Raw genomic sequence first — 144,179 nt, 5'->3', positions numbered from 1 at the left:
ACTATGTAGACTTGTACATGACCGTGCAGTATGAACTGTGGTCTTGTTAGAGGAAGGTAAATGAACATCTAACACGACAAAGAAAAACGGTTCAGACCAGACAGACGATCAATAATTTATAAGGAATTAATTCAATAAATTCTCTTTTAACCCCTTAGTGACCACTAATACACCTTTTCACTAACGTAAACAAAGGGGGTTTTAGCCAAACCGCTTGCTTTAATCAATCATTACATGTACTTAAAATGGTGAATTAAAAACTATAGCTTGTCCTGCAAAAAATAAGACCTCATACAAGTTCATTGACGAAAAAACAAAGTTAAAGCTCTTGGAATGCAATTTTTAAATAATGCGTATGGTCACTAAGAGTACTTTCACACTTGCGGCAGAGGATTCCGGCAGGCAGTTCCGTTGGCGAAACTGTCTGCCGGATCCGGCAATCTGGACGCAAACGGGTGCATTTGTGAGATGGATCCGTATCCGTCTCACAAATGCATTGCAATACCAGATCCGTCTTTCCGGTTGTCATCCGGAAAAACAGATCCAGTATTTATTTTTTCACAGATTTAATGGTCTGCGCATGCGCGAACGGAAAGAATGGATCCGTTTTGCCGGAACACTTGGGGCTGGATTCAGCATTAATGCATTTCAATGGAAATTAATGCCGGATCCGGCATTCCGGCAAGTGTTAAGGATTTTTGGCTGGAGAAAAAACTGTAGCATGCTGCGGTATTTTCTCCGGCCAAAAAACATAAGAGGGACTGAACTGATGCATCCTGAACGGAATGTTCTCCATTCAGAATGCATTAGGATAAAACTGATCAGTTTTTTTCCGGTGTTGAGCCCCTAGGACGGAACTCAATACCGGAAAACAAAAACACTATTGTGAAAGTACCCTAAGGTGCTAACATTTACATTTGGCTGCCCATGCAGGAATGGGGAGCATCTGGCTTGCACCTCATTTGTTGTGTTAATATAAGGCATTTACTAATGTACTGTGATTGTCCATATTACCTCCTTTGCTGGCTTGATTCATTTTTCTATCACATTATACACTGCCCAGTGACGTCACGACTAGCATCAACTAGCGTGGGCGGGGCTAAGCTTTGTTCACTTGAATGGAGCTTAGCCCCGCCCACGCTAGTTGATACTAGTCGTGAAGTCACTGGGCCAGGGGTAAACAGTGAGAAGGCCGCGCCGCTGGAGCGCCACTGCCTTCTCAAACAGCTGATCACCCCAGTGAACTATTGTGTTATGTGGGGTGTTACATAGGACTGCATGGAACATCTACTACATTATCTGCATACAGAAAGTTATCACTGTTATCTGGGCTGTTACAGGTGACAAATTAAAATTTGAGTTACCAAATTTAAAATACATATGATTATAATAAAAAAGACTTGGAGGAGAAGATGAGATGCAGGTCACAGCAATGCACTAGCACTACATATAGGAGAATACAGCACCACATACCTCTTACTTCCAGTGACATCTCCTGTCATGTAGATCTTCTCTTTCCTCTTCTCCTCCATTTGACCCAGACCGCCATGACAAATTCTTTCAGCCGCATCTCGTCTCTACAGAGTTTGTTACACAGACACGTTAGATTTCTCATAATTGGGGTCATTTATCAAACTGGTGTAAAGTACAACTGGCTTAGTTGCCCATAGCAAACAATCAGATTCCACCTTTCATTTTCCAGGAGCTGTCAAAAATGAAAGGTGGAATCTGTTGCTGTGGGTTACTAAGCCAGTTCTACTTTACACCAGTTTGACCCAAAGGTCCCTATAGTGTCTACAGCAGTTATAATGTCCCCTAGAGTGGCCCCAATAATAATAACAACCTATATTTTGCTCCAGGTAATAATACCTGTATAGTGTCCCCAAAAATAATGTCCCCTAATAGCAATGCCCCCACACAGTAATTATCCCCACACTACCCCCATATACTAATTTTCCACACACTGCCCTCCCATTAAATTATTTGCCCCATGAAGTAATTTGCCCCCACACTGCCCCATGAAGTAATTTGCCCCCATGAGGTAATGATTATACTACCACATAGGCCTCAGGCCTACTAGGCATGAAGCCTATGGCGTTAATTGGCGGCAGGGCGGGGAACTATGTGCTCCCGAATGCCCCAATGTTAATCTGCCACTAGTTACAGTCCAGCAGTGGTGGGCATGCTTGCATTGTTTCACACTGTGTCCTCCCAAGAGACCTAAATCTGACCATACACATGAAATAAGTGTTAGCCGAATGCTCATTTGGCTGACAGCCATCTCTCCTGATCCTCTTATACGTATGCATGCATGGTCGGCTAAGCATGCACATGTAGAGAAGGGGGAGTGGGGAGAAAGCAGCAGCCAGGTAACAGCATATCGCCTGTTAACAAAAGGATCAGGCAATTAAATCCAACATGCTCGATCCTGACAGCTGTCAAGGGAGAGTCGGGAGGCCACCATACACATTGTATGCTTGGCTGAAACCACTGATTTCAGCAGCCAAAATATTATGAACAAGTAGAAAAAAGATAAAGGACGGCTCACCTCTGGTTTAAGATGGCAAGGTGCACCAGACAGATGTTGTACCCAATCACCAGAAAACAGTAGTATTAAAAATAGAATGGGCACTCATATATCTAGTTCACAAGGTAGGCAAAGCGACTCAAGCGATATAGCAATAATATATTAATTTATTGATAACGATATATATATGCAAGTAAATATCAACAATACGCAATTGATATTGTAAACCTAAGCAGAGCTGTATCCCCTAAATGAATATAAATAGATAAAACTCACATAAAAATATATGATAAAATAAGCATATATCAATCCACTGTTATAGCTAATGGAAAACCGGAGGTCGGGTCCAGCGTTAATAGGTGGAACACAGTGATTATGGTCTTCTGTTATCTACAACAGTGGCTAACAGCAATTATATCTCCAGAGGTAAAATATGTGAAAATAAATAAATAAATAAATGAATGAATGAATAAATAGGTGAAAATTCAACAGTGATATTGCGTGATATAACACAGTGACATATAGTGTCTAATATAATAAAATATCTATTAAATGAATAAATCAATCAATACTAAAGATGGTGTGCAAACAAATAGTGAAATATAATATATGAATATATAAATATATAAATAAATATATAAATATCTCTGGAGAATCAGCAGTAATACTAGTAAATGTATTGCTGTATCCCACTGGTAGTTCTGTTCCTAGAATACAGTCTTTTTTTAGTAGCAAGACGTGTGACCTGGAACACGGCTTGATCCACACAATTATCCGCAGGTACACTCGGTTTGAGCAGATATCTGCCTGGATAGGCTATATACTTGGGCAACCGCGGTGAACGCGGCAAGGTACTTGAGCAATAGTACAAATGTGTCCAGCAATGTTGCGAGATAATTGATCAACAGTGCAAATGTATCAGACAGTGTTGCAAGGTGATTAGGCAGCAGTACACATATATCCAGCAGTGTTGCACCGATTCAAATATATCGGAGCTAGATGGATTTTACTCACATGTAGTCCTGCTCCCACCGTGGCGTCCCACGTGGTGTAAGTTCAAGAGGACTTGCCTTTAGGTAGCGCAGCCTTGTTGTCTGCTAGCAATGCTGTATCCACCCGACTGTGAACGGGAGTGCTGGCTGTATCACGCTGCAAATCCACGTCCGGTTTCTTTGATTGGAATAAATGTTCCACCTGTTTGGATCAGTACTGGTGGTGAAATGTTTGCCCGTCAATCTCTGTACTATGTTCAAAGAAACCCGCAGTTCAATTATTCTTAGAACCGCAATTCAGATGTCCTTTAGAAAGCGCTTTCTCAGTCCAATATAATAGAAAATTATTGCCGGTATATTGTCAGGTCCAATTGTTCCTCACCAGACGCGTTTCGAAGGCTAACTGCCTTCTTCCTCAGTGGCTAATTTGGATCTGAATGACTTGCCGGCTTTTTATCCATTTTTCCTCAAAAAGGCTCTTTATTAAACCTGAAATGGACCCAAGGGATCTGGGTTTCACAGATACAATTATCTTATGTTGCGGTAGTCCTGCGATATGTCTGCGGTTTTTATACACACATGCGTTTTTTTATATTGTGTGTTCCAAAGTCCACCAAAAGCATTATACATATCAAATTTTTGTTATAACTGGTTGCAATTAGATCTTATATGGATAATACCAACCTATATAATATTGATACAAACACATTTTTTTCTTTCTAAAATACAATATATAAGGACTATAAACCTTTATTAGAAACATATTAAAAAACATATTAAATAATAGGGAGCTTCTGTGTTAGGTCTAAAAGGTATAAAAAATATATATAAAAATATAAATATAAAAATATAATTTTTGGGTATTATATTCTGCAAGGTGCATATATATATTTTTATTATTAATTTTCTTAATAAGCAGCAGACTGTATTCCATGGGGGTCATCCCCTAAAATGGTTCGGGCAGGGTGTATGGGAAGGTGGTATAGATGAACTGGGGTCGGAAAATATTATGAACACCTTCGGGGGCAGTTTTTTTTTTACTAATTTTGGGCTAAAAATCTTTATTTTTCAATTGCTCTTTATTAAAAAATGTCTGAAGTTTTTGTCATAGAGGGTTAAGTTTTAGCCTAGCTGTGAACATTTTACTTTTACTTTCACTTTGAACTATCATCTTGAAGGCTATGTATAGCCCTCAGCTCTGGACTATTAAAAGCTCATATACACTTATTTAAGCCATAATTTTATCAGCAAAATAAGAGCTGAGCTATATTGAGTGTTTATGAGCTCTCAGGCGATCAGAGATAAGCTTCCCATGAGCCGACAGCAGAGTTCTCTGACAGGACACAGTGTAAACACAGAGACTGCTAATGGAGAATCTCAACCCTGTACAGAGAAAGGGGCTGACATTTTTAATAAAGACCTATTGAGAAAATAATATTTAGCTCAAAATGAGTACAACGCAACAATTTGACAAAATTGTCCCCCAAAGGTGTCATGACAATAGGGTCCTGGGACTGCAGGCCAGAAAGGCTCCACCCATAAAAACAGCAGTTATGGAAGATGGCTTCCCATTCTGGGATATGTTGGGTTGTATGAATTAGGGGATAAAATATTAGATAAGTATTTAAAAAAATGTGGCAGGGGCCCAGAGCCCAGAATTCGTCTATAAGTTGGGTTGGAGGAGAAGTGGATTGATTGAGAAAGTCAAACATGGCAAATTGTATTGCCCTGATAACACAGACCTTGGTGTCTCCCATTTCTTGAAAAATACTGCTTTTCAGAACTGGGTTGCATACAATATATGGCAATACAGCTGTATGATTCTGGGCTACAGTGGGATCAATATGAATCATACAGACCATGCTGGCAGTGGATAAGAGAGACTTCTATAATCCCTCTGTGCCTAGTGATTGTAAAAAGGGATTGGAACCTGGTGCCTTCCAACAGAAATCCTATTCTGGCTTCTCTACTGCTGCCAGATCATGATTATACAAGTAGTACATCCCTACACACCTATAAAACTATTACCGTCAGACTATGTTAAATGCAGAATAAAGATGTAACACAGCACCACAAAAATAATTTACAAGTTGACATAGCGAGTCGTGATTCACATATTCGTGTTCTAACCTGTCCATTGATACTGCAAGTAATAAGCCAAATGTAAAAAGTATAACTGCTAGGTGCTACACTTGGTTGATGATATATTACCTGTATCTAAGCTATGAATGATTCAGTTACCTCCTTGACCGCACACGATAGTCCTTCCCTTAGTCTGACAGAAAGACATTACGTTCAGGCGCGCACTGATCATTCATTTTTGCTTTAACATGCAACGCTAAATATTTAATACCTTTCCATTACTGGTGGCTCAAATGTAAAATGTAGCAAGCCCCTAAAGAATATGTAATTGCTTCTTTAGATTTCACTGGTGAAGATGTGACTTTTATAAGCGATGGTTGCTTACCAACAATGGTTTGCTCGGTAGGGGGAGGTGACTGAGGACAATCACAAGGAAATGAAACTATGAAGTATGAGTGGAAACTGTCTCTACATCAGAGACTGAGGTTAGCACTTAATCTTGAGGTTAAAGACATAAAGCTAGTTGATGCTGGTAAATTAGAAGATCAGCTCAACAAACAAAACATTCAAGTGTGAAACAGCAATCAATGGGAGATGGGAAGAACAATGCTCCTTAAGGCTGTTTGGGCAAAACATAATTCGGGCACTGTAAATCTAGAAATGAATGATAAAAGTAGACAGGAGATAAACTTGTTCCCCATGTTTGTGTTACCCAATGGGCATTATCGTGGCAGTCCTCTGTTTTTTTTTCCTCATTAATTTCTGTAGAGGGATCTGGACTTTGCTGCAGGGGAGCAACCAGGTCTCTGCCTCCCGGAGAAGTCATTGTGAGATTGATAGCTGACCCTCAGGGGTTAGAAACACTGGTGTAGAGCATTGAGGGGTTAAGCAGATTCATAGTCAGGGAAAGACTGCGGTGAGGGCAGGAAGAGTATGAGCAATCCAATAAACAGCCTGAAGTCAGAGCAGATAGTGAAGGGTCGAAACAGAGGTCCGGCACAGGTTAATATCCGAGAAATGGGCAGAAAGTCAGGATATGGGCAGACAAACGTATACAGCACACCTTTGCAGGAACTAGCAAGCTAGGAACCTATTGCTCAGGCACCTTCCCACAGAGAAAGGTGCCTTATGTACCCCAGGGTTGCCAGGCAGTGGCTGGTGAAGATTTGGTTGGGTGAGTGTGCTGGCCCTGTAGGTGCCAGGGGAGCATGGGCATGTGCCCTAGAGGCAGTGAAAAAGAGGCCTTGCTGGCAAGCAGGTCACAGCCTACATGGTGGAACAAAATAAGCCCAACAGCCAGACCTGCAGGGAAGAGACAGCGGGAGGTGGGTACCGGCCACCAGGAAAGGAGAGCAGAACAGCAGCGGCCCTGAGCTGCTGATATAACATATTGTTAATCTTCAGGATCTGTATGTTCCTATATCATGTTCTTCTTATCTCTTTCATTTTTGTCTGGCAGACAACTGAAGGGGTGGGGCTTAGCAAAGGGGCATGTCTTAAAATGGTTTGTCTTTTAAAGCAGACAGAACAGTTAAGGAGGTGTCCTGCTGCAGCCAGTTGTCTTGGTTCCTGGGAAAAATAGAGAAAAATTCTACATCGACCAAAAATATAAACGCAACACTTTTGATTTTTCTCCCATTTTGAATGCCAATTGCACGCTCCCTTAAACGTTGCGCCATATGTGGCATTGTGCTGTGTGATCAAACTGCAAATTTCAGAGTGGCCTTTCATTGTGGGCAGTCTAAGGCACACCTGTGCAATATTCATGCTGTCTAATCAGCACCTTGATATGCCACACCTGTGAGGTGGGATGGATTATCTCAGCAAAGGAGAAGTGCTCACTAACACAGATTTAGACAGATTTATGTACAATATTTGAGAGTAATGGGTCTTTTGTGTATGTAGAAAATGTTTCAGATCTTTGAGTTCAGCTCATGCAAAATGGGAGCAAAACCGAAAGTGTTGCGTTTATATTTTTGGTCAGTGTATATACATTATGTAGTAGGAGACAGAAAAGCAGTAAAGAAGTTTAAGGGAGGAATAGCTGAGAACTATTTATTTTTTTACTTTGCATATGTTTAGTATTCCTTTAAAAATATGATTTTGTATCAAATACAAATTTGAACTATGTAGACTTGCAAATATTTAAAACACGACCTGCTATTTCATTACCACAAATAAGTAAGGAGAAGATCATTTGTTTTCACTGCCAAAGTCATTAGCTGGTGACATGTGCTACATAGACAAGTGTGTCCTGTGATGCTTGGAAAGGAGAGAGATATGAACACTAGTCTTTGCTGATGGGAGGAACGGCTCGGATATAATGATTTTCCTGCTGTCTGTCCATCGCAGGCTCTACTTGCTATCTGCTTGTTATTACTGGATCACATTCATAGTTCCATAGAAAATAACAATTTTGATTTAAATAATATTTTATGAATAGGGGATAATATTATTCCGTAAAGCACTAATACCAACAGAGAGGGCTCATAAGCTCATTGTAACCCATCTAACCTTCATAAACACAGCATTAAAGGGACACTGACAGGGCCAAAAAGCATATTAAGGTATATATATATGACCGTACAGGTCTTATAAAGTGTATAAGAATCATGTAAGTATCCCCCCTGTCCACCTTATAACTACAGTAATGTGAAGTTTTATAACCTGCTGGAATCGGGTTCAATCTGCCCAAGGGGCGGTGTTTCACCTCAGCTTGCGCCCAGCCAGCCTCGCCACAACTGCCGTTTGAAGCGCCGCCCAGCTCATCAATATTCACTTCGCTGGGCGGCGCTGGGCGGCTAACTAGTGTCCCCGGCTATCTTCAGCGCATGCGCCCGGCACCCTCACTGGCCGGGATCGCATCGCGCCTGCGCACAGTCTCATTCTCAGAGGCAGCCTCTGAGAATAAGACTGTGCGCAGGCGCGATGCGATCCCGGCCAGTGAGGGTGCCGGGCGCATGCGCTGAAGATAGCCGGGGACACTAGTTAGCCGCCCAGCGAAGTGAATATTGATGAGCTGGGCGGCGCTTCAAACAGCAGTTGTGGCGAGGCTGGCTGGGCGCAAGCTGAGGTGAAACACCACCCCTTGGGCAGATTGAACCCGGTTCCAGCAGGTTATAAAACTTCACATTACTGTAGTTATAAGGTGGACAGGGGGGATACTTACATGATTCTTATACACTTTATAAGACCTGTACGGTCATATATATATACCTTAATATGCTTTTTGGCCCTGTCAGTGTCCCTTTAATCATTAATAACTAGGTTGCACACAAAGATTTATTGTTTCTACTTCTGCGATACTATTGTCGAAACAGGTTGATATACAAGAATACACATATAAACTAAACAAATCTTCTGTAACTTTTTGCATAGTATTAACTGTAGTGCTCTGGAGCAAAGGTACTTTGGAGTGTGGACATTTGCCCCTTTTGCTACTATGCAAAGCCGCTGGCACCTCCACTCCACTTCCAGGTGGATTGACACAGCTTCACACATAGCGGAGGACAGCTGCAGCGGGCAGGATGTAAAGGTGAGTATTATCTCCTTCCTGCATAGCGCTCGCTCCACTGCCACCAATGACTTCAAATATGATATATAGCATGACTGAACCACCAATAATTATCAGTGTGTTACAGCATCAGGCACCATTACACAGGGCTATTAGCCCTGTCAACCAAAGCTAAGGAGGTAGTATGAGTGCTAGGGGCATAGCTGTAGTGGTGCTCGAATACTACAGCCTGCCCCTTGGTGCTCCAACTGCTGATTTGCTGATAAAAGTGCTCATTTCTCCACAACCTTGCAAGCTACAAAGGAAAGAAAGGTAGTGTTTTCTACAGCATGTTAAGCCCTATCAGGCTATATGCCTGGTTTAATAAGGTAGATAATGCTGACAGAGGCTCTTTAGCCTTGTTTATATCTGAAAACTGCTTAGTCATTCCTATTGACTTGTATTGAGACTCAATACAAGTCTATGGCAGACTGAAATTGAAACAGTGTTTCTGTTAGGCTTTTATTCTCCAGCTTCACCCCTCTCACTAGAAGGTTCCAGATGAGTTTGAAGTTGTATAAAAGGAGAACAGTCGAGTCTCTAGTTCTCTGCAGATAGGGTCCAGTGTTTAGTAGAAGAGACTCTGCATGAGACTGCATGAGTGACCATCTTCTACCAGAAGGGAGACCAGAGAAACCAACTCAGTGCATTGCTTGCAAAGTTTTTCACTTCCAGTAAAGAAGAACACTGGTTTTCCTGCAAGCCTTGACTCTCTGGACTTATTTTTCACTGGGGTGCACCACACCTTACCATCCCTTGCGGAGAGCAACAACATATGGTTACACCTCAACAATTTCCAGGGGACCCATTATAGCATTGGGACCACCCCAAACCCAGCCACAGCATTAACCCTTTAGTGCCCTCTTTTGGGTCATAGTGACCAGGAGATTTTATTTTTGCATTTTTGCATTCCAAGAGCTATAACTTTTTTTAAATTTTTCTTTCAAAGTAGCTGTATGAGAGCTTATTTTTTGCGGGACAAGTTACATATTTTAATGGCACTATTTTGGGGTGCACATACCTTATTGATTACCTTTTATTACCTCTTTCAGGGGGGTTATGGGAAAAAAGAAATACTGCCACTGAGTTTTTACATGATCAATTTTGCTGCATTCATTTTTCGTCATAAATAACATGATAACTTTACTTATCAATGCGATTACAGCGTTGCAAAATACATATCGTTTTTTCTATTTTAAGTTTTTCTACATTTGCACAATAAGGAAATGTTTTTGCATCACCGCATCTAAAGACCCATAACTTTTTTATTTTCTTTCTATGGAGCTGTGTGAGGGCTTGATTTTAGCAGGACGACATTTATTTTTCATTGGTATCATTTTGGGGTACCTAATTTTTGATTAATTCTCATTCCTTTTTTTGTGCCAAATAAGTTTAAAAAAAATGCAATTCTGGCATTGTTTTTTTATGGTGCTCACTGTACGGGATAAATTACATGATAATTGTGTAGTGTGGGTCGTAGCAATATCAAATATGTTGAAGGGATTTTATTTTTGCAGTTCTTTCCACTGAAAGAGTTGTATTTTTACATTACATTTTTTTTATTTAATAAAGCTTTTTTTAACCATTTACTAAAATCCTATAAGGGAACTTTAACAGGTGATCTTTTGAACACTTCTATAATACCCTGTACTGCTTATGTCAGTTTATTGTAATATATCCTGTTTATTTGCGCTGTTATTTCACTATAGTTGCACTGCACTGTGGAAAGGGTTAATGCAAAGCCAGCTAATACTGAGAGACTTTATGACTCTCTACCTATGCAAGGTTTTGGAGGGAAATAAACAGATAAACTGACCTTCTGTCTGGTTTAGCTCTGTTATTTATATCTGAAGACTTGTTAATATCTGGAAAAATGTCTTAGTTATTCCCATAGACTTGCATTGAAGTTCTTTATAAGTCTATGATAGACAGAAATTGTAAAAAAAATTCTGCTTAGGCTGTGATTCTCCATTCCACCATCCCACTAGAAGGTCCAGTGTTTAGTAGGAGACTTTGCCAGTCAGCAGATAGGGTTCAGTACTAAGGGTACTTTCACACTAGCGTTTTTGTTTTCTGGTATTGAGTTTCGTCACAGGAGCTCAATACCGGAAAAAAAACTGAACAGTTTTATCCTAATGTATTCTGAATGAAGAGTTCAGTTCCTTTTACGTTTTTTGGACAGAGAAAATACCGCAGCATGCTGCAGTTTTATCTCCGGACAAAAATACTGAACACTTGCCGGAATACTGGCTCCGGCATTAATTTACATTAAAGTGTATTAGTGCCGGCATTAAGTGTTCCGGCAAAACGGATCCCATGCGCATGCGCAGACCTTTATAAATGCAAAAATTATTTTATACCAGATCCGTTTTTCCGAATGACACCACAGAGACGGATTCGGTATTGCAGTGCATTTGTCAGACAGATCAGCATCAGGATCCGTCTGACAAATGCCATCAGTTTGCGTCCGGATTGCCGGATCCAGCAGGCAGTTCCGGCGACGGAACTGCCTGCCGGAATCCTCTGCCGCAAGTGTAAAAAGTACCCTTAGTAGGTAAGACTCTGCCAGACTGCATGAGTGACCAGAAGAAGACACTGAGATGGGAATACTCTGTCACAGATCCTTGGTCACTAGCCCTGTGACCAGAGACCCTGGACCACCAGCCTTTGGCCTGGGAGCCAGCCTTCTCAGAGAGAGAGGGAAAGCTAGCTCATTCCTTTTTTTCAGCACAAAACCTTCTTCTGCCCGGAAGGAGACTGGAGAAGCAAGTTCAGTGCATTGCCTGTATTGTTTTGCACTTGGGCTCCTACAGTAAAGAAGCACACTCATTTACTGCAGACCATAACTCTTTGGACTTTTTTCCCATTGGAGTGAACCATGCCTTACCATCTTTTCCGGAAAGCAGCAACACATGGTGACAACTCAACGATGTCTGGAGTACCCAGCGTAGCGTTGGGGCCACCCTAAACCCAGCCACTGTATAGTCAGTACTGTATTAGTATTAGGTGAACAAGGACATGTGTTCAGGGGTTGGAGCGAATTGTGTTTTCTTTTACAAGCTTCAGTGAGTGGCAGATTGAGGAAGCTGCTATTTCCTACTAGCCTAGGGCAAGCCTAGCATTTAGTTTTTGTGCTATTTGTATGATGAAATACTTGCTAATGAAATGCATATACTGTCACCTCTGTCCGACTATCTGATTTAGTGTGTGCACTGATATACCCCTGACTAGAGAGGAGCAAATCAATTCTTAAGAAACCTGAAAGGGGTTGTCTCATCATGGACAATGAGGGGATATCAGTAGGATATGCCCCCATTGTCTTATGGGTGCAGGTCCCACCGTTGGGACCCGCACCTATATCGAGAACAGAGCCCCACAAGGTGATGGCTGGAGAACTCTGGTCCGGCCACCCCCAAGCCGGCTCCCCATACAAGTGATGGAAGCGTACTACGCATGCGGGGCCCCCGCTCCTGTTCAGTTCTCTGGGGCCAACGGAAATAGCCGATCCAGCGCTCTGCTATTTTCACCGGCCCCATAGAAAATTAATGGAGGGTGGCTGCGCATGCACAGTGCGCACTCCTTTACTTGCGGGGCTCCGTTCTCGATATAGGTGCGGGTTCCGGTAGTGGGACCCGCACCTATAAGACAATGCGGGAATATCCTAGCGATATGCCCCCACTGTCCATGATGAGACAACCAAATTTTTAAAAAAATGTTGAATTGTTAGAATCAGAATTTCTAGAGAGAGACAGGGAGAGAGAAGAATTTAAAACACTTTCGGATTAGGTAGAATTGATTTATAATCAAATCAAATCACATGGTCAATTCGGATGACTCGGACCCCAAATGAATTTTAATAAATTCACTCATCTGCCCTGACCTTTCACACACATGAAGAACTAGAACCACAAAATATACAAATAAGGAAATAATATCATTAGTCAGTGTGCTGGAATAGATCTCTGCCTGTAAAGGGCCCACGGAGCAGCTTCTGGATGGCTGAGACGCAGCGGCAAAGTGGCTGAAAACCACGCCAAGCAGCATGTCAGCGCGGTTTTCAATTGGTTGTTAATAACTGCGTGGGTAAAACTGCTGGATACCTGCAAAACTGTGCGTCCATTAACGTATGCTGGATACCTGCAAAACTGTGCGTCCATTAACGTATAGACGGCCACACGATTTTGTGCATAAACAGCAATTTTAGGAATTATAAATTATCATGATCTTTTCCAGTCTAGCACTCCAATAACTTTCACTTTGAAAGTGTGCATTCTTTGGAAGTGAAGTAGAAGGATAAAAATTTTTAGTTATGCATATTAGTAAAAAATTGTGGCACTCTGAACCTCACTCCACCCCTAGGTTTCAATCATCTAGACTGTTCTTGGGCTTGGAAAACATTTTGATTTTGACTACATTGTGAATATGTGGAATAAATTTCTCTTACCCCAAAATCAAGCATCCTGTGCCATTCTTTCCTTCTATTTCACTTTCACAGAATTCCAGCATATTGCTGTCAATGCGGTCTATGGCGGTGTTCAGTGGCGGATCCAGAGCCTGGTCTCAGGAGGGGCACTTTCAGAATATTTTCTGTCCGCCGCCACAAAACAATGGTGCTTATAGAACAGACTACACAGTGTAGGCTATATGTGTATAACAAACATATTTCACATGAAAACTTACAATTACTTGGCTTGACCCTTGGGGATCTCGGACACCACTTCCACACTTTGGCTGGGGGCTCGGTGGAGCTGATGTGTTTTATCCTAATGAGAAAGATTTCATAATAAGGATTTGGAGAAGGGGAAGAGGAATAGCAGAGCAGGGAGAGGCTGGTGCTGCTACTAGGGGGTCATACCATGGGGAGTAATAAAGCCCTCCATAATGCCCCCCCAGTAGAAATAATTCTCCTTATAATGTGACAGTGCAAAAAAATACCCCCTTGTAATGTCCCCAGGTGAGCTAATGTCCCCATAGTGCCCCCATAATGTGCCAGTATAAAATACCCCTATATAGTGCCCCCAGTAAATGCCCCCATAGTGCTCCACACCCTCCTTTCTCCTAGTGCCCCCCATAATGTACCAGTATAAAATGCTCCAGGAGATACCCTCAGTGTCCCCCATAATTTGCAAGTATAAAATACCCCTTCTTAGTGCCCCCGTAGATGACCCCATAGTACTCCTCTCCCCCCTTCCTCATAGTACCCACCATAATGTGTCCCAGTATAAAATGCTACTGTACAGAGCCCCCCATATAAAATACCCCTTCTTTGTGGCCTCAGTAGATGCCCCTATAGTGCCCCCAATCATGTGCCAGTGTTAATAACAGCCCCCCCATGTGCCAGTATTAATAACAGCCCCCCCATGTGCCAGTATTAATAACAGCACCCCATGTGCCAGTATTAATAACAGCCCCCCCATGTGCCAGTATTAATAACAGCCCCCCCATGTGCCAGTATTAATAACAGCCCCCCCATGTGCCAGTATTAATAACAGCCCCCCCATGTGCCAGTAATAACAGCCCCCCCCTGTGCCAGTAATAACAGCCCCCCTGTGCCAGTAATAACAGCCCCCCTGTGCCAGTAATAACAGCCCCCCCTGTGCCAGTAATAACACCCCCCCCTGTGCCAGTAAAAACAGCCCCCCCCCCTGTGCCAGTAAAAACAGCCCCCCCTGTGCCAGTAATAACAGCCCCCCCCCCTGTGCCAGTAATAACAGCCCCCTCCTGTGCCAGTAATAACAGCCCCCCCCCCTGTGCCAGTAAAAACAGCCCCCCCCCTGTGCCAGTAATAACAGCCCCCCATGTGGCAGTAAAAGTATTGTATATATAAAAAAAAAAACACAAAAAAAAACCGCATACTTACCTCCATGTCAGCGATTCGATGCAGGCCTCTTCTGGCCTGTGTCCAGCGCTGTATGGCTCAGGCGGCGCGATGACATCATCGCGCCGCCTGCGCCGGCCTCTGATAGGCTGCCGGCCTAGTGCCTGCAGCCTATCAGAGGAAGGGAAAGGGACACGCCTCTCCCTCCCCTGCCTCAGTACAGCCATCTGTATCGCTGTCCTGAGGACGGCGATATAGATGAATATGGAGATGAACGTTTCCACAATGGAAGCGTTCATCTCCCTGTGCCCCGCCGCCGCCAAGGTCGGGGGGGGGGGCAATTGCCCCGTTGCCCCCCCCCCTGGATCCGCCACTGGCAGTGTTGCAGATGCTCGGGAGCCACTCTGTGTGGCCATACTTTTAAATTGGTGGACAAAAACCTACAAAAGCCCCAGGTGCCAATCCTCTCAGCTAAGCAAAAGGTGTTCAGTTCCTGAGATCACTTTCATCCATGCCTCTTAAATGGGTTTTCAATATCTGATCGGTGGAGGGACAACTCCCAGCATCCCCGTGAATCCGATGTTTGAAGAGACTGAGAGTGTTTTGGAGGCCACTGGGCCCTCTTCCTAGGCCAGAGATGTCTCGTTCATCGGTCACGTGGCCTAAGCACAGCTCAGTACCTTTCAAGTGAATGGAGCTGAAGTGCAATACCCAGCACAGCCGCTATACATTGCTGTGCTTGGTATACTGTGAGGAGGTCGCAGCTCTCAGCAAAGTGCCAACGTCTCTACAAACAGATGATCGGGTGTCAGACCTCTGCCAATCTGATATTGATGACCCATCCAGAAGATAGATCATTAAACACCAAGAAACCCCCTTTAAAGGCCCCATGTGCCAGTTCCCCACTGCTGCGTTCTCTATATAATTCATTGGAAAGATGACCACGTTTGCGCATGGTCCTCTCCATTGAAATGTATGGGAGTTACAGGAAGCAGTTTTTCTACATTCAGGTGCCTGCTGTTCACAGCTCAGAACAAGATGGCTGTGATGAAAATCATGTAAAGAAAATATATATATAATAATATATAATTAGAAATATTATAAACATTTATGTTTAAAGGTGGTGTCTGGCCTATTTAAAAAAATATATAAAAATACTTTTTTCTGCCATCAGTGTGTTTAAAAAAAACTCACTCACCTTTCCAAGAAACCCTCTTTTACAGCACCATGGCTCCTGGCGGTCACCGCTGAACCATAAGTGACAGGGACCTGTTCATGGTCACGAGGACACTGATTCAGTGATTAAGTGTGTCATGTCACTGCTAGTCTGGAGGGCGTCTGGACTGTGTTTTTTTTTTTTTGCGGATCAGATGTAGACCGATTCACTTCAATGGGGCCGCAAAAAGTTGCAGGTAGTCCTTTCCGCGACCCCGCAGAAAAAAAAGTAAGATGTCCTATTCTTGCCCATTTTGCAGACGAAGATAGGACATTTCTGAATGAGTGAAAATAAAAATGCCTGGCTCTCGGCCAGCATCCGTGTTTTGTAGAGCCGCAATTTGTGGACTCCAAAAACGGCAACGGACGTGTGCATGTTCCCGTAAGCAGATAGATCTCAGATGCAGCATTGACATTTCATAATGTGATAGCTGGAAATTCAGCATGCAGCACTTCATCCAAATGCACCCGTAAGTCCTGTATAGCAGCTATACTACTGCCACTCACATTCAGCGTCTGAGATTTGGAATCCTGAGGATGTTTTTCAATGAAGATGTGCAATGAGCAGGACCGTGGTACGGTTAGGCGGACGCCAAATTTATGCAGTGGGTCCGGATATGGATATAGAAGTCTATTGTTTTTGTTCGTGACGCCAATTGCAGCGTGAGCAGGATACAGTCTCAGGGCCCTTTAAGGTGTTGCAACTCACGTACCAGGTTAGGAATGCCAGAGTGGGGTAATGTCTCTGTGTAGTAGTAGGTATAGTGTCAACGGTGTCTCCTACCTTGGTACGGCTTGTCTTTACTGGAGGCAGCATTAATCCATATGAGTTACAGCAATAGTCTTGGGTCCCAGCAGGTATTGGCAATGTATGGCAGGGATCAATATCTCTTCTGCTCCTATCATGTGCCTGGAGAATATGGCAGGAATCTATCTTCTGCTCTGTCTATCTTCTGCTGTGTATGGGACTGACTAGCTGAGGAGGAATTTGGCTTCTCCTGGTCTCTGGATGGTACTCACAGTTAGCTCACAGGGAATGGCTCTTCCTGGAGTTCTGGAGGTGCTGCTTGCTTGTCAACCAGCTGAGGCTGAAGGCTCAGCTGGGAATGAAGATCTTTGGTCTCAACAGAGACAAGATCCTGGCTTGGGATCCATATTTCTGGGAGCTCCTACCAGCACAGCCTTCCCCTAGCCGGGGTGGCTGGCACACTAACTGTAACTTCCTTTCCTCCCCATGAGGCAGGACATGGGCCAGCCCACTTCTGCTCATAGAGGGGGGCTAAACTGGAATGTACTATTCCAGTCTAGATATGCTAAACTGAACTAAGGCTCTGCTAAACACATTGCTGCCACCTGCTGGTGTACATGGAAATCTACAGCAATTACATGTAACAGGTTTAGAATATGCACATTTGTGAGGAATAATAAATAAAATCACATTAGATGACAAGGCACATGTTGCCAACAAATAGTAGCAGGGAAAAAGAGTTTAGTAGCACAACTCTGGGATGTTACATTCCCCCTTACTTCGAGTTAAGCCGCCCTCGGCTTATGCTTAGGAGGGAGAGGAATCAGCTCTGGGGTACCCAATAAATACAAAGTGCTGCATGAATTACACATAAAGACATACAAAGACAAAACATATAACGGCTATCCCCAGGTTCCTGCCCGCTAGAGTAAGGTGTCCAACACACAGTTTCCTTCTCTTGGTATAACCAGTGAACCAAATACTGCACAAAGCAAACATTGCTGACTGACTTTGAAATGTTCTGCGCCTAAAACACCAAAGAAAGCATGGGGGTGTCTTTACTCTGTAGTCCCGCCATTGTGTAAAGGAATGCCCGCAAATTAAAGGGTAGCTTTATCCTGTATTCCCTTTCCTGCACCAAAGCCTGAGAAATTTGGCTTAAAGCACGATCACTATGGTGACTATGGGGTAGCTAAATTGTGTGGCTCTAAGGCTTGAGGTACCATACCTTAGGCAAGAGGCTCAGAAGGGGAGGTATTTATCGTCTCCATGCACTTCTGGCAATGTCACAGGAGGAGGGTATTATAATCCCATGGAACTCCTGGAAGTAAGACACCTCAGGATGGCAACAATTCTGAACATAAAACAAACGGGACGGAGCGGTCTATGACTTCTATCGATTCCCGAAGCAGCGGGGTTACCCGTGTAGTTACTAGATCTGCCGGGACTTACCACTTGGTCCTACCTGTGCACTAAGTGTAGACCATTAGTTTTAAGCGTCCACATAAAGGCAGTCCATATAAAGGAAGGAGAGAACAAGAGCTGTCAAATAAGGCATATAAGAGTAAGTTGCTACATTTTTTGTTAAGTGCAATGTTAAGTGCAATTGTCACAAATAGTGCAGGAAGGTCACATTGCGGCACCTGGAAAAGAATACACACAATGGGCATGTTATCTTAAACGTTGCATAACAGGTAAACTGGTACAATTAGTTCAATAATATAGCAATGGAAATCACAAAGAGCTCAGGTATCGTTTGAGTCTTTTCTTTGGGTGCAAGCTTTTATGTTGCAACAAACATTTTTTTTAGAAAATAGTGCAAATTTTAATGCAAGAGTAGGATCAAAAGTAACTTGAGTCCTTTGACTTGAAGTGCTTGAAGTAGTAGAATCCTCCGGAAACTTTAAAAGTCAATTGTAATCCACAGGGATAAAAGTTAATTGTAATACAAAGGGTGGTATAAAATATCTAAAAGCAGCATATTTAGAACCGTAGTTCCACAAGGCTATCAAGTAACCTGAGAAAGGGGGTAAAACAATGAACTTGGACATGAGGGGTTAAATGATAATGGGGGGAGTCCTTACAGCTCATGACCATCAGGGTGAGGACAAAATAGGGCAACCTGAAATAAAAACGTTAAAAGCACACAATGCCAACGGGTCCTCACCCGTCAGGAGTAGTCCACGACATGGCTCCCAAATGTCCTTATTTTAAAGGAAGATGCATTTAGAGGAAGGCATTCATGTCCTCCTCACTGCTGGAGCTGCTAAAGCGCATCAGGGGGCGCTCTTGTCTCTGGTAGCTCATCGTCGCAGCAGTAGTTGTACGCCACTGACCTCTGGTGGAGGTTGTAGGTACTGGCTGTGCAGACAGCCTGGAGAATGCAGCTGTGGCATGCTGCAAGCCGGGATCCCTAGCCGGTGCAGAGGGGCTCAAAACCTCCGGCTGAAGGGGCTCTGGTAGACACACAGAAGGTGCCTGAGGCTGCTTCCAGGGCAGTACATAGGGTTGCACCTTAGGATTGAATGTCAAAACAGAATTGTTTATCTGGCCCACCCACAGTGTTGGTGGTGCAGCCAAGTCAGGAATAAGAGGTGCATGTTCTGGCTGGGGTTGCTCCCTGAAACGCAACCTGCCATCTGGGGTCTCTTGTAGAGAACGGACCTTCCCTGCAAAGCCTGGGTCTTCCTGCCAGGTCTCTGGGGCAACTGTAGGGGTCAATGGTTTAGCCAGCAGGGTCACACCAGCAGCGAAGGGTCCTTGAACAGAACGCATAGGGGTGTACTCCACCTGATCCCCTGCGTACAAGTTATGACGGGCCTGTGGCAGGTAATGTCGCTTAACTGAGCGGCGGCCCACAAAGATTTCAGACCAGGAGTCACTATCTTGTAGGAATCCCACTCCCCTCTCAACGGAGAACCAGAGGACTGTCCCTGTCCGTCTGGTAAGTTTGGGGTCCCCTGGCTGGGGGTCATCTACCACCTGTTTGACCCATTCCTCTATGGCGGACTTGTATTCCGTAGCCGTCTGGGCGTAGGCAGTGATTTCCCAAGGGACTTTGGGGTTTAGGCATCCCATTTTTGAAGTAGTGGAACTGGGTGGCGGAGTGAAAACACCAGCCGCACCAGTAGGTGTCCTTGGCGGAGCAGGCCTAGGCCTGTTGGAGGTTTCGGGACCCGCGGGAAGCGGTGCAGGGGCAGGGAAATCTACAGCAATTACATGTAACAGGCTTAGAATATGCACATTTGTGAGGCATAATAAATAAAATCACATTAGATGACAAGGCACATGTTACCAACAAATAGTAGTGGGGAAAAAGAGTTTAGTAACATAACTCTGGAATGTTGCAGATGCAAAAAATAAAATTAGCAGTACCTAATCAGGTATCATTGATCTGTAATTTTTATAAACATGGCAGAACACATTTTGAATACTTCTAACCACAGCCCAGTCCACTGTGTCACTATTTGATTTGGCTTAATCAAAGGGTGTAGTCTGAATGACTTTAACCGTAAAGACATAGCAGCATTGTAGCTGGTAAATTCAAGTCTTGTAAAGGTTCATGCACACGGTCGGTCCCCATCTGAACCTTCATTTCAATAGGGCAGCAACATGTGCAGTCTGCATCCGTACATCCATTCCGCGGCCCTGTAAAAAAGATAGAACATGTCCTATTCTTGTCCGTTTTGTGGACAGTACATTTCTGCATACCCCTGATTTAAAGGGGTATTCCGGTAGGTAAAAAATTATCCCCTATCCACAGGATAGAGGATAACTATCAGATCGGTGGGGGTCCTACAGCTGCTCCCCTGAAATGACTGGAGCTGCTGGTCCATTCATTTCTATGGGAGTTCTGCACGGCTATCTCCAGAACTCGTGTAGAAATGTGGGGGTCCTAGCGGTAGGACCCCCACCGATCTAATAATTATAATTAACTTTTACCCACCGGAATACCCCTTTAAAAAATAAATGGCGGCATGCACTCAGCCAGCATCCTTGTTTTGCGGATTGCAAAATGGATACAGTTATGTGCATGGGGCCTTAGCCTGGCTGGCAATACCCCCAAACCCACCTTACATAAGCCCTGGCCCGCGACAGCCTGAATTCGCCACGACTTTCTCTGAAAATTAGGAACAGTCCCTGAAATTCAGGACTGTTGACAACTACATACCTCCCAACCGTCCCAGATCCAGCGGGACAGTCCCGGATTGCAGTGTCTGTCCCGGTACGGGGAGGTATGTCCCGCTTTCTGGCAGCTGTCTCTGCGTCCATAGGAAGCAGAGACAGTTGCCTGTATTATGATGAAGCAGAGAGCCGGCATCGGCTCTCTGCTTCATCATCCCTCCCCCTGCCAGCTCTCCACACGTCTTGTCTGTGCAGGGGGCGGGGACGGCAGTCAGCCTTAGCTCCGCCTCCTCCACAGACTAGAGCAGCCGATCTCCTGCTGCTGCCAGGAACATTGCGCGCCGCACAATGTGTCCCCCGTTGTTCGTTAACAGCTTGTAACACAACCAAATTGTGCATTGGTCACTGCCTAAAGGATAACGGTACCGTAAGGTTCCACAAAATATACAATACTAAATAGATAACTTTAAAACATAACTTTTAATAGTGAGCAGTTAAATCCCTAAGTGTATATGATAAACACCATTCACTGCGCCAACGGTAACCAGGAGCTAGGGATATGGGGAGACTAGTACTGGGTCTCTGACAACTAGTCTCTCCCTACAATGGATGTACCTTGGAGTGACAGTTGCACTATCCACAGAAAATACGGTGGACACCTATTAAGCCCTCCCTGTCCCTGGGCAGCAATGGAGACTGACCAGCTTCGTCACACTGAGGTGGAGGGCCCTGTTACCAATATGTCAATCTTTTGGTCTTAATAAAAATGTCATTCTTTTGGACATTAGTACAACCCATCAGGGGACCTGTTGGTATTGATCCCAGTTTCTGAGGTGGTGGTCCCTTTGTTGGGCTGTGCTTGTGACCGCACACCCAAGCTCAAAACCGCCTCTTCCCGCTGGGTTACAATCAGGGCCGTCTTTAATATTGATTGGACCCTGGGCAAGAATTTACTTGGGCCCCCTGGATCCCCCCCCCCTGCACTTTGCTGTACTTGCTATACAGCAGCACTTACCTGTCACGTCCAGAGCCTCCAGGTGACGTCTCCTCTCTGTCATCATCTTCTCTGTAGATCTTCTCTCTCATCATCTTCTCCACTCGGTCTGGACAACTTCTCTCAGCCGCCTCGTCTCTGCAGAGTGTGACACACAGACATCTTAGCTTCCTCACATTCTATCATTATCCCCCAACTGGAGTCCCCACAGTGTTATCCTGCTGCTTGCTGTGCCCCCCCCCCCAGGGGTGTAGCTATAGGGGGTGCAGAGGTAGCAGTCACTACCGGGCCCAGGAGCATAAAGGGGCCCAAAGACACTTGTGCCGCATAAGAAGACACACAAAACACTGAGGGAAGGGGGGTGCCCAAGCTGAACTCTTGCACCGGAGCCCATAAGCCTTTAGTTACGCCCCTTCCCCCCCCCCCAAATACTATCCTGAAGAAACATTACTGCCCCCCATAGTAATAGTGCTCCTCATAGTCCCATCAATAGTAATTCCCTTCTAAAATGCCCTCAATAGTAACACTGCCCCAACCGTGATAATGCTCCTCAACAATGCCCCCATTAGTAGAAGAGCCCTCCCATATTAATAATACCCTCACAGAGTCCCCAGTAGAAATAAGGCCCCCTATTGTTCCCCCAGTGGTAATAAAGCTCCCTACAGACCCCTCAGTAGTAATAAGGCCCCCATAGTGCGCTTAGTAGAAATAAGGCGGATCTATAAGACCCTCCTATAGAGCCCCCAGTAGTAATAAGACCACCTATAATGTCCCCTGGATCTGCAGTGCCCCCTGCAGTTATAATCCTCCCTCCACCATACAGTCCCATGTAAATAACATCACCTCCTCCCCAGCCGCCTCCAACGCACAGTCCCATGTAAACATCACCCCCTAAGGCTACTTTCACACTTGCGTTCGTGTGGATCTGTCCTGTACTTGTACAGGACGGATCCGCACCGATAATACAAACGAATGCATCCGTTCTGGACCGATTCGTTTGTATTAGATTTGAATTTCTAAGTCCCAATACGGATCCGTCCTGACTTACATTGAAAGTCAACGGGGGACGGATCCGTTTACAATTGCACCATTTTGAGTCAATGCAAAGGGATCCGTCCCCATTTACTTACATTGTCAGGACGGATCCGTTTGGCTCCGCAAGGCCATGCGGACACAAAAACGCTGCTTGCAGCATTTTAGGGTCCGCCTCCAAAACGGAACGGGGGGCAGTACGGAGCCGAACGAATGTATTCTGAATGGATCCGCATCCATTCAGAATGCATTGGGGTTAAACTGATGCATTTGGGGCTGCTTGTGAGAGCCTTGAAATGGATCTCACAAGCGGATCCCCAAACGCAAGTGTGAACGTAGCCTAAACATTAAAGGGAACTTGTCACTGGTATTTTGTGTATAGAGCTGAGGACATGGGTTGCTAGATGGCCGCTAGCACATCCGCAATATCCAGTCCCCATAGCTCTGTGTGCTTTTATTGTGTAAAAAAAACCAATTTGATACATATGCAAATTAACCTGAGATGAGTCCTGTATGTGAGATGAGTCAGGGACAGGACTCATCTCAGGTTAATTTGCATATGTATCAAATAGTTATTTTTACACAATAAAAGCACACAGAGCTATGGGGACTGGGTATTGCGGATGTGCTAGCGGTGATCTAGCAACCCATGTTCTCAGCTCTATACACAAAATCCCGGTGACAGGTTCCCTTTAAGTCCCATGTACATAAACATCATTCCCCCCCACCATCCACTTTCAACATACAGTCCCATGTAAATAACATCACTCCCTTCCCCAGCCACCTCAAGCACACAGTTCCATGTCAATAACATCCCTCCCTTCAGCCCCAACATACATCCCAGTTAAATAACTACAACTCCCAGCATTGCTCTGCCTCTCCCTGTCCCTTCACTTACCTCTCCAGTCCTCATCAGACATCAGCATTAGGCTCCTCCTCCTCTTCACTCCGGTCCAACCCTGCACTGGTCACATGATGGTGACATCATCCAGGTCATCCTATCACAGCCTGCTTTGCTGATCACATGACCTGTGATGTCACCACAGGTCCTTCACCTCTACACCCAGTGTATTCGATTCTAGCAGGCAGGAAGGACATTCGGGGCCTGGGACAAAACATCAGGGGCCCAGGCCCTGAATGTTTAAACCTAGCGACACAGTCACTAATGAATGGGAGTCGGGAAACAGAGCTCCCTTGGGCCCCCAGGAGCAACTGGGCCCGGGGCAGCTGCCCCTTTTGCCCTGTGGCAAAGACGGCCCTGGTTACAATACAATAATCAGATGCAATGGGGAAAATGAACCCCAGTAGAATGATGCATTCAATTACATAAGTCTCAGTACTTATCTTTGCCCCCGTGTATCGGTCCACACGGATGCGGCTGTATTCTGGCTTGTGGCAGCAACATTACAAAGTTGGGAGGTATGCAACTATATAAAATGCTTGTCTCAGGATGACAGCTCATCAAGTATCCACCCCCTGGGACCCCCACTTATTACAAAAATGGGGATCCTGTGTCCCCTGTTTTCTCATGATCAGTGGGAGTCCCACTGAGACAATTCCTTAACCCCTTAAGGACTTAGGACGTACCGGTACACCATGTTTGCGGAATCCTTAAGGACCCATGGCGTATCGCGCTGCCTTCCGGTGTAGAGCCTGTGAGATCCAGCCCCCTGGATCTCACAGGCCGGAAGCTGTATGAGTAATACATACAGTATTACTCATACAGCCAATGCATTCCAATACATAAGTATTGGAATGCATTGTAAAGGGGATTAGACCCCCAAAAGTTCAAGTCCCAAAGTGGGAGAAAAAAAGTGAAAAAAAAAGTTGAAAAAATAAGTTTTCCCCCAAAAAAATTTAAAGTTTCAAGTAAAAATAAACAAAAACGTCATTTTCCCCAAATAAAGTAAAAAAAAATTGGTAAAAGATAGGGAAAAAAAAAAAGTATACATAGTAGGTATCGCCGTGTCCGTATCGACCGGCTCTATAAACATATCACATGACCTAACCCCTCAGATGAACACCGTAAAAAATAAAAACTGTGCTAAATAAACAATTTTTTGTCACAAAAAGTACAACAGCAAGCGATCAAAAAGGCGTTTGCCCACCAAAATAGTACCAATCTAACGGTCACCTCATTCCGTAAAAAATGAGCCGCTACCTGAGAAAATCGCCCAAAAAATAAAAAAACTATGGCTCAGAATATGGAGACACTAAAACATCATTCTTTTTGTTTTAAAAAAGCTGTTATTGTGTAAAACTTACATAAATAAATAAAAAAGTATACATATTAGGTATCGCCGCGTCCGTATCGACCGGCTCTATAAAAATATCACATGACCTAACCCCTCAGATGAACACCGTAAAAAATAAAAACTGTGCTAAATAAACTATTTTTTGTCAACTTACATCACAAAAAGTGTAATAGCAAGCGATCAAGAAGGCATATGCACCCCAAAATAGTGCCAATCAAACCGTCATCTCATCCCGCAAAAAATGAGACCCTACCTAAGATAATCGCCCAAAAACTGAAAAAACTATGGCTCTCAGAATATGGAGACACTAAAACATGATTTTTTTTTTGTTTCAAAAATGATATTATTGTGTAAAACTTACATAAATAAAATAAAAGTATACATATTAGGTATCGCCGCGTCCGTATCAACCGGCTCTATAAAAATATCACATGACCTAACCCCTCAGATGAACACCGTAAAAAATAAAAACTGTGCTAAATAAACCATTTTTTGTCACCTTACATCACAAAAAGTGTAATAGCAAGCGATCAAAAAGTCACACGCACCCCAAAATAGTGCCAATAAAACCGTCATCTCATCCCGCAAAAATCATACCCTACCCAAGGAAATCGCCCAATAACTGAAAAAATTATGGCTCTCAGACTATGGAAACACTAAAATATGTTTTTTTTTTGCTTCAAAAATGAAATCATTGTGTAAAACTTACATAAATAAAAAGAAAGTATACATATTAGGTATCGCAGCGTCCGTAATAACTTGCTCTGTAAAAATATCACATGACCTAACCCCTCAGGTGAATACCGTAAAAAAATAAAAACGGTGAAAAAAAATGACATTTTTTTTTCACCTTACATCACAAAAAGTGTAATAGCAAGCGATCAAAAAGTCACACGCACCCCAAAATAGTGCCAATAAAACCGTCATCTCATCCCGCAAAAATCATACCCTAATCAAGGTAATCGCCCAAAAACTGAAATAATTATGGCTCTCAGACTATGGAAACACTAAAACATGATTTTTTTTGCTTCAAAAATTAAATCATTGTATAAAACTTACATAAATAAAAAAAAGCATACATATTAGGTATCGCCGCATCCGTGACAACCTGGTCTTTAAAAATATCACATGATCTAACCTGTCAGATGAATGTTGTAATTAACAAAAAATAAAAACGGTGCCAAAACAGCTATTTCTTGTTACCTTGCCTCACAAAAAGTGTAATATAGAGCAACCAAAAATCATATGTACCCTAAACTAGTACCAACAATACTGCCACCCTATCCCGTAGTTTCTAAAATGGGGTCACTTTTTTTAGAGTTTCTACTCTAGGGGTGCATCAGGGGGGCTTCAAATGGGACATGGTGTCAAAAAACCAGTCCAGCAAAACCTGCCTTCCAAAAACCGTATGGCATTCATTTCCTTCTGCGCCCTGCCGTGTGCCCGTACAGCAGTTTACGACCACATATGGGGTGTTTCTGTAAACTACAGAATCAGGGCCATATATATTGAGTTTAGTTTGGCTGTTAACCCTTGCTTTGTAACTGGAAAAAAATTATTAAAATGGAAAATCTGCCAAAAATTTGAAATTTTTAAATTGTATATCTATTTTCCATTAATTCTTGTGGAACAGCTAAAGGGTTAACGACGTTTGTAAAATCAGTTTTGAATACCGTGAGGGGTGTAGTTTCTTAGATGGGGTCACTTTTATGGAGTTTCTACTCTAGGGGTGCATCAGGGGGGCTTCAAATGGGACATGGTGTCAAAAAAAACAGTCCAGCAAAACCTGCCTTCCAAAAACCGTATGGCATTCCTTTCCTTCTGCGCCCTGCCGTGTGCCCCTACAGCGGTTTACGACCACATATGGGGTGTTTCTGTAAACTAAAGAATCAGGGCCATAAATATTGAGTTTGGTTTGGCTGTTAACCCTTGCTTTGTAACTGGAAAACTGAAAAAATTATTAAAATGGAAAATCTACCAAAAATGTGAAATTTTTAAATTGTATCTCTATTTTCCATTAATTCTTGGGGAACACCTAAAGGGTTAACAAAGTTTGTAAAATCAGTTTTGAATACCTTGAGGGGTGTAGTTTATAGAATGGGGTCATTTTTGGGTGGTTTCTATTATGTAAGCCTCACAAAGTGACTTCAGACCTGAACTGGTCCCTAAAAATTGGGTTTTTGAAAATCACATTGAGCACATGTGACAGACGTGACAGAGTCTGGAGACGCCGTGGAGAACGTTCTGCTGCCTGCAACATCCTCCAGCATGACCGGTTTGGCAATGGGTCAGTAATGGTGTGGGGTGGCATTTCTTTGGAGGGCCGCACAGCCCTCCATGTGCTCGCCAGAGGTAGCCTGACTGCCATTAGGTACCGAGATGAGATCCTCAGACCCCTTGTGAGACCATATGCTGGTGCGGTTGGCCCTGGGTTCCTCCTAAGGCAAGACAATGCTAGACCTCATGTGGCTGGAGTGTGTCTGCAAGACAAAGGCATTGATGCTAGGGACTGGCCCGCCCGTTCCCCAGACCTGAATCCAATTGAGCACATCTGAGACATCATGTCTCGCTCTATCCACCAATGTCACATTGCACCACAGACTGTCCAGGAGTTGGCAGATGCTTTAGTCCAGGTCTGGGAGGAGATCCCTCAGGAGACCGTCCGCCACCTCATCAGGAGCATGCACAGGCGTTGTAGGGAGGTCATACAGGCACGTGGAGGCCACACACACTACTGAGCCTCATTTTGACTTGTTTTTAGGACATTACATCAAAGTTGGATCAGCCTGTAGTGTGTTTTTCCACTTTAATTTTGAGTGTGACTCCAAATCCAGACCTCCATGGGTTAAAAAATTTGATTTCCATTTTTTTATTTTTGTGTGATTTTGTTGTCAGCACATTCAACTATGTAAAGAACAGAGTATTTCAGAAGAATATTTAATTAACTCAGATCTAGGATGTGTTATTTTTGTGTTCCCTTTATTTTTTTGAGCAGTGTATTATAAAATGATAATTAGCAACACATTTTATTGCCTGTGATTTCTAGTGAACAGCTCTCCTTTCTTGTAAGGATGAAATATCAAAAACATTGCAGTTATATCAGGACCAGTCATACCATATGTGCAACCTAGGCAGTGGCACAGTGACCTAGTAGGTAAGAGCCTTGAAAAAGTATTCATACCCCTTGAACTTTTCCACATTTTTTCACGTTACGCCCACAAACTTAAATGTATTTTATTGGGATTTTAGGTGATAGACCAACAGAAAATGATACATGGTTTTGAAAATTTTTAAATACAAATCTGGAAAGTGTGGCATGCATTTATATTAAGCCCCCTGTAGTCGGATACCCCTCAATAAAATCCAGTGTGACCAATGCCTTCAGCTAATTGGTATATAGAGCCCACCTGTGTAATTTATTCTCAATATAACTACAGCTGTCCTATGAAGGCCTGAGAGGTTTGGTAGAGAACATTAGTTAAACAGCATCATGAAAGCCAAGGAACACACCAGACAGGTCAGGGATAAAGCTGTGGAGAAGTGTAAGGCCTGGTTCACACTTGCGTTGTGACATTCCGGTTTTAAGATCCGGCAAAGATCTCAAAACCCCGGAATTAAACAGATCCATGCCATTTAATACATCCGGATGCATCAGTTTTGGCCAGATCCAGCTGTATTAAATTAAAACTGAAAAACCGTTCGCCAACAAAAAATAAATCGGATCCGGCACCATTGACTTACACCAGGGATGCACAACCTGCGGCCCTCCAGCTGTTGTAAAACTACAACTCCCACCATGCCCTACTGTAGGCTGATAGCTGTAGGCTGTCCGGGAATGATGGGAGTTGTAGTTTTGCAACAGCTGGAGGGTCACAGGTTGAGCATACCTGACTTACACTAATTTGTTCCGTTTTGCAGACTGGACACAAAACCGCAGGTTGCTATCAGGTCAAAAAACGCATAAAAAAAGGAAAGGAATGCATCCTGATCAGTTTTGTCCCCATTAACAATAAATGGGGACAAAACTGATCCCTTTTGGCCATTTCGAGATCCTCTGCCGGATCTCAAAACCAGAACTCCACAACGCAAGTGTGAAACAAACCTAAAGCAAGGTTAGGTTATAAAGAAAATATCCAAGGCTCTGAACATCTCACGGCGCACTGTTCAATCAATCATCCAAAAATGGAAGGAGTATGGCACAACTGCAAACCTACCAAGACATGACCGTCCTCCTAAACTGACAGCCCAGGCAAGGAGACTGCGTTGGACTGGGGTGCTGAGGGCCCAGCAGTAAAATTCAGTCTGGGGGCCCACTGTAAAGCTACATACAAACACTACTTTCCCACACAGTGGCAGCAGCAAGACACTACAAGATGATTACCTCAACAGGGCAGGATCCTGGGGATCGAGTATACAGGCCATCCTGAAGCCATCTCTGCCACCCAATTGCATCTATAATAACTAGGTACATTGTTAAATAATCTACCCAGTTTTTTAGATGAACATAGGCTTGTTGAGATGCTGTGCACTGCCTATCCATGTGTACTGCAGTCGGACTACTGTGCCTCATTGACAGGACTTCTTCACCTGTGACGAGCTGTCCCCGCTGGTGAAGAAGCACCTACCAGCCGCTAGATAGACAGAGCTGGACATTTAGCCCAGCCCTGACTATTTCCTGCCTGCACTGCTGCTCTGATTGACTTGAATGGGCAAGAACAGAGCGAGAATGGGACCAAAGCACTGCATCCATGGTCCATGCAGAAAATTAGTCATAACATAACGTGTCCGTGTTCAGTCCGTACGCCGTCCGTTTTACACTTGTAAAGCACACGTATGTGCACAATGCTCATGTGAATAGCACCTTATCTGAGGAGAAAATGAAATGGCACCAACTGTATCTCTGCCAAAATACTGCCCCCTGCAGTCAGAGAACAGCGCCACCTGATGGTGAATTTCCAATTCTTAGGTAGCGCTCCCCCTGCAGGAAAGGGTTGACATAGCCTCTTGAGACATATGTTTTTTATACTTGGATTTCATATACACTGGCGATCAAAATTAGAGAACAATTTATGAACACTTGATTTTTTCAGAAATAACGTAAGCTACATTAATCATGATTTTAAAGGATTTTTTTTATAAGGGGTGCCACGCCATTAGAACAGTGTTTTCCAAAATAACCAAAGTATATCAACATAAAACCTTTATGTTTCAAAAAAACCTGATGATCATAATTAGGCCCCCTGCACACGAACGTGTGCACCCCGTGGTCGTGCTGCGGCCTGCAAAATGCGGGCCGCAATGCACGAACACAGTCCGTGGGGCAGCCGCAGCAGATCGCGGACCCATTCACTTGAATGGGTCTGCGATCCGGCCGTTCCGCAAAAAGATAGGACATGTTCTATCTTTTTGCAGAACGGATGTACGGGACGAAACCCCACGGAAGCACTCCGTAGTGCTTCCGTAAAGTTCTCTTCCGTGCTTCCGTTCCGCACCTCCGGATATGCGGACCCATTCAAGTGAATGGGTCCGCTTCCGTGATGCGGAATGCCCACGGAACGGCACCCGTGTATTGCTGATCCGCAAATGCGGTCCGCAATACGGCAACGGGAAGCACACGTTTGTGTGCAGGGGGCCTTAGAGAACCGCAATGACTGTAGCACAGAGAAAGATTCTTACTAAATGTTCTGAAGGTTACACCAGTCGGCATTCAGTAGAAGTGTGCAGGCCCTTGGCTTTGAATGACTTCGGCACATCTGCGGCCACAGGACATCACTAGTCTCTCACACGGCTCTGGTGGGATTTTGGTCCACTCTTCTTCCAGTCTCTTCAACAGTTCTGTGACTGTTGTGGGTTTCTTGACCATAACTTTGTCACCAAGGATTTTCCAGAGGTTTTCTATTGGGTTTAGATCAGGACTCTGGGCGGCCATTTCATTATTTTAATGTTTTCAGTTTCAAATAGGGCTGAAACGATTCATGGATTAAATTGAGGCGAAAAAATCCTCAGTGCAGTATCCCTGCTTCGAGGAGTCGTTTGAATCACATGAACACGGAGTGGGAGTGAAATGAAGCCTCTCACTCACTGCTCCGTGGCCTCCCGAGACGGCACCACGCTGCAGGGCCGTACACACATCGTCAGCGCGCTGGCTGATGATGTGTGTGACATCAGGTCCCGGTGTATGCTGGGATGAAGACGCATCTCCTGTGCCATTAAAGGTAAGTATAAAGTAAGCAGCACCAGCGGCGAGCCAGGGGGGAAACGGGGGCACCTGTGAATTGGCAATAGCATGTTATTGGTGGGGACGGGTTAATAGGGGCACCAGGCTGTGATTTATCATGGATAAAGAGATATGAAAGGGAGGTGGGGAGATGGAGAGGGGTTAATGGGGGCACCTGTGATTTGGCATGTATAAAGTTATTGGTTTGGAGAGGGGTTAATGCGGGCACCTGTGATCTGACATGTATAAAGTTATTGGCGGGGGGTTAATGGGGGCACCTGTTATATGGCATGGAGGGGCTGATCTGGGGGAGTTGGGGACATGGTGGATGGCATGGAGGCATAGGGAAAGGGGGACATCATGGCAATCTGGATGGCATGAAGGGGCTGATGGCAGTGCCACCATGGGGGCACTGGGGGACATGGCATGGAGGGGCTGCTGATCTGATGGCAGTGGGGGTCAGGGGACATGGTGGATGGCATTGGAGGCACTGGGGAAGGGGGACATCATGGCAATCTGGATGGCATGGAGGGGCTGATGGCAGTGCCATCATGGGGGCACTGGGGGACATGGTATGGAGGGTCTGCTTTATTTGTGTGCAATTATTTGCTATACCACTGTAAGAAATAAAAATATTGTTTTTGTAAAGCAATACGTTATTTTAAGAAGGTATTTCTTATTAGATTATTCGATTAATCGTAAAAAATAATCGATAGAAAACTCGATTTCTAAAATATTCGTTTACTGCAGTCCTAGTTTCAAGGAACTGCTTTACCCGTTTTGCTGTGTGACAGGGGGCATTGTCCTGCATGAAAATTGCTGGCTGATTGAGTGATGGACGCAAGGAAGGAACCGTGTGCTGGTGAAGAAGGTTCTGATTCTGATCCACACTTGCATTCACTCCGCCATGTAGCTGTATGAGAGGTCCAACTCCTGCTGCAGAAAACATTCCCCAAACCATGACACCTCCTCCAACACCTTTCACTGACTTCTTTACACACTTTGGGTTCAGTCTTTCCCCAGTTTGTCGACGAACATAATGGTTCCCATCAGACCCAAATAAATGAAACTTGCTTTCACTAAAATGAACTCTGGAGCACTTCTCCTGTGTCCACACAACATGCTCCTCAGCTAAGGTGAGTCCAGCCTTTTGGATCATTCTGCTAATGAGAGGTTTGGTCACTACAGAGTGGGCTTTCAGCCCAAATTCTCTTAAATGTCGAGACACTGTATGACGAGACAGATCCTTACCCTGTTCAGTGCTGAACTGGCGAGCAATTCCAGCTGCAGTGTCGAAACGATTACCCATGGAGATTCTCCGCATTATCCGGTCCTCTCTTGGATTTGTCTTTCGAGGGCGACCAGCCTTCTTGGGGAACTTGAATGAGTTTGTGATGTTGAAAAGATGCAATATTCTAGAAATCACAGACTTGGAACGACCAACTTCTCTTGCTATGGCTGATAGGGTCACCCCTTTGGCCTTCATCTGGAGAACCTGCTGCCGGAGGGTTTCAGTCACTTTGGAACGGCACACCGTTTTGGCAAAGTCAGTAAAAACTGGAAAGTTAGGCTGCCAGTTAAATAGGGTTTGTCAGATCATTAAAGGGTTTCTGTCACCTAAAAAATGGGTATTAGGCTGGCTGACAATAGCGATGTGCTAATGTCAGCTGAACAGAGCTATATTAGTGCCATCTCACTGCCTGAAGCCGTTATTTAGAAAAACTAACATTTATAATATGCTAATTATCCTCTAGGAGCGGGGGGGGGGGGGCCCGTTGCACCTGCTCCTAGAGGCCCCATTTGCCCACCTCTTTTCACGTCCTTCTTCTCTTGATTGACAGGGCCAGGGCAGCGCTGCTCTCCACCTGCCGGCCGTGTCTACTAAGAAAATCTTGTGCCTGCGCCGTCCCGTTCAGTGTTCGGCGCAGGCGCAGTGAGGGAAGGACGTTCTCTGGCAGCTGGCTTCCTCACTGTGACGTATTCAGTGCAGGTGCAGTGAGGAAGCCAGCAGCCGCCGAGCGTCCTTCTCTCACTGCGCCGAATACTGAATGGGACGGCGCAGGCGCGAGTGTTTCTTAGTAGACACGGCTGGCGGGAGGAGGGCAGCGCTGCCCTGGCCCTGTCAATCAAGAGAAGAAGGATGTGAAAAGAGGTGGGCAAACGGAGCCTCTCGGAGCAGGTGCAACGGGCCCCCCCTCCCCTGCTCCTAGAGGCTAATTAGCATATTATAAAAGTTTGTTTTTCTCAATAAAGGCTTCAGGCAGTGAGATGGCACTAATATAGTTCTGTTCAGCTGACATTAGCACATCACTATTGTCAGCCAGCCTAATACCCATTTTTCAGCTGACAGAAACCCTTTAAAGGGGTCATCCTCCCACTTCGCCTTTTCATACTTACCTGCTGCCACCGCGCCGTTCACTTCCTGGATTCTGGCTGGGGGCGGGCTTCATCTTGATTGACGTCTTCTCCCGGCCGGGCCGCGCGCTGGACTGAATGCGCATGCGCCATGGTGACTTATCCCTGGCCGGTATAGTACAGAGCTGGCGCGCGCGTTCCTGGCTCTGTACTATTCTGGCCAGGGATAAGTCACCATGGAGCGTGCGCATTCAGGACAGCGAGCGGCCCGGCCGGGAGAAAAGAAGGAGTCTTCTGCGCAAGCGCGGCCACAAGGGATTCTGGAGAAGAGCGGTGGCCGTAACCAGGGGAGACAGAATGACAACAATGAGATAAGTGGGAATGAATTTTCTCCTAAAGGGTGGGAATTGGTTAATCAAATATATTTACAAAAATGATCACTGTCAAATGATTAAGAGATTTAACAGTGATGATTATGATGGGAATACCCCTTTAAGGAAATTAGCACCAATATCCGGCCGCTATCTGAACGTGTTCTCTGTGATCAGTGCTCTTTTCCAATTATCTCATTTACATTTTTATTCTGTGCTTTAGCATAAATACAATTTATAAAATAATACTGCTATTTTACTCATGTTAGGCTACATTCACATATGACCTTGACATTTCGGAAATTGCCTGTTGTTCTCTAATTTCGGTCGTCACTGTATACTGGATTATGTGTATTAATAGTCAGAAGTCTATGGAGACGACGCCATGACATAGCAGGCTGCTGTCGTCTCGGAGGCGGCGGCGGCCATTCCTCCCGGCCTGGGGGCACACGGCCGCCGCCTCTCAGTGTCACCTTTACCTCCAGCACTAAATGACGACGTCGTCTCAGGCGGAGGGCGGAGCGTCGCTGACGTCACCGGCGCCCCCACGTGACCGGCTTTAGTCGGGCTCCACCCTGCGCACAAGAAGCTGCCGCAGCCTCCCGTCCTCTCCCAATATGGCGCCGCTCGCCTGCTGAGCTCTCCCGGTTCCTCCCGTCCCCGCCGTGCACCGAGACATGCTCACAGCCGGATAGTGGCAGCACTCCGCAGCGCAGCCTTTCCTTGTAAGCCGCGTGGGGCCCTGTCCGGGAGCCCAGCGAGACAGCCCTCCTCTCGCCTACAGCCGGAGCAGGAGGCCTCAACGTCGCCATGGCTCATTCCCCGGTAGCCGTGCAAGTGCCTGGGATGCAGGTGAGAGGGCCTCGGGGAGGGGACGTGTCCGGTGCCTGTGCTGACATTGTGCAGTGTGCGCCTGCAGCAGTTGTCACACATAGGAAGTGCATGTTGTTTCCTCAGCCTCTGTGGCCGCACTGGGGCTCACCTGCTGTAGGTTGCTTATGGGGAGACTTAAAGGGGAGTTTCACTTTGGTAATAATCTGAGGGTATGTCATTGATCCATGTCAGTAGATGACTGTTCGGAGGGTCCGGTACCGAGGCCGGTAAAGAAGGGGCCACGGCAGCCACGAAAGTGTGAGCGGACAGTCGTGGGTGAAGTTGTGGCCCATTACCGATGGGCTTTTGTGCTAATCGGGTTCAGTAATCCAATGGACCAGCAGGTTGGAGGACTTCTTGAGGGAGAGCGTTCCTTTAAATGGCATCCATGGACAGCTCCTACTGTAAAATGATAATATGTCTGTGTGTGTAGAGGTGGACGTGGTCAGATTAGGCTTCATTCACATCAGCGTTCAGCCTTTCCGTTCTCCTGATCCGTTATAGGAGCAGGAGAACGGAAAGGACGCATTCGGCACATAACGGAGCCTATGGGACCCCATGGACTATAATGGGGTCCGTTAGGTTTCCACTCAGATGATTTTGGAGCGGAGACAAAAGTTGTGCGGGCAGGACTTTTGTCTCCGCTTCAAAATCATCTTCTGAGCGGAAACATAACGGATGCCATTATAGTCTATGGGGTCCGTAGGCTCCGTTATGTGCCGAATCCGTCCTTTCCGTTCTCCTGCTCCTATAACTGGCCAGGAGAACCAAAAGGCTGAGCGCTGATGTGAACGACGCCTTATTGGTTCTTGCTGCTGATTATCGGGTTCAGATATCCTTACTGGTATATCTACATTAGATCAGAAGACTTCTTGAAGGGGGAAGGTTCCCCTTTGAACAGTCTATGCACGGCTCCTGGTTTATAGGGGATATAGATACATATAGAAGTGGAAATAATGAAAGACTTTTAGGCCTCGCTGCTGATCATTGGGTTTCCAGTATCCACACTGACATATCTGATAAGTCGGAAGACTTCTTGTGCACAGCTCCTGCTGTAAAATGATAAATGTAGAAGCGAAAAATGGTCAGACTATTGGGCGAGTTCAGATATCCACACTGAGGTATTTACAACGGACCAGAAGACTTCTTAAAGGGGAGCTGCCCTTTAAATCGCATCCATGGACAGCTACTGCTGTAAAATTTATTATATATATATAATCAAAAGATTATTGGGCCTTGCTGCTAATCAGGTACAGATATCCACACTAATCTGGTAGTGATGAGCGCCGTCCTCAGACTGGTTTGGATCTTCTAGGTTTCTGACACTTGCATTAGTAGAGGAGTCTTATGTGGTTGCCCGAGGCGCAGGAAATCTGTGGCCTTCTCTACGTGTCCTAGGAGGCTGTCCTGTCATCTGCTGCCCTCACTTGTAGATGTCTGACTGCTCTGCTCTCCAGCCTTGGTGAATTGTGGTAAGGCCTCAGCTATACGGCGGGGACGTGCCTCCTGTTAGGGCTCATGCACAGTGACACAGCCCTTATCAGGACCTTGGTGTGTTTATAGGGCTTGTAATATGTAGCGTCTTTTGTTTTGTCATTGTTTGACTTTTGTGTCTTGCAGTTTGGTGCAGACCTGGGTTTATTGACAAGCATTATGTTTTGCTACATTGAGTTTGTCCCTTTTGTATGTGTCGGGTCAGATGTAGCTGGTGCAGTGAGGATATTCTCTTATCTACGGTATAAGCTAAAAATGGGCGCTCCCCTGTTACCTTGTCCCAGTACTGTATTACTTTCACTCCACTCGGGGATCTTCATGTAGCTGTTTGTTAAAGGGGGTAAAAACAATGAAAAGAGCATAGCTAACCTTCCGTGCTCCCTCCGATCCAGGGCCACTGCTCCCTTCTGGCTGCAGCAGTGACATCCCATATGCCGCTGCAGCCGATCACTGTACTAAGTGGTGTACGGCACCAGACCTCTAAAGGCCAGTGATTGCCTGCAGCAGTATACGGAACGTCACGTCTGCAAACCTGGGAAGAGGACGGAGCCGTAGTGCGCTAGATCTGAGGAGGATCTGCAAGGTGAGGGGTTTTATTTTTCTTTATTTCAACAGGTTCCCAGCAGATAAGATCTAGAACAACTTGGAGAATGACCCTTTAACGATCTGCAAAGGGTTAAGCCCTTTCTCAAATGTTTCTTTGCCAAACTTCTTTTTTTGGTCTAGAGTTGAGTATACACTCACAACGGCAGTGCTATATAGTGTTCTGTGCAGCTTCCACACAGTTATTACCATAACATAGCTATAGCTTAAGTCCATACTATGATCTAGGCCTCGGGGGATGGGGTTTCTGCTGTTCAGGATCCTCATCCCTCGGCCACGATGGAGAGCAGTTAAGAATAACCTCTCTGTCAAGGACCAGTCCTAGTCTCCGTTACTCAGACAGCCCATTTACTTGAATGGGCACTGTAATGCTTCACTTCCCCTGTGGTGGCGCTGCAGGGAGTTTGAACACAACTACTGCCATGTCCTCCCACAGATAACCGCTCGTTGCTGAGGTTGTCAGCAGAGTGGTCCTTTATGATCAGCTTATTGTTAGTGGACTGTGCTAACAGGTAGGGATTGTTCAAAGTGGAGAACTCCTTAAAGGGATTTTCCGAGATTTTAATACTGACACCCGGGTACCCCGACGATCAGCTGTTCGGGAAGGCAGCGGCGCTCGCACAGAAGTGAAGGGGCAGAAGTGTGATACTAGGGTTGAGCGGTAAACCGGTGTCAGCGATATACCACGGTATTAAGAAACGGCGATATCGCTGTTTTGATCAACCAATATTAGCAAAACACCAATAAACCAATATGTGTGGTAATGTACAATGGCTCACCAAAAATTCTACACACATATACTGTAAATTAATTCTTTATTTAAAAGATAAATACATAATGTATAACAAAATACCCATAATAGCAGCAATACAGGATAATGCCGTGACAAGAATGAGTCCCCCCTGAACTACTACTGTCAGCATTACAAAGTCTTGAAAACCTGTGTAGAATCCGTACATCATTACTGTACAAGTCAGGTGTAAGGTATATGCAGATTGCACATAGTACAATATGCCGACGCAACAAAAGTTATCCCACTATCATATTACAAATGCCCAAGGCCATTGGCTTATACTAATGCCGAATGCACACGGACATGAGCGGTCCGTGGTATCCCGGCCTGGCATCCTGCTGACAGCAGGAGCGCACGGCGTCATTGGTTGCTATGACACCGTGCGCTTCATGCCGCCGCTGCACTACAGTAATACCCTCGTATAGATCATACCAGTGTGTTACTGTAGTGCAGCGGCGGCATGAAGCGCACGGCGGCATAGCAACCAATGACGCCGTGCGCTCCTGCTGTCAGCAGGATGCCAGGCCGGGATACCACGGACCGCTCATGTCCGTGTGCATTCAGCCTAAGAGTCTCGCTAAGAAATACTCGCATACACTGCCTGTCCCAAAAAAAGTCGCCACCTGGATTTAACTAAGCAAATAGCTATGAGCCTCCTATTGGATAATTACTGCATGGGCGATTATCTTTCAGCTGGCAACAAGTTATTTCACCCCAACTGGTGCAATGAGCTGCTTCTCATTTCTTAAACAACCATGTCGAAAGACACATCTCGTGGTCATGGAAAAGAGGTTAGTGTCTGTTTGAGAAGGGTCAAATCGTTGGCCTGCATCAAGCAGAGAAAACATCTAAGGAGATTGCAGAAACTACTAAAATTGGGTTAAGAACTGTCCAACGCATTATTAAAAACTGGAATGATAGTGGGGACCCATCGTATTTGAGGAAGAAATGTGGCGGGAAAAAAATCCTGAATGATCGTGATTGGCGATCACTTAAACGTTTGAAATCAAATCGTAGAAAAACAGTAGAATTTAGGGCTATGTTTAATAGTGAAAGTAAGAGCATTTCCACACACACAATGCGAAGGGAACTCAAGGGATTGGGACTGAACAGCTGTGTAGCCGTAATAAAACCACTAATCAGTGAGGCTAACCAGAAAAAAAGGCTTCAATTTCCTAGGGAGCATAAAGATTGGACTCTGGAGCAATGGAAGAAGGTCATGTGGTCTGAGTCCAGATTTACCCTGTTCCAGAGTGATGGGCGCATCAGGGTAAGAAGAGAGGCAGATGAAGTGATGCACCCATCATGCCTAGTGCCTCCTGTACAAGCCTATGGGGGCAGTGCTATGATCTGGGGTTGCTGCAGTTGGTCAGGTCTAGGTTCAGCAACAGTATGAGCTCCAAGAATGAGGTCAGCGACTACCTGAACATACTGAATGACCAGGTTATTCCATCAATGGATTTTTTCTTCACTGATGGCACGGGCGTATTCCAAGATGACAATGCCAGGATTCATCGGGCTCAAATTGTGAAAGAGTGGTTCAGCGAGCATGAGACATCATTGTCACACATGGATTGGCCACCACAGAGTCCAGACCTTAACCCCATTGAGAATCTTTGGGATGTGCTGGAGAAGGCTTTGCGCAGCAGTCAGACTCTACCATCATCAATGCAAGATCTTGGTGAAAAATGTATGCAACACTGGATGGAAATAAATCTTGTGACATTGCAGAAGCTTATCGAAACAACGCCACAGCGAACGGGTGCCGTAATCAAAGCTGGAGGCGGTCCAACGAAATATTAGTGTGTGACTTTTATTTTTATTTTTGCAGCGACTTTTGTTTTGGGACAGGCAGTGTATATAACCAATAGCCACTAGCATAGAAAGTAAAGCAGTACCACATTAAACAATTGTGCAAAGTAGCATAACAAGACCAATACAGACCACGAGTAAGGAAGGGTTTCGCCTCACTTCCTCTTGGGTGCGAGGTGAAACGCACGTCTGGGTTGGTGTCCCTTCCTTACTCGTGGTCTGTATTGGTCTTGTTATGCTACTTTGCACAATTGTTTAATGTGGTACTGCTTTACTTTCTATGCTATTGGTTATGATTAAGGACTAATATTTTACTGTTCGAAACGCGTAGGCTTTTGGTGTTATGGATATGCTTTTACCGCTAAAGAAATAAAGATATAGTTTTTATGGGAAGCTGGATTCCACTTTTTTTCACATTGCTTCAGCCAAGTCCTGGCTTTTATCCGTGCCTCCCATCAGCAAACAAAGGTGAGCTCTGCAGTTTCCTACCTTTTCTATATGAACTGGTTATATATGAGTATTTCTTAGTGAGATATCGCTGTTTCCTAATAACCGTGGTATTTTGTGACGTCATAGAAGCAGTCACGTGCGCTGACAGCTTCTAAATCTGTGTCCGCTGGCCCCTGCGTAACAGTACTCACAGCCACATTACTGCCTGCAGCGGCTGCCCGACTCCTCCTAGCTCCCCATATTCATGTCTGCTGCCCACCGATGTCTGAATTGGATAACCGCAGAGGCGAGCACAACAGCCAGGCGGGAAAAGTCTCTCCAACTCCACACACATAGTTTGGCCTGCGAGGAGTGAGAGAGACGAGGCCTTAAGGCCCCTTTCACACGGGTGAGAATTCTGCACGGGTGCAATGCGTGAGGTGAACGCATTGCACCCGCACTGAATCCGGACCCATTCACTTCAATGGGGCTGTACAGATGAGCAGTGTTTTTCACGCATCACTTGTGTGTTGCGTGAAAATCGCAGCATGTTCTATATTCTGCGTTTTTCACGCAATACAGGCCCCATAGAAATGAATGAGTGCGCATTCGCGAGGGTTTCCCGCAATGCACACGCGACGCACCCGGAGCAAATCCGGGACGCCCGTGTGAAGGAGGCCTAAACATAGAATAGAACCGGCCCGGGTGTCATACATAAAGGTGCTATGTCTGTCTTCTGCGGCCTTGTCCTGCCTGCAGTCTGCACACTGATCTATAATAGCAGGCATTAGGGAATAAGGAGTCCTCCATTCATGAGCAACATGACATTATTATACTGAGGGGGGGGGGGGGGGGTCAAAACTTGTTCATACAGTATATAACGTCTCCTTGTGGCTGCCCCCCGCCCAGTATAACATCTCCTTGTGGCTGCCCACAGAGCGGAATGTAGACTGAATGGAGGCAAACTGATGCATTCTGAGCGGATCCTTTTCCCTTCAGAATGCATTAGCACAAAACTGATCCGTTTTAGACCGCTTGTGAGAGCCCATGACGGATCTCGCGAACGGTAAGCCAAAACGCCAGTGTGAAAGTAGCCTTAGCTTTGTGAATGGGGAAGATAATGGACAGGTCTATAGTCCCCCCTCAGATAGTAAAGTCCCCGGAGTTGTGAGGAGGTGACTGGCGCATTTTAAGTGATCAGCGGTAAGCAGTGCTGCGTCAGTGACTGCAGGAAGCAGGTTTCTTGGCCTCAGATCTGTAATCTAGAGGTGATGGAAAAGACTGTGCGGAGTCAGGGAAACTGCTTAGCAATGTTGAGCAGTGTGGGATTACCTGTATTTTTCCTAAATTCTTTGACTTTCAAGGTCACAGTCCAGAAATGACATACCAGTGCAGTATCAGCTCCTTTACTTGATTTGTCTTCCAGCTCTGATAACTTCGCCTTCTGTTCTGGTTTTTCTCCTCTTTTTGTCACCTTGTGCGCACGTAACCAGTAAATGAAGCCTGAGAGTCCCTTTGTCATCTCTCTATAAGGTCACAGTCCACGAGCGGTGTAGAGCATGCAGCTTAGTAATTATCTGCTGGAAATGGTCTTCCATGTGTATCTTGTGGGGGCGCTATACTGGCCGGGTGTTCCCTATGACAGTCTGCGCTTTGTACCGTTCTCCCGAGCCTGCTTCGTGTCCTGATAACTTGGCAAATTCATAGCACTGCAGCATTACAGTCCTACATATCAGAGGCGCAGCCTCTTGTGCAAATTGGCCAGAAAGCCTTGGTAAATCCTTGTCTCCTGCTCAAGTCTGTCTTTTCGGGCATGAAGTCACATACTGTGGATTTAAAGGGGTTGTCCAAACGAATTAGAAATCTTGGACACGTCCTAAAATGACTGAAAGGGACCCTCTGGTCCAAGAAACAAAGTATCACATTAACTAGGGAACCAACAGAACACTTACATAGTGACCTCATTGTCATCTTTATAACTAGCTCTGTGTGCTTTCATTGTTTCAAAAAAACGATTTGATAGATATGCAAATTAACCTGAGACGAGTCCAGCGTGAAGGAGCTCAGCACCGCCCCGCATCCTCCGAATCTCCTTGCTCCCCCACGTCAGAAAGCTAGAGCGCCGTAATCTCGCGATGCGCGAGCTAGCGCATGCGCAGTTCGTTCCCTGAGGCTGATGCCAGCACAGGGAAGGAACACTGCCGACACTGCGCATCGCGAGATTACGGTGCTCTAGCTTTCTGATGTCGGAAGCAAGGAGGAGATTCGGAGGATGCAGGGCGGTGCTGGGCTCCTTCACGCTGGACTCGTCTCAGGTTAATTTGCATATGTATAAATCAGTTTTTTTACACAATAAAAGCACACAGAGCTATGGGGACTGGATATTGCAGATGTGCTTTTTAAAATGGTTACATACAAAGGACGTGTTGCTTTTGATCTTTGAATGTAAATTATGGAAGAGGTAAGAGACTTCCTCTATAGTGTTATACTATAATGGTTTTTCAGATTCATAGGGTTTGGTTGAAACTGCGTGGGTATCGTACATTTGCGATGTTATACATTCTCATGTTTTATTTTCTTTTTCTTTAAAATGATTGTTGGTGTGGCGCCTGAGGGCCAGTGAGAGAACCTTTCCATTTCTCCTGTCTCCATGTAGTACAGGTTCCATTCCTGGTTTTGACTTACAAATGCTGATGCAAAATACTGACCGAGATACTGCCACGTGAGAATAAGGCTTTAGCAGGTTATTACAGGTTATTAGTGGTGGCCTGCAATTCTGGAGCATCCATTCTGTTATTCCTGTTAGAAGCCTGTAAATGAATTGGCAACAGTCTGCAATGGCGTCCATCGGGGTGCTACCAGTTGGGAGTGTATTCTTGCACAGTCTGACACTGGCAGCGCTGATGGAAGTGCCACTGGGCAGGAACGTGCCCCCAGTGGGTAACACCCAGTTGGATGCTATTGCAGACTCTCTGCAGGTTATTCATAAGCCTCTAGTAGGGATAAAAAAGCAACGGCACGATGGTGGCATGACAAATGCTCCACAACCATAACTGCATGGGGTTATTAGAGGTGATGGCTCCTCTTTATAATCAAAATCAGAGCCTTTTCTGCAGTCTCTAGGCCTTATTGACACAACTGTATTTTTGCTCCTCTTCTGAACTACATTTTTTACGGATCGGATGCGGACCCAGTCATCTCAGTGGGGCTTCAAAAACCATGTCCTGTCTTCATCCATATCAGTGCCACACCTTAGACAATGGTGTTCCACATAGACTTCAATGGGAGTGTTAACATAAACAACTTACCTGCACATGGGTACGGGCACAACTCTCCGTGTTTACTTCTGTGAGTTTCCATGCCAAGTTCGCACCAAAAACTGCATTTGTTGCTTGTGGTTTTTGACAGATTTGATGCAGTTTAATACTGCAAGTTTGTGCTTTTCTTTGGTGTGGATTTTCTAAATACATATTTAGTGCTCATTGTTCGCGAATGTGTGTGCCCGTGCTCGGATTGCGGGCCACAAACAGCAGTTTGGCAATATACGGGCTCCGGCTGCGTGCACTACATATCGATATCATGTATGCAAACTCATTGACTTGGATGGGTCCACAATCCTCAAGATACTGCGGGTAGCGGATACACGGATTGGAAGCACTACGGAACGTTTCCGTGGGAATTCCGGTCCGTAACTCTGCACTGCAAAAAAAATAGAACATCTTGCAGATCACAGACCCATTAGAGTGAATAGGTCCACAAACGGCCAGTACCGGTGCATTGCGGACTGCTATTTGCAGTGTAAAGATCCTGACTTTCGGTCATAAAGTGGTTTTCTCATGCTGGGAACCCCACCGATCACAAAAATGAGCTGCTAGAGTCCCCAAAGTGAATGGAGCGGTGATCACACATTGCTTTCTGCTCCATTCATCCCTGTAGGACTGCAGGAGATGGCTGGGACCCGTTCTGTGCTCCTCTTCAGCATTCCTATACAGTTCAGTGGAGGGCAGCGTGTCTGCATTACCTTGTCCTAAGGCTGAGTTCACACGGGCGAGATTTCCGCGCGGGTGCAATGCGGGAGGTAAACGCATTGCACCCGCCCTGAATCTGGACCCATTCATTTCTATGGGGCTGTGCACATGAGCTGTGATTTTCACTCATCACTTATGCATTGCGTGAAAATCGCAGCATGCTCTATATTGTGCGTTTATCACGCAACGCAGGCCCCATAGAAGTGAATGGGGCTGAGTGAAAATCACAAGCATCCGCAAGCAAGTGCGGATGCGGTGCGATTTTCACGCATGGTTGTTAAGATGACAGTCTATTCACTGTATTATTTTCCCTTATACAGAATGCTTAGTAGGTGGTCAATTGAGGGTTAAAAAATAGAAAATAATTAACGGTGAGTTTTCCTCTTGATCGCGTAGCTGCCGGTCTCTTCTTCTTTAATCATGAGCTGGTGGTGACATCACATCACATGGTCCAATCACATGTACACAACACCGAACCCAAACCTGAACTTCTGTGAAGAAGTTCGGGTCTGGGTACCACAGTCAGTTTTTTATCACGCGCGTGCAAATTGCACCCGCGCGATAAAAACTGACTGCAATTGGGTACCTACTCACGCGGGTTTGCTGCAACGCATCCGGACCTTATCCGGACACGCTGGTGTGAACTCAGCCTAAAGAGCAGCTCTCCGATCTGGCTGCTAGTGGGTACTGACTTTATTTACTCCATATTCCCCATCAGGACGTATGGATGAGGATTGTGTAAAGCAGGCACACCTTTTATTATTAGAGACTTGATGCTGGTGGCGGATCTTATGTCTTTTGGGTCTGATGAATGCTCCTTTTTTAAAGGCGTATACCTGTTCTTTCAAGTTTTATTCCCAGTCCACAGTATAGGACATAACTATTAGATTAATGGGGGTCCTACCGCTGGTAGGCCCGTGCCCTCTGCAGCCCCACTGAAATAACCGGCTGGTCACACATATTATGCACGGCTGCTCCATTCATTTCTGTGGGACCAGAAGGGCCCATCTTCCAGCTTTATTTCTGTATGTATGTTTGCCTAGCTGAGCATGGATATTAATGGTAAAAATGCAGCAGGATACCTGTGTACAGTTCAATGATTGTGTACAACAAACAACAAAAATGGCGGAAACTAACAGCACCCGCAACCCATTGACTATCGTGGGCTGTTGGGTTTCATCAGGGAGTCTGGCATTTTACCATTTAACATGCTGTTTGTGTCCAGCACTTATTACAGAATCTGACGGGGGCTCTTTATGGATCCAGCTGTAATTATAGACTATCAATACATTAGTGGCAATTTGAGCTCTGTCCTTGACAATGCAGAATTGTTTGCACATCAGCGATTTGGTCTTTAAAGGGGTTCTCCGGGAATTTAAAAAAATATATATACTTAAATATTACTTTATCATAGATATATTCACAAATAACTTTCATTAGTTATAATTGCTCCATAGACAAAATGAGCTATCATCAGGTAAAATAAAATGGCTGCCATCCTATTAGTACACACAAAACCTGTCCTAATCACACAGGAGGACAAGTTACTTCATAACACTGAGCTAAAGAGCTGCTTCATCCTCTGCTCTGCTTCTCATGGATTATGATCCTGAATACAGTTTAATATGATCTTAAGCTGAATCTCTGTAGGAATGGAGTTAGAGGAGACATGAAAGACAAAGAGGATAATGATAATGAGCAGCAGCACTTGTATGCAGTCTCCATTACTACAGTCTGTACTTCATGCCTCCTCGTGAACTCCATTCCTACAGAGATTCAGCTAAAGTTCTTATCGGCTCTATTCAGGATCATAATCCCTGTCAAGCAGAGCAGGGAGGAGGATGAGGCAGCTCTTTACCTCAGTGTAACTTGTCCTCCTGTGTGATCAGGACAGGTTCTGTGTGTACTAATAAGTCGGCGGTCATTTTATTTCCCCTGATTGCTCCATAGACAAAACAATCTATTCCAACTAATGAAAGGCATTTGGGAATATATTTATAAAAAAGTAATTTTTAAGTATTTTGATAATTCCCAGAGAACCTCTAAGTGTTAAGATGCCCATCAACATGGTGAATGCATGTTGGGGGTCATTTACAAAGATCGCTACTCCAGTTTTTGTAAAAAGTCACAGGGCACTTTTTGCAAGTTTTTAAATGCATGTGCGACCATATTTTGTTGCACAGATGTTTTTACCACTTGGGAGTGCAGGGCGCTGAGGCTGGAACACCGGCCTGGAAAACTTGATAACATTCATGCCTGCGAATAGGTGAAAATGTTGGCAAAAAAACGAGTCCACTCGGAGAGTGCCGTAGCGCACGCCTTGTCATAAATTATGCGCATCCTCCACCAGCGGGAGAATCAGCCTGGCCTTTGTAAATGACCCCCAAAGTTCATATTGGCCGTAAGGGTAGGGCCATATGTAGCGTGGATTCTCTGCTGCTGAATTGTGTGGAAAATGTGCAGCGTTTATAGAATGAGCAAAGTGGATGAGATTTTCAGAAAACGTATTCACGCTGTGGGAAAAAAATCCCACCTTGTGAACTGACCTGACTGTTAAATTTAACATGACTAGGGTCCAAAAAGGGTTGGCCATGTTGAAATCTAACTGCCCACTCCTTATCTCCCCGACATCTGTTGCCAAATTGTATGCTTTTTTTGGACTGCGTAAAGGCACTTTTAAAGTTTATGTGCAGTTTTTTTGGCAGTACTTTTTGGGGGGTAAAAAATGCCACAGCCAGATGCAGCGGGAAATGATAAAACATCCTCCCAACGTTTGTCGTGACCTTTTCAGACTACTTCCTGTTTTGTTATGTGTGTGTTTATTATTATTATTATTTTTTTGGATAAATTGAAGTATGCTTTGTGTGTGGCGGTTTTTCAGGCATCTTCCTATAGAAAAAAACGTATGGAAAAAAAGGGCAAGTAAAATGTTTGACTTAAAAATGCCACCAATAAGACTTGTTAACAATGTTTCATGGCAGATTTTTCCAGCAAAAAAAAACTCACTATTTTTCATGAAAATGACACAAAAATGAAGGGTTAATTGAGAACTCCAGTTCATGGCAAGTCAGCTTTCCCTTTCCCCTTGTCGCTGTGCCTGTAATCCCCTTATCTCCCTCAGCATTCCTGTCAGCCATGTATGTGCGTGTGCTCCTTATGGAAGACAGAAACCAAGGATGTCTTACGATGAAACCGAGGGCATAAGCAAAGTCCAGCCGCAAACACGTAGGCCCCCGCCTCGTTATGTAGTGACACCCCAAAAAGTTCTATCATGGTCTTGAAAAAAGCTGCTCTTATCCCAGCTGAACTCAGCCGAGCATGCATGTGTTCCCAATAGGGAGCAGGGATGGGGGCTGTTTACGTGAGCCGAGTTTTGGGATAGTTTACTTTATCAAACATTTGTACAAGCGCTCATTCCCGATAATTGACCCATGTAAATGTGTTGCCAATCACCTGACTATGTAGATAAATGCTTGTTTGTCGTGTAAGCGGTTTATGAATCTGTATGTGGATTAATGATCGTAGTAGTGATCGTTCATCCTCATCTTACACGTGAGTGTGGCTAAACAAGTGGCCATTTTTGTTGAACAAACCACTTGTACCCGATGATTACCCTGACTTACCATGTAAATGACCCTACGGATTTTCTTCTACAGAGGTGTAGGCAATGTCTGTGATGCACTGAAGCAGGTGCCCCCCACCCCGTGATGTCACTTAGGGCTCATGACTGTAGTGTCAAAATCTGGATCCGATGCATTCATTTCAATGGGGCTGCAAAAGAGCGGACAGTCCGCTGTCCGCATCAGTATGTCCATGCCATGACCCCGCAATGTCCTATACTTGGTGGCGAGCGCTTAGGTTTCTGCAAGGCCCATTCAGATGCATAGAACAGTTGCCGAAATCGTTTTCCCGTTTAGGGCAGATTCACACGAGGCAGAATATTTTCTTCTCATTTGCCTGTCCGGAGAGAATTATTACATCTCTCGCTCTTTATGCTTCCATTACAGGTTTAGAAATAAGTTCTTCAGAGCAGATTCTTTTCTGTACTCTTGTCAGTGTGAATATGGCTTTCTGCAGCTGCACAGAAAGCTTGTGTCTGATCCTGTGGCTGACCCATGAAACGTCTCCCAGTGAAGGTGCCTTCTTGGCTCGCTGTGCAGCCCGAGTCAATGGGTCTCTTTGACCGGTAATACTTGGAACTTCAATGCACTTTTGTAGATGAGGAAATGCTGTTAGTTTAAGGTAGTTCTGTGTGTGGCCTGGAGCCAGCGCTACGTTGTGGCAGGCAGTGCGCTTGTACAAATATCCTCCAATACTCCTGTATTCACTAAAGGCCCTGCTTTATGGAGCTTAGTTTAAAGAGGACCTGTCACCGCTCCTGACATGTCTGTTTTAATAGCTACGTGCAATCCCCACGTACTAACAATTCTGGAGCATCTGTTCTGTCTGTATGTTGTGCCATCCGCTATTATTTCTACTAGAAGTTATGGATAATTGCTATTAGCCCTCAGTAAGGGTACAGAGGGGTGGTAACCCGTTGGGGGGGTGTACCTGCACAGACTCACTGATTGGATAGAGGGAGTCTGTGCAGGTACACCCCCCCAACTGGTTACCACCCCTCTGCACCCTTACTGAAGGCTAGTAGCAATTATCCATAATTCAGGCGCAGTGAGGGAAGGATGCTCGGCGACTGCTGACTTCCTCACTGCGCCTGCGCCGAATACTGAACGGTGCAAGATTTACGACACGGCCGGCGGGAGGAGAGCAGCCCTGACCTGGCCCTGTCAATCAAGAGAAGGACGTAAAAAGAGATGGGCAAACAGGGCCTCTAGGAGCAGGTGCAAAGTCGCCCCCCCCCCCCCCCCCCCCTCAATCCTGCTCCTAGAGGCTAATTAGTATATTTAGGCTTTAGGCAGTGAGATGGCACTAATATAGTTATGTTCAGCTGACATTAGCACATCGCTATTGTCAGCCAGCTTAAGGGGAACCTGTCACCGGGATTTTGTGTATAGAGCTGAGGACATGTGCTGCTAGATGGCCGCTAGCACATCCGCAATACCCAGTCCCCATAGCTCTGTGTGCTTTTATTGTGTAAAATGTAAATTAACCTTAGATGAGTCCTGTCTCCTCCATGCTTGAGATGAGTCCAGTGTTCTCTGACTCTGAGCCCAGCCACGGCCACTGTGAAGGAGCCCAGCCACGGCCCCACATCCTCCGAATCTCCTCCTTGCTCCCCTGACATCACAAAGCTAGAGCGCCGTAATCTCGAAATGTGTGACCTAGCTCATGCGCAGTTTGTTCCCTGAAGGCTGATGCCAGCACACAATGCCGACACTGCGGATGCGCTAGCTCGCGCATCGAGAGATTACGGCGCTCTAGCTTTGTGACGTCGGGGAGCAAGAAGGAGATTCTGAGGATGTGGGGCGGTGTCTGGCTCCTTCACAATGGGGGTGGCTGGGCTCCGGAAACGTTAGTAACAGCTCCTTGGGCTTCTTACTTGCCTCATTTACATATCTATAAAATAGTTTTTTTGACACAATAAAAGCACACAGAGCTATGGGGACTGGGTATTGCGGATGTGCTAGCCGCCATCTAGCAGCCCATGTCCTCAGCTCTATACTCAAAATCCAGGTGACAAGTTCCCTTTAATACCCATTTTACAGGTGACAGAAACCCTTTAAAGGGAGTCTTTCACGCAGATTCACCCTATTAACCTAATAACAGTATTATGTCCACGGCATCCCCCCTATTAAAACTGTGCTTACCGTTAGTTCCCTGCTAGCATCGTTGTGCAGAAAAACACTTTTAATCCGGATGCAAATGAGGCTGTGAAGGTGCCCAGGGGCGGCGGTACAACGGCCGGTGCCCAGGCCCCTGGGTCATTTTCATACGAAGCCACTCCTCCTCCGCGGCGTCTGCCCACCCTTAGTCTCTTCTCTAACCTTCCTCCTCCCGTCCGTAATCCCGCGCATGCGCCGATGAACGCTATATCGGAGCGTGCGCATTAAATGAGCAGTCGGGCCGGGGCATCGCAGTTTACCGTGCGTTATCGCGTTCATCGGCGCCTGCGCTGATGACCGAGATGTCTGTGCAGGCAGCGGTCAGACATTCACTGCGCCTGCGCCGAATACAGGTGCGCAGGCGCGAGAATTCGTCCACTGGCTCAGATGGAGGATGGCATTCAAGAGGAGATGGGCGGGCTTAACGGACGAGCGGGGCGGCATACAATGTGAGTAGACCGAGCCTCTAGGTGCTGAAAAGACGCCCCCATAGCACCTAGAGGCTCATTAGCATATTAATAAAAGTTCGTTTTTTTAGTGAAACGGATCCACACACAGGTCTGAGAATAGTATGGTTAGGTAGATCAGACACTAGCAGATCGCTAGTGTCTGAGAGCTAATTAGGGCAAAATGAGGTGGTAGAAACACTTTAAAAAAACAAGCCATCTTACAGCTCTGTAGAAAGAAATTATAGTAAAAAAATAAGTCATGGCTGTCAGAATATGGCAATGCAAAGACAGTCACAGAACGCTGGGAGTTGGGGTACGACCACACGGCACGGTCGTGTTGCGCTTGTGATGTGGCCGCTCTGTGTTTGAGTACCACGAGGCCTTATTGACCACGGCAGGCTCTAGTTAAACACTGTTCAGTGGGACTGTATTGTTAATGGCCGTGCGTATTGACGGTGCTGCGCAGCCATTAACGCAGGCTACTGAACAGTGCGGTCTCACGGGTGTAATAAGAGCCCGCTGTGGCCTGTATGGGTGCACTGTACGCAGACTCCACACAACTGCGCCGTGTGGTTGTCCCCTTAATAGCTCCACAACAGCTGGGGAGCCCGAGGTTGCACTCCACTGTTTTTATACATGTGAACGCGTTTTCTCCGTGTATTTTCCCCACACCCAGCCCCCCCTGTTTTGTTCTGTTTTCACATTGTTTGCTTATGAAGTGGTTTATTCTATTCACTTTTAGTGATGATTCGTAACCAAAACAATATGTGGCTTCTGGAGCCGGAAGAGTCTTTGATGAGAGCCGTCGCATTAGTGCTTGAGGCTGCGTTCTCCCTGCCGCTCCGGGAAATACCGTGCTGACAAATTGCAGAATTGTTTTGTGCTCGTTAGTGGAACAGGTCCTCAGACGTCCAATTAGGCCGCTTCTCCTTATTTAATTGTATGGTTCTTGATTTTTATTTTATGGATACAGAGTTTGAGCATGTAGATGTACCCAGAAAAGTATGTTAGTTTGCCTTGGGCAGAGCGTCGCTGGCACCTTCAGTCTCTGACAGTTGTGCCGCTGCCTCCCCTCACAAACCACCGCTATACACAAGACTACATGTGAGCAGGAAGGCACAAGTGTTATGGGGATTCAAGATGCCTGCAAGAACTGTCCTTCATCCTTCACCCAATGGAGAGGATTAGGAGTAGCCATTTATTTTCCTGTAGCCGTTAGGATCTGTCCAGAACGCTCCAACCATAAATCAAAATATTTACAGTCTTGCAGTAAAGAAATCCTAAAGAGATCCCTACGTTTTTAATTTTTAAAAAAAATTTTTTAAAATAGGTGTACGAGGTTCTTTTTTTTTTTTTTTTTTTCAATCTAGAAGAGGCTCCACATTTGTCCGTTGGTTGTGTCTCCAGTTTCAGCTGTTATGTTAAAAAGGGTTTTGCCGATTGGTAGGATGTGCAAGCGCTTTATGATCGATGAGGGCCCGAACGTTTAATGAATGGAGGGACCACGGCATTGCTTTGGTGCCAAATCCCCTGACATTCTTTTCCTACCCATCCTACCTAATTGGGGTCGGTGTAATTCCCTTGCACAGTGGTTCCCCGGTAACCCAAAAACTCATTCTCAACATTTCTGGGTTAATGGGGCTCAAACCCCCACCCATCCTAAAGTGTTAGCATATCCTAGTTATAGGCCATGACCTTGAGAATGGAAGAACCCTTTAAATGAATGAGACTGAGCTGCCCGACCAGAGACGAGAGTGGCGCTGTTACTGGTGGTGCTCTTGTACCCATTAGTTTGCTTTATATTGGGCGCTGGGCTGGTGGTAGTATCTGGACGCCATATTACAGACTGATAGGGTGAATTTATAATTACATGAAGAATAACATGTGAGATCAGCGCGACTGTAAAAACAAGCGCGTGATAACAAGATCATGAATCTGCTCTCATGTAATATTGGATTAGCTTTGTAGTGAAGTACTGGCTGCCGAGGTGTCTTGTTGAATCATGTGGGAGCTGTAATGATGGACTTTTCCCAGGCGTGTTTTTTTTTTTTTTTTTTTAACAGTATTTCCTGCTATCATGAACCTTGTGTGGACGTTGTGTCGGAAACTTTAATCTTCACAAAAGATTTAACAGAATATCGATCTAGAGGTTCTCCATGAAATGTTGCTGCCTGCCTGAAGCTTTTGGGGTTTGTCTAAATGGGTGACATGGGTGCGGGACTCCAAGTTGCAGAAAAGTGGAGCGACACAAACTGTGATTTGGCTGTGAAAACGATGCTCGCACGGCTTCCATTAAAGTCGATGACGGAAAAGTTGCTCGTAATTTGCGATGTGCAACACAAAATCTGGAAGAGCAAGTTGCACATTTTTGTGTCGCCCTGTAGCCCTCGCCTCTCACAACTATTTTAGATCTGGGGTTATGGCTCGTTCACACGAACGTGTGAAGCCCATGATGTGGACCGTAATGCACGGGCACCGTCCGTCGGGCAGCCGCATGGGGATCGTGGACCCATTCACTTGAATGCGTCCGCGATCCCTCAGTTTCCGCAAAAAAGAAGAGAGCTTGTTCTATCTTTTTGCAGTGTGGAGGCATGGAACTGAACCCCAGGAAGCACTCCGTAGTGTTCCGTTCCGTGCTACCGTTCCGCATCTCCAGATTTGCGGACCCATTGAAGTGAATAGGTTCTTTATCCATGATGCGGAATGCATACGGAACGGTGCCTGTGTATTGCGGATCTGCAAATGCGGTCTGCAATTCGACAACGGGCAGCACATGTTCGTGTGAACGAGCCCTTAGGCTGTGAAAATACAGTTGCAAGGTGATTTGCGTAAATTATATTGAAGTCGATGGAGTGAATGTTGCGTGTGACATGCAGCACAGTCCTCCATGTCTGGAGTTTTTGCCCGTCAGTTGCAGCATGTTGCGTGTCGCATTGTAACACCATTGACAACATTTGCATGAAATGTAGCTGCATAGCCAAACCTAAGGGCTCTTTCACACGAGCGGATCCCATGCGTGGAATCCGCCGCGTGAAAGAGAGCCTAGCCCCGTTCCGGAGAGCAGAGACACGGAGCAGTAACATGATTGATAATGCTCCGTACCTCTCTGTGACCTTTTTACTACAAAATCACAGTGACCACTTTATCTATCTCACTGTGATTTTGTAGTAAAAAGATCAGAGAGGCGCAAAGCATTATCAGTCATGTTACTGCTCCGTGTCTCTGCTGTCCGGAACGGGGCTTGGCTCTTTCACGCAGCGGATTCCACGCACGGGATCCGCTCGTGTGAAAGAGCCCTAAGGGTGGCTGCGCACAGTATGGATTTTGTGCCAGAAACCGTCTGTGTAACACAGTACGAGCAACGTGTATGAGGTTAGACTGTCTTGTAGAATCTCTTGTACACTTTGCTTTTTTACTTGGGTGCCGTAAGTAAAGTCATGTCTCAAGGCCTGTTTATAGGGTTGCCTTCCATCTGGTGGCATCAGGGGCAAGTTATGGCCCATAAGGGTATGGCTACACAATGAAGCTGGTTGTGGCTGAGTAGCGGTGATCCCATAGAAGTGAAAGGGATTTCTGCGCCTGTTGCACGGCTGGATCTCTTACGACAGGCACGTAAGGAGAAAGAGCACCCCTTAAAATCTGCAGCATGTCATTTGTTTGTGTGATTCCACAGAGGTTGTTAATATAAACAGAAAGTCTGCACTCAAAACTGCAATAAATAGTGCATTTTTTGTGTGCAGATTTTCTGCACTATGTGCTGCCACCTTAAGGCCACCCGCACTTAAGTTTGGGTGAAAACACGTAAGAGCCGCTTGATTATTCGCACTGATTTCAAATTTCAAATATTTTTATTTTTTTTTAGGTTTTTGCCACACACCTCACCCTTCCATTGAAAGCCCTCATGCACACTGCCGTTGTTTTGGTCCGCATCCGAGCTGCTGTTTTGGCAGCTCGGATGCGGACCCATTCACTTCAATGGGGCCGCAAAAGATGTGGACAGCACTCCGTGTACTGTCCGTGTCCTTGCCCCGCAAAAAAAATATAACCTGTCTTATTCTTGTCTGCCTATTCTTGTCCGCAAAGCGCGTTTATATTGAAGGCTGTCTGTACCGTTCCGCAAATTGTGGAACGCGCATGGACGCCATCTGTGTTTTGTGGATCCGTGATTTGCGGACCGCAAAACACACCCACGGGCGTGTGCATGAGGCCCAAAGGGTGAAAACAGCGTAAACCGCAAACCTCCACAGGTTGATTTCCTCACAGAATAAATCTGCAAAGTGCACATGAGATTACTGTAATACGCAGTGTTTCTTCTGCATGGAAAAACGGCATGTATTCTGCAAGGTGGCCCAAGGGCTTCAGTGGTGTCTGCTGGAGCTTCTTCAGTACAGGGCAGGAGATTGCTGCCAGCGCTGCTATCCATTGTATAAAATTCACTTCTAAGTGTGGCGTTGAGCCAGTTCTCTGACTAGACATGCCCGCTGACTTTGGCAGGGTAGAAGGCTTGCGCATACATGCCATGTGATTAAAGAGAAACTAGCTGAGGCAAACACTGCTTCAGCAAATGCCATTTATTATGTAGAGAAAGCTGATTTCAGAAACATCGCCCCCATGTGCCGGGCCCCTCACAGGTACTATACTTGCCTTGCTCCCTGCGGCGCTTCTGGTCCCCAAACCGCCTCTTCTCCCTGCACACTGATGAAAACGTCTAGTGTCGGGGGGGGGATGGGGGAGCAGCCAATGGCAGGCTCGGACAGGGACGAGGCTCCCTTGCATCATGGGTGACGCTAGGGAGGCTCGTCCCTGTCCGAGCCTGCCATTGGCTGCATCCCCGCATGGGAGCAAGGTACGTATATTACCTGTGAAGTGCCCCGCACATGGGGTTGTTTCTGAAATTGGATAATCCCTTTAATACAAGGCACTTACTAATGTATTGCGATTTGTCCATATTGCCTCCTTTGCTGGCCTGATTCATTTTCCATCACATTATACACTGCTCGTTTCCATGATTACGACCACCCTGCAATCCTTCAGTGGTGGTCGTGCTTGCACGCTATAGGAGAAAGCACAAGCCTATGAGCACTCCCATGTCCCGGCCGGCACTTTTTCCTATAGTGTGCAAGCACAGCCATGGGAACGAGCAGTGTATAATGTGATGGAAAAATGAATCCATTAGTAAGTGCCTTGTGTTAACTTCCTCTCCATAATAAATGCCATTTGCTGAAATGAGGCAACCCCTTTAACTGTAAAATTACCATGTACCCCAAAATAGTATCAATGAGAACTACAACTGGGCTCGGAAAAAGCAAGTCCCCATAAAGCCATGTGGCTGGCTCTAGGACCGGCTCGGGCATGCTGCTATAACATAGATCGGAGACCAAAGAAATCTTTGGGCCCTTACGTTACCTCTATTGGTTACAGAAAGGTAGTTTGTGGCCAGTTTCTCTGCGTGCCATATTACTGTGGTGTTTTCTGGGTAGATTATGGTACCATACAGGAGCATCATATGGCAGTTTAGAGTGCCCGGGGCTCTGTAATATAGAACCATAGGGCTTATAGTGTTAATGACGTGCAGTGATTTCTGTAAAAGCTCCAGGCTCTAAGGTATTACACCTTTACAGCGGGAGCACCTTGTATCTGGGTGCAGCAGCTGATCGCAGCTCAGGAGGGACTAGAGGAGGTTTCTGTGCTGCTCCTGCGCTGGCCTGACGGTGCTATTTGTGGACTGTTTCCTTTTATGGCTCCATTCACATTCTTCAGAGAACTGTCATGACAAGGCCGGGCCTCATATCTCCTGCTTGGTAACACAGTAATTGTAACTCAATATCAGACTCTGTTAATAAGTAAATGGAAAAACACTTTAAGAGAACGCCTTATCTGGATTCTACAGTGCAGGTGTATGCTTCCTCCAGCCGGTGGCCGCCCCGGCTATTTTCACTTACTGCCTGCTCTCTGCAACCAAACCAAAGAGATCCTATGACCGAGCAGGGGGTGTATGATGAGCCGGACTGGTGTCTACCAGGGCAGGGCTGGAGATACCAGATGTTTCCAGTAGTTTTCTAGACCTGTGATCTTGATCTGCATGTGAAGGGAAACTCATTTAGCTAATTTTGAGAGTCGTGGTGTTGACGTGAGTGTAAACGGAGTAGCAACTATGGAGGTAGTTTTTGTGCATTTTTTTTTTGTCTGGCATCTAAGGCTACTTTCACATTAGCGGCAGGCTGTTCTGGCGGGTGAACAGCCTGCCGGAGCCGTGCTGCGGCTAGTGCTCGCATGCTGCCAGAAGTGGCGGGCCGGAGGACGGCAACATGCCGAGAGCCAGCCGGGATAAAACTACGACATGTCTACATGACTACTTTCTCACCCGTCATGGATCAGCAAAAACGCTTCCGTCATGATAATACAACCGTCTGCATACGTTATGAACGGATCCGGTTGTATTATCTTTAACATAGCCAAGACGGATCCGTCTCTAAAACAGTGTCTCTAAAACAGTATCAGTCTTGCTCTACATCCCAGGACGCACTCCAGCGCTGCTTGCTTCGCTTTTGTGTGCGTCATGGGAACGGAATGCATTCTGGTGCACTCCGCTCCCTTCAGTTCAGTTTTGTCCCGATTGACAATGAACGGGGGCAAAACTGAAGCATTTTCCGCCGCTATTGAGACCCTGTGACGGATCTCAATAGCGGAAAGGGAAAACGCTGGTGTGAAAGTAGCCTTATACATGTTTAGATCAGGGGTGCACAACCTATACCATTAAATGTGGCCCCGGACTGGTAACAGACATGTCTGTGGCTCCTCACATGTATTTTTCATCCATCTTAACATTAGTTGAGAGTCCTTGAAGTGTAACCAAACATTTATGGTATATCCTGTATCAGCAGCCTCCGGCACTCCAGCTGTTCTGCAACTACAACTCCCAGAAGCCTCTTCACTTCTGTGGGAGTTACAAGAACAGCTGAGTAAGTGTGCATGCTGGGAGTTGTAGTTTCACGACAGCTGGAGTGCCAAAGGTTGCTGATCCCTGTCCTATATGTTTGATATGCCGCAGTAAGTTTTATTTTCAGCACCTGGAATTGGGAAGTTTTTATTTTCGTCCATCAATGTGGCCTCCAACCAGAAAAGAATGTGCACCCCTGATCTAGATGGATCTATAGCATTTTTCATGTTGAACATCCTGGTGGCTCATGAATAGAATGATAGAAGTACAACGGAGAGTATCTTATAGATTCCTTTAATTAAAGGGCTTGTCTGGTGACAGAAGTTCCTTTAGAAGCATGTTGTGAGATTATAAGAACAGGAGGTTTCCATTCCTGGTTTACTGTTTAACTCAGTCTGACCAGCATTAAAGGGGTATTTCAGTTGCATTAAAGGGGTTGTCTGGGTTTAGTGCTGAACCCAGACATATCCCTATCTTCACCCCTCCGGCCCACCTGATATGATGCATGGGAGAATTTCATGTTTTTTGTTTACATTGGCATACTGCTAGGCAAAGGCTTCTGCCTAGCAATGTTCCCAGTGACATCACCGGCTCTGATGGGCGGGCGTTAGCGCTGCCCTAGCCGTTTTACAGGTTAGGGCAGCGCTAAAGCCCACCCATTAGTTCCGGAGACGTCAACGGACTCACTGCTAGGCAGAAGCCTCCACCTAGCAGTCCGGTACGTCGCCGGATCTCCAAAAAATGCCTTTGCTATGCTCATATCAGGTGGCTGCAGCGGTACAGGGCCCCGGTTCTTGTGATCGGTGGGGTACCAGCAGTAGGACTGCCACCAATCTAATAGTTTTAGGGGATAACTTAATGTAACTAGCATGCCCCTTGAAATATGGTTAGACCAGACCTATTGAAAAGATTTCACACGAGGGAGAAGGGAATTTTGATGGTTTTAGCCACTGTAAGAAATTTGCTAAACATGTATTACTGATAGGAACGTGTTGGTCAAGAAGCAGCCGAACAGATGGGGAAGTTTGTTGTTTTTTATGAAATGACGCACTTTGGTGACCTTGTCGAGACTTGTGTTGTAGACGGCTGGTCTTGGTGGCCATCCAGAAGCTCTGCGCTGGTGTCCTTACTCTCCCTCCTCCCGCACAGACATGAAGCTTGAAAAGAAAGGACATATTGGCTTCAAAGTATTGAACTCTGAAGTGTGTTTGGGTGTGAGAGGTTCTGTTTTTTATATGATCTTTGTGTCTAGCAGGTATGAGTATATGCTTCAGTTCTTCCTGTCGTGCACAGATGTCCCCCGTCTATGAACATGAATATCTTATTTTAAATATGACTTCAGTTTCCTGTATCTGCTATGATGTAACATCAGAAAGCATCCTCAGTATACCAAGTCCGGGGTAAAGTGGGTGGACGCGGATAGCGTATCCTGTAACGCGTGTCGTGGGGCGGACGGCGTGCCCTCACAGCCCAGGAATACAGAAAACGTGGCCCATGCCAGTATAATGAACATCAGGGATAATGCAGTACTCTGAAGAGACTTTATAGTGCACACATGACACCTCCATAGAAAAGCGCTGGCTGACTGGTGTCATCACTAGTGGTTGGGCGCGGTGGCAGCTGTTGACCTCCGTAGTTCTGCTCATAGTGTGATACATGGGCTGTCATCTCTCTAAATCCCCCCCCCCCCCCCCCTCCTTAGAGCTGCTCTCAATATTTTTATGGAAAATCTCAGTCCGTTATATGGCACATCAAATAGGTTTGAATGATGCGTAGTTTGGTTTAGTATTTTGGGCAGTGATGTGTACGGCCATGTGCACGTGGCTTTAGATTATTGAGGGCGAGGTGCTCGTGTGACGATATTTTGTGTATTACACAACTCCTACACAAACAGTAATAAACCTATACCATGACTATGCCAAGAGGAGCGAGATCTTTCACAATGGACTTACTGATAGCGACTCACTGGTACAATGTTTATTCAGTTCGGGAGATGCCTCCATATCTGTCAGTAAGTGGTCACAGGTTCTTGGAGCCAAGAACCCACATTGCTTTGTCCCTCCTGGAGGCTGTTGTACAGTTGCTGGGACCACCTTCTTTGTAATATGAAGACTCTAAAGGTCCCTTTTCACGGGGCGATGCACAAGCAGTTTGTTGGGAAGGAAGCGATCTGCTGATCACTAGCGGAGGAGACCAGTGCAGTTATCTCCTTCACAGTATGGGGAGGAGCGATCACTAATGCCATCGCTCTTCCCCCATACAGACTGGTTGTTTGCTGGCGGCAGATTGGGTTTACACAGCACGCTCTGCCACCGGGAAACCAGGATTTTTGTGCTGCAGTAACGATCCAATTACCCGATGAACGAGAATTTTGCTTGTTCATTGTGTAATCGACGGTACATTTACACTGCCAGATCACCGCTAGTGAGCGCTACTATGAATGCTTGTTGGCGATTATCTTTTCAATTCTCGGCCCGTGTAAATGGCCCTTTATCGGTCAGTCGTATGCTGAATCCAGCACTTATTTATTTCCATTCTGCTTTGTTATAGGAGCAGAATAATGAAACTGCCACAACGATGGTGTGAACGAGCCCCAATCCACATGCCAATACTCTTAAATCCTTTTTAGGGCTCATGCACACATAGTTTGCTCTGCATTTTTTGCAGGTCGGATGCGGACCCATTCATTTCAGTGGGGCCACAAAATATGCGGACAGCACGCCTTGTGCATCCACAGGTCCGTTCTACAGCCTCACAAAAACATAGAAATGTCCTATTGTCTGTTTTGTGGACAAGGATAGGACATTTCTGCAGGAGTAAGAAAGAAAAAATGGCGGCTGAGATCGGTATTGCAGATCCACGATTTGCTGCCGCAACTTACAACCGTATGCATGAGCTCTTAGGCTACTTTCACATTCTCGTTTGGTGCGGATCCGTCATGGATCTGCACAGACGGATCCGTTCAGATAATACAACCGTCTGCATCCGTTCAGAACGGATCCGTTTGTATTATCTGTAACATAGCCATGACGGATCCGTCTTGAACATCATTGAAAGTCAATGGGGGAAGGATCCGTTTTCTATTGTGCCAGATTGTGTCATAGAAAACTGGTCCGTCCCCATTGACTTACATTGTGTGCCAGGACGGATCCGTTTCGCTCAGTTTCGTCAGACGGACACCAAAGCGCTGCAGGCAGCATTTTGGTGTCCGCCTCCAGAGCGGAATGGAGACGGAACGGAGGCAAACTGATGCATTCTGAGCGGATCCTTTTCCATTCAGAATGCATTAGGGCAAAGCTGATCCGTTTTGGACGCTTGTGAGAGCCCATGACTGATCTCACAAACAGAAAGCCAAAACGCCAGTGTGAAAGTAGCCTGAGATGCTAGTTGCGCAGTCTGCATACTTTGTCAGTGATCCAGTTTCAGCACTGAAGGGCAAAACATAATAATAAAAGTCCATGTAGAAGCCAGAGTGTCTTTCACAATAGAGCCGTTCCTTTGATCGTCCCGCTGCTCAGCCTCGCATTGGTTGTCACCAGGAAGCCTTTGCTGAGACTGTGATTAAATGACAAATGACACAATAGAAGAGAATGCCATCTATCCCGTTGTATTGTGTCCATCCGTATTGGCCTTTGACATGACACGGCCACACCTGTGTGACTTGCCGCAAGTGATACATGTTAGTGAAGTGCCATATTACCGATTGACGTTATATCATTGGTAAAGAATAGGCTCAATGAGCCCTGTACGGTGACTCTGCTGATAGTGATTATGCCTGGACTGCAGAGATGGGAGTCGGTGAAGTCTCTTTGTAAAACGTCACATACCAACATATTGGCCTGTATTTGTTTTGCTTATTTAAAGGGTTTTTTTTTCATCCGCCAGGCCTTTTCGGCAGAATTTAAACCTGTAGCGAGTGTTTTTGTAGGTTTTGTATGATCTCCTGTATCAGGGCAAATTGTGTAGATCGCCTAGTCTTTTATTAATGCTGATACTCTGCAGTTCCCAGTACAGGTACTGAGGCTGGCCATACACTTTAGCTGGCTAGTTTGACAGACCACCGTTCCTTCCAGCCTCCACCACCATATAAACGTGCATGATCGGCTCATGTCTGGTGGTTTACACCAGAGCTTGACAAATTTCCTTGTAATCTAGTAGCCAGCTAAAAAAGTTAGGAGCCTTTTTTTTTTTCTTTTTTTTTCTTTTTGCCTTTATAAAGCCTTATTTTCAGTGACAAAAATAACACCTCTTAAATTAACATATAAAGAAGTCTAGTCACTGCGCCACCAATGATAATTAACCCTTAATACAGGAGGCGGGTACTGGCAGCAGATCAGCGACAGTTAACCCCTCAGGTGCCGCACCTGAGGGGTTAACTGCCGCAGATCACAGCTCCCTGTCAGAGGCAGGGTGCTGGCTATGTGATTCTGCTGCCGGCACCTGCCTCCTGTATTAATGTGTTAAAGACGTGGGTCCAGAATTTAAGTAGCAGGCTACATAGAGCGGCGCCCAGAGATGTCCCAGCACTTACTATTATACCTGGGCTCCGTTCGCCCGCCGTGCCCCATTACTGGCTCCTGCTCCATATGCTAATTACTATCAGAGCAATGGGGAGCTTCTCTCCTGGGCGTTCCTTCTCCCTGCGCTGCGACTGGACAGCGCTACAGCCAGGGAGAAGGAACGCCCACTATAGAAGCTGATGTCTCTAGCCACGAGCAGTATCCAGTGAGCAGGCGGGGTGGATCCGGCTAACTCCTTCTCTGCCAGACTGTCCGAGAAGACCACGTAGAGGCGGCGGAGAACCGGGAGTGCCCCGGATTACTGGGGGGCAGCCATGTGAGGGCAAATACCCAGGCGCCAGGACAAAATTCCTGATCGCCATGGCGACCTGGGATTTGTCGAGCCCTGGTTTTACACCCATTGAGAACAAAAGGATTGGGCTTGTTGAAATCCAAACTGGCCAACCCTTTTTCTTTCCCCATGACCTCTTCCATTGGGAGGCACTTCTGAAATCTGTGGCTTCCATTCATCTAATGTGTATGTTCACCTTTAGCCTGTGCCACATTCCTCTGGTGTCTGCTTATCTGCCTTGAGGACTTAAAGGGCGTCTGTCAGTAGATTGGAATCTAAGAAACCTTCTGACCTGTTACATGTGCACTTGTCAGCTAAAGGCATCTGTGTTGGTCCCATGTTCATATGTTCTCACGTTACTGGGAAAAATTATGTTTTAATATATGCAAATGAACCTCTGGGAGCAACGGGGGCGTTGCCGTTACACCTAGAGGCTCTGCTCTCTCTGCAACTGCTGCACCATCTGTTCTTGGATTGGCTGGGCCATCTGTGATGACATTTACACTGGCTGGTCCGGTCAGTGAAAGTGGAGAGGGTGCAGCAGGAGCAGAGCCTCTAGGTGTAATGGCAACGCCCCCATTGCTCCTAGAGGCTTATTTGCATATATTAAAACTGACCTTTTTTTTTTTTTTTTTTTTTTAGCAATGTGGGCACATATGAACATGGGACCAACACTGCACATGTAACAGGTCAGCCAGTTTCATAGTTACAAATCCATATCCAGTGTCCAAGATGAAAATAACCCTTTAAGGATCCGATATGTTTAAATCCAACACAATAATCCCTGACCTCTGCTGCAGGAGAGAATCTGACGCCCTGATACACCTCAGCAGGACCAGCCAACCAGCTACGATCAGCGGGTATAGCCGCCATTCCTCTATGTGGGGGTGGTGCATGACACAGATTCCTCTTGGTATTCATTGAACCCCTGTGTCATGTTCTGCCCCCTCGGAGCCTGCACTAGGTATGAAGTGTCAGTTTTGTCTGAAGCGATCATTTAGGGTCACCCCCTTCACAGAAAGTGGTGGCGAACCTATGGCACGGGTGCCAGAGGCGGCACTCAGAGCCCTCTCAGTGGGCACCCGCACTAAGGCATATGGTGTACCAATAGGCCTTAGACTTTTCCTGCCATTCATCAGCGCAGGGCGCACTATGAACGGCACAGGCAGCGCACTGAATCTAGGCAGGCTATTATAGCTAAGTGATGAAGTACATGGAAGATATACTGTATTGGTATTCAGGGTAAATTGCCGTGTTGGCACTTTGCGATAAATAAGTGGGTTTTGGGTTGCAGTTTGGGCATTCTGTCTCTAAAAGGTTCGCCATCACTGCTCTGTTATCCCAGGCCACTTGAGGTGGATGCTTCCAGAACTGGCTTGTAATGACTTATTTCTGCCTGAGGGGGAGTAGGACTTCCTGAATCCTCTGGAGACTAGGACCGCCCACATGACTCCTTCATGGGCAGCGCATGCCACTTCATCACTTTATTTAAAAAAATAAAAATGTATTTTATGCTGTGGAATTTACGGTCATCGGCATCTTTAGAATAGATTTCATCACCAGTCCACCGCTACACCAACAATTGTAATGTGCAAAGATTGATGAGATTGCACTGTGTATTCTCCAGTGACGGGAACAATATTTCCTGTGTAGCTGAGGTGATTGTCTGATTTGTGGCCAGAATCCTCGTGGACCCAGCCTAAGTTGCTTGGCAGCAGCTCAGATTACTAGCCGTTCTTAATACTAATCCTGTTCAATGATACAATGCATTTGCCGGCACACCCTTCACAAGGTGAGGCTGCCTCATCAGTTGTATTGGTATGTGCCATCTTCAGGGACCTGCCTAGCTCCTCAGACCCCTGGGCTCCACACTGATTAATATGGTGCCACTAAAAGCCATCCACATAGCAACCCAGCTAAATGCAGCTTTTGACTAACATAAAAAAAAAAAAGTAAAACTGTAAACATCAGAAAAATGTATAATCTCCCTGAAATATACTTTTTGATATTAAAGGGAACCTGTCATCAACTTTATGCTGACCTCACTGACGGCAGCATAAAATAGTGACCGATGCTCTGATGTCAGCGCTGTGTCCCTCATGAGCTAATAGTAAGTGGTTGCTGAGAACCAGCATCATAATGATTACAGCCCATGCCTTGAAAAGAGTCACATCTCCCTGAGAAGAGTCCTGGTTATTCATAATCTCCTGCTCTCCTCGCCCATCTGCTGATGGTTGGCAGTTCTCTCCTAGAGAGAAAGGGAGAAAACTAGGTAGAAGACGGTCAGTCATCAGCAGGTGAGCAGGAAGTCATGAATAACCAGGACTCTTCTCAGGTGGCCGGGACTCTTTTCCAGGCCCAGTCTGCAATGATTGTGATGTTGGTTCTCGGCAACCACTTACTTTTACAGACTGCTGACATCAACTCACCTGTCTCTACTTTATGCTGCCCATACTAACAGCAGCATAAAGTTGTTGACAGGTTCCCTTTAAATTTTTTCTGTCCGTTACTGCGATTGCTGTCTGTGATGTACAGACCTGGCCACAGTGCCCTGTTCTTCCATGTCTTCCAGCAGTGATTGATCTGGAAGACGTAGAAACCACTGGTTTTACACCGTTTTTTTTTCTCTTTAAACTCAAACCCCTATGTGTGAATAGCTGCACTTATAGCTAGGTTTCTCTGAATGGAAACAAGTGATTTTTCTTGCACTTACACGCATATTATTTATTTGTCGGAGGTTTATCCTGTACTATTATAACAATAAGAGCCTTCTATTTTCACCCACTCCACAGCTTTCATGACTAATGTGAGATTTCACTGAAGGCATTGTCTGATCCAGCTACCTTCCATTATAGCAATAAGCACATCTAGCCCAATCTCCTTATACATAAGTACGTGCTTCGTTGTAACCGCCGTATGTCACTTGTTCCATTTGGGCCTAGATTTAATACACTGATGTCTAAATCCTGCTGGATTCCACACGTCATCCATGTTTGATCAAGGACTACTTTAACCTTTTTGCAGTCGTACCCCATGTGATCTCCAGTATGGCTGCAATTTGGCCTATAGAAACGTGAGTTGCGTAAAATAAAAAAATTAAAAACTTTTCATCAGACCTCAGATCATACCCACAATGTTAGGGCTCATGCACACGACCGGATTTCTCTTTTGGTCCGCAAAATACTGATCCGCAAAAAACACGAATGCCGTCCGTGTGCATTCTGTATTTTGCGGAAAGGAACAGCCGGCCCCCTAATAGAACAGTCCTATCCTTTTCCATAATGGGTAAATAATAGGAAAATAATATACTTGGTCCCTGGTAACATGAATTTGACAACCTGTGCATGATAAAAACCAGAAAGGGACCTGTAGTCATCGTACTTGGTAGTTCAGCCTACGGGTACATCTGCGGATCCACAGCAAAGGCCTCATGAATTATATGCAGTTTTGCACTGGATTCCCCCACCTCTCCCCAGTGACACCTGCATGTGTACTGGGGGGGGGGGGGAGGTTAGGAGGAATAGCTGACGGCTATCTGAAATATATGGCAGCTTTAGCACTGCAATTTCAAGCGATTCTATTTCTGCATAGAAATAAGGAGTCGGCATCCACATTCTCACATTTTTGATGTATACGCAAGCTACGGTGGAAGAATTCTGATGTCTGATCTTCATTATGAGCACTAGGTATGTATATCAGATGGGATTCGCAGTCTTTATAGTCCCCGGCTGCTTCCCATCTGGCCGTATCCTGCTGTGCATAGAGGGCATGCTCTCCTCTCCAGATCCTTCAGACATGGATACAGAGCAGAGTTAGGCCTCATTCACATGACCGTGGCATGGTTCCCGATCCTAGGCGCATTTTTTTGGGGCTCGGGTGCGGACCCATTCACTTCAATGGGGCCGCAAAAGATGCAGGCAGCACTCCGTGTGCTGTCCGCATCCATTGTTTCAGGGTCCGCAAAAATTATAGATCATGTGCTATTCTTGTCCGAAAAACGGCATCTCTATAATGGGCCGTCCGTTCCGCAAATTGCAGAAGGCACACGGGCGGCATCTGTGTTTTGCGGATCCGCTATTTGCGGACCGCAAAACACGGCAAGTTCGCGTGAACAAGCCCTTACTCAGAATAGCAGTGGCAGTGATGCCGTCTTGGCCCCTTCTTCATGCTGATTAAGGCTACTTTCACACTAGCGTTCGGAGCGGGTCCGTCTGATGTTTCATCAGACGGATCCGCTCCTATAATGCAGACGTTTGCATCTGTTCAGAACGGATCCGTCTGCATTATAACTTAGAAAAATTTCTAAGTGTGAAAGTAGCCTGAGCGGATCCGTTCAGACTTTACATTGAAAGTCAATGGGGAACGGATCCGCTTGAAGATTGAGCCATATTGTGTCATCTTCAAACGGATCCGTCCCCATTGACTTCCATTATAAGTCTGGACGGATCCGCTCGCCTCCGCACGGCCAGGCGGACACCCGAACGCTGCAAGCAGCGTTCAGGTGTCCGCTCACTGAGCGGAGCGGAGGCTGAACGCTGGCAGACTGATGCATTCTGAGCGGATCCGCCTCCACTGAGAATGCATTAGGGCCAGACGGCTGCGTTCAGGGCCGCTTGTGAGCCCCTTCAAACGGAGCGCACGAGCGGACACCCGAACGCTCGTGTGAAAGTAGCCTTAAGTGTAATTAGCAAGGTATCTGCTATATATTAGACTATGTATTTTATATTTTACGGGTCTGCAAGACTGCGGCCAGTTTACCACGCTCCTAACCTCTGCAGATAGGCACCAGGCCTAGATGTCACATTGCTGCAGTAATTAATGGGCGGACATAGTAAAGAGGTCTGCAGGGAACTGATAAAAGTTGGTTTTACATTTACTTATTTATTAAAAATATATTATTTTTTTTATATATATTTTTTTTGAGACATTTTAAAGTGGCCCTCCGTTTCAAGAAACAAAATCACATCATTAAGTCTACATTCACACGACTGTATGTATTTTGTGGTCTGCAAAATATAGAAAGTCAGTGGTTTTAAAAAAATATATATTTTTTTGTGTGTGGACCCGTTGACTTCAATGGGCATGTGCTGCCAAAAATAGGACATGTCTTCTGTGTACTTTCCGCAAAATATAGAACAAGAGAGAACATGTCCTATACTTTCCTGCAAAACGCAGTTCACGGACCCATTTGAAGCCAATGGGTCCACACAAAAAAAAAAGATGCAATATGGATGTTTTTTTTGCAGCCCCAATGACTTCAGTGGGTCCTTGGCCCGCATCTTGCAGCCAAGAATAGGACAAGTTCTATCTTTTTGCGGAACAAACACATGGATGTGGACGGCACACAATGACTTCTGTGTGCAATTTTTTTTTTTTTTTTACGCACTTAGAAATGAATGAGTCGGTTTGCAATCCGCAAATAATACGGTTAAACACTAATACAAAATACATAAGGCCTTACTGAGTAATGACCAGAACACTTGAAGACCTCCATCTTTTTAGCTGCAGAACCGCCAGTTCCTGGGCTCCTCTTCTGACATCCAACATGGCTGCACCTCTTCTCAGACCACCTGGTGCATAGGGGGCATTTGGTAGCCAAGGGGCTTCTTGCTGCCCTCAGATTGGCCAGCACTAATCATTCAAGCAGGGCTGGACAACTGGATGAGCGCTGTGTGCTCATGTCTGAATCTGTACCCCTCAGACACCCATGCACCAAACGCATTATAATCTGGGCTCCTGACTCCAGGCTCTGTCACATTTCAGGGCTGCAGTGATGACCCCGGTGCCACTAATTAAGGGCTCATGTACACGACCGTTGGATGTTTTGCTGTCCACAAATTGCAGCTTTTGTATAGTTTGCGGAACGGAAAGGTAATAAAACAGTTCAATCCTTTTCCGTAATGCAGACAATGATAGAACAAGTTCTATTCTTTTGTGGAACGGACATGCGGACACAATGCGCACTCCCGTCAATCCCATGTTTTTTGTTTTTGGTGGCCTCATTGAGGTGAATGGTTCTGCATAAGAGCCGCACAGAAACCTGGAACGGATACAGAAAAATAGTGTGTGCATGAGCCCTAAGAGTCCTTGTGTATCAGGGATGTTCACGGCTGTCATTTGTTTTTCCATTGAGGAATTTGCTTTGGACTTCCAGGTGAAGCCGGCCGCGCGCTGTTTGTATTTACCGCATCCTACTTCCTGAGATGTGGTTTGTACACGCTAATGGCTTTCTGCTGCCTTTCTGATGACTTGTGTTTCTGGTCTTCAGGTACGGTACAGTATATTTGCTGGGTACCATACTTGATGGTATTAGTGTAGGTCATATTGTTTGTCATAAGTTCAGGTTTTAGAGTTGGCTTCTTTTTTTTTTCCGGATGCCATTCCGATGCAAATGGTGGTCATTAAAGGGGTTGTCAGAGTTATGAAAAAAAAATATATAGCACTGAGAATCTGACGGGCAGCAATATATAACTGAGTATATAAAGTATATTTCCTCATTTCCCTGGTTTTTTTCTGGCCCTTTGTTTACATGCAATAACACCCCTCTCTGCCCCTCCCCCTGCACTGCTAAGGGAGTGAATACAAGAGCTGCCCTGAGTGACATGTCTGCCTGCTGGTAGACTCTGCAGCATGTTGTATGTGTAGGACTACAAGTCCCAGCTGTATAATGACACTGCTAATACACACAGGATCTTCCCCCTACCTTGTGCAATGCTCTCTAGTCCTTTTAGCTCCTGTGCCCAGAATTGTCACTGCTGCAGATACCCAGTGTGTGCAGCTGAAGGGGTTAAGAATTCTAGGAGAGAGAGTAGGCAGTGAAGGGGGGCGTGGCCAGCACAGTGACATCTTGTTTACAGGCTTGTAAACAACCTTTATCAGAGCAGGGAGAGAAGCTGACATCACAGGTCATGTGACCCTCAGTGAAATCTGAGAAACCAGCCACTGGAGATAAGTGTTAGATTTGCTTAGTTAGGAACATAGAACAAAAAAATAACTCTGACAACTCCTTTAAAGTCAGTGTCATCTGTCTAATGTATGGACCTGCTGGCTCTTCTAGGGGACAGAGGTGGTCTTTGTAGAGGCCCTCCATGTGTTTTTATTGTGTGCCAAGTTGGGAGCAACCCACTATTAGTCACTTATTGTAATATAACATGGATATCAGGGAAGTATGCAGCGGAAGTAGATTAGTACTCCATGAGTTCTTCTTTTCTGTCAAATTAAAACTGTATTCTGGTTAGATTGTTATGCTATATCCACAGGATAGGGGATAACTGGTGAGGAAGGGTCTTACCGCTGGGACCCCCACTGGTCACGAAAACAGGGGCTCCGTACCCCCCTGAAACGTAAGGAGCGGCCTGTCGGTCATGCGTGCAGCCACTTCATTTCTTTCTCTGGGAAATCCCATAGAAATAAAGTAAGCGGCCATGTTCATGTGCGACCAGGTCCTCCATTCTCATTGAAATTTGTGGGAAAAGTCTGTGGCAACAAATGACAACCATGACTCAAAATTTTGCCTATTTTGTGCAGTGTTCCAACCTCTACCCCAGGTCCTGAATCCGTCCTTGACCAGGGAGTTCTACCATGTAGTAGTGTGGGAAGGCAAAGATGGCCGCCACATTGGGGTAGTCACGTAGCTTTCCTTTAAGTTGTAAAAATCTGCCTGGTTAGCGTGCCTTCCCTTCTTTAGAGCCAAGCTACAATACCAAGCTCAACCCACGGACAGATGTGGTGTTTCTTCAAGAAAGCGGACATTTTTATTTTTTTTCTAATCCGGGACTTCTTCCCCTTTTACTAAATACCGTAACTAATCTGGTTTGTCATTCCCAGAATCTTGGAAATCTTTTGTTTTCTAGTTATTGTGGGTAGCAGTGCTCTTCAGAATTGCGCAGGATAATCTGCTGACGGAGGTGTTTCTCTTGCTCCCCTTTTTTTGACATTCCACTGAATGTTTTTCTGAGGCTTTTCTTTTAAAAGGCAGTCATTAGCTGCTGACTTCGCTTCCATCCGAGCGACTTTACTTTTCACCTCTGTTGACCTACTGCGGCTTTTCTGGTTTAAAACCGTTATGTCTCGGTGTCTGACAGTGGGGGCTGCGGCGCAGTATGTGCAAGCGCTTTGGTGGCGATCTCCATGGCACTCATTCTCCCGGCACTTGGCTACATTTTTCTGTCTAGATGTGGCATCTCTATTTCTTTTCTTTTTTTTTTCTCCCTTTTTACTTGTATTTGATAGTTAATGGAAAAAAGAGCGGTCTGTGTTTCAGGGCTTCTCGTGTGCAGTCACTTTTAGATAATGAGTTGCTAAGGATTATGGGATTTGTCTGCTTATGGAATGCAGGCTTTTTTCTTTACCGTTCAGCAGGGCAGACATAAATGCTTAATATTTAACATGCTAACTCATCAGATTTTAATGTGCTCTTTCAATGGTATCCGACATAATTCCTAAATTTTTGTCAGCCATGTCAGAGGGTCCTTGTCATGAAAGTCTGTGCACTGCATCTAGTGCGACTTAGACTTGGTGTGACCACAACGTGGCGTCCAAGCCTAAAGGTGTCATGTTTTGTGGAAGTGATGGGTTTGAGGACGGGATTTACTACTTTATTGCTAGCAGAAACCAATGAATTTTAAAAGATTTTTCCAGGAATAAAAAGTGTAGAATTGGTTATAAGTAAAAATCTACCATTACTCGCATATCTGGTCTCTTGCCACTGCTATTCTGACACTGCAGCGGTCCCTGCAGTTCTCCATTTCCTGGCCCTGGGCTCAACACATGGCAAATGGCTTGGACTGACTGCTCAGCCAAGCATTGCTCGTGGGCAGTCTAAGCAATTTCCTGAGAGTCAAGGCCAGGACCAGGAAGTAAAACGCAACAGGGCCAGAGCAGCGTCAGAGGATCGGTGGGGTGAGTAATAATTATTTATTAAGGGGTTGGCTTGGTGTTTAATATTGATAATGTATGCTCGGGGTAGGTCATCAGTATTAGATTGATGGGAGTCCTACACCTGACACATTTGACAATTGGCTGTTCCCAGCATTTTTTACAACTTTTGTGGTTTTTGAAAGGAGTTTTTTTTTTTTTTGTGCTTTTTATGTAAAAAGACAATCCACCTCCAGATGTTAGCTGTAATTCTATTGGAATGATGAAATGTGGTACACATGCATTTTATTTTTTTCTGAAAGCGGTCTACAGAGGAAAGGACCAGAGGGGGGTACATCTCCTCCTCTTTAAAAAAAAAAAAAAAAAAAAGCATCCATTAAGTAAATGCCAAACCCAGTATATGTATGAATGACGCCTTGAAGATGTTTTACTATTCTTTTTCCTTATTTTTTTAGAATCACCGGGCCGATCCAGAAGAATTATTCACAAAACTAGAGCGTATTGGAAAGGGGTCCTTTGGAGAAGTGTTTAAAGGCATTGATAACCGGACGCAGCATGTGGTTGCTATCAAAATTATCGACCTGGAAGAAGCGGAGGATGAAATAGAAGATATACAGCAAGAAATAACCGTTCTCAGCCAGTGCGACAGCCCCTATGTGACAAAGTACTATGGATCTTATTTGAAGGTATGTCTGTTTTTTCCGATCGACCAGTGCGACCTTATGAAGAGATGAACGGCCGCGGGTCCGATTTCTGACTGTAAGGGTCCATTCACACGTCCGTTTTTTTCTTTCCTGATCTGTTCTGTTTTTTTCTGGAACAGATCTGGACCCATTCATTTTCAATGGGTCCTGGAAAAAAAACGGACAGCACAATGTGTGCTGTCCATTTCCGTTGTTCCGTTCCGCATATCCGTTTAAATATAAAACATGTCCTATTCTTTTCCTGAAAAATCGGATCCTGGTACAATACAAAGTCAATGGATCCGCAAAAAATGGATGACATACGGATGTCATTCCGTATGTCATCCGTTTTATACGGAATCCGTTCCTGGAAATTACATTAAAATTTTTTTTTTTTTTTTTTTTTTTTTTTTTTTTTAAAGAAATCCAAACAACTTTATTTGCTTATTGAAATTTATACATGTTTCCGTTTTTTGCAAAAAACGGATGACATACGGAAACATTTTCAGGAACAACGGATCCGCAAAAAACTGACAGAAAATCGGATTATAGAAAAATACTGACGTGTGAATGTAGCCTAAAGCACAAATGGTTCCGTTTATCTTAGATTGTGTAATGCAACAATCAAAATGTGTTTCCATCTGGTACCATTTAGTACATGGGGGCCCGCTACCCCGGAGCTGATCGCAGGGTTTTAGGTTAACGGGTCTCCTGTGCTCTACACATCACAATGCTTGCATATGGTTACTTTACCGTTAGTCACAAATGTTTTAAAGTATTATTCCGCTGTACAAGCCACCCTTTAAAAGTATGATCCCTAGTGTTTAGTAATGAAGTCTTCTCAGTAGTTCCCCACATAGTCACTCACCACCTATTGATCCAAAATGTGAAGTTTATCACTTGCAGCCGGGAGTTCCGACCTTTTTAGTTTAACTTCAAACTGGTGTAAAGTAGAACTAGCTTAGTTGCCCATAGCAACCAATCAGATTCCACATTTCATTTTTGACAGCTCCTTTGGAAAACGAAAGGAGGAATCTGATTGGTTGCTATGGGAAACTAAGCCAGTTCTAATTTACACCAGTTTGATAAATGACCCCCTATCTGTTACATTAAAAAATAATGGTGAGTGGGAGACATTAGAAAGGAATAGAACATTGTGAAAAGCAGATGCTTTTTTAATTCAGCCATTAAAGAATAAAAAAAAATATAATGTACCTTTACATTATGGAAAAAGAAATGCAAGAGTTCTTTGAGTAGCTGAACCATTATAGCTTTGCAAATCCTCATGTACTAACAGAAACTGAGCTATGCCTGTAAATGTGGTAAAACAGAAGTATCAATACTCGCCCCTTTACTCCCTGCTGCTGATGTCCTCTTCTTGGCTCAAATGGTGGCGTGCCATGCATACAGGTTACCCGCTGCCGCCAGGAGGACTGGAGCGCAGCGCTGGAAGAAGCAGCAGAAAAAAAGGAGTGAGTGGTGATTCCATTGTTATTTTCCCCACATGTTCTTGGTGTTGCCTGAGGTTTTATTTAACTTGGGCATCCCCTTTAACAGGGAAAATGACCTACACTTGAACTGGAAAGGGTATTCAATCAATGAGATATTAGTAGCTCATACTATTGTATTGATTATAGTTTGACGTGCTGGCACCCTAAGGGTATGGCTACACAGCATGGCTGTGCCTTGTTTGGGTCATGTTAACTGATTGGAGCCAATATGTTTATTTGCTGTTCATTGTTAATGGCTGCACAGTAACTCGCAAAACCGTGCGGTCATTAACAGTGAAGGACCAAAAGAGCAATTCGGTTCTAATCAGTTAATGACTCCTCCTTCTGTGCGCACGGCTGCTGCATCCTAACCATGGCTCGCCAGCACTGTGTACCCTTAGACTGGTGCCCATCAGCGCCTTTCTGACCATCATCTGCTAATGGAGCCCAGCCCCATTCAATGTACAGCTTGGGGTTGGTGCACTTTGTCTAACTTTGGCTCCTATATTGTAGGGATCATGGGGTCCTGGTAGTTGGAGCCCTGCTAGTCGGGCATCGGTTGCATGCCTCAACTATAAACCATCGATGCCTGCCATCAGATGTAATCAAGTTAATATATCCATGCTGTATAATTGTTACTTGAACTGTTCCCATTACAAGCTGGAACAGGGCACCCGGGCATTGTCAGCAGAATACAGGTGCTTGTGACTGTGCTGCCTCTCTGACCTTTCCAATGTAAAGCATGTGAGCGCTATAAACCCTTGCTTGTATTGTGCGGACCGTGGCATAACAGGGAGTTCCTGAAGAACAAGAGGAGCCTCTCCCTGTGAGCTGCACAGTATTGATAATCAGGATCACTTTAATTTTAACACTAATAGGGGCTGTCTGGGTTCAGAGCTGAACCCGGACTTCTCCCCATTTTCACCCCTCCGAGGCTCTGCCAGATCATGTGTTTCTGTGTTATGGACTCTTCATCATTGTCAAGTTTTCTGGGTCTGTTCCCAGGGTAGTAGACCTCTTAGGCCTAATACGTGGACTGTCTGTTCTAGTGGTCCCTAACCTAAAGGAATCCGATTCCATCACACTTTACTAAACTGCCTTGCGTCGTGAATTTGGTAATAAACAGTAACAAAGATGCAGTGGCGGATCTGACGCACCACAGACTTCTTACACTGACCTTGTAGTGTCTGCCGCTATGACAAAAAAAATTGCAAATTTTTTTTTCCTGTCAAAAGCAAAATCTGCAACGGAGGCTCTTAATGGACACAGCCCAAACTACAAGCCCAATCTGCTCCATACCCTGCCTAGAAGCAATCACTATGGGCCTGTATTACTAAGTACGTTCCTTTTTTTTTTTTTCCCCCTCTGAGTTTGAACCTTAATGAATATTAGCTCTAAAATGTGTGTGTGAATAAAATAAAAACTGCAGCACTAAGCTAGTGTGAGATTTGTGGCAACTTCACTGTTAGTTCAGAAATGACTGGATTGTTGACCATCACCCCCATCATTTGTAATGTGCAGTTTGCACGACTGGATTGTCAACAATCACCCCCATCATGTAGTTTGCACGACTGGATTACTCATGATGACTAATGTTGAAATTGCTGAAATAGTAGTCCTTCTGTCTCGCATACTTCCATTAATCATGAGGGAGGTCAGTTCCTTGGCAGTGATATGGTTGTTGATCACAGCCCATATGGTAGCTGAGAAGTGTTAGAACAGAAACTTTGAAAGGGGTTTGCCAGCCAGTAAAAAAAATAGTGGTTTTCTGGCACAAATGTGAAGGCACTGGTCTTGGCCTTCTTAAAAAATCAAATCGGCAAGGGTCCTGGGTGTCAGACTCCCACTGATCAGATGCTGATGACCAGCAGTATAAGGCTACGACCGTTGTTTTGGTCCGCATCTGAGCCACAGTTTTTGCAGCTTGGATGCGGACCCATTCACTTCAGTGGGGCATGCATCCGTTGCTCCTTTCCGTGGTCTGCAAAAAAATATAACCTGTCCTTTTCTGGTCAGTTTTGCAGACAAGAATAGGCAGTTATATTTATGGCTGTCCGTACGGTCGTGTGCATGTAGCCTAAAAATCAGAAAACACTTTTAATGTCACAATGACTTATATTAAAACCAAAAAAGTACGTCTCCCTCCCTGCTCCTTTTCCAACGCTTTTTGAATCTCCCCTCGGTCTCTACATACAGATCCCTCTCAACACAAATGCAATTGCCGATGGAGTTTGCATGTAGCCAAAGGTATTAACGGATACAGCACTTGTCTATTTCATTCAGCCCTATAGTCTTTGAGTTCTGACACGTGCCCAAGTGGTCACTGCTCCATTCAAAATCCTCCCCACTGTGGTTGTGCGGTGCTAACGAGATGGCTTGAAACCCCTATATTGGTGATTGTTGGGGTCACGGCGGTCATACTTTGTCACCTATTCATAGGATGTCCACTGTGCAAGAGCCTCACCCATTCTAAATTAATATGGGCACCATTTACTTGATCCTGCAGAATTCCAGGCTGTCATTTCTTAAAGTAAAATCCTGGTTAACATAGTTTATAAGGCTGAAAAAAGACATTTGTCCATCCAGTTCGGCCTGTTATCCTGCAAGTTGATCCAGAGGAAGGCAAAAAAAAAACTGAGGGGAAAAAATTCCTTCCCGACTCCAATCAGGCAATCAGAATAACTCCCTGGATCAACGACCCCTCTCTAGTAGCTATAGTCTGTAATATTATTACACTCCAGAAATACATCCAGGCCCCTCTTGAACTCTTTTAGTGAACTCACCATCACCACCTCCTCAGGCAGAGAGCTCCATAGTCTCACTGCTCTTACCGTAAAGAATCCTCTTCTATGTTTGTGTACAAACCTTCTTTCCTCCAGACGCAGAGGATGTCCCCTCGTCAGTCACAGTCCTGGGGATAAATAGATGATGGGATAGATCTCTGTACTGACCCCTGATATACTTATACATAGTTATTAGATCTCCCCTCAGTCCTCTTTTTTCTAAAGTGAATAGCCCTAATGTTGATAATCTTTCTGGGTATTGTAGTCCCGCCATTCCAGTTATTACTTTAGTTGGCCTCCTCTGTACCCTCTCCAGCTCTGCTATGTCTTCCTTCTTCACAGGAGCCCAGAACTGTACACAGTACTCCATGTGTGGTCTGACCTAATAATTTTGTAAAGTGGTAGGACTATGGTTTTATCACGGGCATCTATGCCCCTTTTGATGCAACCCATTATCTTATTGGCCTTGGCAGCAGCTGCCTGACACTGGTTTTTACAGCTTAGTTTGCTGTTTATTAAAATTCCTAGGTCCTTTTCCATGTCAGTGTTGCCCAGTGTTTTACCATTTAGTATGTACGGGTGACTTGCATTATTCCTTCCCATGTGCATAACTTTACATTTGTCAGTGTTAAACCTCATCTGCCACTTATCTGCCCAAGCCTCCAATCTATCCAGATCCCTCTGTAGTAGTATACTGTCCTCTTCCGTGTCAATTACTTTACACAGTTTAGTGTTATCTGCGAAAATTGATATTTTACTATGCAAGCCTTCTACAAGATCATTAATAAATATATTGAAGAGAATAGGGCCCAATACTGACCCCTGAGGTACCCCACTAGTGACAGTGACCCAATCTGAGTATGTACCATTAATAACCACCCTCTGTTTTCTATCATTGGGCCAGTTACTTACCCACTTACAGACGTTCTCTCCCAGTCTGCGCATTCTCATTTTATATACCAACCTTTTATGAGGTACAGTGTCAAATGCTTTAGAGAAGTCCAGATACACGACATCCATTGATTCGTCGCTGTCAAGTCTAGAACTTACCTCCTCATAGAAACTGATTAAATTAGTTTGACATGACCGATCCCTCATAAAGCTATGCTGATATGGCGTTATTTGCTTATTTTCCTTGAGGTACTCAAAGATAGCATCTCTTAGGAAACCTTCAAACAGTTTACCAACGACAGATGTTAAACTTACCGGCCTATAGTTTCCGGACTCTGTTTTTGGACCCTTTTTGAATATTGGCACCACATTTGCCATGCGCCAATCCTGTGGAACACTCCCTGTCAGTATAGAGTCCTTAAATATCAGAAATAAGGGTCTGGCTATGTCATTACTTAATTCTCTTAGTATACATGGGTGTATGACTGGCAGAGGAAGGGTCCGGCTGCAGCAGTGCTCTCCCTGAGCTGACTTCCCCCTCATCTGCCAACCGTGCAAACTTGTTGCAGTGTTTCCGATCAGGGCTAGCCACCCTGGCACTCTTCCCTCTACCCCTCTTTCAACTGTTACCCAGCTAGCTACCTCACTTTCCTCATCCTCCTCGCTACCACCCTCCCCCACATCTACCCCATAGAGTGCTTGCTCAGTGAGCAGCAAACTCCTTTCCAAATTGTCAACGCTTCTCAGTGTTGAAATTCGCCCGTTTAGATAATCGATGTGCGATTCCAAACGGGCAATTTGCTAAAATTTTGAACAAAGATATGCACCCTCAAACAGCTGTTCCAGGTCTGCATACATTAGACAAGATGTGCACTGGACTGCGCTGTTAATAATGGAACACATACCAAGTGGGGATTACGCAAGAAAAGAGAAAAATACAATATAGTGCAGTGATAAGAATCTAACTTGCTGTAGTCCCCTTAAGTCCCTGAATCTCAAGTCATGTAATTTAAAGTCAATTTGTACAAATGCAGCTCTCAAACCAGCTTGCTTTTTTTCCTCTGGATTCAAAGGCAGGTTAAGCGACTCGTCCACAGTACGATGGCACTGTTGGATATTTGCTCAGGGTTTGGTGCTTCATTGAATGCTTCTGCTCAAAGCCTATGGGAAAATCTCATTCGAGGAGTGTAATGGCTAGTGCCTCAAGGATCTACTGGATGTCTTGTGAAGTGATAAAACGTATACAATGCCAGGGGGTGAGCCCCTACCAATTTTGAGATCAAAGTGGCCATGAAGACACTGGCAAAATCTAGTGGGCTATGTCAGACCGATTCAAGTGGCCTACAAAGTACCTGTCTTGAGAATTATGGGGTCCTGTCTTGCAGACACCCACACCGGTGCAATTTCACCAACGTCATAGCAGTGTTTAGATGATACTAGAGAACCTGATTCTCTCATTTAGCATATATGGAGCAAACCGTGTTACCCTGTGAGATCTGGATCCATTGTAACAATGCCTATTCTTTTTTGCAAAACGGACAAGAATAGGACATATTGTATCTTTTTTGCAGAGCAGGACATGCAAATGCGTACAGCGATTCTGTGTTGATCGGATGAGGACCAAAAATATTGTCGTGTGAATGGGGCCTTATGCTGCACATTTGCACCATGAAATTCGCCCTTTGCAACGTGTAGATCCTTGTTTCCCCAGATCATGATTTAGAGGGGTTATCCAGTAATAAATATTGTCAAAATATAAATTCTCAACTACGTTGCCTATAAATGGTGCTGCAAGTCCCAAAGTAAAGTGGGTTCTGTTCACACAGTCAATCAGTTTTTCAATATAGGACTGCACTGCCCCTCTATTTCCAGATGGTATCCCACTTGACCACAGTCCACAGCTTCATCAGGGGGCGCATGATGAAGCGAAACCGAAACATAGGTCGGGCAAACAGATGAGGACTGATATGGTTTTGTTATATGCACAATACTGTTACATTTGTGAGTATAATAAATCCTTTTTATGTGATTTTGCTTGGTGGTGCTTCACTATGTGCGCTATTTTTGGCCTTCACAGAAGGTGATTTGGAACCAAGAAATCCCTTGGGTCACGGAGGCACACCTATACCGAAGTGTGGATTGTGGTTTCAAGTCAAGCGGGATACCATCTGGAAATCGAGGGGCAGGGCGGTAATAAATATTGTTGAACTATCCTCAGGATAGGTCATCAATGTCAGATCGGTGGGGGTCCGACACCCAGACTACCCCGCTGATCAGCTGTTAGAGGTCAGGTGCTCAGCGTTGCGACCTCTTCGTAGGCCATGTGACATCACCGTACATCGGTCATATGGCCTAATTACCGCTCAGCCCCATTGAAGCAATGCCAAGCACAGCAACTCTATATGGCGATGTGCTTGGGAGAGATGCTGTGAGCTGGCTGCGCTCACCAGAGCATCCGGTGAGTGTGGTGGCTCCCCGTAACTGCTGATCGGCGGGTGTGTCGGGACTCGGACCCCACCAATCTGATGATGAGGACCTATCCTGAGAATAGGTCATCATTATATATTACTGCATAACCCCTTTAAACATAAATTAGCGAGTGGTCCATCTACCCCTCCAGGATTGTCTTCTGCATTTGACATAAAGGTACCCATGTGCATTATATCTAAAGTTTATGAAAATGGACCATTTCAACCAAAACTATTGTTTTCCGTGAGAAACTACCAACAACCAACCAGAAGTTGACGGTGCTTGAAAATTTTCATCCAATAGTTGGACAAAAGATCTGTATTGAAAAAAACGTTCCCAAAAAGATTTTGTCCGTCGGCCAGTTTTATTGACCATGTATGGCCAGTTTGAAGAACTGGAACAGCCAATATGGCCTACAGTGTGTGGATGTGTGCAAAAAGGATTGTTCACCAGGCTCTTGAATGAATGAGTCTCAGGCAGGAAATACACAAGAATTGTGTAGGCTTTGAATTTTTCAGCATGGCCCAATAGTGTGCACCATTTACTTTAATGGGACCGTGTGCTATTCAAGTGCAGTCTGGATAGCCCACCGACAAACGGCTGCTTTATGAATCCGACCTTTTCAGTGATCGAAATCATTCACAGACTACCTGATTCTTGGTGAGGGTTTAATGCATAGCAGAGCGGCTCTTTCCCAGAGTGCATTGCATGTTGGTTGGGAACCCAGTGCTAAATCAAACCATTCAGTGAGCCTACAGGTGGGGAATGAGGACCTACTGGAAGTAAAGATACCATTTTCCTGTAATAATTACAATGTTGTATATGTTCTCCTGTACTACTGATTAGGGATGAGCGATTCGCATAAAGCTTAGTTCTAATACTGTACAGAGCAGGAGCTCCGTATAGTATTAGAATGTATTCGCTCCGATGAGCCGAAGTTATTCCTTCACGTAGTCTCGCGAGACTTCTCGCAATAACTTCATAAATTTGTACTGTGAAAAACCATTTTCCGAACTCTGGTCCAGTTCAAAGTGGTACCTTGGAACCGAACCAGAGTTCAGGAAATTGTTTTTTTACAGTACAAATTAATTTATGAAGTTATTGCGCAAAGTCTCATGAGACTTCGTGAAGCAATAACTTTAGCTTATCAGAGCCAATACATTCTAATACTGTACAGAGCGCTTGCTCTGTACAGTATTGGAACTAAGTTTTATGCAAATCGACTTTGGATGTTTCATCAGAAGTCTATTCGCTCATCCCTACTACTGATTTATCATAAAATACCCAATAAACATGGTAGACTTTATCCAGACATGCTCTCTTGTGCAAATGGAAGGGACTAAGCAAAGAGGCCAGTGCTGAGGAAATCTAATTCTCTACAGCGAGGATCAGCAACCTCCGGCACTCCAGCTGTTGGGAAACATTTAACATATTACAGGGGTTCATGAAGGGATCACCTCCGCTTGTCGGTCTATGTGATTAGATGGAAATCTCTTCTGGGTTCACATATGGAAAATGGGTGGCATCTCATACATAATAAATTATATTAATGTAAAAATATGGTGCTGGCAGGTAAACGGGCATCAGTGCTGACTCACATTAGATGTTTGTGAATGATAGGTGCACTCAACTGTGTTTTTCTTTCTCTAGGGCACCAAACTATGGATTATTATGGAATACCTAGGAGGAGGCTCCGCGTTAGACTTGGTGAGTGACAAGAAATTAGTTCCACATTGTTGCATTTATTTCCATAAGTAATTATCTGTTTCAGCTACTCCATTCAGTAAACGTATGATCCTTTACAGGCAATTATATAACAGTGGTATTAGAGGGGTTGTCATCTCACACATTGGTGGTATATCGCTAGGATATGCCACCAATGTCAGATAGGTGCGGGTCCCACCTCTGGGACCTGCTCCGGTCTCTGGAAAGGTGCCCCCGTAGTGAAGAAGAGCACACTGCACATATGCAACATGTTCTCTGTTCACTTCTATGGGAGTTCCGAAAATTGCAGAGCAAGCGCGCTGGGCTATTTTAGCGGTGACTGGATAGTGCGATGCACGACCTCTTCTCAGTGTCGGACTGGGGTACCTAGGGCCCACTAGTGTAACTGATTAGGCCTCCTGCACATAAACTTTTTTTTTTCCGTGTCCCTACCCTGCAAAACATCCAACAATCGTGTTCGTGAGCACTTAGTGATAACAAATATTAAAGATGAAGTATGATGGCAGACACTCACAGCAAAATGCACAAACATACATGTGGCATAATTTAGGCTACTTTCACACTTGCAGTATCAGGGTCCGGCAGGATGTTCCCGGCGGTGTAACAGCCTGCCGCATCCATGCTAACGCTAGCCCACCGTGCCACCGGAAGTCCGCTGTAGTTTTTGTCCGGCCGCCTCTCAGCATGTTTGTGCCGTGCTGCTTCCGGACCTCCGGCCCGCCCTGTCCCCATGCTAGCATAAGCACGGATCTGGCAGACTGTTCCCCCACTGGAATAGCCTGCCAGACCCTGCTACCGCAAGTGTGAAAGTAGCCTTACACATATATGGATATCCTACTCTTAAAGGGGTTGTCCGGGTTCAGAGCTGTTTATCATAACATACTGCCAGGCCCAAGCTTCCGCCCGGCAGTGTGTTCGGTGACGTCACCGGCTCTGATGGGCGGGCTTTAGTGCTGCTCTAGCCGTCTTACTGGCTAGGGCAGTGCTAAATCCCGCCCATCAGTGCCGGTAACGTTACTGGGCTTCCTGGCAGCCCCATGGAGAGCCCCGGTACGTCACTGGATCTCCAAAAAATGTGCAGGGCAAAGGAGAGCACCAGGGGGGGCTGCCTGGGTGAAAATGGAGCAATGTCCAGGTTCAGTTCTGATCCCGGACAACCCCTTTAAGTCAGTCAGAAACAAGACACATAGGAAACATGCAATGCACGCACCAAGACTTTTTTTTGCCTAATCCTATTAAGTGTAGCACACTTGGGGCTCATTCAGACAACTATGCTGTCTGCAAAAATGCGGATCTGTTTTTTTGCGTATTAGATGTTGTCCCATTCATTTCTATGGGGACCTTTTCTTCCATTGCACAGCTCAGCAAAAAAATGAAACGTCCTATACTTGTCAGTGAAAATTAGGACATTGCCCTATTGAAGTCTATGAATCAGCAAAAAAACTGAATTCAATCAGTTTTTTTGCGGACATGCTGAACTGTCCGCAAAAAAGATCCGCATTTTTGCGACAGCATACGGCCGTCTGAATGAGCCCTTAAAGGGGCTGCCTTAATTCAACAAATAGCATTTATTATGTAGAGAAAATTAATACAAGGCACTTACTAATGTATTGTGATTCTCCATATTGGCTCTTTTCCATCACATTATACACTGCCCGTACCCATGGTTTTGACCACTCTGCAATCCAGCAGCGGTGGCCTATGCGCACTTCCAGCCTTTTCCTATAGTGTGTAAGCACGGCCACCACTGCTGGATTCCAGGGTGGCCGTAACCACGGATACGTGCTGTGTATAATGTGATGGAAAGGAGGCAATATGAATAATAATACATTAGTAAGTGCCTTGTATTAACTTTCTCTACATGATAAATGCTATTTGTTGAATTAAGGCAGCCCCTTTAAGTGAGAAAACCCCTTTAACCTTTTTTAAGCATAAATGTCTGGCATGAAATCTATCAATTCTTAACCTCCTCAGATACAGTATATTTAAAAGGGTTGTCCTACCATAATAACCTATTGCCTATCTACAGGATAGGTGATAAATATCAGATTGCTGGGGTCTGACTGCTGGAACACCCACTGATCATGAAAAAAAGGGTCCTGAGACATTCCATTACCGCCAATCTATGTACACAAGGGTCTTAAAGGGGTTGTCTCATTGGCATTTATCATGTAGAGAAAGTTAATACGAGCAACTTACTAATATATTATTATCCATATTGCTCCCTTTGCTGGCTGGATTCATTTTTCCATCACATTATACACTGCTCGTTTCCATGGTTACAGACCACCCTGCAGTCCAGCAGTGGTGGTCGTGCTTGCACACTATAGGCAAAAGCGTCAGCCTCTCTGGTGGCCGGGACCATAGGAGCGCACACAGGCTAGTGCTTTATCCTATAGTCCACCCTGGATTGCAGGGTGGTCGTAACCATGGAAACGAGCAGTGTTGTTTTTTTTCCTTTTTATAAATCTTTTATTTGATAATTCATTACAAATATCAAAATGTAAAAAATTTCTTGTTTTTACATTATAAACATTGTAAATACAGTGTTTAATATTTCCCACCCAGTTTGCCCCAATGCTTACTATTCCCCTGGTGGGGACAAAAATAAATAAATGCTCGCAGTTAAAGGACCTGTCTCCACCTTTTCTAGTTATCCTCTATCCACAGGCTCGGGGATTACTAAGTGATCCATGGGGGTCTGAATGCTGGAGCCCCCACTGAGCCCCCTTCTTGACTGATTGGCAGGTCGAGCATTTGCCCTGCCTCTTCATCCATTCTTTATGGGGTCACTGGAGATGGCGGAGTACAGCGCTGGCTATTTCCAGTGGTCCCAAAGAGAATAAATGGAGCAGAAGGGCATATGTGTGGCCTGTCACGCCATAAAAAAAGGGGAACAGGACCCATTCCTGAGATCAGTGGAGGGTTGCAGAATCAGACCCCACTATTCATATAGTTATGCCCTATGGCGTGGAGAGGATAACTTGAAAACCTGAACAACCCCTTTAAATCCTCCACCACCAGTATCTCTTTACATGACAGCAGTGATGCCTGTAAATACGGAATATCATCACTGCCGCCATGTAAACCATACGTGTCAATACTGGAAAATATGACGCACTGTGCAGAATTTTTCAGTCATAAGTCCAAACCCCTTTGCAGGTCACAACCTTTAACAAAGCCTGAGCAAAGGGCACAAACGGAGGGTCATAACGGAAGCAGAGGCATTAGGGTCACCTGTGGCAGGGTAATAATGGGGATCCTGGAGGAGAGTCAATATTAGTGGTGCATTTAGAGTGGGGGCACCGGGAGCTGGGGCACTTATGGGTGTGCACCTAAAGCAGAGGCATTGGGGGGGACCTAGGGCAGAGTTCCCCCAATGCCACTCTGAACTCTGCAGAGAGCAGCACACATTCATAGATCTGTGTCTGCTATAAACAAATCCCCTATTTCCCCCTTAGTCTCCTACAGCTCACTACTGTCACACACCTGAGAAATCAGCCCAGGACCACAGGAGTCCTCTCTAGCAACCACTGTTTTCTGACAGCAGGGAGGGCAGGAGGATGGCCAGACATCTTCTCTCCTCCTTCACTGCCAGCAGCCCGGGAAGAAGATACTTACTGCAGGGCCTCCTGTACAATGTACACCAGTAGGAGGCTGCATCACTGTGCAATACTTCCACCTAGTGGTTACAATAATCTCTCCTGAGAAAGGATAAATAATTACTCCATCTTATCTCGGACGTAGGAGACTGGGGGCCCACCGAGGAATCTCCCCCCCCCCCCCCCCCCGCCTCCCCGGTTGGCCAGTCCGAGACTGCATCTTCTCCATTCACTTCTATAGGGCCGCCGGAAATTGCGTGGCTGTTTGCGGAACTCTTAATGGTAGGTGACCATGTTTGCTCAGGGCACTGTCCTTAACTTTGTGGGGACCAGTTTTGGAGATGGGTGCGGGTCTTCTTAGCTCTGATTTGCTGGAAACTGTAGACTGGTGGCTGGTAGTATGCAGTGGCTCCTGGTTATTTTCTACCCCCCTCCCCCCAAAAAATAAAAATAAAATAGAGCATTATATGTGCTATGTGTAGATGCTTTGTCAATGACTAGGGCTGGTTTTCTATACTCTACATAGACTTGTGCAGCTACCACTGTATTTGGTTAATACTCTAACTTTTTTTTTTTTTTTTTTTTTTTTTTCCCCTTTGAACTGTAATTTGTGGTTAGTTCGAAAGTCATCATAACTGAATTGTATGGATTCATCCTCCGAGTGCATGGTGATTGATCTGCCGCTGTCTTTAAGCAGTTCAGAGTAGACTATGGACTCTGATCAGATTCTTGCTGAAAAGAAAATGGTGGAAGCTGAGTGGGATATTTTTCAATGTACGGTGTATATACCCAACCTACCCCCTAATAAATATGACCAGGCGACTTGTGTTTTTAAAGCCACACTACCGCTCTCATGTGCGCGTTGTCTACTACTGCAGCCCAGAGCAATTCATGGTACAGTGCCATGGCCACTGCCATCTGACTATTGTCCCTGTCAGTGTGTCGCTCTGTGGTGTATACCACTCTTAAGGTCTCCATGAACCAGTAAAGCCAAGTGGTCTGTCTTGGCTGCAGGCATTTTTGCAGCAAAATCATGTGGCCTTTGGGTGCCGCAGATGAGCATGGGCCTGCGGCGTGCACCCAGCTGGAGAGTTTTGCATAACCGTTGTTCTTGACACAGAAAATCAAGATTAGGGCAAGGCTCGAGTCTGGGGTCGTCCTTGTCAGGGTGCATAGCATAGCTCTGTTAGGCCCAGTTCACACGGCGGTTTGTGCTGCTGGAATTTTGATGCAAACACAGTGCCAAAATTCTGGTGGCCGACACACTGTGTCCTCCTTCCTTTGTTTTCAAAGAAGGGACACGCCAAGAACCGACAAGCCCCTTTTTGGAGCAGTGTCTGGACAAACACCACTGGAATCCAAGGCAGGTGTCCTTTCATGGTCTATTCAGTAGTGCTAAACCATGAGCAGAACCGCGGCATCTGCAGTGAAAAACTGTGCAGTGGTTTCTGCCCCAGGGTATGCGTTGGATCTGGCAGAGGCGTAATCCGTCCTGTGAACATAGCCTTAGGGACAATCCGCTATCTAGCATTAGTGGGTTTGTGGAATAGCTGCCACTACACCAACATGAGTGTATCATGAACCCAGATACCACCTGCAAATACCTGTATGTCTGATAGTTAAAAATCTCAGGCAAGCTTCTATAGCCTAACATAATAATGAAAATCATCTTATGCGCCCCTTTCTCCGGTGTGGTTTTCTACGGTGCTGGTCCAGTCGTCGTCCTGCTGCTGCTTGTTCATCTGCAGCGGGGACATGGAGAAATTTAATTAACTGACTTGCTGCAACACTGCCCTCCTGTTCCAGTACCACGCTCAAATCAAGAGGGCCTGAGCGTGACTGCACCTCGGCACTGCCTGTTCCTACGTCGGTGCATGTGTACAAAGTGTTCTCGGCTGTATACAGCACACTCCCATGCTGCTCAGTAATTATGTCCTACTCTACCTCCACTGGGAATAATGCTGGCTGATGGCTCCCTTGGAAGCTGTTATGACAACCATATTGGTTGTCACCCGGCTTTCTAAGAAACCTGCGAATTCACAGCAACACCCAGCTGGCTGGATGTGTTAAAGTAACTCTGACAACTTCTTTTAGCATGAACATAGAGGATAAACACACGGACGTGTAGAGCTGCCGATTCGTTTTTGCGCTACACAATGATGCAAATATCTTGCAATGGTAGCTCATTGCCTTGAAACGGACCATACACCTTTCTAGGGCTGCAACGATTAATCAACGTTATCGATAATATTCGATAACTGGATTCATTGTCAACGAATCCTGTTATCGAATAATCGGCCGATTCGTTGCTATGCGGGCGGTCAGGCGCTATGCCTGCGGGTGCTTGAACTTTAAATCATAGCATCTTTATTACCTTACAATGAAGCTCCAGTAACAGGCAGAGCTGCCGGCAGCGTAACGTCACTTACTCACGCCACGCGCCTGCTTCATTCATAAAGTGGGCGGAGCAGGTGCGTCACGTGAGTAAGTGACGTTACACCGCTGCCCGCTCTGCCTGTTACTGGAGCTTCATTGTAAAGTAAAAGAAGATACAGTGATTTAAAGTAAAAGTTACTGCCGGTTAAGAAATACTGCTGTGAGCAGTGGGGCCGGGGCTGTTATGGGGAAGGGTGGGGGGGGGTGAAGATCTGTGCACTGTTATGGGGAGGGGGATCTGTGGATGACACTGTTATGGGGAGGGGGATCTGTGGATGACACTGTTATGGGGAGGGGGATCTGTGGATGACACTGTTATGGGAAGGGGGATCTGTGGATGACACATATAGCATAAGATGCTATATAGTGTCATCCATAGATCCCCCCCTTCCCCCATAGCATGGTCATCCACATGTTCTCCTCCCCATGGCGGTGCCATCCGCAGATCTCCCTCCCCATGGCGGTGCCAGCCGCAATTTGTTTTAATATGGCCTTTGAACATAATTTTTCAAGTAAAATCATATAAACCCCTATTTTTGTCATTTTGGTGTTTTCCCCCCTGATTAATCGCTTAAATTGTCAACTAATCGATTATTGAAATAATCGTTAGCTGCTGCCCTCCACCCTCCACTGTTCACGCCGGTTGTTTCCCTCTACTCAAGTTTTATATTAACTTTGGAGGATTATTTTAGACTGTTGGGTCTCAATATTGTCCTGCAGTATTTGGCAAAAGGGGTTGTGCAAGAATGGGGGGGGTGTTATGGCAACCCATCCTGTTGTGGCACAGCGCAGTGACTGCAGTAACTAGTAATGCTGCCGCTGAGGTGCGCGGTGGAGCGACACATGATACAGTTCTATTCTTCAGTGATAACCGCTTTGCAGAAATGTCATTCACATCACGTCCCTCACTGATCAGGCTTCATTCTACAGTTCTGAATTTCCTAAATGACATTCCTCTACCAGCCTGTCTGGTCATGTGGCCCCCATGACCGCGGTCACGCTGAGATGTTCTGGCCTCTGCTGAATTGTTTGGTGTTGGATTTGGTGATCTGATTTTTTTGTTCCCCTAAAGTGGGGAAAATTGGCTTCTACCTCACAGGTTTTTTTTGCCTTCCTCTGAATCAACTTGCAGGATAACAGGCCGAACTGGATGGACAAATGTCTTTTTTTGGCCTTATGTACTATGTTACTATTAGGGATGTCCCGATACCATTTTTTTAAGACTGAGTACGAGTACCGATACTTTTATTTAAGTACTCACCGATACCAATTACCGATACTAATTTTAACAATAAAATACACACATGTATTTTCTGACCCCTGACCAACCAAAAGGCCCAAAAACAGAACTATAACATTCCAAGGAGACGTTACACTGTATGGGGGCAGCCACAAGGAGACGTTATACTGTATGGGGGCAGCCACAAGGAGACGTTATACTGTATGGGGGCAGCCACAAGGAGACGTTATACTGTATGGGGGCAGCCACAAGGAGACGTTATGCTGTATGGGGGCAGCCACAAGGAGACATTGTACTGTATGGGGGCAGCCACAAGGAGACGTTATACTGTATGGGGGCAGCCACAAAGACGTTATACTGTATGGGGGCAGCCACAAGGAGACGTTATACTGTATGGGGGCAGCCACAAAGACGTTATACTGTATGGGGGCAGCCACAAGGAGACGTTATACTGTATGGGGGCAGCCACAAGGAGACGTTATACTGTATGGGGGCAGCCACAAGGAGACGTTATGCTGTATGGGGGCAGCCACAAGGAGACATTGTACTGTATGCGGGCAGCCACAAGGAGACGTTATACTGTATGGGGGCAGCCACAGGGAGACGTTATACTGTATGGGGGCAGCCACAAGGGGACGTTATACTGTATGGGGGCAGCCACAAGGGGACGTTATACTGTATGGGGGCAGCCACAAGGGGACGTTATACTGTATGGGGGCAGCCACAAGGGGACGTTATACTGTATGGGGGCAGCCACAAGGGGACGTTATACTGTATGGGGGCAGCCACAAGGGGACGTTATACTGTATGGGGGCAGCCACAAGGGGACGTTATACTGTATGGGGGCAGCCACAAGGGGACGTTATACTGTATGGGGGCAGCCACAAGGGGACGTTATACTGTATGGGGGCAGCCACAAGGGGACGTTATACTGTATGGGGGCAGCCACAAGGGGACGTTATACTGTATGGGGGCAGCCACAAGGGGACGTTATACTGTATGGGGGCAGCCACAAGGGGACGTTATACTGTATGGGGGCAGCCACAAGGGGACGTTATACTGTATGGGGGCAGCCACAAGGGGACGTTGTACTGTATGGGGGCAGCCACAAGGGGACGTTGTACTGTATGGGGGCAGCCACAAGGGGACGTTATACTGTATGGGGGCAGCCACAAGGGGACGTTGTACTGTATGGGGGCAGCCACAAGGGGACGTTGTACTGTATGGGGGCAGCCACAAGGGGACGTTGTACTGTATGGGGGCAGCCACAAGGGGACGTTGTACTGTATGGGGGCAGCCACAAGGGGACGTTGTACTGTATGGGGGCAGCCACAAGGGGACGTTGTACTGTATGGGGGCAGCCACAAGGGGACGTTGTACTGTATGGGGGCAGCCACAAGGGGACGTTGTACTGTATGGGGGCAGCCACAAGGGGACGTTGTACTGTATGGGGGCAGCCACAAGGGGACGTTGTACTGTATGGGGGCAGCCACAAGGGGACGTTGTACTGTATGGGGGCAGCCACAAGGGGACGTTGTACTGTATGGGGGCAGCCACAAGGGGACGTTGTACTGTATGGGGGCAGCCACAAGGGGACGTTGTACTGTATGGGGGCAGCCACAAGGGGACGTTGTACTGTATGGGGGCAGCCACAAGGGGACGTTGTACTGTATGGGGGCAGCCACAAGGGGACGTTGTACTGTATGGGGGCAGCCACAAGGGGACGTTGTACTGTATGGGGGCAGCCACCAGGGGACGTTGTACTGTATGGGGGCAGCCACCAGGGGACGTTGTGCTGTATGGGGGCAGCCACCAGGGGACGTTGTGCTGTATGGGGGCAGCCACCAGGGGACGTTGTGCTGTATGGGGGCAGCCACCAGGGGACGTTGTGCTGTATGGGGGCAGCCACCAGGGGACGTTGTGCTGTATGGGGGCAGCCACCAGGGGACGTTGTGCTGTATGGGGGCAGCCACCAGGGGACGTTGTGCTGTATGGGGGCAGCCACCAGGGGACGTTGTGCTGTATGGGGGCAGCCACCAGGGGACGTTGTGCTGTATGGGGGCAGCCACCAGGGGACGTTGTGCTGTATGGGGGCAGCCACCAGGGGACGTTGTGCTGTATGGGGGCAGCCACCAGGGGACGTTGTGCTGTATGGGGGCAGCCACCAGGGGACGTTGTGCTGTATGGGGGCAGCCACCAGGGGACGTTGTGCTGTATGGGGGCAGCCACCAGGGGACGTTGTGCTGTATGGGGGCAGCCACCAGGGGACGTTGTGCTGTATGGGGGCAGCCACCAGGGGACGTTGTGCTGTATGGGGGCAGCCACCAGGGGACGTTGTGCTGTATGGGGGCAGCCACCAGGGGACGTTGTGCTGTATGGGGGCAGCCACCAGGGGACGTTGTGCTGTATGGGGGCAGCCACCAGGGGACGTTGTGCTGTATGGGGGCAGCCACCAGGGGACGTTGTGCTGTATGGGGGCAGCCACCAGGGGACGTTGTGCTGTATGGGGGCAGCCACCAGGGGACGTTGTGCTGTATGCGGGCAGCCACCAGGGGACGTTGTGCTGTATGGGGGCAGCCACCAGGGGACGTTGTGCTGTATGGGGGCAGCCACCAGGGGACGTTGTGCTGTATGGGGGCAGCCACCAGGGGACGTTGTGCTGTATGGGGGCAGCCACCAGGGGACGTTGTGCTGTATGGGGGCAGCCACCAGGGGACGTTGTGCTGTATGGGGGCAGCCACAAGGGGACGTTGTGCTGTATGGGGGCAGCCACAAGGGGACGTTGTGCTGTATGGGGGCAGCCACAAGGGGACGTTGTACTGTATGGGGGCAGCCACAAGGGGACGTTGTACTGTATGGGGGCAGCCACAAGGGGACGTTGTACTGTATGGGGGCAGCCACAAGGGGACGTTGTACTGTATGGGGGCAGCCACAAGGGGACGTTGTACTGTATGGGGGCAGCCACAAGGGGACGTTGTACTGTATGGGGGCAGCCACAAGGGGACGTTGTACTGTATGGGGGCAGCCACAAGGGGACGTTGTACTGTATGGGGGCAGCCACCAGGGGACGTTGTACTGTATGGGGGCAGCCACCAGGGGACGTTGTACTGTATGGGGGCAGCCACCAGGGGACGTTGTGCTGTATGGGGGCAGCCACCAGGGGACGTTGTGCTGTATGGGGGCAGCCACCAGGGGACGTTGTGCTGTATGGGGGCAGCCACCAGGGGACGTTGTGCTGTATGGGGGCAGCCACCAGGGGACGTTGTGCTGTATGGGGGCAGCCACCAGGGGACGTTGTGCTGTATGGGGGCAGCCACCAGGGGACGTTGTGCTGTATGGGGGCAGCCACCAGGGGACGTTGTGCTGTATGGGGGCAGCCACCAGGGGACGTTGTGCTGTATGGGGGCAGCCACCAGGGGACGTTGTGCTGTATGGGGGCAGCCACCAGGGGACGTTGTGCTGTATGGGGGCAGCCACCAGGGGACGTTGTGCTGTATGGGGGCAGCCACCAGGGGACGTTGTGCTGTATGGGGGCAGCCACCAGGGGACGTTGTGCTGTATGGGGGCAGCCACCAGGGGACGTTGTGCTGTATGGGGGCAGCCACCAGGGGACGTTGTGCTGTATGGGGGCAGCCACCAGGGGACGTTGTGCTGTATGGGGGCAGCCACCAGGGGACGTTGTGCTGTATGGGGGCAGCCACCAGGGGACGTTGTGCTGTATGGGGGCAGCCACCAGGGGACGTTGTGCTGTATGGGGGCAGCCACCAGGGGACGTTGTGCTGTATGGGGGCAGCCACCAGGGGACGTTGTGCTGTATGGGGGCAGCCACCAGGGGACGTTGTGCTGTATGGGGGCAGCCACCAGGGGACGTTGTGCTGTATGGGGGCAGCCACCAGGGGACGTTGTGCTGTATGGGGGCAGCCACCAGGGGACGTTGTGCTGTATGGGGGCAGCCACCAGGGGACGTTGTGCTGTATGGGGGCAGCCACCAGGGGACGTTGTGCTGTATGGGGGCAGCCACCAGGGGACGTTGTGCTGTATGGGGGCAGCCACCAGGGGACGTTGTGCTGTATGGGGGCAGCCACCAGGGGACGTTGTGCTGTATGGGGGCAGCCACCAGGGGACGTTGTGCTGTATGGGGGCAGCCACCAGGGGACGTTGTGCTGTATGGGGGCAGCCACCAGGGGACGTTGTGCTGTATGGGGGCAGCCACCAGGGGACGTTGTGCTGTATGGGGGCAGCCACCAGGGGACGTTGTGCTGTATGGGGGCAGCCACCAGGGGACGTTGTGCTGTATGGGGGCAGCCACCAGGGGACGTTGTGCTGTATGGGGGCAGCCACCAGGGGACGTTGTGCTGTATGGGGGCAGCCACCAGGGGACGTTGTGCTGTATGGGGGCAGCCACCAGGGGACGTTGTGCTGTATGGGGGCAGCCACCAGGGGACGTTGTGCTGTATGGGGGCAGCCACCAGGGGACGTTGTGCTGTATGGGGGCAGCCACCAGGGGACGTTGTGCTGTATGGGGGCAGCCACCAGGGGACGTTGTGCTGTATGGGGGCAGCCACCAGGGGACGTTGTGCTGTATGGGGGCAGCCACCAGGGGACGTTGTGCTGTATGGGGGCAGCCACCAGGGGACGTTGTGCTGTATGGGGGCAGCCACCAGGGGACGTTGTGCTGTATGGGGGCAGCCACCAGGGGACGTTGTGCTGTATGGGGGCAGCCACCAGGGGACGTTGTGCTGTATGGGGGCAGCCACCAGGGGACGTTGTGCTGTATGGGGGCAGCCACCAGGGGACGTTGTGCTGTATGGGGGCAGCCACCAGGGGACGTTGTGCTGTATGGGGGCAGCCACCAGGGGACGTTGTGCTGTATGGGGGCAGCCACCAGGGGACGTTGTGCTGTATGGGGGCAGCCACCAGGGGACGTTGTGCTGTATGGGGGCAGCCACCAGGGGACGTTGTGCTGTATGGGGGCAGCCACCAGGGGACGTTGTGCTGTATGGGGGCAGCCACCAGGGGACGTTGTGCTGTATGGGGGCAGCCACCAGGGGACGTTGTGCTGTATGGGGGCAGCCACCAGGGGACGTTGTGCTGTATGGGGGCAGCCACCAGGGGACGTTGTGCTGTATGGGGGCAGCCAGGCAGCCACAAGGAGTCGGCTCTCAAGTGAACCGAAGGTCAGGAGGGACTCGCTCCTGGCAAACACAGCTCTGCTGCAGTGAATGCAGTGGAGCAGACTGTGATGTAATTACAATGTATAGTTATTGCAGGGATTCAGAGAATCGTCTGAGAGTTTATTAGTTAAAAGAATCGAATGAGTCAGACTGTCACCGAGTCCCTGCCAGACTTCCTGCTCTGCTACATGCACCCTGTACACACACAGCTCCACTACATGCTATGCTAATAATGCCCCCCCTTCCCCCCGGACGGACTTACAGGGAGCCGCAGAGCAGGAAGTCTGGCAGGGACTCGGTGACTCAGTCTGTGACTCATTCGATTCTTTTAACTAATAGACTGTCAGACGATTCTCTGAGTCCCTGCGACTCCCCCTGTGCTGTGAGTCAGTGCTGGTTGCCTGATTGGTTGGAGGGAGGGGCGGGGCTAGCTTCCACTGTAGGCTCCTATTACACTGCCTGCTGCTGCCTCTGAAGCTGTATCAGCTGTGCGAGATGCAGGGGCAGGCCGCGGACGGACACTGACACATAGAAGCGGCGCACAGGTATCGGCAGTGGTATCGGGGACATTTGCACGAGTACATGTACTCGTGCAAATGTCCGGTATCGGTATCGGGACATCCCTAGTTACTATGTTAAACAGACCACCGCCCCCGCGTCTTAATGCACTGGACTTGATTTAGCGCTACCTGTAAAACCTGCCTCCTCATTGTGCTTTTATGCAAATGTTAACCAGGCGTCCAGGCTTAGCATAAGAAATAAATGATCTGTATCACTGTAATGAAAGGAGCGTCTGCATACCGCCTGATGTGAGTTACTGTGAAACAATAAAGGCTTAGCTCGCCTGACATTTCACTTTTGCTACCCGTAAAGGCGGATTTAGATGCTACGATCCAACAGCAGATTGTCAGGAAGGAAGAGTTTATTTCCGATTAGTCGGCTGTTCGTTCAGTGAAGGAGATCGCTGCATTTACATGCAGTGATCACCTCCACAGTATGAGGCCTAGAGAGGATCATCCACTGAATGAACGGTTCCCTTGTTCATTGGGTAATCTGTGACACACGGGCAGATTGTCAGGAACGAGCGTTCCCGATAATGTGCCCGACAATCGGACCATGGAAATCAACCTTAAAGGGAACCTGTCACCAGTTTTATGGTGTCCTAACTAAGGGCAACATAAATAAGTGACTGATTCTCTTAGCAAAATGCTGGGTCACTTTCTTTAATTGACCCAGTCAATCTGCCAACATCTTGTATTGAAAAGCTCCAGCTGATAATGATAAGTCATGAATATTCATGAGCTCCTGACTCTCCCCGCCCACCTGTTGCTGAATAAGTTATTTTCCATATGAATCAGCAGCAGGTGGGCAGGGGAGTGGCTGTAGCTGTTAATTAAAAAAACGCTGGACTCACTGACATCACTGGACTCAAATCAGCTCATTAGCATGCGGCATCTTTGTGTGTATATTATGAGGTAACCACCTGTCACACCAGTAAGTGAATACATCTAAGGCACTTTTTAGTAGTTAATGATTGTATATAATTGGTTAGATTATAATCAAATATCCACATGACAGGTTCCCTTTAAGCCAAACTTGTGACCTAGTCTTCATCAGTGGCCTGTGTATAGGTAGTAACATAGTGGTATAATAGGGACATCAGGCTTTTCATCAGTCTTGTAAATAATCAGGATACTTAATGGGAATCTGTCACCAGGCTCAATGTCTGGCAGGGCTAGCTCAGCTGAACGTAATGATACCTTACACTCGGCGATCCGTGCTTTATTCTGGAGAAAAAGTACTGCCACACGTCGCAGCGTTTCTACGTTTTGAATACAGCAAAGGGAATCTGTCACCATGAAAATGCAATGTGAGCTACAGGCATTATGTGATGGAGCAGGAAAAGCCGAGCAGCCTGATAGTTTTATGGGCTAAGATTCAGTAAAACTTGTCATTTATACATTTATATTCCTGCACATTCAGGGCTCTGAAGTCTGGGAGGCGGTCCTATCAGTGATTGACAGCTATCTCTGTATACACAGTCAGAGGGAAGGCTGTCAATCACTGATAGGACCGCCTCCCGGACTTCAGAGCCCTGAATGTGCAGGAATATAAATGAATAATGCTGAATCCCATAAAACTATCTATCAGTCTGCTCAGCTCCTCCTGCTCTAACGTGCTGCCTACAGCTCGGACATCATGTTCAGCATGACAAGTTCGCTTTAAGCTGTGGAAAATCAAACCAAAATCGTGTGTATGGATCCTAAATCAATAGGCAAGTGAGCAGTTAAAAAGAAACTAAACTTCAAAAATTGGTTTGTTCCCTAAGGCTACACGGCGACATGTCGTGTGACAAAAAGGGAACAACTACATTGCAACATGTGACGCTTGACATTCATGTCGCACCATGTAAGTGTTTTGTGGACCGCACATGGCTGGCACTATAGAGAAAATGTAGCATTTTCTCTATAGTGCCAGCCATGTGCGGTCCACAAAACACTTAGCGGTTGTGTGAATGCACCCCTAAATCTGCTGACAGATGCCCTTCAAACTGACGGTACATGAGTTTTACTAACACGTGGTGACATACAGTTTACATGTATGTTTGACTGACATAAGGAATCCTCTACATGCCTTCCATGTTTAGCGCCTGCTCGTCTGACACCTCCGACACCTATATGAATGGCGCATATGCTTGTTTATGCAGAAACACGTGTTCTCCTTGGTGTTGAGCTGAATCGGAGCGTATTCCTTGCAGCCCATGGCAGAGCTCCGAGTGCTCTGTGAATAGGAAACGTTGAGCACATGGAAGATGACACAAAGCAGCCTTTCATCGGCTTGTAATTTCCATACCTAAAAGAGCCTGACGGGCACAGAACATTAGTGGACTTGTTTGAGGCACAGAAGGTCCCCTTACACCGTTCTTCCATCCTCATCCCTGCCAGTTGCTTTTTTTTTTTAAGACTGGAAAGGAAACTAAATTAGGTTTATAGTTTGTTTGCTGGGCGCCTATTTCCATACGCCCAGCTCGCCCTACCTAGGCCACATAAAGGCTCTTTCACACCACGGCTCCTCTTTCCAGTGTGCAGAACGTCTTTTATTTTCGATGTGCGAGGCTGTAATTTCCTGCCTTGTACAGAAGTCATTGCTTTGGTCTAGCGCCGTCTCGGAGTACAAACATTCATTGAGGCCGGTGAAAGCCAAAGCGCTGTGGCGGGCACACTTCATGCCAACTAAACCCAAACACTGGCAGCTTGTAGTACCTAGCGCTTGGCTTTCAGTATATATTTTTTTGCCTATTAGGTAATCTGTCACGTTGAACGTGGTGTCTGAGCTGAAGGCAGCATCTTATAGAGCAGAAGGAGCTGAGCAGATTAGTGTATAGTTTTATGGGGGAAAATTCCATAAAACATGTAATTTATTCATTTATATTCCTGCTCATTCTGGGCTCTGAAGTCCTGGAGGCGGTCCTATCAGTGATTGACAGCCTTCCCTCTGACTGTGTATACAGTGAGCTGTCAATCACTGATGGCTCCGCCTCCCGGACTTCAAAGCCCAGAATGAGCAGGGATATAAATGAATAAATTACAAGTTTTACTGAATCTTTTCCCATTAAACTACACACCAATCTGCTCAGCTTCTCCTGCTTTATACATGCCGCTTGCAGATTAGTTAATTTTTCCAGTTCCCTTTCGGACTCATGCACTCGACCGTATGTATTTTGCGGTCTGCAAAAAACTGATCCGCAAAAAATACAGATGACATCCATGTGCATTCTGTATTTTGCGGAATGGAACAGCTGGCCCCTGATAGAACAGTCCTATCCTTGTCCGTGATGTGGACAATAGGACAAGTTCTATTTTATTGCAGAACAGAAATACGGACATATACGGAAATGGAATGCAGATGGAGTAACTTCCGTTATTTTTCGGACCCATTGAAATAAATGGTTCCGCATATGGTCCACAAAAAGAACAAAAAACGTAACGGACACGGAAAGAAAATACATTCGTGTGCATGAGCCCTAAGGGCTGAATGATCGTAGAGGCGCACTGGGTTTTTAAGATAGTAGGGAGATGAGTTCTCCTACTCCATGGTCAAAGTATATATGTGGGCCAATCCAAATTGGCCCTGTAGAGCAGGGATCTGCAACCTTTGGCACCCCACCTGTTGTGAAACTACAACTCCCAGCATGCACACCTTCTCGGCTGTTCATGTAACTCCCATGGAAGAAAGGAGAATTCTGGGAGTTGTAGTTTGGAAACAGCTGGGGCGCTGGAGGTTGCTGATCCCTGTTGTACAGGATGTGTGGCGTTGAGACGCCCCTCGCCTGGTAGGGGATTCAGTTTTGCCACACTGACACCTCCCTGGGTAAAAAACGGAGCGCTCTGCTTACCTGAAGACCCATAAAACAACCCTCCACATATAATAAGATCAGAGTAAAGTCCAAGAAGCTATGTATTTATTAACCCCGCTTTTCCTGTTTGAGCCTGTGAAGTATTTCTGTGCTGGTCTCTTAACTCATTGGATCCCAGAGTGGCTGCATTTTTTGCTGGTATGCTGCCTCCTATGAATGCAGATGTAAGCGTTGCCATTCAGAAATCCATGTTGTCAACCAGGGGATGTTTGAATAGCGGCCATATTTCTCATTACCCAGCTTTCCTAGAAGGCAAGAATGGGCAAAATCCTGCAGGTACCAGAAACCTTTTTTAGTACCCAGACTGAGGGACGGGAGCTGCTGCGCATGCGCACACCCTCAGTCCTGGCCACCAGAGAGGTCGGCTCTTTTTCCTGTTGTGTCCAAGCGTTGTATATGTCTACATGATAAATAACCTTTGCTAAAGTGAGACAACCCCTGGCTCTAGCCGCTGCTGCACAGATTCCGGTGCTGTTTTTTTTTGTTTTTGTTTTTTTTTCTAGTCCCAGACTTTCCCACGTTTCCGAGCAGTCGGTGCAGCTAGTTTTGGCTTCTCATTTGCTTTTTAGCCCATGCACCTTCATGGGGGCGTGATTCTCAACGTGGAGTGAACCGGAGCTGGGCCCCGGGACAGTGTGTGCAGAGAGCATCCGAGCTCCGCTTCATTTCCCATTGAGAGTTGCCCCCCCCCGAGATCTGAAACTACTGACACAGACCGCTCGGGTGAGGGACCCTCGTTCATGGCAGTCATTCTTGCTGAATGTGACAGGCTCTCTTAAAGAAATACTGCTAGGCTGGGGTCCTGCATTACATGGATGTGTGAACCCAGCCTAAGGCCTCATGCACACGACTATACGTTCGATCCGTATCCCATCTGCACTAGTTTTTGCGGAATGGATCCGGACGCTTTCATTTCAATAGGGCCGCAAAAGATGCGGACAGCACACTGTGTCCCTTCTGCGGTTCCACAAAAAAAGATAGAACATGGCCTGTTGTATGTTTTGTGGACAAGGTTAGGACATCTCTAGAAGAGTTTGAAAAAAAAATGGTGGCATGCACACGTTTTGCAGATCCACAAAACTGATACGGTCGTGTGCATAAGTCCTAATACCTGTTGGGTGATGGCCGGTTGATGCCTGTGCTGCTTCGTCAGTAGTCATCTGCTGTGGGTTACAAGCTGTATGTATTGTAACTAGACAGGCCTGCTCAGATGTCCGTTACTTCAAACTGGAGTTGTTGTTTTTTTTTAAATTAATTTCTTTTCTACTTTTTTGTCTTTTAGCTGCGAGTCGGACCTTTTGATGAGTTCCAGATCGCGACCATGTTGAAAGAAATCTTGAAAGGTCTAGATTATCTGCACTCGGAGAATAAAATTCACAGGGACATCAAAGGTTGGGCCCAAGTCAGGATTGTGTGATGTTCCCCCTGACTGCAGCCGGGCTGAATTCCATCCGTCTCACGTTGTCTTGTGTCTTACAGCTGCCAATGTCCTGCTCTCAGAACAAGGCGACGTCAAGCTTGCTGACTTTGGTGTGGCTGGACAGCTGACGGATACGCAGATTAAAAGGAATACGTTTGTAGGCACTCCGTTCTGGATGGCACCTGAAGTTATACAGCAGTCTGCATACGACTCAAAGGTGAGAGCAGTTTCTCGTCAGCGCTCCCTTCCATCTGCGTGAAGGAAATGAAATACAGTTCTGTCTATTCTCATCTTCTTTTCGGAATCCCTAAATATTTCCTTTTCAGGTAAAAGCGAAGTTCACCACTTTTACCAGCACTTAGGCCACTACCGTCCTCCAGTATCTCAGTTTTCTGTGCAAACTTTTTTTCTCTTTTGGAAATCTTGATAACTGACTGACCTCCATTTTTTTTTTATGTTAATGGGGGTCTGTCATACCTGTGCACCCTTGCACCTCCTGGTTCCTCTGCCAGCCCCTCTCGCCTGGTTTTTAGGGGGCGCGACTGCACCTGTTAATCAAGAAGCATAAGGGGGCGGCAGAGGAGGTAGGAGGAGCAAGGGTGCACAGTGGCTTGAGCCCGCCCTCAGTGCACTTGGTTGCATTAGGGCTCATGCACATGGCCATAGTTTTGATCCGCATCCAATCTGCGTTTTTTTTGCAGATGTGGATTACACACCCATGTGCTGTCTGCGTCCGTAAGTCCGTTATGGGGTCCCGCAAAAAAAAAAAAAGTCCTATTGTCGTGTGGACAAGTATAGGACGTTTCTGCAGGAGAATTTCACGCAGCTGGAATGCCAGAGACTGATCTAATGGATCGGTGCCTGTTACATTACTAGCCTAATCTGCTATTAGACTGGAGGGCTTATAATTGCACACCGGTCATTTGCAGTCACGTGATTGAAAATGTTGTAGACTTGGAGTTAAAGGGGTTGTCCAGCCACTTGAAATGTGTTGCACAGTGTTTTGCTGCAGAGTTCTCCTGTTCATTTTGAGAGGAGCTATGAAATAGAGAGAATGGCAGAGGCGTAGTGGGATATCAGTAAGGCTCCATTCGCACGTCCGCAAATGGGTCCGCATCCGTTCCGCAATTTTGCAGAACTGGTGCGGACCCATTCATTTTCTATGGGGACGGAATGGATGCGGACAGCACAGTGTGCTGTCCACATCCGCATTTGCGGAGCGCGGCCCCGATCTTCGGGTCCGCAGCCCTGCAAAAGATAGAACATGTCCTATTCTTGTCGGCAGCTTGCGGACAAGAATAGGCATTTCTTTAGGGGTGCCGGGCGGGTGTGTTGCGGATCCGCAATTTGTCGGTCCGCAACACACCACGGACGTGTGAATGGAGCCTAAGACAGGGCTCGACAAATCCCAGGCGCCAGGTCGCCATGGCGACCAGGAATTTAGTCCTGGCGCTTGGGTATTTGTCAGCCCGTTTTCAAAGGTGCCCGGGCGATGGGTGCGGAGCTGCCGTTCTGACCGGAGGCAGCACTGTGTGAAACAGCTCCGTCACAGCACACAATAGCAGAGACGCTGGCAGCAGGGAGGGGAGGGGCTCGGGAGGAGTGTAATCTGATCCTAGAGTGGAAGCTGCTTCTGCCAGCCCCTCCCCTCCCCGCCCACCAACCAATCAGAGCTGAGGCAATGCAAGCACCAGCAGTTCTGAGTCTGAGTCACTGACACAAGTACAGGGAATCGAATGAGTCTCAGGTTAAGAATCTAAAGATCCGACTCAGTTAGTGACTCGTTCGATTCTTTGAGTTAAAAGAACAGTCAGTCAGACTCTAGAACAGTTTACACTGAGGCTGTGGCTGATGCTTTCGCAGCAGTGATAAGATTAAGGGACAGGAGCAGAGATATGAGAGAAGTGACAGATGACACAGTTTAGATTAGTTTGAATTAACCCTTTAGGATCAAATTGGCTTCTCAAGGAGATCTATATGTTAAAGGCATCCCCCCTTCTGTCTCATTCAGTAGCTATAGAACTAAGGGTACTTTCACACTTGCGGCAGGATGGATCTGGCAGGCTGTCCACCCTGTCGGATCCGTCCTTCCGCTGTTTCGCCGGACCGCAGCTCTGTCCCCATTGACTATAATGGGGGCAGAGCTCCGGCGCAGCACGGCAGTGCATGGTGAAAGGCCGCCGGACTAAAAGTACTGCATGTCCAACTTTAGTCCGGCGGCCTCTCACCGCGAACTGCCGTGCTGCGCCGGAGCTCCGCCCCCGTCCCCATTATAGTCAATAGGGGACGGAGCGGCGGTATATGTAACATGGTACAGCATTATTGGGGGGGCTCTATGGAGAAGTGGGGGGGGGGGGGGCACTATGGGGGCACCTACTAGGGGCTTTATGATGCGGCTCCGCCTGGCTCCTAACTTTTTTAGCTGGCTCCTAGATTCCAAGGCAATTTGTCAAGCCCTGGCCTAAGATGAATAGAATTAAAGAACTCATTTTGCATAAGATAAAGGATCAATAAAGCAATTTAATAGATATAGGCAAAAAACACAAAGGACCACAAACATCGCCATAACAGACACAAACATAAGTGTACCCCCGAAGTTTAATTACTGCAATACAAGTGGATCACAAAATATACATGTGTAAAAGTACCCACAAGCACAAACATACTCAAAATAATTCAGCAACAATTATGAAGTAAGGCTACTTTTTACACTCTAGTTTTGTGCGGATCCGTCTTGTATCTGCACAGACGGATCCGCACGAATAATGCAAACGCTTGTATCTATTAATAACAGATCCGTTTGCATTACTTATTTTTAAAAAAGTCTACGTCAAAACAGATCTGTGTTGACTTACATTAAAAGTCAATGGGGGACGGATCACTTTTCAATTGCACCATATTGTCAGTGAAAATTGGATCCGTCCTCCTTGACTTACATTGTTAGTCTAGATGGATCCGTTGGGCTCCACATCGTCAGACGGTCACCAAAACGCTGCAAGCTGCATTTTAGTGACCGTGTAAAAAACTTAACTGAGACCAAACGCAGCCAAATTGATGCATTCTGAGCGGATCCTTATCCGATCAGAATGCATTGGGGCTGAACTGATCCGTTTCAGGGGTCTCACAAGCGGCCCAAAACGGATCTCACAAGCCTACCCAGAAACGCCAGTGTGAAAGTAGCCTTAGATTCTTATACAGATATCACCAAAATGAATAATCAAGGCATAGGAGCTCTGGTCTTAAATGCTACCATGCGAATTACCACGATCCGTGGCTTGCTCAAGGGTAACCCAAAATTCTAGTGCCATGGTTTAACTGGACATATACCAGCTGAATGCAATAAACTAATTATGCAATACCTGTATAGGGTCACCGTAGCAGAGAGCAGCGTCATAAAAGATCAGCGTTCTACCAAAACGTGAGCGTACTAAGTAGCAGAGCCATAGATGAAAGAGGAATGGTAGATTGACGGCGCCACCTTATTAGTTGAAAGTATACAAAGCGCTGTGCATGCCATATAATAAAATGAATACACAAGCTAGTATATAAAAAGGAAATCTACAATTCATAAACCTCCCCAAGCACATAGTGTAGTGCGCCAGCCGCACATGTATAGCGTGCGCACACAGAATACAGGAACAAAACAAAGTACAAACATATATATGACGAATGCGCCTAGAAGAAAACACACATAATTGGCCACTAAGTGAACATTTATAATATATCATCAGATTAATAGTAGTACTTTTATCATTTTACACCATTCAGGGTGTGTTGTGTGTTTTTTATTTTATAAAAATGTAGTGGATAACCCCTAATTTATTGTGTCCTTCAGCAGAAGATGCAGTAAAGTTGCTCCAGGCATTTTAAGATTTCCCTTTAGACCCTGAGCATTCTAATAATGGGCGAGCAGCGTCTCCACTTGTTTTGATCACGGTTCTGCCGTGTCCCTGTGTGATATTACTGTACTCTTGGCAGTGGTGCCAAGTCAGGCTGCAGTCTGATAGTCCCGGGTTCACCATGCACTGTATCTGAGGACATCATTGTGTGTGTCGACATTATTCATCTGCTGAACATTTCCTTACAATGGCGAAGATGGCTTATAAAGCCTGCTGTCCTTGGAGTTTCTGTAAATTCCGTTCACATTGCTGTATGAGGGCTTATTTTTTGCAGGGAAAGTTGTACTTTCTAAAGGCACCATTTAATACTGCAGAGGATGTAGTGAGAAGCCTGAAAAAAAATTCTAAATGGGGTGGAATTGGGGAAAAAAATGCCATTCTGCCAGTTTTATGGGTTTTGCTTTTACACTATTCACTATATAATAGAACTGACTTGTGCTCTTCGTTTTCCGGGTCAGTGCGATATATATATATATATATATATACACGTGTGTGGTATTTTTATTTTCTCATTGTTTTAATACTGGGGGAAAAAATACTTTTTTTTGCCATATTCTGACCCCTATAACGTTTTTTATAGTTGTTTTTGTGGGCCAATCGGTACCACTAGTACCCACCTTTAAAGCTACCTAGGGCAGGGCTATAGACAGCCCGTTTGTGCCGGTGACCTCACCAGCTCACTGCTAGGCGGAAGTCTCTGCCTAGCATAGTGAGGAGAAGCCTGGTACGTCACGGGCAGTGAACAAACAGACCTTGCCCTGTGCGATGCCCTGCAAGGCAAGGGGAGCATCGGAAGAAGGAAAATGCTCCAATCATATAGAGCAGGGATGCTCAACCTGTGGCCCTCCAGCTGTTGTAAAACCACAACTCCCACAATGCCCTTCTGTAGGATGATGGCTGTAGGCTGTCGGGGAATGATGGGAGTTGTAGTTTTACAACAGCTGGAGGGCCGCACGTTGAGCATGCCTGATATAGAGTAAATGAGTAAAGAGGTTATATCTGGGTTCAGCTCTGAACTCGGACAACCCATTTAATGTATAAAATGAAAATCAGAGTGTTCATTTTTATATTTATGAAACAATAAAAATATTTTGAAGTAAAAATGAAAATCAGACATCAAACAGTACATTAAAATCTTTCTAAAAAAACAAAACAAAAACAGCACCAGCCTTGTACCTCACCTGGATCCAGAGGTCTCTCCATTCATTGCTTCTGTTGCTCTCCTATTTACAAGTTGGCAGCTCAGCAGGTGTGTCCTTTAGCTACAGTAGGTGGTAGTTGAAAGATGGAACTGAGCATGTCCATCCACCTCACTGAGGTGGACAGAACTTAGAAAAAGCACAAACAGCAGGTGGCGCTACACAGAGGGATTTCATTTATTCGGTAGCTATGATAAATTTTTAATTACATGTAATTACAAAAGTTTTACAGATCCAGGTGCAGTTTTGAAAAATGTAGAATATTTTTGTGGGACAACACCGTTAAATGAGAGCTGTGAAATTTTGATTTTGTTAAAAAAAAAAAAAAAAGCTTCTAGTTTGGGTCCAAAGCTCCCATGGAGACATCTGGTAGCTTAGAGAGAAGTAGGGAATGGCATTATGACTGCAGGATCAGAATACACAGGGCTGTCTGTAATCTCTTCCCATTGAGAACGATAGGTTTCCATAGGAGCTGTAGGCAGAAAATGAGGACTTCTGAGGTTTCTGTAATGCCCATTGATTTTAAATGAAGCCTTGGCCACGCAGGCATATCATCTCACCAGTGTGACACAACTGATGTGTTAAAGGAACCCTCAAGGTAAACCGGACATACTTATACCTAGTGAAAGGTTTAAAGGGGGTGGCATATAATCCTGTGTAATGCACCCCAGTCCCCCCTCAGGCTCTACACTAGTTCTAAATGTTTGATCTTGTTCCTTTTAGAGGTGTTTTTAAAAGCTGGAGAGCCTACAGGTCCTCCTTAAAGTACATTTTTTGAAACACTTATTTTATGCGACGAACTGTAAAATTTCCTCTAATATACGGATTCTACTCTCTAGATTTTTTTCTTATGCTTTTTCCTGCAGGGTGTATTACTTTTATGTGCGTTGTATTATGATAAGACCGTGTTCTGCTGCGCTAGCTGGATTTCTCCGAGCAGCGTTGTGTATTGTCCCAGAGTGATAAAGAGCTCAGCAGGTGATAAAAATACACCACTAAACAGCTCGAAAGATAATTGCAGGTATTAGGTGAAAGTGATGTCAGCCTTTACATATCAGTAATCGAAAGCAATCTCAAGACAAAACATTTAAAGGGACACTATTGCCATATACCCCTTCCTAATGCCCTTGTGCAGTGGTCCCCAAGCTTCTTTATTTATAATTTTCTTTCTTGTGAAATGTGGTTTGTGATCGGAGGACGAGCTACGCTAGACCCTTCCAGCCCCCCTTCCCTTTACCCGTACCTTAGTTATGACTAAGGCCAGACACAAATGAGCGAATTTTATGCGAGAAACTCGCTGCGTGCGTCAGTGTGAGTTACTGTTCTGACCTCTGCTCCTCTTGACAGGATTGCACAGCATTACAATGATTTATAATGCTGTGTGACCCTGAGAGACCTAGAATGTATTGAAGTACACTGATGTAATGCTGTCACTGTAATTCAAAATAATCCAGGTCTCACAGGGGGACACACAGCATTATAAATCATTGTAAGGGCCGTACGGATGGGTTGGCACCCGTTCTGCAATTTTGTTGAATAGGTGTGGACAATCTCATTTTAATGGGGCCGCAAAAGATGCGCAAAAAAAGATAAAGCATGTCCTATTTTTGTCCGCATTTTCTGAGATGGTGCCGGCGTTGTGTGGTCGGAAAATTGCGGAACACACACAGGCCTGTATTTGTGTTTTGCGGATCAGCAAAATACTACGGTCATGTGAATGTGCCCTAATGCTGTGTGATCCTGTCAGAGGAGCAGAGGTCAGAACGGCTGAACACAGCGAGTTTCTCACATTGACCTCTCTTGCCTGTGTCTGGCCTAAGAGTCCAACGCAGGGCTTGTTATGTGTAAACAGATGGGTCTTGCGCCTGTGAATGTGCACCACCTTTGAACTTGGAATAAATTTGGCTTTATCCCAGGGCTGGAGCTGTCTTTTTTGTTTTAGACCATTTGGGCCTTAAAAAAAAAAAGGAACGTAAAAATGCCCGACAACCCCTTTAACCACTTCCCGCCACGCTAACGCCGAAAGGCGTCATTTCTGCGGCACCCCCAGGTCACACTAACGCCGATTGGCGTCATCTCGCGTGAGCAAAGATTTCCTGTGAACGCGCGCTCACAGGAACGGAAGGTAAGAGAGTGGATCTCCAGCCTGCCAGCGGCGATCGTTCGCTGGCAGGCTGGAGATGTGATTTTTTTTTAACCCCTAACAGGTATATTAGACGCTGTTTTGATAACAGCGTCTAATATACCTGCTACCTGGTCCTCTGGTGGTCCCCTTTGTTTGGATCGACCACCAGAGGACACAGGTAGCTCAGTAATATGTTGCACCAAGCACCACTACACTACACCCCCCCCCCCCCTGTCACTTATTAACCCCTTATTCACCCCTGATCACCCCATATAGACTCCCTGATCACCCCCCTGTCATAGATTACACCCCTGTCATTGATCAACCCCCTGTAAAGCTCCATTCAGATGTCCGCATGATTTTTACGGATCCACTGATAGATGGATCGGATCCGCAAAACGCATACGGACGTCTGAATGGAGCCTTACACGGGCGTGATCAATGACTGTGGTGATCACCCCATATAGACTCCCTGATCACCCCCCTGTCATTGATTACACCCCTGTCATTGATCAACCCCCTGTAAAGCTCCATTCAGACGTCCGCATGATTTTTACGGATCCACTGATAGATGGATCGGATCCGCAAAACGCATACAGGCGTCTGAATGAAGCCTTACAGGGGCGTGATCAATGACTGTGGTGATCACCCCCCTGTCATTGATCACCCCTCTGTAAGGCTCCATTCAGACATTTTTTTTTGGCCCAAGTTAGCGGAATTATTATTTTTTTTTTTCTTACAAAGTCTCCTATTCCACTAACTTGTGTCAAAAAATTAAATCTCACATGAACTCACCATACCCCTCACGGAATCCAAATGCGTAAAATTTTTTAGACATTTATATTCCAGACTTCTTCTCACGCTTTAGGGCCCCTAGAATGCCAGGGCAGTATAAATACCCCACATGTGACCCCATTTCGGAAAGAAGACACCCCAAGGTATTCCGTGAGGGGCATATTGAGTCCATGAAAGATTGAAATTTTTGTCCCAAGTTAGCGGAAAGGGAGACTTTGTGAGAAAAAAATAAAAAATATCAATTTCCGCTAACTTGTGCCAAAAAAAAAAAATTTCTATGAACTCGCCATGCCCCTCATTGAATACCTTGGGGTGTCTTCTTTCCAAAATGGGGTCACATGTGGGGTATTTATACTGCCCTGGCATTCTAGGGGCCCCAAAGCGTGAGAAGAAGTCTGGTATCCAAATGTCTAAAAATGCCCTCCTAAAAGGAATTTGGGCACCTTTGCGCATCTAGGCTGCAAAAAAGTGTCACACATCTGGTATCGCCGTACTCAGGAGAAGTTGGGGAATGTGTTTTGGGGTGTCATTTTACATATACCCATGCTGGGTGAGAGAAATATCTTGGTCAAATGCCAACTTTGTATAAAAAAATGGGAAAAGTTGTCTTTTGCCAAGATATTTCTCTCACCCAGCATGGGTATATGTAAAAACACACCCTAAAACACATTGCCTAACTTCTCCTGAATACGGCGATACCACATGTGTGACACTTTTTTGCAGCCTAGGTGGGCAAAGGGGCCCATATTCCAAAGAGCACCTTTAGGATTTCACAGGTCATTTACCTACTTACCACACATTAGGGCCCCTGGAAAATGCCAGGGCAGTATAACTACCCCACAAGTGACCCCATTTTGGAAAGAAGACACCCCAAGGTATTCCGTGAGGGGCATGGCGAGTTCCTAGAATTTTTTATTTTTTGTCACAAGTTAGTGGAAAATGATTTTTTTTTTTTTTTTTCTTCTTACAAAGTCTCATATTCCACTAACTTGTAACAAAAAATAAAAACTTCCATGAACTCACTATGCCCATCAGCGAATACCTTGGGGTGTCTTCTTTCCAAAATAGGGTCACTTGTGGGGTAGTTATACTGCCCTGGCATTCTAGGGGCCCAAATGTGTGGTAAGGAGTTTGAAATCAAATTCTGTAAATGACCAGTGAAATCCGAAAGGTGCTCTTTGGAATATGGGCCCCTTTGCCCACCTAGGCTGCAAAAAAGTGTCACACATCTGGTATCTCCGTATTCAGGAGAAGTTGGGGAATGTGTTTTGGGGTGTCATTTTACATATACCCATGCTGGGTGAGAGAAATATCTTGGCAAAAGACAACTTTTACCATTTTTTTTTTATACAAAGTTGTCTTTTGCCAAGATATTTCTCTCACCCAGCATGGGTATATGTAAAATGACACCCCAAAACACATTCCCCAACTTCTCCTGAATACGGAGATACCAGATGTGTGACACTTTTTTGCAGCCCAGGTGGGCAAAGGGGCCCATATTCCAAAGAGCACCTTTCGGATTTCACTGGTCATTTTGTACAGAATTTGATTTCAAACTCCTTACCACACATTTGGGCCCCTAGAATGCCAGGGCAGTATAACTACCCCACAAGTGACCCCATTTTGGAAAGAAGACATCCCAAGGTATTCGCTGATGGGCATAGTGAGTTCATGGAAGTTTTTATTTTTTGTCACAAGTTAGTGGAATATGAGACTTTGTAAGAAAAGAAAAAAAAAAAGAAAAAATCATCATTTTCCGCTAACTTGTGACAAAAAATAAAAAGTTCTATGAACTCACTATGCCCATCAGCGAATACCTTAGGGTGTCTACTTTCCGAAATGGGGTCATTTGTGGGGTGTTTGTACTGTCTGGGCATTGTAGGACCTCAGGAAACATGACAGGTGCTCAGAAAGTCAGAGCTGCTTCAAAAAGCGGAAATTCACATTTTTGTACCATAGTTTGTAAACGCTATAACTTTTACCCAAACCATTTTTTTTTTACCAAAGACATGTAGAACAATAAATTTAGAGCAAAATTTATATATGGATGTCGTGTTTTTTTTGCAAAATTTTACAACTGAAAGTGAAAAATGTCATTTTGCAAAAAAATCGTTAAATTTCGATTAATAACAAAAAAAGTAAAAATGTCAGCAGCAATGAAATACCACCAAATGAAAGCTCTATTAGTGAGAAGAAAAGGAGGTAAAATTCATTTGAGTGGTAAGTTGCATGACCGAGCAATAAACCGCTAAAGTTGTGGAGTGCCGATTTGTAAAAAAGGACCTGGTCTTTAGGGGGGTATAAACCTGTGGTCCTTAAGTGGTTAAAACCCAGCACAGTGAGGGATTTGGCATCAGTTAGACCATATGAACCGTGTTGACATATAGGTCTACTGGCCCATATAGCGACAGTGACTTGGTTACCAATTTTGCCTTGCAGTGCTGGGGTCAAATCCAACCAAGGAGAAGTGATATTGACAGACATCTGCATAGACTTTGTATGTTGGCCCTATGTTTGCATGCATTTTTTGGGTTCTCTGTTTTCCTACCACACTTCAAAAACAGTTTACTATAGAATTTAGATTGAGAGTCCCAAGTGGGACAGGAACTGATGGGAGTGACAACCATCTCTGTACCGTGCTGTGGAATATGTAAGTGCTCAGCCGTTCACCTTCCTTCTAGGAACGAAAGGGTGTCTAGATGGCACAACCCCCTTAGAAGAACACGAATGCTGATATTTTATTGGTTTAGTGCTTGGGTCTTAGATGTTGCTTTATATACAGCATATGCATTTTACACATTGCATTTTGACTAAACTGGACCTGTATCAATCTTTTGTATTTTAGGCTGACATTTGGTCTTTGGGAATCACTGCCATTGAATTAGCTAAAGGTGAACCACCCAACTCCGACATGCATCCGATGAGGGTCCTGTTTCTCATCCCTAAAAATAATCCGCCCACATTAACAGGAGACTTCGGCAAACCTTTCAAAGAGTTCATTGATGCCTGTTTAAACAAAGATCCATCCTTTGTAAGTATTCCTTTACGCAGAAGAGACGCCACCTGATCTGTCAGTGCAGGTTTATAGTTGTGCTGCAGTTACTTGGTAATAGAAATAATACATTAGATTAAGTAGAATATAGATTGTACCCACAGCCAGCGAGACACCTTCCCAGTGCAATGTCCAGAACTAAAATCACTGTATATAAGGTACACTATAGAGGGGTTTTTAAGTAATTAAAAAAATAATAATTATTTTCTCTCACTGATACATGGGGCATGTTTTTTTTCACCCTGTTAAATTATAAAATAGTATTTTAGGGTTGGGAGAAATGGGAAGCTTTTTTAATTGTACAACTAAGGCCTCATGCACACAGCTGTTTTTGGTCCGCATCTGAGCCCCAGTTTTGGCGACTCAGATGCGGACCCATTCACATCAATGTCCTGTCCGCATCCGTTGCTCTGTTCCGTGGCCCAGCAAAAAAAAAAAATCTGTCCTATATTTGTCCTTTGCGGACAAGAATAGGCAGTTATATGTAAAGGCTGTCCGTGACGTTCCACAAATTGCAAAACACGCTCGGATGCCATCCGTGTTTTGCGGATCTGCGATTTGTGTACCGCAAAACACACCACAGTCGTGTGCATGCGGCCTAAAGTACAATTTAAAATGGTCTCCCCTTTCCGTTATGATCAGTTAGATATAGGGGGATATATAATTTACGTTTGCGAGGGGTGGCACTAAAAGCTGCTGTGTGATTTATTGGTTTAGTTTTTATTTTTAGTTTTTTGTATCTTTTTTTTTTTTTTTGTGCCCCCTCCATAAGGTCATATAAGACATTTAGGGAGCATTTCTAAATGGGTTTTCCGAGACTTAAATACTGATGACCTATCCTCTGGATAGGTCATCAGTATCTGATTGGGGAAGAGGGGGTCCGACACCCGAGATCCCTGCATATCAGCTGTTTGAGAAGGCACCGGAGCTCACAGTACCGCCGCAGCTTTCCCTAGGCCAAGGCACTAAACATTCATCGGCCTAGGCGCAGCTCAGTCCCATTGAAGTGAATGGGACTGAGCTGTGATACCAAGCACAGCGGCTATACGATGTACAGTGCTGTGATTGGTGAGCTTAGAGAAGGTTGTGGCGGCAACGACATGGCCACTTCCTGGTCTGTGTACACAGCGCTTATACAGCTGTGGGAAGGCAGGGAAGGTAAAAGAACGTTTCTGCCTTCTCTATGGGTGAAACGAGAAGAAAAGTATCTGGTGCATTGGATTGTCCTGCAAGAGGGACTTGAAGTGTCAGCATGAAACTCTTTATTCAGCTCCATTTCTGGAGGGATTGCTGCCTTCGTCAGGTCAAGCATAATAGACTTGCAGGTAACCATTGTTAACAGGTAACCACTATTCTCCACAGTTAGTAGTATTGGACGTTAATATAGAAGATCACCATATAAAGGATGTATAAATCCTAAAACGTGTTCAGAGCATACCTCAGTACATCTGCTGTAGGACTGTGTCTGTAACACTCCCTGGTTTCCATTACCCGGTGCACTTTGACTCTGACGCGTTCAAGCATCTGGCATCCAAGGGAAACAAAATGGCCACGTGGGATGGCAGGGAATGGTAGTTTTGCTATTTGTGACTATTTTATTATAATCCTGTATCTGCACCATCTGTGGAGAGGATGCTCTTTTTTTAAATAGCAGTCACCTTCTCATGTCTTTTATGCTTGACTTGACGTAGGGAGCGATCCACTGCAGAAACGCATCATCCGGATAAAGAATTTCCTTCTGACACTTATTTTGAGAGTCCCTCTTGCAGTGCAGATCCAATTCGCTGGCTACCTTCTGTTTACTCTTGTGGTTGCAGCCGTATTGGACTTACCTGCACGCTGGTACCCTCAGCAGTGAAAAGAATGTATACTTTCATTAAAATTGTTCCTAATCTGAACAACCTATTCACTTGAGCACGTATCACGCTGTTAAACTTTTGCCCCTTGGCTACACAATCTACGCTAAGTGTGCCGTGCACCCTATCTTTTTTCTGTGGGGGCCCAGCGGTCAGTGATGGCTCCCCGCAGCTGCCATCTTTAAATAAATATGGGATGCTATGGATGTTTAAAATCTATGGGTGCTCTGTAAGATTCCTACATGGTGAGTGACAGCAGAGGTGCAGCCAACTTTCCTGTGGAGGACTTGGGACCCCTCGTTCTCTGTAACAGTAGTGTTCCCAGAGGTCACACCCAAACGATCATCATATGAAAGGACCTTTCATGGGTTCGTAGTTAGGGAGATAAATATCTGTTCCTGCGGGGTACCTCCTGATGCTGCCACCCTGCCTGTTTTTTTAAAATAGCGCTCCTGCACCCAGTTATGGCCCCCCACAAATTTTGCGCTCAGTATGCTAATACTGAGCATCGGAGCAATGGGGAGGAGACGCAGTCTTTCTCTGTGGGAGTCTCCTTCTCCCTTGGTTGTAGCGCTGTCCAATCACAGCGCAGAGCGTCACTGCCAGGGAGGTAAGTTGTCCAAAAAAGAAATTGTGGTTGGCAACCCTGGTCAGTGCTCTGCTAGATCGGTCGAGTGTTGAGGGGATTGTACCAAGATATTGGCAGGTGGATTTAGATGGGCTGACTGAGCGGCAGGTTGTCAGGAAGAAAGCGTTCTTTCCCAACAGTCGGCTTCTTGTTCAGTGAAGAAGGCCGCAGCATTCACATGCAGAGATCCCTCGTCCTACTACAGAATCAGCACGATCTGTGGTGCCTGCATGAACGGCAGGATCACCCAATGATCGAGCATTTCGCTCATTTATCGGGTGACCGTCTGCACATTCACGGTCATTTCCGATCATCTTGACTATGATTATTGGTGTGTCTAAATCCACCTTATCTGTGAATAGGTGATTATCGTGATAAGTGCTTATTCACACAACCCATAAGAAGTAAATGGTACATGTCGTTTTTTTGGGCAGTGTCTCACAGAATATGGACCTGGAGACCATATTTTTTTCCAGTGGTCGTCAGGTCTGTATCCTGCCCAGACACATGGACCTCACTGCCATGTTAAAAATCCTACATGTTTTGCATCCACATTAGACAACCCTAAGTCTGGATGGAGCAGCGGTTGGGCATGAGCTCAACCATTCCAGGGACTCGGGGACCTCTATTCTCGTGGTTGTTGAGGTCCCAGCTGTCGGGGCTCGATAGATCAGGTTGCTTATTCTCTCTTCTCTGGGTAAGGAGGTTAATATCTTGGTAAAAAACCCTATAAGGCTTCTTTTAGAAACTGAGGTCACAATTCAGATATGAACAATATAAAATTAATGACCTGAAAGAGAATATATGACTTGTGGCATTTTTACCTTATAGGTCAGAGGGCAGGCATTTTATTTTGCTTACACTGATACTGCAATTTCTGTGTCTTGTTGTGGCGGCCATTTTCACAAGTCACGATGGAAAGTATTCATATTGGTTTGCGATACTTGAATTGGCATCATGTTATTTACAAATCTTTTGGGGAGAGGAAGGATATCCCTGTAATTCTAGCCAGCCACATGTAAATCCTATATATTTGGGACGATTCGGTCTGTGTAGTTTGCGTTGTTCCTGCTGTTGGGTAATACTGGTAATCACCAGCCTGTAAACTGTGAAGGTGTAGAAATAAAACCTTTCTTTTTTTTTTTTTTTTTCTAGCGACCTACAGCCAAAGAACTTCTCAAGCACAAGTTTATTGTGAAAAATGCCAAGCGGACATCTTACCTAACAGAGTTGATTGACAGGTATAAACGATGGAAGGCCGAGGGGCACAGCGACTCCGAATCTGATGACTCCGATACGTAAGTATTCACTCACTGCATTGTGGGCTGGTTGGAATTAACGTCAAAGAATTGGCGTGCATCAGTACGGTTATAATATTCGTAAATGTATTTAATAGACATAATATATATAGGCTTTGTGTTTCAATATAGGGGTTGTGTAATGTGACACACCTTTGGGCATACGCTTTCTGCTGCCTTTACCTTCCTCCTGTGTATGATTCCTGCCCACTAGTGGTTGTGTACAAACTGGGCCAGTACTGGAGAACCGGTTATATGGGCTATGGGCAAAATGTAAAGTGGAAAAGTATGTTTGTAGCAGTGTCTGTAGGAGCCAACCCGTCTAAGCATGGTCCTTATTCTTACAGGGAGCCCAGTAACAAGGAGAACAATGCACATATTGAATGGAATTTCACCACAGTTCGGAAGAAACCTGATGCTAAGAAATTGCAGAATGGAACAGTAAGTGTCCACACTAATATGGTAAAAACAGGGTGCCTTCACACATACGTGTGTTTTTTTTTCTTTTTTTTCTTCTTCCAAAACAAAAAAAACCTTGGCTTTTTTGGAACATGAAACACAGCGGCAAAACAAAAAAAAAAATGCCCTACAAACATTATGGCCTTGATTTATCAAGACCGGCATATGCTACTTTTTTTTAAGGCGCAGGCCTGGTCATAAATTAAATGTCGCCTCTAGCAGTCCATGTGCCAGACTGAAATCTACTCCAGCTGATGGCTGACGTAAATGATGGTAAATGTGCCGGAACAAGATGTCTCTGCCCACATCCCACCCCCTTTTCAGAAACTGCTGAGGAGAGCATAAAAATGCCAGTTGCGACTAAATCTGGTCACAATTTAAAATGTCTCATATCGGGTTTTGCAATTTTTATTTTTTATTTTTTTTATTCCCCCCCTCCTATTTTAAAGGGGTTGTGCAGTGGAGTAATACTGATGATCTATTCTCAGGATAGGTCATCGATATCAGATCAGCGGGGGTCACTGCCTATCAGCTTTTTGAAGGGGTCACAGCGCTTGTGCAAGCACTGCTTCCTCTTTGCTCGTCCAATTCACGTGACTGGGATCAGCAGTTGCAATTACACTGCACCAGTGTTACAAAGGAGACTACATGCAGGAAGCAAGGCTTGCAGGAGAGCCTCGACCCCTTCAAACAGAAGTCAGACTCCTGCCGATCTGATATTGATTATCTATCCTGATATTACTCCACCCTTAAAGACAATTTGCTGTTTTTGGTCCCATAGTGTTTTTTTCAGATCCCAATACTGTCTGCGTGTGGCGGTATTTCAGGACTTTTTTCCCCTAGATTTTTCTATAGTATAAAAACAAAACACAAGTATGTCATGCGACCAAAAAACTTGTGTTAAAGGGAATTTCATGTCTTTTTTAAATATATTTTTTATTTTTTTGTTCTTCTTCCAAACCCCATAAACGGCTTAGGCAGCAGGAAGCTTTGTGAAGCCTTGGAAATGAGTTTTTATTTTTTTATTTTTTACTTTTTTTTTTTCTGAGGGGGCTAATTCCCATGTAGATCCCTGTTGACATCACATTTTCAGAATCCATTTGATGTGTTTGCAGGAAAATCTCCTGCGCTGTGGGATACATAGTCTATAGCAGGGCTGGCCAACCTGCGGCTCTCCAGCTGTTGTTAAACTACAACTCCCATCATGCCCTGCTGTAGGAAGACTGGGCATGCTGGGAGTTGTAGTTTTGCAACAGCTGGAGAGTCGCAGGTTGACCATCCCTGGTCTATAGGATCTGACAAATATATGATATACCTTTTATTTTAATATATACAGTCTATTACATTTATTCCATGCTTTTTTTATCTTGGTATACGGGAACAAAGAGGCCTAAATTGCACACTTTTGGTTTCCGTTAGGTGTTTGGAGCCTTGTGGATACATTTAGGGGCACATTTATTAAGACCGGTGTTTTACATGTCTGTTTTAATAAAGGCCCATAGCTGGCGGAGCATCTGCCGAAGTTATGAAGAGGTGCCGGCCTCTCCATACCTTTTGGCGCGTCCAGCGCCAGTTCTAAATGTAAGATAGCTTCTGAACTGAACTAAAACAGACGTAGTAAATGGTAAATGAGACAAGCCTGCCAGCCCTTCCACGCCGCTCCCACAATTTAAGACCTGGCATGAGCGGGGAGAAGTCGCAGAAAGCGGTGCTAAACGTCGCGCTGCAATACGCCTTATATAGGCATATTTCAGTATAATAAATGACCCCTTTAGTGTTTAGCATTGAGCCCTATGGCTCAGTGGTTAGGGTCTTTGCCTTTAGTGCAGATGGTTGTGGGTTCAAAACCCAGCAGAGACCATTTTTAAAATAGTAATTTAATTTCAATACACAGGTGTGTGTCCCAAACAGGGAAACATTGAATTTTAGCATTGAGCCCTATAGTCAAGTGGTGAGTCTTTCCTTCAATACATACCCCGGGAGCTTTCCCTTTGTACTTTGGCTTTACAAGAACCGTCGGTACTTCTGGCAGTGCCATCACATTAACAAAGCAGCTTATTTTTGTTTTAACAATTACAGTTCCTAACGTATGTTTGCAAATGCAGCTACAGTTTTCCAGTGCAAGTTGCTACCATTAGATACCATCTGGTAGCTTACCTGTAACCCTCTGCATGCTTCACTACATGTGAGAGGAGGTTTGACCGATGTCAGTAAATGTCCATGATGTAAAATAACGGCTGGTCCCTCTACCATACCTACTTACCATATTCATACTGTGTGCTCTCTGTTCATGTTATATGAATTTTTATTTCAGGATCAAGATCTTGTGAAGACGCTGAGCTCTTTATCGGCAATAATAGCCCCCGTCTTTGCTGAGGTACGACTTCTTGGAGTGTAGTGTGTATATTTCACATGTTATACATGTCAGTGATCCTGCTGTCAGGCATTACTTTTTATTTTATTTTTAAATATCTTCCAACAAGGGCATTTTACCAGGCAGGTTTTATGAAATGTGCATTTATGCCATTCTTAAATATACCGTATATGCCGGCGTATAAGACGACTTTCTAACACTAGAAATTATTTTCAAAAGTCGGGGGTAGTCTTATACGCCGGGTATATTCTAACCCCCAGGCGTTCCCATGGTGACGGGGAAGCTTGCCTAGGGGTTAGAATATACAGGGCCCCGCCACTCAGAGGAGTATACATTTATTAACTGTAATCCATAACTTTAAATCAGCGCTCATCTCTTTACTAGGGTACCTTACTCTCAGCTCCGGTAACAGGCAGTGCGGGCGGCGCTCACTCACTGACGTCACGCGCGTGTGCCGCCTAGTGGAATGAGCAGGCACGTGATGTCAGAGTGAGCGCCGCCCGCACTGCCCGTTACTGAAGCTGCGAGTAAGGTACCCTAGAAAAGAGATGAGCGCTGATTAAAGTTAGTTACAGATTACAGTTAAAAAATGTATACTCCTCTGAGTGTCGGGGAGGGGGATCTGTGGATAGCACTGTCATGGGGAGGGGGATCTGTGGATAGCACTGTCATGGGGAGGGGGATCTGTGGATAGCACTGTCATGGGGAGGGGGATCTGTGGATAGCACTGTCATGGGGAGGGGGATCTGTGGATGGCACTGTCATGGGGAGGGGGGATCTGTGGATAGCACTGTTATGGGGAGGGGGGTCTGTGGATGGCACTGTCATGGGGAGGGGGATCTGTGGATGGCACTGTCATGGGGAGGGGGGATCTGTGGATGGCACTGTCATGGGGAGGGGGGATCTGTGGATGGCACTGTCATGGGGAGGGGGGATCTGTGGATGGCACTGTCATGGGGAGGGGGGATCTGTGGATGGCACTGTCATGGGGAGGGGGGATCTGTGGATGGCACTGTCATAGGGAGGGGGGGGATCTGTGGATGGCACTGTCATGGGGAGGGGGATCTGTGGATGGCACTGTCATGGGGAGGGGGGATCTGTGGATGGCACTGTCATGGGGAGGGGGGGGATCTGTGGATGGCACTGTCATGGGGAGGGGGATCTGTGGATGGCACTGTCATGGGGAGGGGGATCTGTGGATGGCACTGTCATGGGGAGGGGGATCTGTGGATGGCACTGTCATGGGGAGGGGGATCTGTGGATGGCACTGTCATGGGGAGGGGGATCTGTGGATGGCACTGTCATGGGGAGGGGGATCTGTGGATGGCACTGTCATGGGGGGGGGGGAGATCTGTGGATGGCACTGTTATAGGGGGGGATTTGTGGATGGCACTGTTATGGGGAGGGGGAATCTGTGGATGGCACTGTTATGGGGAGGGGGAATCTGTGGATGGCACTGTCATGGGGAGGGGGATCTGTGGATGGCACTGTTATAGGGGGGGATTTGTGAATGGCACTGTTATGGGGAGGGGGAATCTGTGGATGACACTGTCATGGGGTGGATCTGTGGATGACACATATAGCATAAGATGCTATATAGTGTCATCCATATATCCCCCCCATAGCAGTGTCATCCACAGATCCCCCTCCTCATAACCGTGCCATCCTCCGATCCCAGTCAGTTCCCTGGACTGGAGAAGATAGTCTTGAAGACAGGGATGGCTGGGCATTGAGGGGTAGTCTTATATGGCGAGTATAGCCCAAACCCTATATTTTAAATTGGGGGTCGTCTTATACGCCCAGTCGTCTTATACGCCGGCATACACGGTATTTGCACATGTGTACCAGTCTGGAAGAGGATCTAGACTGTAAAGGGTGCTGGTGCACATCAGTGACCCTACAGGACTAGTCCTGAGCCCTCATGGGATTAGCCTGCAGTACTTTTTGAAAGTTTATTTAAAGGTAGCAGTAATGTATTGTGAATAGGATTTTAAAACATAACATTTACTAATTCATTTAAAATAAATGCCACTTGGTGAGAAACATATAAGACAATACACCTCCACAATAGCATAAGGTGAATAAAGGGTGGATCTTACCCCGTTTGGTGGGTTCCACGACCTGTGGAGGGTGGTTCAAGTGATAGATGGACAACCGGAACCTGTGTGACCAAGGTGCTGATGTCTATAGGCAATATGGCACTCCTATACAACCCTATTGTGTCTTGCCTACCTAGGTAAAGGTGGGGGGCTGTTTGAGCGACTGCCTAGAACACATGGAGCACCCGCCACGACAGGGGCGACCCCATACCGATCCTGTCCCTCAGTATGGGCCTTGTGCTATATTAACCCTAATTACAGAGCCCCTTCCTCATTATATCTATGTAGCAGTTTCTCTACATATACAGCCGCCTACCACTCCTTCTGCTTTTTTGCCAATAACTCTCCTTCCTATTGGCGCCCTGCGGTTACTCTAAGAACGTTTGGACCCACATCCAAACAGCTCTTTGATTACCGCTCTCCTTTTTCTTTTTTGCCGTGTTTAGTGTTGTGAACAGACCCACTTTTCACAATATGTGCCATCTGCTCGGATCAATCAAAGTAGCTGAATATGTCTGACGTGTCAACTTGTCTGACAACTGAAATCCGTTAATATCTTGATTATATACCAGCACTTAGGGGTAGACGATAGGGTCCATTGGGATGTGAATAGACACCAGAGGTTCTCCTGCGGTTGTGTCAGTGCAGTCATCAGCTCAGAGGTGGCAGTGATTGAAAGCTCCTGAAAAAACCGCTCATCTGTTGTTCCTCTAAAATATATACATCTATGAAAGCTAGGGCTATATCACTTTTGCTATGTGGGGGGTACGGCTAAATGGCGACCCTGCAGCAGTGCTGGATTTTTTTGCAACTCGCACAGCAATCCCATTCATTTCTATGGGGTCACCGCTACTCTGCTGTCTTGGCCCCAACACATGTTGTGCGACCAGTGTCGCTGTGTACCCTTAATCCATGGGTAAATTTGCAGCAAAATCTGCACCAGAAAATCCACCCCATGTTGCCATACCCCTAAGGGAAAGGAGCTAATATACTCCTCGCAGCCTCTGACTGATCTCTCTTTTGCAGCTTAAACAGCAAGACCGGGAGAACATAGTGAGAAAAAAGGCAATTGAGGAACTTGAAAAGAGTATGAACTTAGCTGAAGCAACTTATCCTGGAATTACTGACAAGATGGTAAAGAAACTTATGGAAAAATTCCAAAAGTGAGTATAGTAATAAATGTGGATATTAAGAAGCCTTAATGCACTGGAAACATGGTGCAAAGTCCCAGTCAGTTAGAGCTGACAATGTTAGCATTTCTCTCTGGAACGCCATAGGTTTGTGTTACTTAGTGCCCTCTGGTGGAGAAAACTAGAATTGTTCAGGTGTTAGAAAAGTGGAGATGCTGAAGGGTCTAGCGTCCCTTCATTGTGCCAAGGAAAAAGCACTCAGACTTTAATCTTAGTAGGAGAATTATCTGCTTTGAGGCAAAAAAAAAAGTGGCTTTAAAAAGTTGCAAGCTTCTTTGCATATTTGTTTCCTATGAATCATTGCCAATGAGTCTCCATACCATAGAGTACTTTCAATACAGCATACAGTCGCCATACAGCACCCAGCCTATGCCACGTTCAAGGCATCACACATAGCCAGCCAGCATCCTACCCCATACTGATAAGGGGCTAGCGCCCTGAAACAGCTCTCTACATATTCCTTTGTCAAATCCCAGTGCTTGTTCAGATTTTGAGTCCTAGGTGGCGCTAGCCAGACTGTTCTTCCTTGGGAGACCCCTCTTTGCACATTAGTTTCCTATGGAGCTTTGCCAATAAATCTCTATACAGGACTGTTCTCTTTAAGGCTACTTTAACACTCAAGTTTTTTGCGGATCCGTCATGCATCTGCAAAAACGCCTCCGTTACAATAATACAACCGTCATGAACGGATCCGGCTGTATTACGTCTTCTATAGCCATGATCGATCCGTCCTGAACACCATTGAAAGTCAATGGAGGACGGATCCGTTTTCTATTGTGCCAGATTGTGTCATAGAAAACGGATCTGTCCTCCATTGACTTACATTGTGTGCCAGGACGGATTCGTTTGACTCCGCTTCGTCAGGCGGACACCAACACGCTGCAGGCAGTGTTTTGGTGTCCGCCTCCAGAGCTGAATGGGGACAGAACGGAGGAAAACGGAGCATTCTGAGCGGATCCTTCTCCATTCAGAATGCATTAGGGTAAAACTGATCCGTTTTGGGCCGCTTGTGAGAGCCCTGAACTGATCTCACAAATGTAAAGCCAAAACGCCAGTGTGAAAGTAGCCTAAGCTGCACAATGGCATAGTATTAACTACACAAATTAAGGGTCCATTCACACGTCCGGAGTTTATTGCGGGTACGCAATACACCCGGCCGGCACCCCCATAGAAATGCATATTCCTGTCCGCCATTGCGCACAAGAATAGGACACGTTCTATTTTTTTCCGTAGCCGCGGACCTGAAGATCGACGGCGCGCTGCGTAAATGCAGATGCGGACAGCACACTGTGTGCTGTCCGCATCCATTCCGTCCCCATAGAGAATGAATGGGTCCGCACCCGTTCCGCACAATTGCGGAACGGATGCGGACCACAATTGCGGACGTGTGAATAGAGCCTTATACACGTAACCTGCAGTGCATGGATATTCCTTGTAGACTGCGGGTTCACCAATATATTCTCCATATTGATAATGGTCCTTCTAGTTGAAACTTTCTAATAATCTTTCAAATCTTTCACCTCTGTGGTCTTCAGCCTGTCATCTATGACTGTCAGATTGATTTCTAGTCTGTGTGTGAATGTTTTCACTTTATTATTTTTGTTTTTTCAGGTTTTCTGTCAGTGACTCCTAAGTATCATGTTATGACCATGACATCGCTGTAAAAAGAAAAAAAAAAAACTGGGAGAGGGACACCCACCAAAAGTACTTCATGCCTGGCCGTGCTTAGCATCTTCAGCTCCTTGTGCCTTTTGGGTCTTCGCAAAACACATCCATGACCATGATTGACAATTTGGAAGGAAAACAAACTTTTTTTTTTTTTCTTTTTTTCTTTTTGTTATATATATTTTTGTTTTGTGATGGTGTAAATGGTTTTTATATTTTCTGGAAATTATTTTGTAAAGACTGAAGACTTTTACTACTTTAATCCTTTGTTAAATCCTCTACATGTTGATATGCTGTTTTTGCTGTTGGGTAACAGTTGCTAAGTTAGTAACCTGTGCAAGTGATGACAGTATGTTTGTGGTGGTTGTGTTGCACTGTACACTGAAATCTACTACACTTTTTTTTTATTTTTTTTTTATATATATATATTTGTTCTATGACTTGACTTTTGCCATCTATCTTCGAGGTATAGGATGAGACGTGGCTGCACTGTGAAATGGGGGCACAATGGAGCTGCTACACTGCGAACATCTGAATAGGACCCTGCAGTGAACGAGCGATTTTAGTCCATGCTGTAAAAAAAACAATGGGCCATAGAGCTTCCTAGAAATCCTTGTCATGGTCAGTTCTGTCTGCATTTCAGCCTTGGACCGAAATGCCAGAACATTCGGCACTTAAAATGTACACGTATCCTAAAAATGGTGGCGGTCGCCAGTTCAAGCATTGCGGCCTTATGTATAACTAAAGACCAGTCGCCTTCCACCTGCTTAAGAGCTCAGCTTGTGTGTAACTGCACCAGTGACATCACTGGTCCATAGTTGGTTTTAGCCTTTTTTTTCCATAAATATTGGCTTTTGCTTATAGTGAATCTCCACCTTTTATCGTAATTTTTAGGTCTAAAATTCTGTATTGATTAATATTTTATTATATCTTTATGGCCTTCAGAGCTTTGCGTTTTCTAAAACAGCTCCAGATCCCCTTGATGTACATAAATTTAGAAGATAGCATGCTGTCTACCTGCAGCCACCACTAGAGGGAGCTTAAGAGCTTACTTTATCCTGTGTTAAAGGGGTTGTCCCAGATAATAAATTTGGCTCGAGGGACCTAATGCTTTAAAATCCAAACTTACTATGTACTTATTTCTTCCTCTTGCGCCATTCACTGCACTGTGGGTCCTTTCTGTGGTGCTTAGATGTGGGTATACGGTACGTGACTGCTGCAGCCAATTACTGTCCTCAGTGGACTCATGCCATATAACTGCACTGCATTAGGTGGCATTGAGCAAATGTATGTTTAAAGTGAACCCTTTAAATGGGTTACCTGTGTTTTCAGTGTGCACTAAGCTCCCTCTAGTGGTAGCTGCTGGTGGATAGAATTTAAATCTGTCTATGCATGGGTTTTGGGGTTCTGTATCAGGGGAAAAAAAGGAGCTCTGAACAATAAAATGTTAAGGTAAGAAATTAATTGGCACAGAATTTTTCAACTAATTGAAAAGTGGTATTCAGGGGTGGATTTTCAATGTAAACAATGGCTGGTTCCACTGTGTGCACATTGCAGGTACTTTTTTAATAGTAAAAAGCTAAAAAAAAACAACAAAAAAAACAACACTGGAGTAACTCTGCTGTGTATATGTCCAGGGTTGCTTGTAAGTGCTATCTGCTTACCTTTTCTATACTGGAAATCCTCATACCCCTGCTAAGAAAAGCGTAAAATCTGGATGTGAATCTGGTACTCGGTATATTTTGATACACCTCAATCATTGTTCCTGGGCAGCAGATTTGGACGAGTGATAAAGTAGCCATTTCTCGTCCCCATACAATGGCTTTAAATGCAATTCTTCACCTACACCAACGAGCAGGCAATTGTCGGGAAGGAACGCTTCCTTCCCGATAATTGTCCGCGCAGTTTAAGTGCACCTAAAGGAATAGGAGGTCCAAATTCTGACCCAGTCTTTGGTGTCAAAGATAAGGGGGGGGGGGAGGAGGGGTGCAATGCTATTGAATGCATTTGGCGCACCGTAATTGTGGGGCAGCTACACAGCAGCAGTATCGCGGGTAAATGGTGAGTTTGACATAACAAGCTCCCAAGGTCTTTCACGCAGCTTTTTATTTTCTTCAAGGAGAAGTAAAGCAATACATTTTTTCATCATTCCAAATAGACAGAGTATGTCTAAAATTATAAAAAAAAATTTGCTACTAGAAGGTGCCTGCTTTGCATTGCAGCAGTGTGATGGTAGGCCTTTTTCTTTAGCTAGTGAGTTTACTCAATAAAAGAAAATAATGGAACGTAAGTGCTAGCGCAGGGAAAGTCCAGGTCTCAGAGTATCACTTGAAAAACCTAAAGCCCGCTCCACCTGCACAGGCAAAGTACAGAGACAATGGTTTGCACCAGCATCCCCAAACATCAGATCTCCCATGTAATATATTCCATTTTGTTTAGTTTTTTTCTTTTTGTTTTTCTTTTCCAGACCTTTCATGCATAACAGCACCATAATGTATTTATACTCCTGTGAAAGTGTATTTTAAATCTGTATTTACCATTGAATATACCAATAACTAAGTTATAGAGATTCTTTCAGACACGACCAGGGAAAGACTTGATGGTTGGCAGTATAAAACGGAAAAAAAAAATCTTTTCAAACAGCGGGCAGAACTGTAAATGGAAGTATATTTATGGTACTGCTTGATGGGGTGTTCTCTTCGTCATCCCATGTACATATATACATATATATATATATATATATTGCTTCCGCATGTACTTCAACGTTTCTGTTTCCTTGAAGGTGGTGTAATTATAATATTATAGTATGTGGTTATATTGCTACATTATAATATTATGATCTGTTAGTGTGCATTTTATGATTTGAGCCCAGATTTTATTTGATTTTTTTTTTATGTTGAAGGGGCTCATACCCACATGTGCCAGAGTCATTGGCCTGCTCCAGTCCTCCTGTGGACTGTAGGGACAGTCTCTCAGGCACCGTACAGACTATCTGCCAAATCTATAAAATGTAACTGGTGCACGACCGGCACATTTTATCCAATTGCCATTGCAGTGTTTTTGGATTTTATAATGAACTAGACAGTGGTTGTTTAAGAGGATGTGACCGCCAGTATCTGATGCAAATGAGCATGCTGCAGTGTCAAGTAATTGTTTTATAGCTATCCACGGGGAAGATAATGATGGCAGCGTACATACTGCTTTTGCTGTGAAGAACTGGCAGCTCAATGTCTTAAAAGCCACATGGAAAGTTGTTTGTTTGTTTTTTAGTTTTTTTTTTTTGCTCTTGCCAATTACGCCACGTGGCCTTGTCCTGCATTTTCAACCATGTAGCGTAAGCCTTATTCTGATCAGGTGCTGGGACCCATTGCCTTGTAGATATTTATATATATATTGGGTCAGGCTGCAATAGGACCATATGCAGTGTTTGATCTAAAGATTATTTTTTTTTTTTCAGTGCATCAAAAATATGGCTACAGCACTACTTGACTTGTGCATGAGTTTTCTACCACAACCCCAATTGATCAGATGCTCCTCGATGCAGAATTGAAAGCCCCCATAAATGTAATTAATATGCATAGTAAAAATTGCTTCAAATTGCAGCATGCTTATTTCCACTGCAGGGTAGACAGATCCCCCCCCCCAACATAAATCCTGCTTTAGGGGGACACTTGAAATCATATTACTGGCTAATGCCAAGGAATGAGCAACATTTTCAGTGGTGCCTACACAATTGAGTTCACTTTTAATTTCCTTGTTCTTGGCTTTTAATTTTAAGGAACCATCTTCTTTTTGTTTGTTTTTAGTTTTTTTTTTTTGTTTTTTTGCTCTCTAACTAAACTCACTTCAAATTTATATCTTGAGAAAGTCTGAAAATAGTTTTTGAAAACAATGTTATCGTTAAAAAATAAAATATTTTTATAAATATATAAGCAGTAAAAGTTGTAAATATGGTCAATCAGAAAGCTTTATAAGAACTTCACAGATAGAAATAAAAAAAAAAACTGAGAAAAAAAGTGATACCCATATATCCTTCGTAGTTATTACTCTTGTAAATCTGTTAATAGAGTAAGCTTATTTCAATATTTCAGGGGATTTTAAATGGTTTAAGAATAAATATTTAAATTCTGATCGTGTGTGTGTTTTTTTTTTTTTAAAACATAGTTAGGCCACGTTCAGACAGGGTCTGTTTACTGCAGGTTTTCATTACTCAGAAAATCGTCAAGTACGATGCATGTGGATAGGGTTTTCAAAACCCCAATCCGCATGTATCAGATTTTTCTGTTGCAGATTTGAGGCAAGCTGTGGGTTTTGAAATGTGGTGCTTGCCAATTATTCGCTGGTCTTGTCTGCTCCAGTAATGCTGATTTAGTATGAATTATTGAGACGTAAATACGTATGAATTATTTAAAGTAGTTGTCCTGGGTCTACAAACATATGAGGATATTAATTAATACCAGGCCTTAGTACTCCTGGCGCATGATGCGCCTAAGTTATCTAGAGCAGGGATACTCAACCTGTGGCCCTCCAGCTGTTGTAAAACTTCAACTCCCATCATGCTCTGCTGTAGGCTGTCCGGGCATGCTGGGAGTTGTCGTTTTGCAACGGCTGGAGGGACACAGGTTGGGCATCCCTGATCTAGAGGCTCCGGCCTCTACATAACTTGGGCGCATCCAACGCCACCTTAAATCTACGACAGCTCCCTTGCTCGTATAAATTTAGATTATTTCCTACGCCTAAGGCCTCATGCACACGACCGTTGTGTGCACCCGTGGCCGTTGTTCCGTGATTTTCTGCGGACCCATTGACTTTCAATGGGTCCGTTGAAAACTCGGAAAATGCACAGTTTGTCATCCGCCTCCGTGATCCGTGTATCCTGTCCGTCAAAAAAATATGACCTGTCCTATTTTTTTGACGGACAACGGTTCACGGACCCATTCAAGTCAATGGGTCCGTGAAAAAACACGGATGCACACAAGATTGGCGTCCGTGATCCGTGTCCGTAGGCTACTTTCATGCAGACGGATCCGAAGATCCGTCTGCATAAAAGCTTTTTCAGAGCTGAGTTTTTACTTTGTGAAAACTCATATCAGACAGTATATTCTAACACAGAGGCGTTCCCATGGTGATGGGGACGCTTCTAGTTAGAATATACTGCGAACTGTGTACATGACTGCTGCCTGGCAGCACCCGATCTCTTACAGGGGACTGTGATCCGCACAATTAACCCCTTCAGGTGCCGCACCTGAAGGGGTTAATTGTGCGTATCATAGCCCCCTGTAAGAGATCATGTAACTCAAATCCGATGGTATATTCTAACATAGAGGCGTTCCCATGGTGATGGGGACGCTTCAAGTTAAAATATACCATCGGATTGGAGAAAACTCTGATCCTATGGTATATTAACTCCAGACTTTACATTGAAAGTCAATAGGGGACGGATCCGTTTGCAATTGCACCATATTGTGTCAACGTCAAACGGATCCGTCCCCATTGACTTGCATTGTAAGTCAGGACGGATCCGTTTGTCTCCGCACGGCCAGGCGGACACCAAAACGACTGTTTTTTCATGTCCGTGGATCCTCCAAAAATCAAGGAAGATCCACGGACGAAAAAACGGTCACGGACCAACGGAACCCCGTTTTGCAGACCGTGAAAAAATACGGTCGTGTGCATGAGGCCTAAGACAGGTGTAGAAAATGATAAATGAGACAGGCCGGCCGGCCTGCCTGCCCACGCCACCTTTTTAACAGCTGGGGTGGGGGAGGGAAAAGTCTCAGATTCAGGCTGCAGATCTCACTTTGTGACCAAATCTGTGACAGATATACACCCAAAAATATACCCCCATAATGCATAAAATGACAGTAATGGACATGCCCATTGAATGCGGTCATCTGTCGTAAAAATTGTATGAATCTGAAATCGCTTTACTAGTAGGGCCAGTTTCAAATGAGTAGATTCCGTCCAGGAAAGACGCTTTGTGTGGGAGCGCTATTTCCCAGACTGGACACTGCTGCAGCACTTGCTTCTCTGACGTGAACGTGCCACAGTCAGAAAACCATGTCGGCTCACCCTTTGCAGGCACAAACAGAGCAAGGTAAGTCCATAAGTAATGCCAAATCCAGTTAATTTGACTGGATTATAGTTGTATTTTCCAACATGATAAGCAAGACGGCAACGTCAGTCAGTTTCGGTGTATAGCCTTAGTCATAAACTAGGTTATGACTAAGGCTTTATGCCAAAATGCATCAGCCTGGCTTTGCCGTCTTGCCTCATCATGTTTTCATTTGACTGGAATAGATATATATTTTTACACAGTTTCGTGCTGGATGTGAATTTGCCACATGCTGTGAGTCTGCTGAACCATAGTCACATAATGCTTTGACTGTATGCAGTCCCTGGCCTCAGCGGTCCGGGGCCATGGACTGACTGCAGCCGTCACGTGCTGTAGACAGGAGGGAATTAAGGCCACTTGCACACGAGCGAGTTGAACTCACAGCGTGTGTCTGAGGCAGCTCCTGTCCTGATCTCCCTAGAACTGACGGCGTTGCATAGCATTATATTTAGGGATGAGCGAATTTCATATTTTTCAGTTTGTGTTGTGGTATTTACTGAATTGCATTATGGATTCCGTTACCGCTGACTGTCCCGTTTCAGTTATGTTGGAGTCCTCTCCTGCATAACAAACGGGACGGATCCATTTTGCAGCCCATAGACTTCTGCTATGACTGAATGAATAATTGCCTCTAAAGGCATTCAGGACAGGCAAAAGGACCTTTGATGTAATCGCGCTCACTGACATCAGCACAGGTCCTGTTGAATGAAGATAGAAGATCCTTCTATCTTCATTTAGCAGGACCAGTGCTGAAGTCACCACGTGGTGAGCGCGATTATGTCATCAAAGGTCCTGGAAGAAGACTATGCCGGCTGCGCGATCAAGTGGATGAGGCGAGTTAATATTTTTTTTATTTCTTAACCCCTCAAGGTGCATTTTACTAAGCATTCTGTATTAAGAATGTTATAAGGGAAAATAAAATCTACACAACATGGAACCCGAACTTCAGTGAAGAAGTTTGGGTCTGGGTATCACATTCAGTTTTTATCACGCGTATGCAAAATGCATTGCACTCACGTGGAAAAAAAGTGAACAATGCAATCAGTCAAAACTGACTGAAATTGCATGCGCGCTTGCACAGGTTTCCCCGCAATGCATCCGGAGCAAATCCGGGACACCCGTGTGAAAGAGGCTTAAGGGTTACATAGCATCATAAATCACTATAATGCTATGCAACCCTTTCAGTGCTGGGAGGTCAGAAAGGAAGCTGCCCCAGACACGCTGCAAGTTCAATGCGTTGAACTCACTCATGGGAAAGCAGTTGACTATATTGTCTTTATTCGCCAGTCGTCTCCAGGACACCACATCCTGACACAGGGTTTTTTTTTTTCCTGTCCAATCAGAGGAAGTCACAGGTTTAAAAACGCCACCCCTTCCCTCCATAACCAGTGTTTTTCCTGTCCCCTCAGTATAGGAAGCAGGAGAGGTGCATGGAGGCTCTATATGGGCCGAAGTCTGATCCGCAAGTTTGGCTCTCCCTCCTCCCCTCATGGCCTGAGCATGGACGCAAACAGTTGCGCTCCCTGTGAAGATCCCCTGTGCGGCGGTCCAGGGGGATTTCATGCAGAGGAAGAAAAAAAATGGCGGTCGGAGCGGCACTGTGATGAGTTCCCTCTGGTTGCTGGCGCATGATGTCAGATGCTGGGGGTGGAGCCTGATGTCATCCCCGAGCGCCGCAGGTGCTGGTAGGGCAAAGGAGAACATAAAAACTCACAGGACCTGCACAATGGTGTCTGATCAGCGTCTCTCACTCAGAGAGCCAGCACTGGGACTTTGGCGAACAGGAGCAAGCATGAGTGCCCCCATCATGCTGAGCCTGCATCAAATCCTGGAGCCCTGAGTAGCCTGAGATTAGGCTTATACTTCCAGGGAGAAAAGGATTGGGCTTCTGCTCCTAAAGAAAATGTGGAATATGTTATAAGCAGTTTCCCAGTGCTGGGGCTAAACCCTTGTGTAAGGAATGTACTTCCAATGTCGTGACAGTCGAATCCTCTAGTGTTCTTGAAGATATCAGAACACTAGTTAAGGAAGAGGTTCAGTCCACTTTAGCATCCAGGGATTCAGCTTCCCCCTAGGACTCCTCCTCAAAGCATCCGTGATGCTCTCAATCTGTTTTCCGACAGACTCTGGATCCATGCAAAAACATTATGTATCTTCGGACGAAGACCATGAATATAAACAATATTTATTCAATCTGAAACAAAAAATAGTAACCCTGGCGCTTGCTCTCTCCCCTCTATATCGATCGCTGCAGTGCCACAGCAGAATCGCACAAACCGTTATCAAATGTCAAAATTCAATATCAAAGGCACCGCACTTAACCCAATCCACTCCGCTACAGTTGCTACACGCTGGAGCAGTCGCAGACTAGTTGGCTGAATGCTGCCGTACCTGTCTCCCAATGCTTGTTCCGTGGCTGCTTACTCCTGTAGTTGAAGGTCATACTGGGTACTTGGTTGGAGTTATCTGTTCCACGGTGCGTGCCCCCAGCTGGTGGCACGATGCCGTTTCTACAACTAGTACTCCGCGCACTCACAAGCAGATAGTGACGTCACTAATCCAGCTACGGATCGTAGCTGGTACCAGAATTCCTAACAACGCGTTTCAGACAGTACGCTGTCCTTCATCAGGTGAAGAGGAATGTGGTAATGTTCTGAGTGCTCGGTACTTATACCCTATAATGGTCCCACCTTAACTCTTTATAATCTGTCATGAGTTCTATTTTTACTTGTAATAAAATCTACTGTTATTAGTTGCTGTGATATCTTTCTTATTTAAATGCAAACAACTTTATCTCCGAGTTTAACCCCCCCAGATGCCAAAGTCTCCATATCGAAAATCCATCTAGTTTCCACTCGGGACATGCTTTTTTTTTAGGTCTCCCCCTCTTTTTGGTAATCTCACTAATTCTACTCCACAAAAGGTTTTCCTTATAGTGCCTAGAGAGTGGATGTCCTTCAAATTTTCTATTGATATTGTATGTGTTCACCTACCCTCTTTTTTTAGGAGTCTTTTAGTGCGGCCAATGTACATCTTGTTGCAGGGGCATGTGATGACATATATTACCCCCCCCCCCCCAGCTGTTATATGTAATGAACCCTTTGATGTCTTCTTTGTAGGTGCGGTTGGTATTTTTTATATTCATTTGTGTTTTGTTGTTATTGGATGTCCTGCAGCCTATACATTTCTTACATGGGAAAAAGCCATTATGTTGGCCTAGGCTTTTAGATAGATATTTATTATCCTCATTTATGTTCTTTCCATTTTATTTTATTTCTTTTTTTTGTATTTTTCTCTTGTTTAGTAATACAGCTATTGGTGGCTGCCAACATATTCCCTAGGTTTAAGCAGCCACGGAACAAGCAGTGGGAGACTGGTACGGCAGTTCCTTCTTAGGGGGTACGGCAGCATTCAGCCAACTAGTCTGTGACTGCTCCAGTGTGTAGCAAGTGTACCGGAGTGGATTGGGGTAAGCGCAGTGCCTTTTGATATTGAATTTATTCAATCTGGATGACAATGATGAGCTCATAAAAGCAATTAAAGCTGCAATACAAATGGAGGTGCCAAAAAAAAACAAATCTGCACAGGAAGAAATATTTGGCGGGCTGGGGGAAAAGAAAAATTCTGTATTCCCGGTCCCAGATAATGTTCAAAAATTGATCAAATCGGAATGGGAAAAACCAGACAAGTATTCTTTTATTCCCAGGGGGATTAAGAGGCGATATCTTTTTAGTGTCAAAGATTGCACAGATTGGGAATCTATCCCCAGAGTACATGCCCCAGTAGCAAAGGTTACAAAACATACTGCCGTACAATTTTGAAGACTTGGCACAACTCAAGGACCCCATGGATCGAAAGCCATCTAAGAAAAAACTGGTAGGCTACAGCGGCCCTTCTAAAATCTGGGGTGGCCTCTACATGCGTAGCTAGAACCCTAAATTTATGGTTAGAGCAACTAGAAATTCACCTGGTCAATAAAACACTGCGGTATAAAATCCTTGAGAGTGTTCCCCTGTTAAAAATGGCAAACAGTTTTCTAGCAGCTGCGGAATCCGTGAAACTCTCAGCCCGTACGGCAGTCTTATCCAACACGGTGAGGCGGGCTTTATGGCTTAAAGGGAACCTGTCATGTGGATATTTGATTATAATCTAACTAATTATATACAATCATTAACTACTAAAAAGTGCCTTAGATATATTCACTTACTGGTGTGACAGATGGTTACCTCATAATATACACACAAAGATGCGCATGCTAATGAGCTGATTGAGTCCAGCGTGATGTCATTGAGTCCAGCGTTTTTTAAATTCAGAGCTATAGCCACTCCCCTGCCCACCTGCTGCTGATTCATATTGAAAATAACTGTCAATCAGCAGCAGGTAGGTAGAGATGTCCCGAATAGTTCCCGGCGAACATAGCTTATTCGCGTTCGCTGCGGTGGGTGAACATATGCGATGTTCGGTCTGCCCCCTTTACATCATCATTGAGTAAATTTTGACCCTGTACCTCAGTCAGCAGACACATTCCAGCCAATCAGCAGCAGACCCACCCACCTCCTGGACAGCATCCATTTTAGATTCATTCGGAATATTAAATAGAATTTTTTTTTTTTTTTTTTTTTTTCTGCCTCTGACAACAGCGATGCCATTTGCAACCTGTGCGAAAAGAAACTGAGTCGTGGGAAATCCAACACCCACCTAGGTACAACTGCTTTGCGAAGGCACATGATCGCACATCACAAACGCCTATGGGATCAGCACATGATGACGAGTAGAAGCAGCACACAAGCTCAAAGCCACCATCCTCCTCCTGGTCCAGCATCTTCAGCCACGTCAACCACTGCTGTCCTTGCCCCCCCCCTCTCAACCACCCGCCACTTCGCCTCTCACCTTCCGCAGTTCCATCTCATCTGCCCACAGTCAGGTGTCTGTAAAGGAAATGTTTGAGCGTAGGACGCCAAGAGTCACCCCCTTGCCCGGCGTCTGACAGCTGGCTTGACGGAACTCTTAGCCCGCCAGCTTTTACCATACCAGCTGGTGGAGTCTGAGGTCTTCAAAAAATTCGTCGCTATTGGGACACCACAGTGGAAGGTACCAGGATGAATTTCTTTTCAAAAAAGCCAATCCCAAACCTCTACTCAGTGATTGAAAAGGAAGTCATGGCATCTCTAGCATACAGTGTTGGGGCAAGGGTCCATCTGACCACTGATACCTGGTCTGCAAAGCACGGTCAGGGCAGGTATATCACCTACACTGCGCATTGGGTCAACCTGCTGACGGCTGCCAAGCATGGAATGCGTGGCTCTGCAGTGGAGTTGGTGACACCGCCACGACTTGCAGGCAGCCTACTGCCACCTCCTCTACTCCTCCTACTCCATCCTCTTCGATAACCTCCTCGGCTGAGTCCTCTTCTGCTGCGGCATCTGGCTGCACATCAACTGAATCCCCCCAGCTCCCCAGGGGCTATTCCACATCCCAGATAAGACAGTGTCACGCTGTCTTGGGGTTGACTTGCCTGAAAGCAGAGAGCCACACTGGACCAGCACTCCTGTCCGCCCTGAACGAACAGGTGGATCAGTGGCTGACCCCGCACCAACTGGAGATCGGCAAAGTGGTGTGTGACAATGGAAGCAATTTGTTGGCGGCATTGAATTTGGGCAAGTTGTCACATGTGCCGTGCATGGCACGTGTTGAATCTCATCGTACGACGCTTTGTGTCTAAGTACCCAGGCTTACAGGATGTCCTCAAGCAGGCCAGGAAGGTGTGTGGCCATTTCAGGCGTTCCTACACGGCCATGGTGCACTTTTCAGACATTCAGAGCCGAAACAACATGCCAGTGAGGCGCTTGATTTGCGACAGCCCGACACGTTGGAATTCAACACTCCTAATGTTCGGCCGCCTGCTCCAAAAAGAAAAAGCCGTCAACGAGTATTTGTATGACCGGGGTGCTAGGACAGCCTCTGCGGAGCTGGGAATTTTTTCCCCACGTTACTGGACGCTCATGCGCAATGCCTGTAGGCTCATGCATCCTTTTGAGGAGGTGACAAACCTAGTGCCGAAGGCACCATCAGCAACCTCATCCCATTTGTTTTCTTCCTGGAGCGTGCCCTGCGAAGAGTGCTGGATCAGGCTGTAGATGAGCGTGAAGAGGAAGAGGAAGAGTTGTGGTCACCATCACCACCAGAAACAGCCTTGTCATCATCGCTTGCCGGACCTGCGGCAACGCTGCAAGAGGAGTATGAGAAAGAGGAGTCAGAGGAGGAATGTGGCTTTAAGGAGGAGGAAGACCAACCACAGCAGGCATCCCAGGGTGCTTGTTGTTGTCACCTATCTGTGACCCGTGGTGTTGTACGTGGCTGGGGTGAAGAACAGACCGTCAATGACATCAGTGAGGACGAGGAACGGGAAATGAGTAGCTCGGCATCCAACCTTCTGCAAATGGGGTCTTTCATGCTGTCATGTCTGTTGAGGGACCCTCGTATAGAAAGGATGAAGGAGAACGACCTGTACTGGGTGGCCATGCTACTAGACCCCCGGTATAATCAGAAAGTGGCGGAAATGTTACCAAATTACCGAAAGTCAGAAAGGATGCAGCAGTTCAAAACAAAAATAAAAAATATGCTTTACACAGCTTATAAGGGGGATGTCACGGCACAACGGGAATCTAACAGGGGAAGATGTGAAAGTAATCCTCCTCCTACCACTGTGGCAAGGACAGGACGCTTTTACAGATGTGTTGTTGATAGAGGACATGCGGAGCTTTTTCAGTCCTACACATCGCCACAGCCCTTCGGGATCCAGCCTTAGAGAACGACTCGACCGACAGGTAGCAGACTACCTCGCCTTAACTGCAGATATCGACACTCTGAGGAGCGATGAACCCCTTGACTACTGGGTGTGCAGGCTTGACCTGTGGCCTGAGCTATCCCAGTTTGCGATAGAACTTCTGGCCTGCCCCGCTTCAAGTGTCCTGTCAGAAAGGACCTTCAGTGCAGCAGGAGGCATTGTCACTGACAAAAGAAGTCGCCTCGGTCAAAAAAGTGTTGATTACCTCACCTTCATTAAGATGAATGAGGCATGGATCCCGAAGGGACTGACAGTGGGGGATACGTTTGACTAACAAAAGGCCTGATGACATGCCTTGGCCTCAAAATGGTCCCCACGCTGCTGTAATTAATTTCTGCATACTGGATGACTTTCGTGAATTCTCCGCCACCAACTAGGGTTCAAGCCGCAATGTTTTAGTCACCTTTCTGCCTTGAAAACATCAATTTTTCCGGCCGCTGCTACAACAATAACATTTTTCAGGCATGTGAAGCCTGGGCTATATCAGCAAGTCTTGAGTGGGACTCACAGACTCCTCCCTCCTCCCATTGCAAGCATTGCCACATGCTGGAGGTAACTGGTGAGTTGTTTGCGAGTCGGCCCTATGCTCCTGTAATTTGCCCACTGGCTCCTGGTATCGCCCATATGGCTCAGGTAGGAGAGTGTAGGGTCCCGGGCTACTTGAGAAACCTTGTCGTGGTGTCCGGGCTTAAGACATGTTCTACACCGTAGGACATGTTGACTAATCTCTCAATTTTAAAATCAGTTTGAGAATTAGTGAGACTGCAGAGTGCACCTATGTTTGTTATTGTTTTGTTATATAGGCATGTGTACATGCCTAATTTTTCTGGCCTCTGGTGCTGCACTGTTGCTGCAAAAACAAAACAAAAAAGGCACATACAAGTGTCAATTCCCCTTCGTGATCGTTACCTTGTTGTGGTGAAGGGGCTTGCGTATCACAATGAAGCGATCATCACCTCTATGAGTGTGTTGGCAATGTTGCCACACCCCAGATGATAAGGCCGTTGCTTCATTATGATCAGACCAAAAGCGATCGGCTGGATAATTTTTCATAGAAAAAACTTACATTTTTTTTACATTTTTTTTTTAAAGTTGTATGGGTGGGTTTTTAATACATAAAATAAAAAAAATCATAATAAAGTCTCATAATAGTTTATTAGAAATAATGCAGACAATTTAAAAAATCCCCATCAATTCCAATACAAAGCAAGTACAAAGCTCAGAACTAAATTATTGCAGGATGTCGTAATGGTTCGTTAATTCGACAATGGTTAATCAATTCGACACACGTCCCCGGATAGGGGACGTAACAGGGATTAAACTGATAGGAATAGTACTAGTTAAGACACCACTCATATAGGGTGTCACAGCACATTGCTCCGTGCACGCGCAGTGCCCCAACTTGGGAGTAAGAGGACCGGCCAAGCTGCTTTTTCCATCTCCCGGTTCCTAAAATCAATTCAGTTTGGTGTATCAGAGTTTGGTCTGTCACTGTGAAGGCAGTCGAAGGTACCCGGCCTAAATTTTTTTTCACAAAAGGCAATCCCTGATATGGGACGTAACAGGGATTAAACTGATGAGAATAGTACTACAGAAAATACCACTCATATCGGGTGTGACAGTAAATTGCACGGCGCAGACGCAGTGACCGTGGCGTGGATTCAAACAAAGGGGAGGGAGCCAGCGTTTTTTTTTAACCATCTCCCCGTTCGAAAAATCTATTTAATTCACCTTTTGGGGACCCTTGGTGTTGTACGTGGCTGGGTGGAGGAAGAAACCTTCAATGACATCAACGGGACATGGCTAGCTTGGTATCCAACCTTGTGCAAATGGGAAGTTTGCGGTTGGACAAATGGACTGTTTGCGGTTGTTTGCGGTGCATTAAAAGGGGAGTTTGGTCTGTCAATGTCTGTGAAGCGGGCGTAACCCTTACACTACCTGATCGATACAACATCATACCTGATCGTATACACACACTGGATGTTTTAAACCACGTTGTTCAAAAAAAAATTGGATTGTTAGGTGATTTATGCCCTTTATGGATTAAAATCCAACTCTGCGTCAACTATGTAATTTTCCATGGGAGTTTTGCCATGGATCCCCCTCTGGCATGCCACAGTCCAGGTGTTAGTCCCCTTGAAACAACTTTTCCATCACTACTGTGGCTAGAAAGAGTCCCTGTGGGTTTTAAAATTTGCCTGCCTATTGAAGTCTATGGCGGTTCGCCCGTTTGCAAACATTTGCAGAAATTCGCGTTTGCCGTTCGCGAACGGAAAATTTTATGTTCGCGACATCTCTACAAGAGTCAGGCGGGAAGAGTCAGGAGCTCATGAATATTCAGGACTCATCATTATGAGCTGGAGCTTTTCAATACAAGATGTTGGCAGATTGACTGGGTCAATTAAAGAAAGTGACCCAGCATTTTGCTAAGAGAATCAGTTACTTATTTATGTTGCCCTTAGTTAGGACACCATAAAACTGGTGACAGGTTCCCTTTAAGTCTTGGTCTGGGGATATTTCCTCCAAAAACAAGCTTATTTCCCTTCCTTTCCACAGCCAATATGTCTTTGGACCAGACCTAGACAATTTTAGATGTTGCCACCAATAAAAAGAAGGGTTTCCCAGAAGCAAAATATAGGCCAACAAGACAAAATTTTCGTGACCGACAGTATCAAACGGAAAATAAGAGGAATAAGGGAAAAACCGAGAGATGGAGTTATGCGAAAGGAGGTAGAGGAAGGAATTTTCTTTTCAACCCTAACAGAGGAGAAACCTCTACTAACCCCAAACAATGACTCCAGGCAGGTAGGGGGGAGACTTAGCTCTTTTCTAAAAACATGGGAGCAAGTAAAATCAAATGTATGGGTACTAGAAATCCTAAGAGGGTTACAGAATAGAGTTAGATTCTTCCCCCTCCACAAAAATTTGTCATCACCACCCTTCCTCCCTCTGAGCTATGTACCTTTAAAAGACGACATAAAAGATTTACTAAACTTAGCCGCAATAGAACCTGTCCTGGAAAATCAGCTAGGACAGGGCCATTACTCCTGTCTATTCATAGTAAAAAAAACAAACGGGAAATCACAGGTCATAATAAGTTTAAAACCCTTGAACAAATACGTCACGTATCAAAGATTCAAGATGGAAACTCTAAGATCGGCAGTAAAATTAAATGGCCTTGATCGATTTAAGAGATGCGTACTACCACATCCCGATTACCAATTTACGTGTCTCCCCCTTCGGAATTTCTTCAGCGCCAAGAATGTTTACAAAAGTTGTGGCGGATCTGCGACAACAAGCAATCAGCGTCGGCCCATATTTAGACGACCTTCTGGTTGTTGCAGACAGCAAAGTTCTATTGTCAAACCACATACAAATAGTTTTAAACCCTCTCCAATCCCTAGGATGGATCATCAACTGGGAGAAATCAGACCTATCTCCAAGCAGTCAAAAAACATTCCTAGGGATATCCCTGGACTTGATTTCTCAGAGATCGTTCCTCCCGCCTCCAAAAATAAAAATACAAAACCTATTAAAAGAATTCAAAAAGGAAATTCTGCTCCATCCGAACAGCAATGAAGGTTCTAGGCAGTCTTTCTTCATCTATCTCGGCAGTATCTTGGGCTCAATTTCATCTAAGACACCTTCAAAAACTCATCTTATCCAGATTGAACAGATCTCAGACAACTATAGACAAACAGATCTTCCTGGATGTAAGTGTGAAAAATTCCCTAAACTGGTGGCTCAGAAACGACATACAAAAAAACTGTGTATTTTGGAATCAATATTGACCCCTCGTGATCACGACTGATGCCATCCTTCAGGGTTGGGGAGCTGTAACTCAACACGAAACCTACCAGGGAAAATGGACAGTTTCCATAAGATAGCAATCCTCAAATTTCAGGGAACTGCAAGCAATTTGGGAGGCTCTAAAGGAAAAACAACATCTGTCAACACATCGTCACGTCCGAGTTTACTCGGACAACTCAACAGCAGTGTCCTTCATTCAGCACCAAGGAGGGACGAGACATCGCTTACTTCAAAATCTGTCAAACAAAATATTTTCGTGGGCGGAGAAAAATATACAGTCAATATCAGCAGTTTACCTAAAAGGTTCATTAAACATAAAAGCCGACTATATGAGCCGTCATACTCTAGATCCGAGGCACTGGAGGCTATGCCCGCAGATTTTCCAGGTGATAACACAAAAGATCTATTTGCATCATGAGAAAACCACTCAGTGAGTCAATTATTTTCTCTCAACCCGAGGGATTTTCCAACAGCAGTGGATGCATTCAATCAAGACTGGACAACACACCTAGTCTATGCGTTTCCATCCATTCCTCTAATTCCCAGGTTCCTTCAAAAATTCCTGAAAGAGAAATGCACTCTGATCTTGGTGGCCCCCTACTGGCCCAAAAGGAGCTGGTTTGCATTAATGAAGTCGCTCAGCCTAGAAGCCCCCTTTCTTTTACCTCTGAGATTGGATCTACTACACCAAGGCCCCATTCCTCATCCAAATGTACAGATCTTAAAATTGTTGGCTGATTCTGAAGAATCCATCCTATTGAAATTAGGACTATCTGAGAAGGTGGTCGCCACCTTACTGCTCAGCAGGAAACAGAACACAAACAAAGCATACTTCAAAGTCTGGAAAAAATTTGCTGAGTGGTCTGGAAATTCCTTTAATCAGTTCAAACCCAATATCTCATCGATCTACAAGACGGCCTAGACATGGGGCTATCCCCTAATACCCTCAGGGTCCAAGTATCAGCTTTAGGAGCTCTATTCAATACTAGTCTCTGAGTGTCCCTGGATAGCCAGATTTCTTAAAGCGGCAGACAGGATTAGGCCAACAATCAAAAATATGGTAGCCCCTTGGAACCCGGACATATCCCCATTTTCACCCCGGCAGCCCCCCTGACAGGAGCATCAGAGCAGTTCATGCTCCGATGCTCTCCTTTGCCCTGTGCTAAATCGCGCAGGGCAAAGGCATTTTTTGGCGATCCGGGGACGTACCGGATCTCTCCATGGGGCTGCCAGGAAGCCCGGTGACGTTACCGGCACTGATGGGCGGGATTTAGCACAGCCCTAGCCAGTAAAACGGCTAGGGCAGCACTAAAGCCCGCCCATCAGAGCCGGTGACGTCACCGAACACACTGCTGGGCGGAAGTTTCCGCCCGGCAGTGTGTTATTGTAAATAAAAGATCGCTTGCCCTGCGCGATTTAGCGCAGGGCAAGGGAGCGCATCGGAGCATGAGATGCTCCGTTGCTAGCCTCAGGGGGACTGCCGCAGTGAAAATAAGGGTATGTCCGGGTTCAGCTCTGAACCCGGACAACCCCTTTAATACAGTACTATCAGGTCTAACCTCCGGTTCCTTTGAACCTCTGGAATAGATTTCCATAAAATGGCTTACTATTAAACCATATTTTTAGTGGCAATAATATCAGCAAGACGAGTCTGTGAACTCCAGGCCTTGTCTATTCAGGATCCCTTCCTTACGGGATTTCAGGACAAGCTGGTATTTAAGTTAGAGCCAACCTTTTTACCAAAGGTGGTTTCTACCTTTCATAGGTCACAGGACATCATACTTCCCTCCTTTTGTGCCAAACCCAAAAATGACCAAGAGGCTATCTTCCATACCTTAGACGTTAGGCGAGCAGTCCTAAGATACCTAGAAAAAACTAAGGAGTGGAGAATCGACAAGAAACTCTTTATCCCATTTTCCAGGCCTAATAAAGGAAAAAGGGCAGCGAAAAGTTCTATTTCCAGATGGATAAGAACAGCCATCTCAGAAGCCTACAAAATCTGAGGAAAAGAAGCCCATTCTTCCCTTAGAGCGCATTCGACAAGAGGCATGGCTGCTTCTTGGGCGGAAAAGACATCAGCCTCCCTACAATAAATTTGTAGAGCGGCAACTTGGAAGAGGGTCCACACCTTCACCAAACATTACAAGCTAGATATTTTTTCTAGCGAAGACATGGCTTTCGGACACAAAGTCCTTTTGTGCCGCTGTCCCGCCCTAATATATTCTTTGTTATTTCTCAGGATGTGGTGTCATGGAGACGACTGGGGAAATGAGTATTACACTCACCGGTAATCCGGTTTCCTGGAAGTCTCCATGACACCACATGTTTCCCACCCATTTATTTTAGTTTGTGGATTGATTATTATTTTCCATTAATATAAACTACATTATCCCTTCATCCTGGGGTTGGCTCGTTAAAATACACTGGTGATGGAGGGATGGGTGGGGTTTTTAAACCTGTGTTTTTTCCTGTCCTATCAGAGGAAGTCAGTCTCAGGATGTGGTGTCATGGAGACTTCCACGAAACCGGATTACCGGTGAGTGTAATACTCATTTATGTCATTTCGGGGCACGGTTTTCCATATAACCTGGACAATCCCTTTAAATAAGGACATGTGAACAGGTAATAGTAGCTGTTTATCATACAGAGCGGGAGCTTTATCAAAAACCAGCTGCCTGAAGATGTGCCTAATTTATGGTGATGTGCAGGCCTCTTTATAAAGTTGGCGAATTCTCTGGCAGTCCATGAAATGAAATCTACTGCAGCTCGGAGCTGCCATAAATGAGCTTTTATTTGCACCAGAAAACTGGTGCAAATGAAGATAAGTGTGCTGGGCTCACTGGCCCTGTCCCCTCACTCCCCTTGCTACACCCCCTTTTTGGGAAAGTGGACACTTATTTTTTTTCCCCCATAAGAAAACTGGCATCCTTAATCTGTGGGTCAATACAAATACGTCGTTACCGGATTTGTATAGTTTAGTTTACTGCTAAATGAAATTTTCTTTGCATCACCATTTACTAACAGCCATAACTTTTTAAATTTTCAGACACATTTTTTTTTCTTGTACCCATAGAAATAAATGGGTCTGTGTGAAATTTGCAAAAACTGCGTATCAGATAAGGATACAAAATATGGTTATGTTAATGAGGCTTAAAGTGGTTGTCCCATGACTAATGGAAAAAAATTAAAACCAGACAATATACAGTACATGACAACCTCTTTCTAACAAAGCTAGAACCAGCCCTGTACCTCACATGGATCCAGAGATCCTCATTCATTGCTCTGCTAGATTGATATCAAACAAAAAGCTCAAGGGGAGTGTCCTTTCTGCTGCAGCTAAGGGGGCGTGTCTCAGCTCTCCCTATCACAGCTCAGGAGGCAGTCGAAGAAGGAAACTGAGCATGTGCGGCCATCTCAGTGAGCAGGTGAAAGAAATAAAAAACAGCAGGGGGCGCTATACAATACATTTTATTGATTAAGTGGCTATGCAAAATTTTTAATTACATGCTATTACAAAAGTATTCAGATCCAGGGGCTGGTTTGAAAACAGTAGAATATTTTTCATGGGACAACCCCTTTAAATGTTCAATATCTCTGCAGTAGCCGCACCACAGAAAGCCCATTGAAATCAGTGTGTTGTCCGGTTGACTTGTTACCCAGGACAGTCCACGAGACTCTGTAACCACTCTCGCCAAAGAATAAAGATCCTGACCGACCTCTTCCCCCCCCCCCCAAATTAAGGGGTTGTCCGAGTTATGGGGAAAAAAAAAAAGATATAGCACTGTAAATCTGATGGTCAGTGATATATAACTAAGCTAAGGCTACTTTCACACCTGCGTTCGGGTGTCCGCTCGTGAGCTCCGTTTGAAGGGGCTCACAAGTGGCCCCGAACGCATCCGTCCAGCCCTAATGCATTCTGAGTAGACGCGGATCCGCTCAGAATGCATCACAAACCCATTTACTGGAATAGGTCTGCGATCCGCACGATACAGCTGAATACAGGACATGTCCTGGTCTTCTTCACTTAGCAGGTCCCATTCTGGAGCCAGAGATGATATATGTGGTGGATTTCTGGGCAGAATACGCGCAGTGTGTAGAGTGTACAGTACAAAGTTTTTTTTTTTAAACCTGAAGCTCACAGACGTTAAAATTCCCTTCAAAATCCACATGTACCTACTTACCCGCACATACCCTAAATGTTACAGCCTACAACAATGGCATTCGAGAAGACAATGAGGTGCAAGAATTTAATCAGCACACAGAGCTCCCCAACTTCAGTTCTCACTGCACATAACTGGAGCGGAAAGGACTACTCCGTGTCCTACTTTGCTAAGGCCTCATTCATGGGGCAGCACGGTGGCTCAGGGGTTAGCACTGGTGTCTTGCAGCGCTGGGGTCCTAGGTTCAAATCCGACCAAGGACAACATCTGCATGGAGTTTGTATGTTCTCCCTGTGTTTGTGTGGGTTTCCTCCGGGTGCTCCGGTTTCCTCCCACGCTCCAAAGACATACTGATAGGGAACTTAGATTGTGAGCCCCATTGGGGACAGTTGGATGCTAATGTCTGTAAAGCGCTGCGGAATATAGTAGTGCTATATAAGTGCAGAAAATAAATTCACATATACTGTGTTTTGTTTAGTTAAAAAGCTACCATATAAATCTGCAGCCTAAGGGCTGTGTTTTCTTATCTAGTGGAAAGTTATAGTAGGGTAGTGGAGGCCATAGAAGTGAAAAAGAGAGAGAACAGCTTCATATTGATGAGAAGCTCAGCAGTCACTTTTCAAAATACTGACTAGTGTCTACAAATAGCTATATATATTTGGGCAGATTTACTATCCCTGTATGTTGCATAAACGTAGACCGGCTATCTAGACCTCCACCAGATTTATCACAGGGGCTCAGGCTGGAAGATAAATGTGTTGCAGGGAGAGACACTAATTGCGGATTTACATGGCCCAATTTTTAGGAACGAATGTTTGTAAGAACGCTTGTTTCCAACGATCAGCCTGTGTAAAAGTGCGGCAGGTCATGCAATGAACGAGCCAAATACTCGTTTATTGGGTGAAATGACCTTTTGTGCGGACACCTCAATTATTGTTTCTGGGCAGCAGACTGTGCCATTTAAAGTCTGCATTTGTAAATGTGCCTCACCTCTAAACCAACTATTGTTTGGTTAGTTTGCAACAGAATTTTATGTAAAAATTGTGGCATAAAATTATGCCCCTT

At 45.7% G+C, this 144,179-nt stretch overlaps 1 protein-coding gene across 1 annotated transcript; it reads left to right on the top strand.

Moving 5' to 3' along the window:
• The first annotated feature begins 34,847 nt into the window (after nt 1-34,847).
• STK26 (serine/threonine kinase 26) lies at nt 34,848-123,879 on the top strand. The gene is made up of 11 exons (XM_040406094.1): nt 34,848-35,136; nt 71,669-71,899; nt 81,180-81,236; nt 99,406-99,514; nt 99,603-99,760; nt 110,407-110,592; nt 114,253-114,395; nt 114,743-114,836; nt 117,169-117,231; nt 120,354-120,490; nt 122,129-123,879. The coding sequence occupies exons 1-11, from the start codon at nt 35,095-35,097 to the stop codon at nt 122,148-122,150; spliced, it is 1,242 nt and encodes a 413-aa protein (XP_040262028.1). The 5' UTR covers nt 34,848-35,094; the 3' UTR covers nt 122,151-123,879.
• Nucleotides 123,880-144,179: the final 20,300 nt, after the last annotated feature.

This window comes from Bufo bufo, chromosome 8 (genome assembly GCF_905171765.1).
Source record: "Bufo bufo chromosome 8, aBufBuf1.1, whole genome shotgun sequence".
Lineage (NCBI taxonomy): Eukaryota > Metazoa > Chordata > Amphibia > Anura > Bufonidae > Bufo > Bufo bufo.
Note: the sequence above shows the minus strand (reverse complement) of the source record. Positions and strands in the feature narration are given on the sequence as shown.

What these genes read in the sequence shown, in the direction of transcription:
- STK26 (XM_040406094.1), top strand. Translation starts at nt 35,095, where the DNA reads ATGGCTCATTCCCCGGTAGCCGTGCAAGTGCCTGGGATGCAG. An exon ending in AATTCACAGGGACATCAAAG is followed by an intron (nt 99,515 to 99,602) that starts GTTGGGCCCAAG and finishes TGTGTCTTACAG; the next exon opens with CTGCCAATGTCCTGCTCTCA. An exon ending in TAAACAAAGATCCATCCTTT is followed by an intron (nt 110,593 to 114,252) that starts GTAAGTATTCCT and finishes TTTTTTTTCTAG; the next exon opens with CGACCTACAGCCAAAGAACT.